We start from the raw sequence: 144,179 nt of genomic DNA on the forward strand, positions 1-144,179 counted from the left end.
AAAAAGGCAAAACAAGTAGAAACCGCACCATTCAACTGTATCGCATATATTCCAGCACGTATCGGAATAATTTGAGATGGTGTGTCGCTGTCGTCCTACAAGCTCACAGAAAAGTGAAGATAGTCTCATTTTAAAGATAACAAACTAATCTAAGTGCTGATATAAGGCTTGTGGCCACTTTTAGCACACAAAAGTAGTAATCGGAGCAGGAATGTGAAGTAAATGTTTGTTTGTTCAAAAAAGTAATGTATATTTTCGCGATTCTTTTGATAATAATTCTCTGTAACGTCTTCGATCAATGAAATAGTCACATGGATCACATGTGGAGAATGAGAGCTTTCATTTCATTTGATATATGGGGGGGGGGGGGGGGGGGGGTTTATGGACCTTTTTTTATGTTATTTTATCTACCAAAAATGTAAAAATGATGGGATGTACAAGAAAGCTTAAGTTCTTAGCTTTCAAATGATACCATTTATGTCTAGTTCACTGCTGAATAAAAAAGAAGGCTGGGTCTGGAGTGTGACACATTCAAAAAGCTACAAAATATGGTGCAATGGTCAACTATGTCCATCTAGCACATATTTAAATAGAAAAACAATTAAAAAGCAGCTCCGAGTAATCACGTCATTTCCATAAAAAGGCTATTATTGGACCAAAGCAGATTTCATTCGTCAGGGCGTTCTGATTTTGTACCTGCTCATACCGAGCTCCTTTCCAGTAATTTACTGGTAATGTTGCAACTCCTTTTACCGGTAAACCGACAGAACTAATTTACGGTATTTTTTGAAAAGGTCCTGTTTACACATGATCTCTTAACACTAGGCTAATTTACCAGTAAATACTTTATGTGTGAAAGAGGCTAATAACTCTGAATGAATCCAGATGATTTAACCAATTTTTATCTACACTCTGAGGTTTGGATTTAATGTAGATTAGCTAGAATTATTTTCTGCTATTGGCTATGATGAGATGGCCTGGTTTAAATCCACATTGTTTATCTGTGTACAACTGCTACAGAGAGAAGAACTACATAGGCCTACATATAATGATGAAAGAGGATGTTGTGTAAGTTTCTTTAATTTGGCTTTTGCTCCGCAATGTTAAGCAAGCAAATGAGCACATTCACCTTAATTGAAATTAATTGTTAGTGTTTATGTCAGCACAGGAAATGTTATGATAATTTCTTCCACTCTCTTCTCTCATTTTTACTTTATTGGGGCAAATGAACTGCTGGTTGTGCTAATGGAAAACCCTTGAGGAAAATTGCCATCAGAATTGCATAATTTACTATCATTATAAAATCCGTTTGCTTAATATTATAGGGGGGGAAAAGCAAAAAACATGAAATCCAAATCAATGTTAAATAATAGCTGTATGTGGTGGACAGTGTAGCTTGTTTGTTTGAGAGAAAGACAGTCTGTGCCTATAATTTCTCCAGATGCCTAATTACCAGTCAGGTATAAACAGTTTTAGTTCCAGTATGATAATGAATAGCATATTTCCTGTAATCAGTGTTTAAAGAATTTGTGATCTGTGGGTCTATAGAAAACAATTTTATGACTATCACATGTTTCACTGATTGCATTTATACCCCCTAAAAGGCAGGGTACATTTTTGAACCATTGTCTTCTATTGGGAGCTGCTTTATTTTATATAATCCAGGGCCTTTGTTCCAGAGAAAACGTTGATTTAGAAATCTCTTCATCTTTGTCTGTAGACATCTTTGTCATGTCTATGGGATCTGGCCACATCTTTAGATTCCAAGTGTAGAGAAGGGCAAGAAACACAAAAGAGATGAAAAGAAATGGAATGCAGGAGAAATGTGGAACACAGGAGGAATTTAGACAACATTTGAACATTAATTCTGTATTGATCGCGTAGGCCGGCTGGTGACAAACTGTACTGTAAGGCGAAAATATATGTTACCTAATAACTCATTTGAATCAAAACAAAACAAACCACTCTGAAAGTTTATTGGCAGGGCATCAAAACTAGCATGCAAAAAGTTTGTAAATGTGTTATTGCTGGCAAAAGCGGAGCTGAGATAACAGAAATGATGGATGGATTGTCACTGTATGCATGTGAACTCAGATCAGTGTGAGATACAGTGTGAGAGTTGTAAATTGATTTATTATTATTCATCAGTCCTATACTCTTCACTAAATAACTCAGCAAGAGTTACATGTGATCATGACTTCTTTTTTTCCCCAAGAGACTGCTATAATCGCGTAATGGAACGAAGTCTCTCGGTTTAGCGTTTCCACTGTCTGCTCTCTGGAGAGCCGTTGATTATTGCCTCTCTTGTTCATCTTTACTGAGGCAAATCAGGAATGAATGATTTATTTCATACATTTCCACATTTCAAGTGAATCAAAATGCATGGAAAATGGATTTTCAAATGTCCCATTGTTCTCATGGACCTTGCATGACGCTTTCACAAAGTTGTAATTTCTGTTGTGCACTACATTTACAGAAAGTTCAGTTGTATTGTAGAGTTAAATATTATTTATATGTGACTAAAATGTGTTGTATATGATTTTAAAAAAAATTAAATGTCTTTTTTATTTTTATTTTTTTTTTACAGTGCAAAGAAAATGATACAGATTTTGAACATGATGGTGAGAAATTGATGAGCGTTTTTTTCTTGGGTGAAATATTAACAAATAATGTTAGTTCTCACCAACCTGTTTCCCATACAAGGTCCTACAGGAAGTTGTGATGCTGTCACAATGCTGCTACCATGGTTACGGCTCCTATATGCTTGCTTGTGCATTGTGGTAATGCTGGTGCAATCAGTCTGAATTAGTGCAGTTTGGCAGATGGCTCACTGCGCTGTATTCCACGTGCACTTAACAGATCAATACAGCACCTCATTACAGAGCCCAAATCCAGAGACAGATCACACGCACCAGATAAAGGTAGTAGATTCCAGGGAGAGTTTATATCAATGATGATCAGATACTTTGAGTGGTGGTTTGATTTCAGACAGCCAAGACAATGTTACTGGACAGCTTTTTCGAAAGACTATACATGCGAAATGAACTTTGCTATTTTGGAATTTTTGATAGTTACTCTGGTAAAAGTGTGTTACATTTTTGAGTATGTCATCATTACATACTGAAGTATGTATTCTGTGGACTTTGTACTTTAATTGAGTACTATTTGAAATGAATACCTGAAATTAAAAACATATTTGATGTTCAAAAAAAGTTCTCTTAAAAGTACATATGCAGGTCATCACAACTTAAATCCCACAAAGCCAACATTTGTATTTATGATACTGTATACAGTTGAAATCAAAAGTTTACTTCCCCCTTTTAGAATTTGCAAAATGTTAATTACTTTACCAAAATAATAGGGATCATACAAAATGCATGTTATTTTTTATTTAGTACTGACCTGAATAAGATATTTCACATAAAAGAGGTTCACATATAGTCCACAAGAGAAAATAATAGTGTAATTTATAAAAATTAACCTGTTGAAAAGTTTACATACACCTGATTCTTAATACTGTGTTGTTACCAGAATGATCCACAACAGTGTTTTTTGTTGTTGTTTAGTGATAGTTGTTCATGAGTTCCTTGTTTGTCTTGAACAAACTGTCTGCTGTTCTTCAGAAAAATCCTTCAGATCCCACAAATTCTTTGTTTTTTCAGTATTTTTTGTGTATTTGAACCCTTTCCAACAAAAAACATGCATTAAGAGCCTGGGGGTGAAAACTTTTTGAATTTAAAGATCAGGGTAAATTTAACTTATTTTGTCGTCTGGGAAATATGTAACTATCTTCTGTAGCCTCTGAAGGGCAGTACAAAATGAAAAAAAAGAAAAGATATTTAGGCAAAATGAGAAAAATGTACACATCCTCATTCCATTCAAAAGTTTTCACCCCCGGCTCTTAATGCATTGTGTTTCCTTCTGGAGCATCAGTGAGCATTTGAACCTTGATTATGTGTTCCTCAGTTGTCCTCAGTGTGAAAAGACAGATCTAAATATCACACTTGCAGTATCAAGCATAAAAACAAGCAGTTTTGTGCAGCTAAAAAAATCTGGACGTGGATGAAGGGCGCACCCAAATCTTACGGGAAAAATAAGATCAATTTTTGTGGCCTCAATAATCGTGAAGTGAAAAATTTGATATTGTGATAAGCAAACCATTGCAATTCAGTGTAAAGTGTTATGGCTGTAAGAGAACTTGATTAAAGTGTGGCATTTTTAGTCATAAACAGTTATATTAAAAAGTCCAACAACTATTATTGTCTACAGATTTTAAAGATTTATTTTAAATGTGCTAGATCCATACACAGTCAGAATATTGCAAAAGTGTATTTAAACAGGGTTCTTTCCAGTTTTTGCATCAAAGTTATGTAAAAATCTTCCATCTAACAGTCTATTCATAAAACTAGGGGAAAAAAAATTTAATATTTCAGTACAATCAAATGGAGGAAAAATATACTTTCACTCAAGTATGTTGTTGCCTAGATACTTTGACGTTTAAATACATTTATGACACAGTACTTAACCATTTTTCTGTCCCTTTTTATACCCCTGAACTGTGGTAAATGTCAATGTAAACCCGAGAGGCAAATTAGCACATTACTGGTCTTGGCAGCATTAAAAGTGGCTGCTGAGGGGTTTAATTGCAGTGTGTTTTAGCCCGTAAAAGGAAACACTATGTCTGTACCTTGCACCCCTCCAGAACTATGCACTTATGTCTACAATGAGCAAAGTTGCATAGCAGGTCACACCAAACATTCCCCCCGTCTGCAAAACGGGTTCCAGAAAGAATTTGTTTTTTAAAACCATGCTGGTCTGAAAGGGCCATTGAGTTTACCTGTCACAAACAGTCTGTCTTTGCTGGTGAAAGTTGAAGACAGCAAGCCTTTAATTCTGGAAATTTTTCTCCAGGGGAGAACACAGTCACCCATAGCCCAGCCGTCCGAGAAAAGGCTCTCCGCGCTCTTAGAGTAGGCATCAGGGGCTATAGGGACGTGCTCTGGGAGCAGAGAGAGCACTTTGGACCATACCCATAATCCAGCGGTAATCTGTTCTTAAACGCTAGGCTCTGGCTAAAGGACTTGAGGGGTGACAGAGAGCAATGCACGGCAGTAAACAGGAATTGGGCTATGGAAAACTTGAAGAGTATTGAGCTTTAGAAGGAAGGGTTTCCCTTTTTTTGCTGGTTGAAGGTGAGGATCAGCCCTAAGAAAACATAACGGAATGTATGGAGGGAGTTAAAACAAAAGTATTTCTCTTTAACAAAGCCTTTGTGAAATGCTGTCATAAGTCAGCATGAAATCAAAAATGACCCAGTTTACTTTCTTAATAAATTGATGGTTTTATTGTGAATGACTCATCAGAAACATACGGTTGTAATATTTCATCAGATGTACTAGTTTTCCCTTAATGTCACTAATGCCTCTTATTTTTACAACTCTTTTCCTTATTAAATATCAAAATTCTTAAAGGGACAGTTAACCAAAAATGTATTGTGTGTGAATGCGTCATTATACTGTCATGAACGTGCATCAAATACTTAGATGGAAGAGTATTAATTGTTAAATAAAGTCATTATTTTTGTTTTCTTTGTGCACGAAAAGTATTCTCATAGCTTTATGAAATTACAGTTGAACCACTGTTGTCACACAGACTATTTTAACAATGTTCTTACTACCTTTCTAGGCCTTTAATGTGGTAGTTGCATTGCTGTCTATGCAGGGTCAGAAAGCTCTTGGATTTCATCAAAAATATCTCAATTTGTGTTCCGAAGATGAACGAAGGTCTTACAGGTTTGGAACAACATGAAGGTGAGTAATTAATGACAGAATTGTCATTTTTCAGGGAACTATTCTTTTAACATTACGAAAATAAGGCAATCCGAAAAAGTACACTGCGGCTAATGTGAGGAAAAAATATGTTATTCATTACTGATGAATAGCAATAAAAATAATTCAATGTAGCTTAAATAAGAAATGTATTGTTTCTGCCAATATTTGTGTTCACTATTTATTTTGATTTCTATTCAAGTTGGTTTTTTGCAACAGCACTACAGGGCATTTTAAAAACCCAAAGGCACTGATATAAATATTAATTTTATTCGTAATGCAAATCTAAATTTTTTTATGGTGAAAAACAGCTGAATATTTTCTCCTCAGCCCTAAAATTCAGTTGCAGGCCAAGAATTTTTGCCAGCCACATTGGTGATGCTGCCCATGTTTGCAAATAAGTACCAGAGGACATTGGATCTTAGCTATGGCAAATTGCACCTATAAGCGGCTTTAGGGAGCCAAATTACACACCTTTGCAGCTAATGAAAATGCATGGAGGAGCACACCATGAGCCTGAATAAGGAAAACAAAACACGTTTTAGATATATAACAGATATCCTCCTTGCATTTTTTTCTCTCTCCATCTTTGACCTGAAATGTTGCATTATAGCATGTAAAGTTGAAGTCAAAGTTTACACACACCTTGCAGAATCTGCAAAATGTTAATTATTTTATCAAAATAAGAGGGATCATGCATGTTAGTTTTTATTTAGTACTGACCTGAATAAGACATTTCTCATAAAATATGTTTACATGTAGTCCACAAGAGAAAATAATAGTTGAATTTACAAACCTGGTTTATTACACATTTTTATGTAATTCAACCCTTTCCAACAATGACTGTATGATTTTGAGATTGCAAAAGGTTCAAACACTCACTCATGCTCCAGAAGGAGACACGATGCATTAAGAGCTGGGGTGTAAACTTTTGAATGAAATGAGGATGTGTACGTTTTTCTTATTTTGCGTCAATTTTTTTTTTTTTTTTTCCATTTAGTACTGCCCTTCAGAAGTTAGAGAAGATACTTGCATGTTCCGCAGAACACCCCTGAAAATTTACCCTGATCTTCAAATTCAGAAGTTTTCACCCCCTAGCTCTTAATGCATCGTGTCTCCTTCTGGAGCATCAGTGAGTGTTTGAACCTTCTGTAATAGTTACATATGAGTCCCTCAGTTGTCCTCAGTGTGAAAAGATGGATCTCAAAATCATACAGTCATTGTTGGAAAGGGTTCAAATACACAAAAATGTTAAAAAACTGAAGAATTTGTGTGACCTGACGGACTTGTCCAGGACAAACAAGGGACTCGTAAACAAGTAGCACTAATCCAAAAAACACAGCTGTGGATCATTCAGGTAACAACACAGTATTTTTAAGAGGGTCATTTTTTATAATTCAACTATTATTTTCTCTTGTGGACTATATGTAAACATCTTTTATGTGAAATATCTTATTCAGGTCAGTACTAAATAGAAAAATAACATGCATTTTGTATGATCCCTCTTTTTTCGGTAAAATAATTAACATTTTGCAGATTCTGCAAGGTGTATGTAAACTTCTGACCTTAAATGTACAAGTGCCCTTGTAGTGTACCACTTGAGTGGATGAAATGGACAAGAGGGTGAAATCGAGCCAGAAGGAAAGAGAGTGTTTGCATTTACGTAGCCCTACTATATAGCCTTCAATCTGTGGAGAAAACCTGGAAGAGTTCGTAATACGATTGGATGACTCACCTAATGGTTTGTCTATTAAGCTGATCTCTCAGTTGGAGACATTAAATCGCAAGATTACAACAAACGCTGTATTATGTGCTTATTGAACTGACATTTAAGAATTTTACAAGTGGGCCTCAAAAGTCTTCATGTAGGCAGTATAGAACGAACTGACAGGAAACATTTCCTGTTGCCCTTTGTCCTTCAAATAAACGTCACTGAAATGCGTTCCCATGATGATGTTCATTTGTTTGATGCCATTATCTATAGTTCATAATGTGACTAGTGAGATCAAACAGACTTGTGTCATACAATTGCCTTCATATTCAAATATAGTCATATTATATTGCTTACACTTTGGCGGCTATACATACTAGATCCAGTCTTGGACTTAAGTTGACGTATAAATATACAAGGGAAATTCTGTTTCACTATTGTTTTCTTCCTTACAAATACATCTCTGACAAACTTTATTGCTTTTTAAGAATACTAATGAGTTCCTACCGGATTAATGACTCTATTATTCTACAATTAGTTGAAATGAATGTGGGGGGTAAGGTTAAGCAATAGTTTAATTGCTCACTTAACGTCCAATTGCATACTTAAAAGACTGTGTCTTAGAGGTTAAGAGCTTGTGCAAAAGCAAGAGATGACTTTGTTTTCCTGCATGAATGGATAAAGAAGAGCTACAGAACTGTAAAGGCCATGATTCGTTGCTATTATACTCTAAAGAAAGTGCTGGAAAATAAAGTCTCATTTACATTCTTCCTAGCATGCATTAGAGCATGAAAAAATTATGTTATTAGACCATTTGCTAGTTCTATTTCTATTGCTTTTGTTTTTATGATTAGTAACCTGACCATTTTTGTATTTCATTCTAGAAATCTTTAATAGGTGGAGAAAGCAATCTGTTAACTTTCCCATTCATCTCAATGCACTTAATTGTTTGAAATCTGCCATCTTTGGTCATAAATGCGCTGTGACTAATCTGGAGCCGCAGGTAAACAACTTGACATTTTTAAGTTCACTTAAGACATACTTGAGATAATCAACTAAAACTGTTACCTTCATTTTAAAAGTAAAGCTACAAAGACCTATTTTTAAATGCACTATTAGACTTTTTAATTTTTTTTTTGATTCTCCATATTTAAGCAATAAGGTACGTCGTGCCTAACAACACCCTTCAGCCGTGATTTATTCATGATACAGCACGGCCTCAAGTACCTTATTGCTTTTATAAAACGGTTACCACACAATAAAAATATTAAAATCAAAAATATATATTAATTTATAAATATTAAGTTGTATGTTTTCATAAAGTAAAATCATTAACTGCCTTCCGCTGTAAAAAGTAGTCCCTAACTGCTGCAGCTGTGTTTACGTTGCTAAGGGTGGTTGCTAAGGGTGTTCAATGATACACAAAACCGTTGAGTGAAGCGGTCATAGCAGTGCCGTATCATGAATACGACACAGCTGCTGACCAATCAGAATTAAGGAATGGAACTAACCGTTTTATTCTGGTTCTCAAATCTGATTGGTTGAGAACCGTGAGATATTCTACTAATATCGCTACAGGAACACCCTTTCACAATTTTGTATCGCTCTACGTGTTCTAGCCGGGACCATTTTTTTTTTCCGAGTGTCATGGCGGACGTCTAAATCCCGTATCATTTTATAAATATTACTCTTTTTGTGTCACGGAATGTAGTTTTAAGAGGTTTTCGGGCGAGAATGTTCTTGTGTATAGTTCAAATATGCAGTTTGTTAATAAAGATAACATCTGTTTGAAAATTTGCTTCGTCGTTTTCGGACGTGGGAGAGCCAGATCTTCAGGAATTTACTGCTGGCTCTAATGTCTCTGTAGTGGTTACACAGGACATGTAATTCATTATGGGTAAATCTAATGGGCAGTTTTTGATCTCAATAATTTATTATTTGTTCCAGAGAAGAAGATAGTTCATGTAGCATGTTTATGTAAATTCAGTGCTGAATGCTGCCTTTACTCTTGACTGAATTGCCTAGCAACTTTTTGATGCCTGTTTTTGTTGTTTATTAAATATTATTACTCAATAAATAAAAAATGTATATGAACTATATTTTAAATAATGTATTTAATAATAGTATTTAGTAATGAGAAACGATGGTGAATTTAGTTAACGTTACATTGTTCCGCCTTTAGATGGCGACAAGAGACCGTTTTATGAGCAGTTATTAGTGACTTTGGGACTTTTATAAATGAAAAGTTAAGCGGAAGTTATTTTTACCTTCAACAACAGTTTGCCAGTTGCCACAGCGGATAGATGCACTGAGCAGCAACCATTAACAGATTAACGGATATTAATGCTTTCTTCAGTAAACATTCAAACTAATGTCATATCATTGTGAATATGAATAATGAATGCTCTATCTATCAGATGCACGTACGTTAATCACTCGCTCAGTTCATATCTCTCTCAAACATGATACAGTGAGGTTTTAATAATACAATAGGCTTTCAATGAAGCAACTCAACATTCCTTCGTTACAAGTTCTAAAGTGACTTTTTGGAATTAGTAACGAAGAAGCTTATGCTCAGCTGATCAACCGTTAAACTTTGATTTGAATTCGTGGCGGAAGGAATAGTTTGTTGTTATTTTGTTTATGTATTTACACACTTGTGCCGTCGAACTGTTGTATAAACTCATATAACAGCTTTATTATTTCTGTTGTCTGTAATACGGTTACTATGTAGTTAGCAATACCCTACTTTGATGTATATTTTTCAGCTGAATTGCCACAGGGCGCCTAAAAGCGGCTGAATGTCAGCATTCACATTTCATGTTTCCCAGATCAGACAAGATGTCGGAGAGCTGCTTTTATAAAATCTCCTCACATCCTCACATCTGCAGATTTAAATTCGGAACAGTTTCAGGAATATGTTTATATGTAAATGTGTGTGTTGAAGGGGAGATTTAAAACAAAGATAACTTATTTTTGATTGTTCAAAGGTTCTCAACTGGTGGGTCATGACCTAAAAAATGTATCACAGTCACAGGTCTATTCTGACAGCAGGGAAACAATGCTTTACTAACATATGCAAATAGCAGAATGCAACTTAGAAAATAACTCTAAATAGTTGGGGTTGGAAAAATATGTTTATTGACTTTTTAAAAAGAGGTAAAAACGCTTTTTACACCTTTTGTTGTGCCGTCAAGGCTGTGTGCCTAATCAAGCAATATTCTGGCGCAAATTCAGTCACTTGTTAGAAGCCAAATTGGACAGATGGAAATATGGCATGTTGCTTGACATCTCCTCTTTCTCAAAAACTAAGAAAACCTCACAAGGTAAAAGAAAGTCTGACAAGGACTATTAAATATGGTTCAGATCTAGCGAGGATAAATATGGAAAATGTAAAATCTGGGTCTTGAAGCAAAATCATTCGAAAACCACTAAAATTTTATTGCATTATGTGGCAAATTCAACACCCTAATCACTGTTCTGCTATAATGCAATATAATTTATCACATGAGATGTGCTGCTTTTATTTGCATAGTACAGGTTTTTTATGATGTTTGGTATGATTTGCATTAATAGAATGAGTCAGAGTCTATTCAGCAAAATATATTTTGTATGTCTGTATCTTGTATCCATATCTGCATTTAGGTAATTTTTCATTTTAGTAGGCAGTGCTTTGCTGTTACAGAATATTTGGCTGCCTTTTTGATTGAAACCCAAGCTACAGCAGCCACACAGTGAGGACAAGATTGCCGTGTGACGGCGTGTTTAGTAATTGAACGTCACCCTGCTCCAAACTCGATTGCTGCTTGGAGTGGAACAGCTCTGAATAGTTTAATATCACCTTCTGAGCCCAAGGCAATGAATGTCTGGTTGACAAAGAATCTGGTTAGTTTCAGCACTGAGCATTTCTGTGTATGAGAGAGAGAGCATTTTTGTATGCAAATAATTGCTTTTACAGGTAAGAACCTGCATTTGTTATGCAGTGTCTTTCAAAAACCCTGAGAAATTGCATGTGCCTGTTTGTTTACGCCCATATGTCTCTGTCGATGTTCATGAGCTTTCTTGTTCATTTCGGCTATTCCTGATCTGGACCCAAACATTGTTAATAAACAAAACCCAGGTGTTTCTCAGGTTTCTAATTCTTCTAGAACAAGGAAAACAAATGAAAACTCCCACAGAAACAGAAACTAATTGAGCAAACCTTCTAAATCCTTTCTTTTCTAAAAAGCGGGTCTCTCACTGTGCCAGAGTTAAAGAGATTGAGCACTGAAGATGTATTGGCTTATCCTCAGGTATTTAATCAGTCAGGCTAATGAAATGAATTGAGCCAGAGAGAACTGATTGCCTGTGACATTTTACAAGTCCCCCGAGAGCATGTGCATGTGTTTGTGGATTGACCTCCATAATTATTCTTCAACAATCAGAGGAAAAGAAATCAAACTGGGACGTTGCATCATCAGTGTGATTCAAGGATTCTGACATCTATTGTTTTCACTTGAAAGGATAGTTTGCTCAAAAATGATAATTATGCCTTCGTTTACTCTAAACCTGTATGATTTTCTTTCTCCATGGACAACAAAATAGATGTTAGGAAGGAGTCTCTTTTCAATATACTGAAAATTAATGGTAATTAGGGAATATCAAGCTCTAAAAAAGTATTGTAAAAGTGTTTTCTTTCCATTTTGAGTGAATTGTTAAAAAACATAAACATATAATTAAAATGTGTTAAAACTACACATCCTTTGATGTACAGGACAAGGTAAAGTTTTGAACTAAAAGGGATATATCATTTAACTTGAAAAATCCCTTTGAGTGATTAATAGTTCCCCCAAACATGACAATTAGCTTAAAATTTATTTACCCTCAGGCCATTTAAGATAGTAGTGCATTATATGTTTCTTCATGAGAAGAGATTTGGAGAAATTTAGCATCACTTGCTCACCAATGGATCCTCTGTAGTGAATGGGTGCCGTCAGAATAGTCCAAACAGCTGATTAAAACATCACAAGAATCCACAAGTAATCCACATGACTCCAGTCCATCAGTTAATGTCTTGTGAAGTAAAAATTTGAATGTTTGTAAGAAACAAATCAATCCTGGGGCCTCATTTATAAAACTTTCTTACGCACTGATTTGATCTTAGAGTGTTCGTACGATCAAATCCACGTCAAAGTACAGATTTATAAAAACCGTCTTTGACGTGGAAAAGTACTTATCTCCACGTCAGATTCCAGCTTGGCGTACGACCGTTTCCTTGTGGTAATGCCTGGTATTGCAGATAGTTCAGCCTCACTATAATTTGATTTCTTGCGCTCCTTTTTACTTGCCATTGTCACAGAGTTTTTGCTTTAGGAATGAGCTAATTAATTAAGCAGGGGCGTTTCGACGGCGGAACATTCAGCTGCACACAATTCCACGATCATTTGTGATTTATAACCGAATGACTGGCGTATGCATGGATTTCGTGGTACTTTCGTTTTCTCTGAATCGCTCTTACGTTCAAATCAGAAAAGTTCTTAGATAAAATCAAGGATGGTTTCTACGCAAGTCTTTATAAATGAGGCCCCTGAACTTTTCCAAATGGTCTGAGGGTGAGTACATTTCCAGGAGGTTACCATTGGTTTACTATTTCTTTAATGTATTGCCATTTTCCTCCTTACTTCAGGTAAAGACATGAGGGTCATGTTGTGGTTGGCAGGGGTTTTGCTGTACTCCAGGTGCTCAACAACCAAAAATGAAAATAAATTATAGATCTAACTTAAGGAAGCATAGTTAAAAGTCTCTACTTGCATTTACAGTTTAGGTCAAAAGTTTATATACACCTTGAAGAATCTGCAAAATGTTAATTATTTTACCAAAATGCATGATATTTTTTATTTAGTACTGATGTGAATAAGATATTTCCAATAAAAGACGTTTACATGCATTCCACAAGAGATTTTTTTTTTTGAATTTTAAAAAATTACCCTCTTCCAAAGTTTACATACACTTGATTCTTAATACTGTGTTATTACCTGAATAATCCACAGCTGTGTTTTTTGTGTTAGTTTTGTTTGTTTAGTAATAGTTGTTCATGAGTCCCTTATTTGTCCTGAACAGTCAAACTGCCCACTGTTCTTCAGAAAAATCCTTTAGGTCCCACAAATTCTTTGGTTTTTCAGCATTTTTGTGTATTTGAACCCTTTCCAACAATGACTGTATGATTTTGAGATTGATCTTTTCACACTGAGGACAACTGAGGGACTCATTTGCAACTATTACAGAATATCTTTTTTTTTCATTTAGTATTGCACTTCAGAAGATACTTACATGTTTCCCAGTAGACAAAATAAGTTATGATATTCAAATTCAAAAAGTACCAGTATTATATACCTAACAAACTTATTTTGTCCAAGATGCCAGTATTAGATACCAAAACTGAGAGAATGACTGGTGCAGTTGTCAAAGACTAATGGTAGTGGAAATGGTTCATCAGATAAAATAATATTTTTCAGTTTTATATTAGTCTTTGTGTGTGTGCTTGACATTTTGATTTGTGTGTTGTTTTACAGCTGGCTCTTAATCCAGCAGGACTTTATAATTGTTATCCTGTCAGGATTGATCAGACCAGTAAACGCAATCAAAACTGACAGGATTCAAGACCTGTTTAGAAAGGGAAATCCATTGGAGAGTGCAGTGGAAAGCAGAGTTCTCCAAAGGTTCTGTCTCACTCACTTAACTGTTTTGCATGTAAAAAACAGAATAAAACAGCGAGGTTAAGCATGCATATGTATAATTAGGAACTAATCTGTGGATTACCGGCACTGCAACCACTGAAGGAAAACAAATATGCTGAAAAACTGTTTTCCTCCTTATTTAAATATAATTTTATGTAATGGAATACAATTCATATATATTTTTATATTGATTATATCGATTTATTATACATTTACTGTATCTTTAACTGTATCAAATTACATCAATAGTTCTTTGAACTGCAATTTAGAAATTTTCATAGTTGAACTGAATCTGAAGTCTGTCTGAAGCCTGTTATTCTGGAATATTTCATTTACTTTTTTGCAGGCCAATTATATAGTATTTACTTTTTGCTTAAGGTCATTGTCCTTCTGGAAAATTTATCTTAGGTGTTATCTCTGGCTGGCTGAAAGAGATTCTCCTCAAGGATTTGGATTTCGCTCTAGCCAAATTCCCCTAATTTCCATTAAATTGTCCAGTTTCTTAAAGCAACACTAAGGCACAGGCGTAATGCTGCCACAGGCATTCATGATTAATGATAGGGGAGATGTTACTAGGTCAACAGTGCTTAGCATTCAGGGCAAAGAGCACAAATTTCGTTTCATCACTTTCAAATGCTTCACATGGCTTCACTGCAGTACTGACTTAATGCTGGCATTTCTCAGAATTGGCTTTCTTTCAGCCACTTTCCCAGAGAGGCCAAGCAAATGAAGTGTGGTGAAAAGATTGCTGATGGACAGTTTTTGCCATTTCATCCAAGAAGTGTTTTGCTGGCCTTTGGTCACCACTCGTACAACTGCCCTGCCTGTTTGGTTGTTCAATTTGGTGGGACAGATTGAAGGCTGGGTTGTGTCATAAATTTCAATTTTATGACGTGCACTTCACAATGCTCCAAGAAATACATGGTAGTTTTTTTGAACAGTGTCCAGCTTCATCTGGAAGCTCCAAGGACAGCTGCCTAGTCTCACTGGCAGCAAGACTCATCTGATCTGATGTTTTAATTGAGATATTTTGTTAGGTAGCTTGATGACAAATCATGACACTGATATTTGTTGTGTGATTGAGCAATCAAATGTGTACCCTTCTTAGAAGGGCCTTCTACACTAGTTTTAATGTGATTATTGTGTCTTTAGATAGCCTAGTTCCATGCAAGTAATTCTATATAGACACCTCACACTAACTGTTGAACACACACACATTATTGTAGATTATTGTTCTATATATTCTAATGATTCTAATGATTATTAATATCGATATAAAAACACAATATAAAAATCTGAGTTTTGGGCATGTCACATTCTGGCTTCACAGACAAACATGCCGGTTTCACATAACTTGCACTAGGCTAGACTAATGTCATGTTAGTCTTAGTCTCAGCCTCAGACGTCATGCCCACGGAACGTTGGCTAAACGTCTGATGCATATGGTACACTTAACTGGAAACACTTCAGGAATGTCGAAGTCGTCATCTGATTAGTTGAATTTGACCAGATTTCCGGGAGACGCGAGTGTCGCGTTTGCTTTCGGTCCTCCGGGAAACAAAACGCAGACTGATTTACTTGGCGTCTGCTTATGCAGATGCGATTGTTGTTATACACTTTTGCGACGTTCGCGAAACAAATTACTGACTTACTGCTTGTTCTCCCTCTTCTTATTTAACTGATTATTTCAATGACTGACTCTCACGTTAGTGATGTGAGGTCTGGGTCCAAGTGCAGGTAAGTAATTATTTAATTAAACAAAACACAAACAAACACAAACAAAAGGCCAACACGGCACAACAAAACACGATCAAGGCAAGAACATAAACTTCAGGAGACAATGAGTGACAGAAAACAAACCACACAGAAGACAATGCAGCCATGAGGAGTGGGAGATGAGCAGCTTTATAGTCCGTATAATAGTGAACAGGTGTGGGTGAGACGAGTGTCATGATCACAATACAGGTGTACACAATCAGGGGAGTGAAGTGCGGGAGGAAGGGAAACAGCGACCTCTAGAGGAGGGGGGAAAGGCTCGCAACCCAGAGTCATGACAGTACCCCCTCTCTACGGAACAGATACCAGACGTTCCATAATGTCTGGTGGGAGGTGGTAGGGGGACTAGTGAAAACAGGGGGAGGGATGGTGGGCTAGGCCCGTGTAACGGAGGAACGTGAGCGGACACAGCCGCCAGAGGAACGTGAGCGGACATCGCCGCCAGAGGAACATCAGCGGGCACCGCCGTCAGAGGAATGTGAGCGGGCACCGGAGGGGCACCGCCGTCAGAGGAACGTGAGCTGGCATCGCCGCCAGAGGAACATCAGCGGGCACCGCCGTCAGAGGAACGTAAGCTGGCATCGCCGCCAGAGGAACATCAGCGGGCATCGCCGCCAGAGGAACGTGAGCTGGCATCGCCGCCAGAGGAACATCAGCGGGCACCGCCGTCAGAGGAACGTAAGCTGGCATCGCCGCCAGAGGAACATCAGCGGGCATCGCCGCCAGAGGAACGTGAGCTGGCATTGCCGCCAGAGGAACATCAGCGGGCATCACCGCCAGAGGAACATCAGCGGGCACCGCCGTCAGAGGAACGTGAGCTGGCATCGCCGCCAGAGGAACATCAGCGGGCATCACCGCCAGAGGAACATCAGCGGGCACCGCCGTCAGAGGAACGTGAGCTGGCATCGCCGCCAGAGGAACATCAGCGGGCATCACCGCCAGAGGAACATCAGCGGGCACCGCCGTCAGAGGAACGTGAGCTGGCATCGCCGCCAGAGGAACATCAGCGGGCATCACCGCCAGAGGAACATCAGCGGGCACCGCCGTCAGAGGAACGTGAGCTGGCATCGCCGCCAGAGGAACATCAGCGGGCATCACCGCCAGAGGAACATCAGCGGGCACCGCCGTCAGAGGAATGTGAGTGGGCACCGGAGGGGCACCGCCGCCAGAGGAACGTGAGCTGGCATCGCCGCCAGAGGAACATCAGCGGGCATCGCCGCCAGAGTCATGACACTGACTTGTTGCACGCCAGTCTGTTGTTGAGGCATTTCCATGCACCGAAACGTGACGCTGAACGAAACTAACTGTGATTGGCTGTTTGACATGTCGGTCAAACGGCCTTATGGGCCGGGCCTTGGCCAATTAAAGCTGCCATGAATTCTATGTTAGTCTAGTCTAGCGCAAGTTATGCAAAATCTCCTATTATAATCACTGAAGTTTTAAAATTATTATTTTATTGATATCGTATCTGCGCTGTGTTGTTTATAATGGGGGATTTTCGAACGTGCACACTCAATCCACAGCTCCTGCGTTTTCAGCGCTGACTAATCTAACCACCTCTGATTGGCGCATTTTCTGTGCCTCTGATTGGCCAATGCATTCCTAAATTCAACAGAAACGCGTTTGATTGGTTATAAATATCATGGCTGCACCAGAGCCATACAGAGAGAGAGTTGCAACAACGGAAGTTCAAAACGCTCGATCGTCACGTGATTCATGCAGCCCTCAAATAGTTCCAGGAAGTTCATAGCGGGCAATTGGAAAACATTGAGTTAGAGGGACAGAACAGCGATTTTTGGTATTTAGTTGACAAAAAATGATTTATTGACATTATTTATAAAATAATGAACACATGTATACGTAGTATATATATACGTAGTTGGAATAGTGTTGGTTTTAAAAGATAAAAACCGCTAATACAGGGCTCTCAAGTCTCACGCATTCACCGTGAGACGCACGCATTTTAGCCAGTTCACACGCTCTCACGCCACACCTTGTATTTCTCACGCTGAAAAGCAAGAGATAAGGATAACTTGTATATAGAATTAATAGACGAGACACAAGCATGCGACGTTAAGTTCTCTGCCGAGTTCATAACTACCAGCCAATCAGAAATAAGAATTTGTGGTTTCCGGGAAAATTACATGATCCCGCCAAGTGAATTCGTTACTAGGCAACATGGGTGCTAAATTTGTGTTTATTTTTGATACATTTGTATTTATTAAAAATATAAAACAATTTTTTTACTTGGATGAATTTGTCTCTTTTATGAGATTTACCAATTGTAATAATTCATATTTGTGCTGATCAGTTATGAACAATAAGTAAAATTAAACTGCTAGCAAAAACTTAGGAGAACTGGGTGGGCCAGAGCGGCCCCTGTGCAAATATTTGTGTGGCTCCTCCCCTAGCAGATAAAATCTCACTCCAAACTTTTGCTAAAACTTGAGAGCCCTGTAATATTTGAGGATTAATGTGGTTAGGGATCCGTACCTGCCTTGTTAACATATTTAAGGCGCTGATATTATTAGCTGCACTACACAGCATGTAAAAGCAATTTGATACAATGTAAGCGAATTTACATGTAATCCCGTGAACAGACACTTTTTTTATTCATTTTCCCATTTCATTTTAATCACCACAGCCATAATACATTGTTTAATTGTGAAGCATTTTTTGCCCCTTTGTCTTGAATTGTGGGGTATTTCTGTTCATTTTGGTGGTATTTTTGCCACAAGCCCTCATTAATTTCCAACCCTGATATAAGTCTCAGTATGTTTTTTGATCTTTTTTTAAACGATAATTTCACTGTCTCTTACATATAGAAAATATGTTTACGGTACATTGTTTTTTCAGTGTAATATCACGTTACAGTGTTTATTTATTTAATTTTTTCATGGCTATAGCAGCAAGTGGAAATTAGGTAGTCAATAAAGTGCTGCTACTTGCACTTGAAAGAAGTTTTTTTTAATTCAGATAAATAAAGAAAGCTTAGTCCCTCTGTGGATATTGAATTACTGTCTGACAAGTTTTATAGTCCAACAGTAGCTCTGCCAAGATATACAACGCTGAAAGCAAAGATCTTTACCCTCACAGCTTTCTACAGTTGTGCTCATCAATGTATGTCACACATCCAAATCTCTCCTGGTTGACATGCTCTGATGAACTGAGAACCCCATGATTTAACGATTTCCACCTTGAGGACAAAATGGGCTTATTATGTTCTGAAAGGTTTTCATGTATCTTGGCAGTTAAGACTGCAGTCACACTTCGCTATCCATTACATTTTGCCCGTGCTCTGCTACCCACAAAGAGAGGCGCCAGTAGAAGTCAGAGAATACTCTTTTTCATGTTTCAGTCATTTGGAACATTTGTCAGTCAGCCTTGTATGTAATCATATTCATGTAAAATAAGTACCTGAATAGAGCAATTGAACCTCAAGGTAGCGTCAACATGTGTTTTAATTTCCCATAGTTTAGTGTCCTGGTAGTTGCACTTAGATTAGATGAGACTATCCAAGTTAATCAGATGCATATGCTTGTGATTTTACTCCGTGTCTAACAAAAAGTGTATTTGTTACTCCAGTATGAAAACTTCTTAATTTGGGGGTATTTTTGTAATTGAGTAAAGAACAGTGCTCAGTTTAATAGAGCAATATAGGATCTTGTCCTATTCATAAGTCTAAATATAGGTTTATACTTGATGAAAGTATAAGCGGTTATGGCCTCATTGCTTCTTTTCTTTGCAATATTATTACTCTGCAAGTTCCCAAACACAGTGAATGTCTTATATGTACCCTAACCTTTCAGCAAACATATACAGAACAGATTTACTTTAATAACCCCAGCTTGTATTCACAAAAACGTTTTATTTTCCTTAGCCTTGACATTCAAAGAAACAAGATAGAAGAGCTATGCATGTTATTCCAGAGTGCTTGAGGTGCATGACTATAAAATTGACTTATTAATTCTCATACTTTCTCACTCCTGGCTATGATCACTGATTCGGTTTAGTGACACTCTGTGTGCTGTGGAGTGTCACTTTCACTGTCATATGGCAAAATATTTACAATAGTGCAGTGTCTTAATAAACAAAGCATTATTAATCGTCAATTATAAGGATTAATATTAGTATTAGAGTTTGTCCTTTTGACCTCATCCAATATTCCATAACATTAGAATGCTATAGTCATAATTTATTCTCCACTATTTAGTGGAATAAATCCACTTATTAAAAGATCACAATCAGGCCAGCAAGACTAAAGAATATCTAACATCTAAAATGAATTACCTAATTATGACAATATTTCACTCTGAGGCCATTTAAATAAAATGTAACAGACAATTAATTAGAAAATATATATTTACAGTTGAGGTCAAAAGTTTACACCCCCCTTTTACAATCTGCAAAATGCAAATTATTTTACCAAAATAAGAGGGATCATACAAAATGCATGTTATTGTTGATTTAGTACTGACCTGAATAAGATATTACTCATAAAATATGTTTACATATAGTCCAATAATAGTTGAATTTATAAAAATGACCCTGTTCAAAAGTTTACATCCCATTGATTCTTAATACTGTGTTGTTACCTGAATGATCCACAGCTGTGTTTTTTGTTTAGTGATAGTTGTTCATGAGTCTCTTGTTTGTCCTGAACAGTTAAACTGCCTGCTGTTCTTTAGAAAAATCCTTCAGGTCCCACAATTTTTTTGGTTTTCCAGCAATTTGGTGTATTTGAACCCTTTCCAACAATGACTGTATGATTTTGAGATCCATCTTTTTACATCTTTTTAGGACAACTGAGGGACTCATATGCAACTATTACAGAAGGTTTAGACACTCAAAAATTGTGCATTAACAGCTAGGGCGTAAAAAACTTTTGAACAGAACGGAGATGTGTAATTTTTTATTTTATTTTGCCTAAATATTATACTTTTTTCATTTAGTACTGCCCTTCAGAGGCTACAGAAGATAGCTACATGTTTCCCAGAACACAAAATAAGTTAAATTTACCCTTATTTTCAAATTCAAAAAGTTTTCACCCCCGGCTCTTAATGCATCGGTAATAGTTGCATATAAGTGCCTCAGTTGTCCTCAGTGTGAAAAGATGGATCTCAAAATCATACAGTCATTATTGGAAAGGGTTGAAATGAACAATAATGCTGAAAAACCAAAAAAATTGTGGGACCTGAAGGATTTTTTTGAAGAACAGCAGGCAGTTTAACTGTTCAGGACAAACAAAGGACTCATGAACAACTATCACATAACAAAAAAAACACAGATGTGGATCATTCAGGTAACAACACAGTATTAAGAATCAAGGGGGTGTAAACTTTTGAACAGGGTCATTTTTATAAATTCAATTATTATTTTCTCTTGTGGACTACATGTAAACATCTTTTATGTGAAATATCTTATTCAGATCTGTACTAAATTTACAATAATATGCATTTTGTATGATCCCTCTTATGTTGGTAAAATAATTAACATTTTGCAGATTCTAAAAGGGGGATGTAAACTTTTGACCTCAACTGTATATATAAAGTATATTAATGCTTTTTTGTTAAATGTTACAGTTTAAAAGCAATCACATAAAGTGTATCATATTATATTTTAATTGAATAAATATACACTTTATTACTGTATTCTTTATTATATTAACATTTGGGTTTTGCAAGTATGTCTTCCTTCATCATGGAAATCATTGTAAAAATTTTTTTTAGATTCTTACAGTTTTTTTTTTTTTTTGAAGCTTCAGTATTAATTTATTTTGTATCTACAAACAAAACAATAGTTGTATGACTCTGCTATTTTGGCAGAAACTATGGTTACTATGGTATGTTTTTTTATTAAAGAAGAATAATTGAACATTCCAAAAAATAAAATGTAACTCCAGATACAGATAATATAAGAGCAATCTTAAACTGTAGAACAGTGAATAAGAGGAGAAACATAGATAAACAAAATAAACTAATAACCACATAGAAAAAAATAAAAATAAATAAACATAGAAACAACTAAACAATAGTCCTCCATGAAATGTAACAATATGTCATTATTTTTGTTATTAATTTACATTAGAGACTTTTTCAAAGCTTCCATTTCTGATCAAAATAAATTACAGCAAATTTATTTGGCTGTATGTTTATGAATAAGTACAAATAACATCTTTTAAAAATAGCATATAATTAACATTTCTTTGCAAAAAAATAAATAAAAAATAAATACAATGGCACTAACATCAGACAAATCACAATTTTAAAACAAATTTTTTGGTTTCCACATGTGTGTTACAGAAACTGCAGGTATTGTCAGTGACCATGAATTGGTCATGAATCCAATATCAGAAATGTTTGTATTGCAAAAGAATTTACCTCCAGGGGTGATTTAATGTTTTGATTGATATTTTTATTATTACAAGAGGAAGAAAAAATATATTTTGATACCATCAACTTTTAATTTTGGAAATATCCTTTTGTTGCTTCCAAAAGAGAGGTGATTATTTATCAGTTGTATCAACCTATTTGGAATAGCTTTAACTACTTGTTGAAATTCTTTAAAGAGGATGGGAAAGTTGTGAACATGCATAAAGTCTTCATAAGACAAAATGTTTCCACTCACACATCCATAACAAAATCTATATTCCTTTCAAACCACCTGTGCAAAAATAACGATTTATTCCTAGAAGTAATGACAGTATAAAAGCATTTTGTGCGGAGAAAAGTTGTGATGGAAACACATTTTCCAAGCCAATAATACTTGCTGGTGAAATTTAGAAAATGTAATAGGTAACTCTCCTGTTAGAAAGTTACATCTAAGAAGAAAGCATAACCATCCAAGTTTTTAAAAGATACATTGTGGGGGGAAAAAACACATGGAATTATAATTTTTTAGACAATTTCTTAACAATTAGGTTTAAAAGTATTGTTAATGTCCAAAAAATCTATCATCTCTAAGCCACCTTCTACTATGGTATGTTTGTAAATGTCGCGTCATGCTGTTGTTACGTGTTTTCACCGGAAGTGACGCTATTGTAGGAAGTGTTTAGCGATGCGCGGGAGTTTATTGTTGCTATCTAGAGAGCTAGAGTTCGAATTAATTTTTCTGTTTTCCATTTAAATAAAGCTATTAACAGCACAGCGATTTACATAGAATGGCTCAGCTGAATGAAGTGGACTTCCCGCCGAACCTGTCATGTCTCAAAGTACGTTCTTTTATTCAACTTTGTGAAGTCTGTAGTTGAAAAAAGGTTGTTCGCTAACTGTTACCATTGTGTTTGGAGCTCATATGTGTATAATATTATTGTATAATCTCGATCTCTAACGCGTCTTCTTTCACAACGATTCAACGTGATTACAGTCTTTTCAGTTGTTTTATTGATAAGACACATAAGATCTATTCACGATGTCATATGTTCTTGTTTTATGGCCACTGTTTTTATGATATCGATCAGAATGAACTGCATTGCATGGTTTTATACATCAATAAGCACATATCACAGTGTCAGAGATTTCTCGTATTCATAAATCTGGATATTCCCAGGTTCGTTGACATCAGATCTTGTTTATTTTTGTCTGTATCAGAGCATGGACACTCTCCTCCGTTGTCCTATCTGCTTTGAGCTTCTCAACATCACGATGATGACCCAGTGTTCTCACAACTGTACGTATACATTTACAGTTCAAATGTTTGACATATAAGATGTTTTAATTCAGCAAGATACAAAGTCATCTTTTTTCTTTTTGCTGTTCCAACAGTTTGTTCTCTGTGCATCCGAAAGTTCCTGTCCTATAAATTGTTGTGTCCTGTCTGTAACTTGGTGAGTCTCATGTCAAAATAATATAAACATGACTGTCAAACCTTCCTGTCAGATACTCCAGTAATCCTCCACTGGATTAGCCACAGGATTTTACATTGAATGTCAAATTGATAAATCGCTCTCTCTTTCTTTCTCTCTACACACACACACACACACACACACACACACACACGTTCTTATGCTCATTAAAGTTGAATTTATTTGATCAAAATATAGACAAAATGTTATGAAATATTATTGCAATTTAAAATAATGGTTCACTATTTTAATATACTTTAAAACATAATTTATTCCTGTGATGCAAAGCTGAATTTTCAGTAGGGCTGTGCAATTAATCGCAATCGCAAAAAAATCGCGATTTAAGCACATGCGATTTCTAAACCGCACAAGGCTGCGATTTTATCTATCTCCCCAACGGCACCAATAATGACTGATTGCAGAACAGCAGAACCATACGTCACAGCAGTCACACGGCAGCAGCGCCACGGCAGCAGGCTCAGACGGTAGTGGGCGGAGTCTCCTGCTGCAGCCCAATCAGGTCCCACAAAATATCCGTCCTAAATAGTATTCGAAAATAGAATTGGTATGTCCTAAAAAGTATTCCAAAGATTTCCGGACGGTCTACTACAATTTACCTTTAGAATTCGAAGTACGGATTAATGCGCACTCTAACGGCTATTATATTGCCCACAGCACATTGAGTGTTGAACGAGGATTTGATTAGAACTACAAATACGCATAAAAAGTGTAAAAAACTACAAACATGGCGTATATGCGCGACCAACGGATGGGTAGAAAAATGGGGTTTAAGTTATAAATAATCAGTGTGTAACCTTATAAAAATATATATTTATTTAATGTTATTCGCATTATATTTCATGTGCAGCAACATAATGAACTTTTATAATGGCAGAAACAAATGATGAGAGTCTGCTGGCCAAACAGCCCTTCATGTTTCACTTTGAATTTAAGGATGATATGGACATTTCCTTAATGAGTGTGTGAACAAATCATGCCTCTGGATTAATTGCATGTTTAAAGAGTTTTGATTTATTTTAGGTTTAAACTAATTTAGTTAGGTGAGTAATGTGTGGTTATTATTGTTGTTAAATGTGTGCCTTCTGTGCTATATGTTTTGTTTGATTTTGTAATATTTTTTTTGGGAAAATCCAGTTTGTGATGGGTATAGTGTATAGTACATGGTATTATGTACAATGAAACATTGGTTAATACTGAAATGATTAGGTAAAAAATATAGTTTAACTAAATAAAAACATTCTATTGCTCAAGTTTTGTTTTGTTTCTTGTTTGAGCTTTGTACTCAGTTTATACTGTTTAAAAATATATGGAAAAATATAGACGTTTTTCCTGAACGCGGAAGTAAGTCCGACTCTTAACTGAAAGAATGCTTTGCATTTCCGGTCTGCATTGTTTCTAGTCAAATTAGGGTATATTCCGAGCTAATAAACTAATGTTAAACCTATTAAAATGTTTTTAAAAAGCACATGGCTCCATAGCGCCATCACTTGGCAATGTCGCAATGACCGTAATTTGTCAGTGCCTCACTTTAATGAGTGTGTAGATGACACGAAGCAGCGGAAGTTAGCTACATTAAAAACAGATGGACGCTATTTGAATGGGTTCCTATGGAGACCGGAAAAGCATTCAATCTGACGTTAGAATTCGTAATGGCGGCGCTCATCGTTTACTCAGGAAAAAGGTCTATAAGTTGATCATTATTTTCACCCACTTTCGATCTCAGATGGAGACTCCGCCCACTACCGTCTGAGCCTGCTGCCGTGGCGCTGCTGCCGTGTGACTGCTGTGACGTATGGTTCTGCTGTTCTGCAATCGGCCCTATCTCAACGGCACCCCCGCCCCCCTTGAACGTCAAGTTCATTTTATTTTCGATATAGCGCCAGATCACAATAGAAGTCATGTAAGGTAATCTTTCCTATAGAACAGGTCTATACATAGTTCTTTTATTAAACATACTAAATTGCCTTATGTTATTTATCTTATTTACACTAAGGCATGGCATTTCTGTCTCTTCATGGTCGCGTGATTACAATGTCTCCTCCAAGAAAACACGGACTGGATCGCGGACTCCATTCATGAAAACCCAATCTACTATAGCGCGGAATGCCACGTAATTCGTCGATTTCTGGATGAATAAATCAAAAGTTGGTCTGTCACTTAATTCAAATCGCGATATGGACTAGTGTCTGTGAAAACTGAAATGCAGAAAGACCGTTTTAATATGAATCCTGCATGTTTCGTTTGCTTCTGTATTTATGAATGGTGGAGACACGTTTTATTTCTTTACTACATGCAGACTGAAGCACACGTGACGCTCCCGCTAATTTTTGGCCTTTGCATCTCACATGAACAGATAAACTCAATCGCCAAATCGCTGCTGTGAGTTTCACTTTTACCGTTTCATTTGAGAAAACTAGCATCATATACACACAGAAACTTCACTGCAACCTGTCAAAATAAAAGTACGGTTTAACATGTAACCATACCTGTCAAGTTTTGGATTTGAAAATAAGGGAAACAAGCTCCAGTATCCCTTACATTTTAAGACAGGTAACAAGAAAGCTAAAATCACCACTTGTCAACCACTTATAAACTATAATTGGCTTTATGCACAGCTGCACTACTTCCTGAACTTCAGGCAGCTCCTTTGTTTCCTGTCTGCCATTATTGGACAAACTAATTAATCCAGGTGATCAGTTTGTCCAATAATGGCAGACAGGAAACAAAGGAGCTGCCTGAAGTTCAGGAAGTAGTGCAGCTGTGCATAAAGCCAATGATAGGCCTACCTTTGTTGACATTGAAAGGGTATATATGAAGAGCATTTATTTAAAGGCTTATTTGCATATTTTCTGTTCATTTAACATTGCTTGTCTTTACATTTACTTTTCATTCCACATTCTTTTCACATTCACACACTCATTCATTTCATGTTGCTTTTTTGTACAGTTTTTCTTTTCATTTCACATAACTTTTCTTTACTCTTTTAGTGACTTATTGTACTCATTTGTTGCAGACTTTGCATTCTTTAAGACTCTTTTGGCACACAGCATTGCCATTTTTACCTCTGCACTTGTGACCTGGTCTGCCTCAGTGGCATTTGTCGTCACGAATGCTGACATCACCTGGGCATGTTTTTTTGCCTCTAGCCCGCGCTTGTGCTTGGCGGATTTCTCGTGCTGGTATACATCATTCCTTCCCCCGTGTGCGATGCTAAAGTCGCAGTTACAGATCTTACAAAACACGTGACTGTCCCCCACCCTGCTCTTCTTCAGAAAAATACATTCGTTGGCAGTTATCACGAGGCTAGTGACAGAGCTCAGATTTTTTTTGAGGGGGGGACGTTTTTTTTTTTTTTTTAATAACGCAGGTTAAAATACGGAAGATGTATGGGAAAATACTAATACGGGAGGACGGCTGGAAAGAAGGGTAAATTACGGGACTTTCCCGGCCAAAACGGGATACTTGACAGGTATGCATGTAACAGATCAATATTAGTCCTGTATTACTATTGTACAGTATAATGTAGGTGTTTATATATTCCTATTTAAATAATTTACATAAAACAATATATATGATAAAAAAAAATATTACAACAAGATTAACCACTTAACTATTATTTAAACGTTTTAAACTGAATATAATTTTTGTTCCACGCATTGATTTTAACAGTAAATTTCTGTTTGTTTGACAAAAATGAAAAGGGTTTATTTTTCATTTGATTAAAAATAAATGTTTATGCTTTTTCGTTATCAGAAAAATTAAAACACATAAGAATTTCAAAAAAAAAAAAAAAAAGCAAAAGATTTTAGAACCCTCAAAATGTTAAAATAGAGAGTTTTGGACTTATTTTTCCACTGAAATTAATGTATTCGTTATTGCACAAAGTAGGCTAAAGTACCGGGGGAAAAAAGTAAAATGGCTTATTTATTTTATGTTGTCTGTTTTAAAGACAATTTTACTACAGTTTTTTTTTATTAAACTTAATACTGTTATTTCATGGTGAAATGTTTTGTTATGCACTTCTTGTGCACTGAATACATTTAGAATGTACGTAGCTTGTTTGAAAAAGCAAAAAAAAAAAAAAAAAATCGCAAATAAAATCGCAATCGCAATATTTGTTCAAAAAATCGCAATATGATTATTTTGTCCATATTGCACAGCCCTAATTTTCAGTGTCATTCCTCCAGTCTTTAGTGTCACAGGATTCTTCAGAAATCATGCTAATATGCTTTTTATTCATCAAAGACTCCTGAAAAAGTAATAAAGTTTCCAAAAAAATGTTATGCAGCAAAAAATGTTTCCAACATTGATAATTCAGCATATTGTTAATAAATCAGATTGATTTCTGAAGGATTATGTGACACTGAAGTCTGGAGCAATGGATGATAAAAATTCAGCTTTGCATCACATTATAATTTACAGTATATTAAAATAGAAAACGTTATTTTAAATTGTAATAATATTTCACAATATTACTGTTTTTTTTCTTCCGTATTTTTGATCAAATAAATGCACCCTTGATGAGCAGAAAAACATCTTTAAAAAAAACATTACAAATCTTACTAATCCCAAACTTTTTAACAGCAATATATTTGAGCAAAAATGCAGATAAATCAGTGATATTATTGTAATTTGAAAATAAGTTTTCTTTTTTAATATAATTTAAGACATGGCAAAGATGAATTTTGAACTTCCGTGTCATTTTCTAGTTTTCTGCAGCATGATCATTCAGAAATCGTTTTAAGTTTCTGAAAGTGTTCAAGAAACTTTTTTTTTTTTTAATTACAGCGAGCTTCCACTAAATTGCTTAAATGTGACTGTAAAGATATTTATAATATAAGAAATTACAAGTATATGCTGTTTAATGAACTTTGTCAACATTATTAATAATTGTTAACATTGTTAATCTTCAAGCACTAATAATAGAGTAACACATCAGCATTTTAGAATAATTATATAATGGCTGCTGAAAATTTAGCTTTGCCAGTGCCATCACAGGAATAAATTATTTTCAAAATATACTCGAATAGAAAACAATTCTTTTAATATGAAGTAATATGACAGTTTTTACTGTATTTTTAATCAAATAAATGTTCTTTCAAAAGCATTTAAAAATCATAATTATTAACTTCGGGCTACATATAAACATTGCTGTTATTACAGTTTAATGGAGTTATTAGGTTTAGAGTTAAGGAAACACTTTCTAATAATCTGTTTAACTCTCCTTACAGCCATCAACAGAACAAGACCTGAGGAACAACAGATTATTAGATGACTTGGTTCAGAGCTTCCAAGCAGCTAGGTAAGGTTTATTTCTGTTTAAAAACATGAGCATTTATTTCATGTATTCATAATGATGTTTTTTTTTTCAGTCGATATTTTTTTGCATATTGCGTTGTTTTGGGGGGAAATTCTGGAACTCTCCAAAAGGGATTTAAACATGGTAACATGTTTAACTCATGCATATTTTTATGCTAGATCCAATGACTTTGTGAATGAAACGCAATTCATTTCTACAGCACTCTAAAGAGTTTTCTGAGAAGTTATATGAATGCAAATTCATGTGTGGGTCTGAATAGCAGTCTTATAGAAAGTCAATGGGGGTTAATTAACGGGTAGTGATTGAAATTGAACAGAAAAAATTTAATTAATTCAAAATCAATTGAAAATACTGGAGAGGCTGATTTTTGATAATGGACAGAGTGAGAGGTCAAGTCATATTCAAGTCTTTATTTGCCCAAGGATTTAATCACAAAAGGTAAAGGTTGTATTTGTTGCTTCTGTCATTCTGCCTATATGGAAATCCTTACGTTAATAGAATATGTTGGTGGCTTTGACTTTGAACCCAATGGGTTATTTTTATTAAAGTTATATAAATGTAATAAATTATCTGATAAATACCATTCTCATTTTTAATGAGAATTCTTTCTTTGCAACATTTATTAAGATTCAGTCACAAAGTCCCAGGCATGCTAATTGTGTCACTGTATGTTTTATCACAGGGGTTTATGAGAGTTGGCACCAAGCATATTTTACTTATGAATGATGCATTAACTTATGCTTCAGTCCTGCCATGTGCATGTTTCTTGATGCAATGCTAGATTTGTTCTCGTTCAGGGAGTGTGAAACAGTCCTGAAAAAGGATGCTAGACAATAAACAACCATCCGGTTACGCACTTACACTCTAAATCCATTTAGAGAGACTTTAAAATGTGAGATTGTCCTACCTTGCCTGAAGGTATCTGAAAATCAGCTAATTTATTGAATGAGAAGATTTTAAAGAGCTTTTGTATGCAGTTGTTTCTCATATTGCTCACCATCTCGTGACAACCTTGCATAATCTCTTAGCCTGCTATGAGATTTGGGATTTCCTTTAACAATCAAATGGGATTTTATTTTCAATATTCTAGTCTATGTCTTTGGCGTACTTCACCTGCTGCAGAGACTGCTTGGCTGTGTTTCTCTTCAGACAGTCTTAAGTTCTCAGACTGTACACATCCAGACATACAGTATTACAAAGTCTTCAACTTACCTGCAATCGTCAAGAAATGTTTTTTTAAACATTGTTTTACAATCTAGCTATCTTACAGTAAGACTTTTCCCTCATGTATACCTCACATTGAATGTAAAATGGAGTGCACAGTAGATCTTATTCGCGATATTGTTTTTTAATTCAGTCTCTCTAGGTGCCATCAATCTCCTCAGTGAGTGTGCCTCATATAGTTGGTTGGTAGAGTTTCAGATGGCCATCGGGATGAAGAGAGAGGTGCCTTATGTGTTTTAATTTCCTGTTTTCTCCCAGTGATGATGTCAAAGGCATGTGCCATCTTTTAGGACAGGACATTGGGGACAGTTATTAAGGCCTTTGATATAGATATAGCGTTGCTTTTATTTTTGTTTGCATTTCTTTGGCTAGTGTATCTCGGATAGAATATTTGTTTGTGATTTATTACATTCATATATGTGTATATAGTATCATTTTTTGAGGAATAAGTGGAATAATTAAGGCCTAGGTAAGCCGTGTGCCCATTAGCAAAGCTAGCAGATTTGAAATCTCCTCCTGTCTTGGACCAGCTGGGAAGCTGTCATTGAGTTGAATGGGAATGCTAATGAATAGCTTTCTCCCGATATTATAGACCTCCTTGGTCTCAATGAGTGCAATTAGCCTTGTTTTTCCAGGTCTGTTTATTGACTCCTCAGAGCTACTGCTGTTGCACACTCACTGTCTCCTACTCTTGCTTTACTTGCTGTTGGAAGATCATAGAGCTTCCAAAGAGAACTCGGAAAGCCTTTTTTTCTGGCTTTAGTAAAGGGATAGTTCACCTCAAAAGTAAAATCTGTCATTAATTACTTACCCTCATGTCTTTCCAAACCCGTAAGTCCTTAGTTCCTTATTTATCTTCGCAACACAAATTAAGATATTTATGATGAAATCTGAGAGCTTTCTGACCCTGCATAGAAAAGGTATTAAGGACTTTGTTAAAATAGTCCATGTGACATAAGTGGTTCAACCTTAATTTTCCAAAGCTACGAGAACTTTTTGTAGACAAAGAAAACAAAAATAATGACTTTATCTAACAATTTCTTCTGTTCCGTGCCAGTCTTGGTCGTGTGTTCACAAGGGTACCACAACACGTGATGTAAGCCGCAGCTATAGCCCATTTGAAAGCTACAGAAATTAAGATTAAAAAAAAAAATCATATGTATTTGGTTTTAAACTGAATGATATACTCTTCAGTCACGACTATTCTATATAAACCTTTCCAAAACTGTGGTTTCTCCACTCTCCCCTGTTTTCTCAGCTGGAACCTGCTTGTGGTTATGTAACGTATTTGGTTTGCTACAGCAATAAATTTTCTCAGTGTGTTCCGTTTGCCTTTCTTGATTCACAGCAGCATTTTGAGGGACTGAAAGTAGACTGTATTTTCTGTGGTCTGTGAGGGGGTCCATTTGCATTTATTCATTTGGCAAAGCAACCTACAGTTGAGGAATACAACAAGCGATTTATCATAAGACGGCAATAAACATAAGAATGGCCTGTTATACATGGTCCATGAGGGTTTTTTCATAGTCTTTGGCTGTGTGGGTAGTTATGCCTGTTGTTACAAGTCTGCAATTGATTTTTAAAAGCATTACTGTAGAAAGGCCAAAAAATTAGGACAGTTTGTTATTCATTAGTTAAAAGGATCATGTAATTTTTCTTAATAAAGTTTTTTTCATTTTATTTTTGCATGAGGTCTGCTTATAATATTAGTCAAGGTTTTTTGCTCCAAACAGTCTTGTTTTAGTTAGTATAAAGATTCCACCCTCTGTTGGACCCTTTAATAGACTTTTTTTTTGCTGCTTTGTCTTTAAGACTTATACATAAACACCCTTGATATGTACATTATGATTGCATCTGTTTTCCGTAGTTGTTTTCAAGAAATGTTTAAATACTGGTTAAATCTTGTTTTATATTTGCTTATTTGATAACTTTCTGCTACCAATGAAGTTTAGTACTCTCAGCTCCTTTAAACAAATCTTCTCAATTTTTGCCCACAAGCATTGCAGAAAACGTGCATCCTGAATTCTTTTATGTAAGCTGTTCTGCTTTGTTTCACAATCTTTCTTGACATTTTCATTCACTCTCTACTGACTCTTGCAAATAACCTACAAACACACTTTTGTTTATTCATCCAGGCTCCAGCGGTATTACGTCAAGATATAGATCCACCTAGTGAGTTTTTAATAACCTTAGTCATGCTGCCATCATGTAAATAAGAGATTTTAGAGCATGAATTAAATCTTATTTTTAGCTTATCAGGAACATTTGGATTAAGGCTTTATCTCTTCGTATTTTTTAGGGTGATGAGTGAAGATGCTATTTTATTTCCCTTTTGAGCTTTGTTCTGATAAGACATTAGATCTTTTTTTTTTTTTTAATCGCATTGGCATATAAGCAAAAAAACTGACATAACTCTTCAGTTTGTAATGTAGACCCAAGATGGTCACAGCCACTTTAATACAGATTGGGACAAGTTGTTTCTTGTTCTTTTTTTCTTCTTCAAACTTAAATGTTTAGTTTGGTGTACGTATATGTGGACTAACGGTCAGACAAGGAGAAATAAAAGGTTTCAAAATGGAAAGTAGCTTTTGCACACCTCATTGACTCCACTTTATGGCTCTGTAATGGCCTCACAGCCACTCTGCGTTTGTTGGCTTTCCACATTTCCACTGGAATTGTGAAACCAACAGGTGCTTGCCTGCATTCACATTCTCTCTCTCGCTTCCTTTTATGTACTACTTTCTCTCTCTCACTCCTTCTGCCCTCCTGTCCTCCCCTCAAATTATTTTTCACAATTTCGTCTCTCACTCTCCCTCAGTAGGGAAGCGGAGATATTCGAAGGCTTACATGTTGTATAGAGAAGCACAGTTTTGCTGACAAATTGCCACCTTAGTGGCTCAAACAGATGTTCATACAACCTTTCTTTTTTGTCCTTGGCCCAGTTTATGTTCTTTGAAATTACATACTGTATGTCCCTCACATATACCACATGGTCCAGATTAGGGCTGGGCGATAATTCGATAACGATAATTATCACAATATAGTGTTTTTTTTTTTGTTTTTTTCTTCGATAAAACGATAATGACAGTTCGATAAGCGCTCAATGTTTACGCACTATGCGTAACGCTGCACAGGCATTTTACAGCCTGCACTTCTGGATGCCGCACGCAATATTTAGTTTACAGACACTGGGCTCTACAGTGCGACCATTTCACTCGCATTTGCGACTGAAAATTAGTACGTGCGACTGTAAAAAAAATATTTAGGAGCACCATGTGCGACTGACCCGATCAGCATATTTGCGTTTGTGCTCAGCGGAGCTTCAAAGGTTTCTACGTGTTTTTGCAAAGTTGAGTATCACAGACATATCTCACAAATCCTTTCATAAATAAAGTGTAGAGAGAGTGTAAATAAAAGACTGATTGTGCAGTAAAGAGAGCGTCGTTGTTTATAATAGAGCTTTGTGATATCGCAAACTAAGATGAGTGACAACTTTTAATAATTTTTAAGGGAGTTTGTAAATGAGATCTTGATTTATTACAGCAGTTAAATAAACAAGAAGTTATTATTAAGTGACTTACATTGCCTGATTTTGCTCTATTTCATCGTCAAAAGTAGTCACAACTGAGCCGCTGAGCATCTCCACTCAAACACAGCGGTGTTTCGTTTATTTATGAACGTGCGTTTTTAAGCGAATCTAGTGAAATTATTCAATTTCCCATTCATAAAGACAGACACTTTCTTTATTCCCGAATGAACCATCCGTTCGAACAAATTAAATGAATGATATGATTCAGTAATTAAATCAGTGTCTTGGCGCCACCTGCTGGCAGATCTGTTCAGTTATTTAAATCTTTAATATTTCCGTATTCATACATGCATATATTTAGATTTAAAACATTAATCTCATGAATTTATGATTTTGATTGCACTCATGTCACCTCTGAGCCTCATTAAACATATGAAAAGGTAAAAACAAAGGTAAAAAACAAAATTCCCCTGTAAATCACTTTGAGGAGTCAAATATCACCTCGCAATAGGAAGGCTAATCTTTTATCAGAGTTGTGATTATTGTTTAGAATGTGCTCCTAAAAGTTTTTTAGCAAGAAAAGTAAGTGTAGAGCCCCGAGCCATTATTTTTTTATTTATATTGTCAGACAGCTAAAACATTTGACAAAATGTGTTAAATCAGCTGCACAAAGGGATTGGCATGCTGAAAAGCTGTCTGTCTATTCTTATTTTTGTTGAATGATAAATATGCTTAATCACTTTAACTCTGCATTTACAGTCAGAGCCATGTTACAAGTGTTGTATCATATTACAGTTCTTATTTTTTTATAAAAATGTTTTATATATTCTATTAATATTAATATTGTATTCTATTGATATTGATTTTACTAGTATCCTTTTATCCTTTTATCTCTGCAAAACTGCTGCAACAAAAACTCACTCATTGGTGATGATAATAATTTCTTGTGCAACAATTAGCATATTAAAATGATTTCTAAGAGTACATATGACCGAAGACTGGACTAACGACTGCTGAAAATTTTGCTTTTCCATCACAGGATTGAACTACATTTTTAAAATGTACTAAAATGGATGACAGTTATTCTAAATTGTAATAATATTTCACAATATTACTGTTTTTACTTTATTTGTGATCAAATAAATGCAAATTAAAAAACTGAACTCTACATATCTTTCTCTTCTCACCAGGCAAAAATTGTGTCACTCAAATTTGGAATCACCCCCTATTTCACCGGAAACCCCGACTATGATGCTCAAAGGCAAAGCAGCAAGACAGAAGGGCCTCAAAAAGGAAGCAAACACCCTCAGCCATTTTTTTCAGAAGAAGACCCCTGTGACTCCCTCGTCAGTGGCCCAAAAAAGTCTGGAGCGTCATGTGCCAGTCAAATCAGAACCCGTGGAGGTGTTTGTACAACAGCTGGTCGGTGTCAAGCAAGAAAATATGGAGGATACAGCGGGAATGGTGAAAGATGAAAAGATGGATGTAACTGATTTTCCTTCAACATCACAAAATAAGCCGCTGGTTAAAGGTGATGTGCACAACATCTGCTATTATGGTAAATTAATAATGTATTGTAAAAAATAAACTGTGTATTGGTTAAATGTTAAAAGTAATTGGTTTGTCTGTCAGTCTATTATATGAGTTATCCTTTGATGCATTTATAATGGGTTGTCTCTTTTTCTTGACAATAAGTAAATGATTATATATAATATATAATAAGCAATCATTTTAATAATGTGTATTGCAGTGGAATGTCCGGTTTGTGGAGTAGGTGTGCCTAAACAGAACATCAATAAACATCTGGATATGTGCTTGAGCAGAGATGACAAGAAGGAGGGATTGAGAAGGTATGGAGAATATTTGTCCTAGGGTTGTTCTGATTCTGACTCTGTAAAAAGTTTTCACCAGTTTCAAGTTAAAAACTTAAGTTTAGCAGCTGCCTTAAAATGTTAAGTTAAATCAACTTAAGTCATTTAAACTCACAATTTAAATAAACTAATTTTGATTGTAATAAGTTAAAATGACTTGTTGTTTTAAGCTGATTTAACTTAACTTAAGGCAGCTGCTGAACATAGGTTTTTAAGTTGAAACTGGTGAAAACTTTTTACAGTGTAGAAGAAATAAAAATACTGCCATTTCCGTTGCATATGAGAAACATTGAAACTAAACCGGGCTGTACAGCATTGACTGTTTATCAGCTCAGACTGCAACGCACAAGCCCACAACAGCTTTATTCAGGAGTCAAAGTTGATTTTGTGACACTGTTAATGCTGCGAAAACCAGTAAAAAGCATTTAAATTCGCAGCACAAAGAATAAGATTGCTGGGAGATCTAGTGAGAATCTTTCAAATTCTGCCCAGAATTCTCGGTTATAAACAGCGCTGATATACGTCAGAAAACCAGAAGTAGTAATGCTAACTATGAAAAAAAAATTACTGTCAAATGTATGTCAGATAATAAAAATACACTAGTTCACTGTATATATTTGTTCATGGTTTATTAAGGGATAAGTCTGAAGCACACCATAAAATAATAATATCAGTTCATACAGGACTAGTAGTATCTACAGCTGTATATACAGATACACACCCAGGTATCGCATCAGTACTCTGTATTGGCTGATACCCTGAGCCCAGGTATCGGTATCGGGAAGGGAAAAAGGGATCAGAACATCTCTAATTTGTCCCATAATGCAGTATTACCATGTGAAGTTTAACAGTACAAATTATCTGATTGTCTAGAGGAAGGATGCTGTTAGTGCTGTTATATTAGAATCTTCTTGCAGTTTTTAGTTTTTAAAGGATTAGTTCACTTCCAGAATAAAAAAATCCTGATAATTTACACACCCCTATGTCATGCAAGATGTTCATGTTTTTCTTTTTTCAGTCGAAAAGAAATTAAGGTTTTAAAGGGAAACATTCCAGGGTTTTTCTCCATATAGTCGACTTCAATGGTGGCCAAAGGGTTGAAGGTCCAAATTGCAGTTTCAATGCAGCTTTAAAGTGCTCTACACAATCCCAGCCAAGGAATAAGGGTCTTATCTAGCGAAAAGTCATTTTCTAAATAAAAAAAATCAATTTCTTTACTGTTTAACCACAAAAGTTGGTGGAGAAAATTAGATTTTTCACCCTACCCTACCTTTTTGAACCGAAGTACACAGGTGAAAAACTATCCTTACATAATGCATGTAGACACGCCTCACAGAGCTAGTGCAAGACAAGCATTTGTAGTTAAAGTATATACGTTTTATTTTATTTTTTAGAAAATGACAGTTTGTTTTGCTGGATAAGACCCTTATTTCTCGCTGGAGATCGTGTAGAGCCCTTTAAAGCTGCGTTGAAACTGCAATTTGGACCTTCAACACATTGATCCCCATTGAGGTCCACTATCTAGAGGAAAATCCTGGAATGTTTTCCTCAAAAACCTAAATTTCTTTGCGACTGAAGAAAGCATCTTGGATGACATGAGGGTGAGTAAAGTATCAGGAAAGTTTTATTCTAGAAGTGAACTAATCCTTTGTTATTACTTGGTAATATTGCCTAAATGCAGTAGTTCAGTAAAAGAAAATAAATACTGAATAACTGATATTTCAGACACAATATGGTTAGATATTGTTTATTTTCACAAGCGAAAGTAGTTTCAAAAGAATCTAAACCAGGATCACATGTTCAGTTGTAGAGAATGTCATTAGCTCAAAGAATTTAAGATGATCAATATATGTGTGTATATGCATGAGACTGTTTCTCTCATCACATATACACTGCAAAACTCCACCAGGTCTTCCGACCAATGTATAGGATGAAATGAGTTATTTAAAACATACATTTCAGTCAGGGAAAGTAGTTTAACTCACAGGAAATTGTGTATAATAATCGTCATTAAATATACGCAATTTCCAGTTTCTGATCAGTAACAGTAATGATGATATCGGCTTGTTTCTTTGTCCAGCAAATTACTCAGCGATACTCATTACTCTGACGTTGGCCGTCGTCACGGCAACGTTTTCTTTACGAATCAGAACGGAGTTAAAACAATTTGAACACAATATGGCTTTAAGGTAGCAATATGAGATCGACACAGTTTAAGTGACTGTTGTAATGTAAGCGTTCAGCACAGAGAATCATTATATGTGAATATATGGTTGTTTATTAAACTCAACTATTTACAAACGATCGCACATAGACAAACATACATAAAACACAAATAGACAGAGAACGCGTGAGAGAGAGAGTAAGAGAGAGAGTGAGAGAGAGAGACAGAAAGTGAGTTGCATTGGACAGGTATGAAACGGTTCTGAACAACCTGAAATCGTTTTTATAAACGCCTTAAACGCAGCTATCTACGTTAGAAAGGACAGATACTTGCAAGCTCTTGTTGTTGTGCATTGGTTCCGTATGTGTTCAGTTCAGAGAGTCCTTTTCAGTTCCTTGAGTGTCCTTGGAGACCGCATGGCTTCGAAGAAGGGTTTGTAGGCCTCATGATTGCAGGGTGAGCACCCCCCCCCCCTCCATGGATCTGGGGGGGGGGCGCGGGTGACGTGTTTTCAGTCCAAGAGAAGAGCGAAGAGTAAAAGAAGAGAGAGGGCGGAACTGTGGGAGAGCCCTTTAAAGACTTGAAGAATGACGCCCCCCCAGCCTGGGTTTGACCAATGAGAGAGGCTGAAATTCCAAGCGGGAGGTTTGGATAGAAAGGGGGCTTTTTTATGACCCTTTTCCTGAGAGCATGTGGGTACTCATTCATATCTACTAGGGATTCATGCAACTGTAATATGTTGCATGTGTATTGACATATAATATGCATCATCCTTTAGGCCATCAAAATATGAACTCAGAGATACCAAACATGACCATGTGGTTACATCGCACAACACATCCATCCATATCTACAGTAACACATGCATAAAAACATTACACCAAAAGACAAGATACCCAAACCACAATGAAATACACACTGACTTGGGGATTGGTGTGTTCATTCATAGGAAGGTTTGTTAAATAATTAATGAACGAAGTCAGTTACTATTGCAGTCTGTTTAGGAGAGAGTTGGTTGGGGAAGTTGCGATTCACATTCTTTTGCGTCGTAAAGTTTTTATGGTCTGGCAGAGGGGTCCTGGTCACTATAGCAACCGGGGCCTTGTGGGCCATGTGAGACTTGCCGGAGCCTACAGTTGGGGACTAAGAAAAGGGTGTGTGTGATTTTTTCCTACTTCTAATGAACAATTGTGTGTTTGATTGGTCCAGACCCTACATATCCCCTCTTTCGAACGTTGTTGTCCGTCCAACAGACAACAGCGGGCGACGTCAAAGGTGCGGAACAGTCAGACATGCACCCGGCACTCACGGCTGGGAGAGAGAGGTGGCTCTCTGGAGGTTGGTGCTTCAAGGAGTGGCTGTGGTGCCGTGGTCGATGTTATCAGGTGTGAAAATGTAGACGGTGGCAAGGTATGGGTCCTCGAACTCGTGCGGCAGGTGTCGAGGCACTGTCACTTTTCATCCTGACCCAAGTTGGTCTGTGTCAGGTGGTTGTTATCTAGTATCTGTGGTCCCTGCAGTCTGGAATCGCTGGTTGGACTCTGACTTGTGAGATGGCGGGTAGTTCCAGTGTTCGCAGAGAATTGTCATAAAGATTTTGTAGTGTAAAGAAAGTTTCAGACGGACCCGGTTAGGGTTTAATAGGTCAGCTAGCGATGTAACCTACAGCTCATTGTTTCGGGGCATGGCTTGCAAGTGGAGTGTCTTCTATGATCAATATCTTAGCTTTGGATGCTAAGATTTGTGTGATTCTGGGAGTTTTTCTTTTAAGGGCGTAAGCCGAGATTTAATAAATGACTTAAGATGGTTCTTATGGTCAAAGTATTTCTCAGAATCTCCTGATGGCTCGCCTCAGGCTAGATCTCTTAAAAAGTAAAGGAAAGGAGGGAAAGGAAGGAGGACAGCTTTCCTATTCAAATAATGCTTGTTACCAGTGTGCATGACTATCGTTATGCCCTTGTAATCATTTAGATTACTCATGTAGGAGGGTCATAGTACTTGGTGCACTCGTTGAGAACAAGCAGAATCACAAATGAAGTTTCTCTGGTTCCTTACAGCTCTATGGAGATATGAAACCACACTCGAACGAAAGGGATTAGCGTAACTACATCAAACAGATAGAAATAAATAAGTGAATAGCTGACTGCTAAGTTATTAACACCACAGGGTGACCTGGAATTGGGAATACTCAATAGCAATCTGGATCGACCATTAAGTTTGTTTTGATCATCATACCAAAGTGGCTCACTGCTGCTGCGTGTTCAAGACCACATCATGGGTGTTTCCTTCCTTAAGGTTTTTAGCCAACGTGCTATTGAGTAGTTCCCAACATGAAATATCTCCAAAAGGAAAATTCTCCTCTAACTGAACAGTTAACATGTAATTAAATATTTAAATTTAACTAAGTAACTGCAAATTTAGTTGAACCAGGAGGGGATACACCTAAAATAGTGAAGGCGAAAGTGGCTGAGGAGACCTCAAAGTAAGGGAAAAACAAAAGTTTAAGAGATCAGGAGCCAGAAATATGGTTAAATGACACTGGGTTGGATCACTTTGCACTGCATGCCCACGAGCTGTAGTTAAGGGCTTCGAATGAATAATGCTAACTGCTAGCTACTGACGTCATTAGCTAACTTAGGGTTGCAAGGTATCGTCAGCTTAAATGGCACAGGTGATTTGCTTACAGTCTGTTGTCATGCCATTTGTGCTCTCTGGAGGCAGTGTTCCTGTGAGAAGTCATTGTTGTGGAAATATGCAGCAGTGTCCATTCAAATTGCTTGTAGCAAGTGTCTGTAGGTTTCAAGAGGGCCGTGCATAGTCTGTTGACATGTAAGGCTTAGATGTCCATTTAAGATTTCCTTTCAGGCAGCCAAATCCAAAATCTGTTACTGGAGACTCTTGCTTCCCTTGAGCACATGTTTTCATGTTGTGAGTCTTAGGCTGACTAGGAATCTTTATAGGAGGGTCTTGCGCTGAAGCCATACCGGGGTGCCTTCTGGTGCCAACTTTATCCTCTGGGTTTGTAGATCACAGTCAGTGGGGTCTTAAGAACCTTTCTGAGCAGGCCTTGTGTGTGTGTTTTTAAAGGCTTTCTGTGCCAGGTGACACAGTTGTTAAAGGCATTGAGTGGAGGCAGGCCAACATGCCTAAATGGTGACTTGCAATAGGTTGGAGGTTTCGGATGAAAAGGCTCTTGAAGTAAGCCCTTGCAACCTCCGAAGTAAGCTCATTGAGGTCTATGACAGTAAGCAAAGGGAGTTTCATTATAGCCCTGTTGAGTGGCTAGGTCAGCGTTCAGTCCATGTTCAGACTCCGAGTCTGAGAATTACTTAATGATAGCTTGTCTTAGCTGCTGGTAGTCTGATTGAATGGGTCCTGGGTGTCGAGCCAGGAAGCGTTGGACCTCTGGGCTAGAGGTGACCCAGAGCAGACGGAGTCTATCTTGGTGATTCACACTGGTCAAAGACCACAGGTGAAAGTCAAATGTCTCCCAGGTAGGCATGGACATCGTTGTCTCCTACAAGTTCTGGTGTGAATGCAGGGATGTCTGTGTCCATTCGATTGAGATCATGTCACTTCATGTGCTGTTTCAGGACTCACCTGAATGAGTCCTTTTCCTTCTGACACTGCAGAAGTTTTCAGGAAGTCGACTTGTGTCGAGCAGAGGGTTTTGCCCCTTCCCCTCTTGTATCTGTGTACTGGGCTAAGGGGGTCTGCACTGCCGGCTGTGTGATGTGCAGCAGGGTGTATGTTATTTGTCTAGTCCATCTGCAGTCCGTAGGACTTTTCCCAAGTCCTTTTGGACCGTGTTGAGCTCCTCTTTAAGGTTGCAGAATTGCTGAGTTAAGGTTTGGACTTCAGCTCTGGCTGCATGCAGGAGGCCTTCTACGGCCTTGGCTCTTGTGTCTCTCTTATTGAGTTCTGTGTGCACTGTTTTAACAGTGACTTTGTGTGGAACAGTTCTCTGTTTAAGTCTTGTCTGGTGGCATTTTCAAACTGCTCCCTGTGTCTGGCAGCTGTTAAAGCCTTCGTAAAGACTGGTGATTTCCTTCCATTGCTCTGTCAGGTTCCTTGCGTCTGTCGGTTCCTTCTCTTTTCCAGCGAGTGTCGGTTCCCTTTGGAACTCTGTGACTTGCAGGTTCAGTTCATTTACCTCCTGTCTGAGACCCTTGAGGGTGTGGGCCAAGGAGATGATGATGCTGGTCAGCTCCTGGTTGTCCAGGCTGGATGTGAGGCGACCATGTTGCAGTCCCGCTGTTCCTTTCTCTGCCGTTGCAGGCTGTTGGCTGCTTTTGGCTAAAGGATGTCCCTCACAGCACTCTGCCGAGTCTCCAGTTGGTCCGGGTGGTTGGCAGGGCTGGATGTCTGAGACACGCTGGTTAACTTGTGGAGACACGAGAGAGAGAGGCAGAAGGCAAATGCAAGTACAACACAAAACAGAGGTGGTAAGCTATCTTTATGGTGATTGGCTCTGTAGGCCAGGTAAGGTGTGGATAGCTGTCGTTGGGGAGCTAGTGAGATTGGACCCTGAGATTTTGTGCAGGTGAGCACAAAGGGAGTGGTTTGAGTAACTTTAAAACAGGATGAAAGCAAGGGTCAGCTACTGACCATGCTGTACATGTGGTCACATTTTTACTCAATGCACTGATGGTTCTCAGGTTGGGTCACTAGGAAGGTATTGAATAAAACAAACCGAAATAAAATCATAAAGAGACAGTGGGAGAAAGAAGGGCTTTCCTTATTTAGTTTAAGTCTGAGATATGACCTAGCAGTTGTCACTCGTTCAGAGGAATGCTGCAGGAGTGTCATTAAACCTAGGGGCTGTTAGCTCGGCTAGCAGAGACACATCAAACATCTATGTAAGGAGGGGTATAGAGAGGGACAGGAATTAGTCTGCCAATAACCTGCTTGGTTCGTTAAGGGGGCAGCAGTTTCTGGAACTGCTATAATCCTATACCGGGACAGAGAGGATGATGGTCGGACAAACTTAACTAAGGTGAAAGCTTAATGAAAGTGTCCTAATAGCTTTAGGGAACACAAGAGAGAAGTGAATAAATTGATTTAATCAAATTTCTAATTTAATTTAAATCATCTTAGCTGAATTTGTTACATTCAAGCTAAATAAAGGTTAGTAAATTAAACCAAATAAAAGAGAGGCAGAATGAAGTCAAAATAAAGATAACATGGTCAAAACCAAAGTATGTGAAGAGGGGCTACCCTGACTGATCCTACATAGAGGGTGACAGCCAAGCAGGAAATGAATCCAAGAGAAAGGGGGAGCTAAATTGTTTAAACTAGTGATGGGGTCTTTGAGCATACTTTGTAGAGGTTTGGGCCCTCAGTCAATTCCTTATTTCTCGAATCCATGATTCAGAGTGCATGGTGATTTCAGTAAACGAGGCTTCTTACACCATGGCTTTTCAAATTGAATTGAAATTTCAGCCGTTCGATGCTAGGTCTCATGAACCAATGTCTAAGATTTGTATTCAATCTTGGATCAACTCTATATATTGTACACATTTAGTGACACATTTAAAGGCAGGAGGCATACTTTAAAGTCTCATATTGGTCTGATTGGCAAAGCTTTCATTCGTTTACTGAAATATAACTCATTAAAAGACCCTTATTTTTTAAAAGTATTAGGGATCGTTGATCACCTTTAATTAATTACACCTTCAATAAATCATTGTTTATTGGTTTGGTAGGGTGTTTCATTGAGTTACATTTTCACTACAGTTTCCCTGTCTTGACCAGCAGGGCTTTCCAGCACTGGGCGTTTCGCAACAGTGAATCATTTGTGGCACAAATGAATTGTTCGATTCAAACCTCAAGCAGCTTTGTCTCTCCCATCACTAGTTAAAATCAAAGTCCCTTAGTCTATAATGTTCCAAAGTCTGTATTCTTTGGGTTAAATGTTACACTCCACACTCACACGTGTCTAAGTGTTAGCTGAGTGCTAACAGCTATCAGTTGAGGTGGAGGGCTTTAACTTGCATGCGTTTAGGGCTGCTACAGAGCTAGCTTAAGCTATACGCGGTTGTTAGTTTACCCTAAGGTCTGTGAATTGGGTGGTGCCGTTATCAGATTAACCCAGAAGTGTCTGCTCACATTTCCGGGGTCATGTGTTGCTAAGAGACCAATGCAAGCTCACAACACCGCCCAAAGAGAGCAGTGATTGGTCCGTGCTGTGAGCAAGCACAGGAACTCATATGTGGTCAGATGAGGTGTGCTCAGTCATGACGTCACATGCAAATCTTTCACAAATCAAAAAAAAAAGCATGTTCGCTTCACAGACAATGGTGAATTATTAGTCAGCTACACTAGAATAACAACATTTATTTGACGTAAATGTTTCACATGAGCGGATCGATGTGAATACACTGATACATAATACATAATTAGGCCTTAAATCAGTGAAATGAGAGGCATTGCTCAGATCACCATATTGACCCCCCTTTTGTTCCTGAAAAGCTGGGAGCTGTAGCGATGTTTGGTTATCAGGAACAAACGTGAAGATGTTGTCAGCTAGATGCAGAATGTGTGAGACATCACTGAGTTGTTTTTGGCTTAGTGCCTCAGTGTGGTCGGACAGTGCAAGGTTAGGTGTCAGCATTGCTTGTGAGCAGTGGAGGCTGCTTTAGCAGAGCTATTTTGTAGGTGGAGCCAGTGTGCATGGGTTTGATGCAGGCGGCGTAGCAGCGTGAGGTGTTTGCTTGTGGCTTAGAAGCGATGCTTGGGGTGGGTGGGTGGGTTTTTTTTTTTTGTTGTTGAAAACCTTAGGGTGCCACAAAATACCTCAGTTTTTTACTGGGCCTTTCACTGTTTTTCCACGGATGAGCATGTAATGTTCATATTGTGATGGCAATGCTTGTCTGGAATAGGTGTTGATGCTCAGCTGGCTTCTGGTTTGCTCTGAGTGGTGATGTTTGAAACTGAGCTTAGCCTACTTTGAGTCTATGCAGGTTAGTAATTTTCAGAGGGAGTTCTTGCGACTTGCTGTGACAGAAGGGTTGATCCGATTGCCTTCACTCTTGCTGTGATGTCAGGTGGCCCGGCTTAAGGTGTCGCAGTGGGACAGGCTTGTCGTTTTCCACTAGGTACCTGCTCTGGGCGTGTCTTGCCTCGCTCTTGGGTCTATGAGCACATGGGTTTGTGTGCGTGGGATCCTTGGTCTGCAGGCATTGACAGTTATAAACATCACACGTTGGTGGCAGGTCTCTGTGATTGTCACATCGCTGGATGGCTTGTGCAGCGCCGCTGTTGACATCTGGGTGCTGGGCTCTGCTGAGAGCTGCTGCAGGTGTAATCCACCCCCCTTCTGGCCGCGCTGTCAGTGTGGACCAGGGTGGAGGTAGTGGATGGCAGATGATATCCCCTTCAGTGTGTGAAACTCAGGGATTTGGTGTAGCGCAGGTGTCATTTTGGTGTTTGTGACACTGTCTTGCACGCTTGTTTACCTGAGTGGGCAGTTCTTTTCACAGTTTTCCAAGCTTGTAGGTGGTTTCTGTGTAGCCCTGGATGCAGGTATGAGGCTTGGTGTGATGTCATGTCGTTCTGTGCATGGGACCATGTACATGACATTAGTTCTGGATCATCGTCATATGTGGAGAGCAGTTTTGGCACTACTTCGGAGTGGCCATTTTCTCTTAGGCTCTTGAAATACCTGTATGGTATGTACACTGCAAAAGATTATTTTCAGAAAGGGGGTGTGGCTTCTAGAGTGGGCACTGCCTCACGTATTCCATTGAATGTGTGTGCACCGTTAGGGTTTTGGCCACACCGTGTTTTGAGCCGAACAGTGACCCCTTTTGGTGAATGCAGGTAGTTCGTTCGCCAGAGTGTAAACATCTGGGAGTAATCTTATCTAGCAGGGCTTTCTCGCAGTTGAGGGAGTATCGTAGGGTTGTGAGAAACAGGAAGTAGCAGGTTTTGCATTGTCTATTCGAGGTTAAGTTCAAAGCACAGGTGTCCTCAGTGTTGGCCATGGTGGTCAGGCATTAGTGCGATGGAAGCTGTATGCACTTGACATCTGACGAAATACCTTGTGGCCTTGTAGTTTTGGGAGTGTGTGAACAGTGGCTGGGATGTCACACTTGACTTTTGTGACCTGGCAGTGGACTTCCGATGAGTTGACTGGTTGGCTGGCTGGTTAAGTTCCCATACTTGTGCCCAAATCTTTGTAATGTGTGGTCTCAACACGAGTCAGCAGGTTGGTGCTGATGAAGAAAGGGCGTGTCCATCTGTGATTTGTACGTGGTGCGTACATACACTTAGTGTTGATGGTCAGGTGCATGGGAGCTCCAGGCTTGCATCTTTTGGGCAGTGTGGTATGGTTTACTGTAAACGAATGCTGCAATCTGCCCCTCAGGCAGATGTAGCACTTTCCAGCTAGCACAGCTCTATCTTCTTCTACTATTTGCTTAATCTTTTACGCCGTTTTCTATTCTACTCTGGTGACAGTTATGCCACCAACATGTTTCTGTTCCTAGATACCCTTGTTCCCCTTTTTTTTGTTGGCCTGCACTGATCTCAGATCACTCCCACACAGTGATGTCGCTGCGTGTTCAGCTCCCATACACCACTGTATGTTCGTTCACCTTAGTCAGTCAGACGTTCCTCTTGGCATGGGGCAGCTGGTCAATCACTTTGCTAATCTTTATTGCCTTCTGGTGCTTGGCCGTTTTCCGGCTGTCCGTAGAGTCCGCTGAATCGAGCGATCGCTGTACGGAAGAAGGCCGTAGCATTTGGGTGGTGACTCACAGTGTGATGTGGATATCTGAGGAGAAAGAGTTCTGGCGTTGATGCCGTCTTCCCTTGGTGTCTGTCGTGTTGTCTCACATAGGCTCAGATGCTGGTCGTAGCAGTCGTGTTCTTAGCTGCTGTATTCCGCTTTGACAGTTTTGACTGCTGGTACAAAAGGCTGGGGTCCTGTTGGCTGGAGGTGGAGCTAAGCAGATCTGTCTCGTGGTCACACTGGGCAATGTTCTTGCTTAAAAGTCAATGTTTTGCAGACAGGCGTGTGTTGTAGCCTACTGCAGTGTTCAGGAAGACAGCGTTTTGTGGTGACAGCTGTCAGATTCCCGGCCAGCGTGCTGGCGTGTGAGGTGTGAACGGTGGGCTGTTAGGCCCGGGAGAGATTGTGTGTTGAGCTCTCCTGTTTGTTCACATTGTTATCTGCAAGCCTTTGAGTTCTTTAAGGTGTGCTGGGTTCAGCTCACTTTGTTTCTTTGCGGAGTCGTTGCTTGAACTTCGGCGTACGCTGCTTGCAGGTGGCCTTTATAGGCTTTGACCGTGGCATGATTGTCATTGTCTGCCTGGGGCCATTGTAAAGAGAGCTTCTGCTGTTTAGGAGTGTTCTGCTGTACTGCTCTCTGCGCTCAGTCTGTGGGGGTGTTGCAGGCGTGTCTTGAAGCTTTTCTCCTCTCTCCTCCTGTAGGTCCTTGTCCTCTCCGTCCGCTATCCCTGGACATCCAGCTGGTCTGGGCGGTTCTGCGCGCTGTCCTGGTTCCGTCGTGGTTGAAGCTTTCTCCGCTGCGGGTTTAGACAGACCATCTTGTTGAGGGCGTGGTCACTGATGATCCGGGCTGTAGATGAGTTGATTGGTTCTCTGCAGCTGCAGCTCTTGGCTGGATCGTGATCCATTCGCCTTTGTGCGTGGTCGTCCGGCTGTTCTCCGCTCAGGTGCTGTAGTCACTAGACCCAGGGCAGGATGGCATCTTTGCCTTGTCTGGACTGGATGGCGGGACTGGATGGTGACATGTTGACACAAATAGAGAGGGAGAGACAAAGCACGACGAGCCAATGCAAGTCCGTACAGAACTAATGAGCTAAAATGTTGCTATGTGTTGCGCACTTAACTGATGTCATCAGATGGTGACGCAAACTAAACGCTTATTATCCTAGCTGTAAAGAAGGGGTCAGATAGTTTGTGTGGGTAAACACAGGAAACTATGAGTAAACTTAATGATGAGCGATTAACTTTGGAGCTATTCAGTTCATCAGTGTAGTTACCAAAAGATTTCACTGATGTTCAGACAGGTTCAGTCTCTAATAGGGAGAAAAACAAAAACAAAATCCACCAGAAAGAGAGGTATAAAGGGTTAAAGCAAAAAAAGAGAAAGTGAGCTGACTGCCAGCCCTGGGGTCAGTGACGGGGCCCACCGGGTGGGGGCGCTATGGAGTCGTCACACCTGGGAAATGGCAGAGCTGAGAGAGAAAAAGAGAGAAAGTGAGCTGACTGCCAGCCCTGGGGTCAGTGACGGGGCCCATCGGGTGGGGGCGCTATAGAGTCGTCACACCTGGGAAAATGGCAGAGCTGAGAAAGAAAAACAGACCTACTGGGATGGGCTGAGTTAGCTTTTTGGGGTACTGAGAGTGCAACTTGATCGATTTGGTCAAAGTTTAAATTTTAATCAAGACTGTTTAATCAAAAATTTAAAATGAGCAAATACAATTATAATTGCTAAAGGGAGAGTTGAATCTAAGGTGGTGAAATAATTCAAATTAAATCACACAAAAAAGAAAACATACATTATGTTAATTATCATTATGGTTCAAATAACAATAATTAATAATGTAAAATCAAAAGGGAAAAGAGAAGGGAGAGACTGACTGGGACTATCCATAAGCGTTTTTGCCCAAAGAAAACAAAAACATGAAATCATGCATAGGTATTGGAAAAGGTTTTAGACAGACTTCTAGCTTTTAATAGAAGGAAATACCTTTTTATGCGGGATTTCAGATTCCACCTTGTGTGGATTTAAACGCGCATCTAAGCGCAGTTACCATGGCGACGAGTTATCACGGGTGTATATTTCTTATGTCCATTTACTGAACACAGGTACATGTGTGGGTTTGCAAACCTTATCTTAATAGGATGCGTTCACTATTACAAGGTTGCTTAGTTACGATGCGTGCACGTCGATCTTGAGTCAGGCTGCTGACACAAGAATTGTGTGTGCTTTGCACACAAACAAATAAATAACACTCGATCTAGATTTGTACAGTAATGACGCGAAGTTGTTTACTATATTAAATCTATTCGACGAGCAAAAGGGGTTAATTTTATCAGGTAGCTAATCTGAGGTTTTAACCCAAAGGAGCAAGATAGCTGATTAGCATTGGAATGCACATCAATGGCTAATCTATCTACACTCGAAATATAAAAATAAAGGCCTTAAAGTGAAAGAGGAAACTCGCTCAATCAGCTTCTTCACGCTAAAAAGAGGATTTCTACGCTCAATTTAGGGTGGCTTTAGGACGCGCTATAAAATATTTCTTAGTTTTATAGGGTCAATATATAAACTGCAGTTAAGTTACATCTTTTACAGCTGTTGAGTTTCTCTGTGCGAGAGGCTCAAGCATCTGTGAAGGTGTTGAAGGTGGGCGGGTCCACAACGTTCTTACACACACACACACACACACAAACAAAAGAGACGCGAGTCACAAGCCGAGTTTGAATAAACAAGCATGGAGACACACAAATTATTCCTGAGTTGCTCACATCACATAGTTTAAAACTGCCCCGCATTCTAACGCCAATATGTAGAGAATGTCATTAGCTCAAAGAATTTAAGATGATCAATATATGTGTGTATATGCATGAGACTGTTTCTCTCATCACATATACACTGCAAAACTCCACCAGGTCTTCCGACCAATGTATAGGATGAAATGAGTTATTTAAAACATACATTTCAGTCAGGGAAAGTAGTTTAACTCACAGGAAATTGTGTATAATAATCGTCATTAAATATACGCAATTTCCAGTTTCTGATCAGTAACAGTAATGATGATATCGGCTTGTTTCTTTGTCCAGCAAATTACTCAGCGATACTCATTACTCTGACGTTGGCCGTCGTCACGGCAACGTTTTCTTTACGAATCAGAACGGAGTTAAAACAATTTGAACACAATAGGGCTTTAAGGTAGCAATATGAGATCGACACAGTTTAAGTGACTGTTGTAATGTAAGCGTTCAGCACAGAGAATCATTATATGTGAATATATGGTTGTTTATTAAACTCAACTATTTACAAACGATCGCACATAGACAAACATACATAAAACACAAATAGACAGAGAACGCGTGAGAGAGAGAGTAAGAGAGAGAGTGAGAGAGAGAGACAGAAAGTGAGTTGCATTGGACAGGTATGAAACGGTTCTGAACAACCTGAAATCGTTTTTATAAACGCCTTAAACGCAGCTATCTACGTTAGAAAGGACAGATACTTGCAAGCTCTTGTTGTTGTGCATTGGTTCCGTATGTGTTCAGTTCAGAGAGTCCTTTTCAGTTCCTTGAGTGTCCTTGGAGACCGCATGGCTTCGAAGAAGGGTTTGTAGGCCTCATGATTGCAGGGTGAGCACCCCCCCCCCTCCATGGATCTGGGGGGGGGGCGCGGGTGACGTGTTTTCAGTCCAAGAGAAGAGCGAAGAGTAAAAGAAGAGAGAGGGCGGAACTGTGGGAGAGCCCTTTAAAGACTTGAAGAATGACGCCCCCCCAGCCTGGGTTTGACCAATGAGAGAGGCTGAAATTCCAAGCGGGAGGTTTGGATAGAAAGGGGGCTTTTTTATGACCCTTTTCCTGAGAGCATGTGGGTACTCATTCATATCTACTAGGGATTCATGCAACTGTAATATGTTGCATGTGTATTGACATATAATATGCATCATCCTTTAGGCCATCAAAATATGAACTCAGAGATACCAAACATGACCATGTGGTTACATCGCACAACACATCCATCCATATCTACAGTAACACATGCATAAAAACATTACACCAAAAGACAAGATACCCAAACCACAATGAAATACACACTGACTTGGGGATTGGTGTGTTCATTCATAGGAAGGTTTGTTAAATAATTAATGAACGAAGTCAGTTACTATTGCAGTCTGTTTAGGAGAGAGTTGGTTGGGGAAGTTGCGATTCACATTCTTTTGCGTCGTAAAGTTTTTATGGTCTGGCAGAGGGGTCCTGGTCACTATAGCAACCGGGGCCTTGTGGGCCATGTGAGACTTGCCGGAGCCTACAGTTGGGGACTAAGAAAAGGGTGTGTGTGATTTTTTCCTACTTCTAATGAACAATTGTGTGTTTGATTGGTCCAGACCCTACACAGTGTTGCAAATACATACAAGGGGAGTGATGTAAACGGCAGAACATTTTAAATATCTTGAAACATTTGTCCAATCAAATAAGTGGAGCAGAACTAATTGCTATATATTATATCATTCATTTTTCTTAAAGGATTGTCAGACATCTGCGCAAACAATCTGCACAATCTCAGCTTCCTAGACCTGTTTATTTTTCTACCTAATCAGAGACCCTTTATAACCACGTATTTTTCATGTTTCTGAGTTAGTTGGATGGAGTTTAAGAAATGAACTGATTGCTGCTGAAACAATTTTTCTTGAATAGATAGTTTAGAAAATTGTTCTGTGGTGAATAATTGTGGGCACTTGAAAAGTAGTTCAAGAGTACTTGTGGTTAAAGAATGGATTAGATCCTCATTAAATAACGTCCCCTATAGATTATAGCTTGTCTTCTTCCGTCTCCTTTTACACCTGAGGGACATTCTGAAGGGCCGACATTTTGGTGTGTGTCTGATTGACAGAAAGGGTGATTTCATTTACTGGACACCTTGAGGGTAACGTGATTAATGAGGGCATGCATCAGCATTTCTGTGGCCTTAAGCCTATCCTGACATACTACTGCTACAAAGATGAATGACATTTCCACCTTTAAATGCTTTTTTTGTGTAATAGTGTTGGGTCTGATACTTGGGTGTAAGTAATAATTCACCCTCATATCAAACCTTTATCACTTAATTACTTTATAAAATCAAGAGATTTTGAAGAATATTGGGGGCCAAACTACATTGGACAATAAACCCTGAGACTTTCTTCTTTTGTAATCCAGAGGAAAAAGGGTTTGGGTTAGGCTAAGTTATATAGGTTTGGTATGACATGAGGGTGAGCAAATAATGATACAGGCCATTTTCTGGTCTGTTTAACAGACATGCCACTTCTTTCTTTAATTGTTTATGTGACGCATTTCATGAAGAATATCAGGGAAAGATAAGATAAAATTAATTTAAAGATTCCCTAAAGGTCACACAAGTTAACAAGTAAATGGCAATATGGCCAACTACCGGAATCATGCCATCTTAATAAAATAAGCAAACGGACAATAACATCTTTCAGAGAATTGACCAGAAGACCACAAAACAAGTTGCAGAGCTGTCAACAGTCTCTTCATCACTTGAGATTCACCTCTGGGACAGTGTCTAGGGGAAAGCCTTTTCTGAGAAAAGGATGGCACTGAAACATTTTGGTTGTAAATTTATTTTTTTGGTCTGACAAGAGTTAAGCTCTTTGGCTTGAGAGCAAAGCGCTATGTTTTGGCGAAAAATACAACCCAGTACCAGGTAGCACCTACTCTGTCACGGTGGCAGTGTTATGTTTTGAGGGATTTCTGTTTCAGATGGTGGAAAGTTTTTTTTGGCATCAAGGCCAAAATGGATTAAGCCAATGCATGCAAATCCTTGAGGAGAACCTGTTTCACTCAGCCAGAGATATGAGTTACTTTCTAGCACAATAGCTGCCCAAACCACACAGCAAAACTGAAGTTATGACTTGATAGTTATTATTCTTATCACTGACTTGAATCCCATTGAAAATTTGTACTATGACCTGAACAGTCACTCGCCATCTAATTTGCTCGAGGTACTCCACATTTGTATTAAGCAATGGGCAAAATTTGCACATTTAGGTTAATGGACTGTAATACTTGGTGGGAGAATTTTAGCAGTGAATATGTTACTTTGGTCCTCTAGCTATTAATAATTAAAACTGCATGCATCTTGTGGAAATACATTGTTTTGGCTCTGCGTGCATTAATCCGTGAAATGTGGTTTGTGCAATCAATGTATATCTAAAAAAAAAAAAAAAAAAAGATGTCATCTGAAAGGGTAAGTCTTGAGCTTTTGTTTTGAGTTATTGGAAACATTGATATTTTTAAATTAATGATGTTACAAATGTTAAAAGTTAGAAATTTATCAGGTCTGAGCCATTGTGAATGAAACACGAGCTCAAGAGATAACAGTTTAGATGGGAAAATTCTAAAGTTCATTATTTAGAAACCTGAAGACATTGTTAAAGGAAGAGTTCACCCAAAAATTAAAATTAAAATTGATTTATTCACCCTAAAGCCATCCTAGATGTATATGACTTTCTTTTATTTCAGACGAATACAGTTGGGAGTTGTAAAAATGTCCTGGCTCTTCCAAGCTTTATATTGTCAGTGAATGGGTGTTGAGATTTTGAAATCCAATAAAGTGCATCCATCCATCATAAAAAGTACTCCACATGGCTCTGGGGGTTAATAAAGGCATATTCTCATTGAATCTTACGCTACACCTACGTCCTACATCATCTGGTAAAACATCATTGAATGTGGGAATAACATTTAGCAGAAGCTAAACATTACAGTATAGGAAGTTTTAAATATGGATATTTTTCTTACACAAATGCATTAATTCGCTTCAGAAGGCCTTTATTAACTCCCTGGAGCTGTGCAAATTATTTTTTATGATGATGGATGCACTTTTTTGGACTTCGAAGTCTCAACAGCCATTCACTGCCATTATAAAGCTTGGAAGAGCCAGAACATTTTTAACATAACACTGAATGTATTTGTCTGAAAGAAGAAAGCCATATACACCTAGGAATGCTTGAGGGTGAGTAAATCATGGAGTAAATTTGGGAACCTGTTTGTTTTATAATTTGCACAGTCCATCATTGAAACAACCTATAATGGATTGATCCTTTACAATAGCTAACACAATATTGTGAAACTGGTAAATTGGTTAAAATATATTTCCTGTTGAAAAAGAAAAAAAATCTCTGGGTTTTGCTCTTGATTTGCTCTTTTCCATGGTCTGTATTTCTTGCTCATTTTGACAACTAACTTTTAGCTTCAGGCCACTGTCAACACCATACATACGCCTGAGTAGCTGCTGGTCGTACTTTTCTGTTTGTCGAGACACACAGGCAAATGACAGTTGTATCCAATTGCCCGCAAAATCTATCCAGACAGGTCTAAAACAGAGAAAAAAAAAAAAAAATAAATAAATAAATATATATATATATATATATATATATACACACAGTTGCAATCAAAATTATTCAACCCTCCAGAGACTGCAGTAGTTTACAAATTCAAGCTTTTCTGAAGATCCAGGACTTTAAAAAAATTCCATCTGTGACCAATTACTATCTTATTAAAATTGATAATGTCAACATATAATGTAATATTTTTGAGTTCTAGGATTTTTTAATAACACAGCTATGTCATAATTATTCAACCCCTGTTTAAAATGACTGTTTTTTTAGTCACTTATTTGTATGGTGGGGAACAGAATTGTCTTAAAACATAATTAAGCCTTTAGAAACTCTAGAAAAACAAAATTAGCTTGAGCTGTTACACATACATACAGTTAGCCCATGCATGTGCTTATGTTTTAGTAGCTAATATGACAAAGTCAACACAGCTCTAAAAAAGCTATAGAGAAGCTAAGGCTATATGAAGATTTCCAAGGCATTAAAGGTTCCCAGAGACACAGCTGGCATCCTTATTCCTTAGTTTAAAATGTGTTGTACCAGAAAACCTTTGAAGGTCTTGAACAAAAATGCACAATATCATAAAATGTTTGATCAGAACAACCTGCAATGTACAGCCAAAGACTTGTAAGATGACCCAACGAAAGGAGGAAAAACATTTCAATGCAGTGTATAAGAAGAACACTATGGCCTATGGTCATGTTGAGACATCTTGCCGAATACCACTCTTGACCAAGAAGAACAAAAAGGCTGACGTGAACATGTTAAAATTAATTTAGATAGACGTGGAGTTCTGCAAGAATGTTTTATAGAGTGATTGACCAAACTGGAACTTTTTGAACCTATGGATCAGTGGTATGTCTGGTGCAAAAAAGGCAGAGCTTATGAGCAGAAGAACACCATCTTCATCGTCAAACTTTGGGGGGGGGACCAGTCCTGTTAGAGAGGTGTTTTTTTTTTGTAGCAGTAAGTGGAAACCATAACTGTATAAAGGACATCATTGATTCTTTGAAGTATCAGGCCATTTTGGCAAGAATTGTGATGCCTTTAGTGCAAAGACTAAAGCTGATGATCAGTGGACTTTCCTGAAGGGCCATCATCCCAAAGTTTACATCCAAAAATGTATGCTTGGTTCAAGGGTCAGACATTGAATGTCCTTGAGTGGCCTGTTCAGTCTCCAGATTTAATTCTCGTTGAAAATATTTGGTTGAATTTGAAGATAGAAGTGGAAAAGTGAAAACTAAAGATTATGAGTGATCTGAAAGCTTTTTCAGGCGAGGAATGGACAAAGATTGCAGTAGAGAGGTATCAGAATCTTCAAAGCACTTACAGGCAGCGTTTATTGGCGTTTTTTTTTTTTTTTTAAGAATAAATGATTCTGCACCAAATTTGACTTTTAGGGGTTGAATAATTTTGAACATGAACATTTAGAGCCAATTTGATGTATTTTTTATTATTCATCAGCTTCCGTTTTCAGAATGACTCAAATGTGTGTTCATACATTTCTCTAATAGTGTACAAAATTGTGTTCTCTGCAGCAAAATGTCTTGCAGGTAGGGCTGTCGCGGTTAAGGAATTTCCCTTGCGGTAATTTTGAGTGGCTCAGTAGCGCGGTATGCGGTATTACCGCCATACAGTATATATATATATATATAATTGTGTGTAGGCTGTTACAATGTAAGGTCATATTCAGAAATCAATAAACCGAAACCAAATCGCGTTGATACATGAAGTGAAGTAAACCGAAACCAAATCGCGTTGATACATGAAGTGAAGTAAACCGAAACCAAATCGCGTTGATACATGAAGTGAAGTAAACAGTACTTACATAGAAACCTAGCCAGAAAGAAATGCAAATTTTGAAGAAAAATGTCAGACATATTTAGAGGCTTTGCATCTGAAATCTTCGTATATACAGCAGTTAGCGCGCACCCTCGAGTCTGACTGGACAAGAGACTTTCTGTCAGTATTTCACCTGCGTGTTCTAGGCGAGCTGTCAGTCAGTGCAGTTTCATTTTTACGCCACAAGATGGAGGCAAGAGACTATCTTTGAGTAAATCTTTAAACCGTTCATTCAACTAAACGTTCAAAAACGCTTATTTATTCAAAGAGAGACGTAATGAAACACGAAGTTGAAATCATTTTAACTTTAATCGCCACTTAAAGGCTCAGCTGACCAGCAGAGCATCGATGTTAAGACAGAGATTTCATTTTCCTTGGACATGACAAGCTAGTTTCACATACATACCCGACTCGGTCTGAAAGACAGACGCAGGTAATCGCACAAGCTCAGTCGATCTCTCTCATTCGCTGTTTGTTTAGGCTTGTTAAGTGCATATCTACTGAGCCTCATAATAAACACATTATGTTATCATTACTAACTTATTACTAATTTAATATTCAGCACACAGGCATTAAGTGAGAAGGGCAAATCCTTAGGAAAAAAGAAAACAGGCAAATATCGCGGTTGCTGCGGTTGTTGCATTCCTCTGCGGTTATGCACGTCAATAGCGCGGTATTGCGATATTGCGGTTATCGCGACAGCCCTACTTGCAGGTCAAGGGGGTTTGAATAATTTCGATTGCAACTGTATATACATGTATATGTCTTTACCTGAAACACAATGGTAAGCTTTTATATTAGTATATTTATTATTATGAAACATTTTTGAGGAGAAGAATAATGAACACCCTCTTGTGGCAAATAGATATAATGCGCACAATTATTGTGCAATTACCATTGAAGTCAAATCTAAAATTGCTGCTAAAACACATTGTACAAAGGTCAAATAATTTCAGGATTTTTACAATGATTATTACTTTTTTTTTCTATATAATTTTCATTGTATTTAACATATTTTTTCTATAAATGACTCTAGGACTTGTGTATGTGTTTGTGTTTCAGTGGTGGAAGGCGAAAGGCGATGCCTAAGCTCTTGTACACTTTGATTACCGTTCCAAAAATCAAGAAGATGCTTAAAGAATGCCACCTGTCCGCTCAAGGCAGCAGAGAGCAGCTTGTGCGACGCCACCAGGAATTCACCCAGATCTATAATGCACAGTGTGATGCACTCAACCCCAAATCAGGTATGAAGTCTGAGATCAATATCTGAATGAATAAATAGTTGGTGAATTGAAAGACATTGCTTTATAGCAGAGATCCTCAAATCTGGCCCACGAGATCCATTTTCCTGAAGAGTTTAGCTCTAACCCTAATCAAACACACCTGAGCATGCTAGTCAAGGGCTGTATCCGAAATCGCCCCCTATACCCTCAAATAGGGCACTATTTGAGGGGACAGCCATTTTAAGTGGTGTTCGAAACCATAGTGGACGTTCTCGAGTGCACTCATTCAATCCCACAATGCACCGCAAAAACGAGTGTACAACCGATGTACGCTCAACAGCTAGAGATAACCCATAATGCACTGTGAGAGTCGCGCGCCGACTGAATTCCCACGTCTCACCAGACGATGGCGCCCGCAGCTGAATCATCCATCCGTTCATTTTACAACGCGCTCCTCCACTGCGTAATGCAGTGTACAACACAGGTACAAATTTGTTGTAAATTGATTATTAAATTGTTTAACCAAGGTTTATACATAAACTCCTTGACATAGTTCAAGATAAATCCTTTAATCTTACTACTCGAACTGTCCGTTTTAAATGATTGTTAAACAGTAAGCAATACTATGCAAAAGCGTCAGTCCTTCCGGTGCGCTTAGTGTCCGAATTCACTCACTCGTTTTCATTCACTCCTTCAAGTGAACTGTACGAGTGGACTAATGTAGGGAATAGTGAATAGGGTGTAGGGGGCGATTTCGGGTACAGCCAAGGTCTTCAGGATCATTAGAGAATCTCAAGTAGGTTAGTTTGATCAGGGTTGGAGCTAAACTCTGTAGTGGATTGGCCCTCCGGGATAAGATTTGAGGAACCCTGCTTTATAGGCATTGAAAAACATGGTTGGGTGAATGACCTGAATTCTAGCCTATGTTTTGGCCCAGCCTGTATTGCTGGTGAAAGAGTTGCACTGAATACAGTTTCACACTTTCCAGCGATTGTAGGAATGCAATTTATGTGCTAGAGTTAGTCACCCTGTGGGGGACCCAGGCACGAAGATGACAGGGCTGGTGGAAAAAAACAGTAGTTTCATTCTTCAAGTTTTGTTTGAGTTACTGCTTCTCTTCTCACTGACCCTTTCAGAGCTGAATTTATCTCTTTTCATTGAGCCGTCAAAGGCTGCACAGGAAACCCTCTATTTTTCTTTCATTCGCCTGGCGTTACCATGGTTTCTGTTTAAAAGCTGGACTTGAGTGTAGATTGTGGTCGGGTCCCCCCCCCCCCCACACACTACCTGTGAGGTTCTGTTTTGTCATATACAATGGCAGATTGAATTGATAAATTACAGTACTCAAACTGACTTCTATGCCACACATTTGTGTAAAATCTGATGGTCATGTTATACAGAATGATATGAGAGTGATCATCCTCTTGCATGCTTTGTTAGTTGCAAGAAAATCTAGAAGTAGATTCTATATGTTATGGAGTGGGATGTTTATGTTTTGGATATTTATTATTACTATAAGTCTTCTTCAGAATGTATTTTTGTATGTTGTATTGTATAATTAATGTTTTTGTTTTTTCTTTTGCTAACAGCTGAAGAAATTGCCAAAGAAGTCGAAAACAACGAGAGATTAAAGAATCAGTTGGACAGTAAACGAAAACCTGTATGTGCTACTGTGGATTGTCATTTCTAAAATATAAATGTATATATAAATCTACATATAATGTAATAGATTTGTGTCTACATGTATGTCTATTATTTTATTTTTATTTATAAAATAAATCACATTCATGTTGAAACAACTACATCTTTTAGATTTATTATTTTGTTTATAATGTTTTATTTCTGACAGGTGATCGTCACTACGAAGAATCAGACAGCTGAAGAAATTGAGGAGTTACACTCAATGTACCGTAAGTCCTGGCTTTATAAAAACTGACACTGAATATAGAATGAGATTCTTGCTCTTGTCAGTTTAGAGGACGTGCTGTCCTTGCACTGTTGGAAAGTGATGTTTTGAGATATGTCACAACAGGGTCATCTTAGTTCTCCTGTTTGTCCTGTGCATTATAAAATAAAAATGTCTGTTTGATTTATGTACTGAATAACATTACTATCACTTTACCTCAAGGCTGAATGGGCATATGTAATCTGTGAATATTTTTGTAAATTATTAGGTAAAGATACAACAGCAAATGTTTTTTTAGGATTATGGCCTGACTGCCTTTGTATATGAAACAGAATGCAAGAAACATTGAAGAATTGAAGAACCATTGCGTGTAGAACGAGCAGTTTTTAATGTCAATTATATTGTATAATTTTAAAATGTAAAGCAAAAACAGAATAATCTTACCTTTGCTTTGTGAAATTATGCTTCATAAAACTTAACTGCACAAGAAAAAAAACAGCAGCAGACATGCTGAATGAGAACGTAAATTCATTCTCTGACAGCAGGTGGCGCTTATGGAACAGCGGCAATACAGCGTTTTCCACTGCACTTTTAAATACTACATTAATATGCATTATATGAAGGTAAGATGAAAAGAAAATACCTATTATTGCATGATTGAAATTGCGCTAATGGCCTTAAGCAATTAACTAAATAAACTGCAAAAAGATTGTTTTCTAAAACGTCATGTTTGTTGTTTACAAAGAAAAGTTTTAGTGTCACATAATCCTTCAGAAATCATCCTAGTATGCTGATTTGCTGCTCATGAAATATTTCTGATTATTAGCAATTTTAAATACAATCCAAACATTTGTATAAGATTTAAAAAAAGAGAAATTAATAATTTTATTCATCAAGCATGAAAGTGATAAAGTGTGGAGTGAAGACATTTAAAATGATTTTTATTTAACAAATGCATTAACAAATTGAATGAAAATGTTTGATATGCAAATAAATGCTGTTCATTAAAATTATTTATCAAAAAATCCTGAAAAATAAAGTGTATCACCATTTCATTGCATCACAGGAATAACATTACATTTTATGATATATTAAAATTAAAACTTTTTAAAAAAAATTTGTAATAGTATTTCACAATGTTGCAGGTTTTTTTTTATGTTTCCAAACTTTTGGCAGGCACTTTAATAATAATAATAATAATAATAATAATAATAATAACAATTCTGTTAATACTTTATTATAATATATTATATTGTTTTCATGATTATTTAATCCTGCTCTTTATTTTTTACAGGACAATAGCATGTTATATTAGAATATAAGATATATCTCTTAATTGAATAAAATATATATATTTTAAAGTGTTGGGTGTGGCTTGGGCCGTGGTCAAATTTTTCTGCTTTTTTAATATTTAATATTTCGCACATCGTGAACAGTGAGTTTGCTCTGCCTGCTACAGTTGCTTTCTCGTCTTTGCATTCATCTTCAGCGCCTCTGGATTCTATCAACAGCCGTTTACAATTATGAGTTATTTTGGTCTGGGGGAAAAAGTGGCAAATTTGTGAGGGGAGGTTTTATGCAAAACATTTGCATTTGAATCACTCATATGACTTACATAACGGTTGATTGTCCTTTTTTCAGTCTTTAAAATGATGTGGAAAGTCAGGACTGAAAGAAAATCCTGCTGTTAATGTCTCAACATGTTGCTGTAACTAGTTTTTAGTGAGAAATATTGTTAAAGTACATCTATGCTGCAGCGAGTTTCTGAGCAGAAAATGCCTGTCAGATTAAAGGTACAGCTATGATAGTAATCATCCAAAATGCTTTTTTTGATTTGCTGCTTTAATGTAATGCCCATGTATCATCGGTGGGCTCTGCAAGGGCATTTGCAATTTCCTTTTCCACCTCATATATCAGATCTTCTTGTTCAGGTGCGGTTCGGACTCTATGCAGAACTGTGGTGCAGAGATTTCTAAACTGAATACAGATTCAGCTACGCCTTGAGTGGAGCTGCGTGCTTTCGTTTTGAAGTTTCTCTCCTGACGATTTCGATATGCATAATCTCTCCTCGGTTACGTTCGGTAGTTCTCAGCCAAAATGTTTTCCAGAAACCTTTGCCTTTTGTGACTCCAAGTTCACTAAGCAGCCAAGAGCGTGTGTGTGTGTGTGAGGGAGCGAAGGAGAGAGGAAGAGAGAAAGATCCCTCAAGGGGTTGGAGGGGAAGGTGGTGATCAATACGACAATACCAACAGGGTCTCAAGATCGATCCAACCTCATTAAATGTTCAAATCTGCCTTAGTGACCCGGCTCAGAACGCTTAGACCAAAAAATCAGACAATGGGCTCCAAGCTTTAAAGATGCTATCCACTGTTTGATGGACTGCAGAGAGGGCTTATTCTTATGTCATCTTTGGGGGAATCAGCCGACGGCGCAAATAAACAAGATTGTAAGTCAGTTTGTGTTTTGTGGTGTTTTAATGGAATAAAATTAAATTTTGGAACTATTTAAGACGTTCACAAAGTAAACTTTATGGATGTTTATCCTTGCAGGGCCAAATGTTGTGCGCTGTTAACTTCAACTCTAAGGTTTTGTCCCTTGTGCTCAAACCATTTTTCTATTTGAAATGAAAAGGTTACAGCTGCTAGCCCTAGTGGCGTCTCTGCTATAATAAAACCCACTTACCCTAACAACCTCCTCCCAGAGGCCAACGTTAGAAACAAAGCCATTTAAGGTGGATTGGTGTAATTTTCGCCAAGTGAGAAAACGTGGTCCGTATTTGTCATGTAAAATTGACCTAGCAGCTAAAGATGAAAGGCACTGTGCGATTAGTGCAGCCAGACTGATGTCGGAGACGGGATGTTGAAATATTGATGCGCAGCACGGAGGGGATCTATAAATAGCGGCATGCCGAGATAAACTCTTGATTAATCATCAAAAGAGCTTGATGATTCACCAGCTTCATGGAGTGTCCAATGAATGGGCAAATGACACGGGGCGAATAAGACGCACCCCAGAAATTGAGCTTTTCTATACAACAGGTTAATATTAAATAATGATACAAAAGTGTCACTGTTAGGTCATAGCGCAATTCTGTTAACAGAATATTATTGAAAATATTTGTTTAATGACCAGTTTAATTTATTTGGTCATTTATTTGTTTGTTTTTTTTCTTTTGTGGCTGTTTGAAAAGGTTGTTAATCATTTGGTTAATAGAAATTCAGTATCTGGCTCAGTTTGTTTAGAAATAATTTTGGTATAAATTATGAACTCCTTTCGCTTATTTCACTTTATTCAGTGATTACACAACCTCACCAAATGACAACATAAATACATGAACAACAACGCTTCATTTAAATAAAACTATCGTCATATCTTATACACACACTGTAAAAAGTTTTCACCAGTTTCAAATTAAAAACATAAGTTTAGCAGCTGCCTTAAGATTTTAAGTTAAGTCAACTTAAGTCATTTAAACTCACAAGTTATATCAACTCATTTTTATTGTAATAAGTTAATATGACTTGATGTAAAGTTGATGTAACTTAAAATCTTGAGGCAGCTGCTGAACATAGGTTTTTAAGTTGAATCTGGTGAAAACTTTTGACAGTGCACAAACTAGTAAACCGAACTTTTTTTATTTTTTATTTAAATGAAATTTCAGAAATTGTCGAAAATATATATTTATTTAATTTGTATATACTTGTATATATTAATATAAATATATTACTATACATTACTAAAGTTATTACAACCTTTTTCAAAGAATAATCACACTGTATTTCTTCAGTGTTTTAATTTTAATAGTAAACCAAAAAATAAACTTTGTTTACCTTTCATTTGATTAAAAGATAAATTAAAAGTTTAATGCCAGAAAATTTAAAATGCACAACAGAATTTCTGGGGGGGGGGGGAAACTTTCATAGGGCTGTTGTAGAAATACATTTTAATAAATTAAGTTGTTTTTCTACATTCAAACTAGACATGCTTAAACATTAAAATTTGGTAACTATAAAACAAAACGTGAGAAAAAAATCAAACATTTCATAGGGTCCTAAAAGTGTAATTTTTTTTCGTTCAACTTTGAATAAATTGATGTTAAATTATGTATATTTCAGGATTTTAATTAATTAGGCATGCTTTTTGATTGATAACATTTAATATGACCATTAAAAAAGGAATCCAGGCAAAAAAAAAGTAAAAAAATAACAAAATTTGGGGGGTAAAAAAATGAATTTCATAGGATAGTTTTGTCTGTTTTCCTGCATTTATTTTCATTCTTTGTTGTCTTTAGCATAGAACTAGGGAAACTTTATTTCAATTATTGAGAATTTTTTTATTTCCTTTGCCCTAGGATCTGTATGTATGGAAGGCCGTTTCCGCTGAATAAAAAAGTAAAAAAGGTAATTGCGAGAATTGAGGAGAAAAAAGACTGATATGTTCATAGAATTGCGGGTGCATATCACGCAATTCTGACTTAACTCGCAATTGCATATCAATTATATCACACAATTATGACTTAATTTCTCAGAATTGAGTTTATGTCTCGCAATTCTTGCTTTAGACTTTATAACTTGCAATTGAGTTTATATCATGCAATTCTGTCTTAACTCACAATTGGGACTTTTTATCTCACAATTCTGAGAAAAAAAAGAAGACAGAATTACAAGTTTGTATCACGGAATTCAGAGAAATTTTTTTTTTTTTTAATTCAGTGGCGGAAATGGGCTTCTATATGTATGTGTACAGGGACCTGCAGGATTTTTTTTTCTTCTCTTGAATGTGTGTATTTATAGCATTTTTACCTTTAATTTACCCATTTAACCCAACCATGTCTGTCAGAAACGAAAACTGAAAATGAACAGAGCAGTGATCTGTTTTCTTCTACATGCATTTGTGATTTTTGGCAGATACGTGTTGCGTAGAGATGTTTATTTTGTTGAATGATTTTGTATCAGAGGCTTAGTTTAGTTTGTACACAATAATAACTATAATATTGTTTATAGTTGTCTGTTCTGCAAGTCATTACATTTGTAGTCTTTTTTTTTTATTTATTATTATTTGTTATGCGTGTACTCCGTGTAGATACACAATGATGCTAAACTCAAGAGTCTGTCGGGTAACTGGCCATTATCAGATTTGATCCTGTTTTTCTCCAGAGTAAATAACTGAAGCCTCAGATTTCTATCCCAAGTGTCCTGAGTGTGACGCAATATGACTTGAGAAAGAAAGGAAAGTTTAGACACTGAAGTCTTGTAACACTTCGCCACCCACTTCTTAGTAATAGTTTCAGTATTCCTGTAATGTTGTTTTTGTTCTGTCACAACATGTTCATATTTTAATGTAGACTGTAACCAAATAGGAAAAATCGTTAAATGCAAGATATGTTGTGGGGAAAAAAAAATCAAAAATTAGTTTGTTGCATCCCTGGGGATCTAAATTATCAGGAAAAAGCTATCTGTTAGCATTCCCTATCGTCCATGTTTTTCTGGTCGAAAGCATTGTAGCGTTATGAAAGTATAAGCTGTGTTATCTATCCATAAATCATTACTTTAGGGGTTTTTAGTTATCCTAAAATTAAAAAATACTGTTTTCACAAGTAATAATGGCTCTGGCTCTGGAAGATGGGTCTGATTTTGTTGTTTACTAAGTGTCTTCAGCGTGAGAATGACTTGTGCAAGAAGAGCCGAAGATCAGATACAGCTGGTGGGTGGCATGGCTTGGGTTAGCTTAAAACTGTTTTTATTGAGATCTGCAGTTTAGATGGATAGATACTTGTGTTAGTTCCTCGAAGGAAATTGCAGTGCAAGAGTAAAACAGAAGTTAATCATCACAGCATGGTACAGCGTACTAAACTGTACATGTGCATCTAATATATAAAAAAATACAGGATACTCAAACAATTTGAAACATGATTTCTACAAGACGGCAAAGTTCTGTTTAACATCCCACTTAATGATTCTGGTTCTTAAAATGGTTCACTTGAAGGTTTTTCCCCACTAACTTGAACCCTAAGACTAATTTACCATTTTTTCCTATAGAAAATTTACGATTTTCCTATAGAGTTTTTTTCTGTAGCTTTGCCCACATAAAAAGGCAGTAATTGCTCCAACAGTTGACTATAGTCAACAAGTCATCATTCCTTAGATAAAGTTCCCCATTTAGCATTTCTGTGATTAGCCAGCAGTGGTTTGTGAAAAATGAGGCTAAATAGGCCAAAATGGCCTTTCAGCTGTTGTAGTATGAAGTATGAGATCAGGCTACCTTGCCACAAAGCCCATGACTAATGCACACCATGTACAACTGAGATTAGAAGCCACGTGTTCTAGTGTTTTCAGTGAGTAACAACAGTGTGGTTGAGTTAAGATAACACTATATGAGTAATGTTGCTCAGTGTGCCTTTTTAATGTCTAAAAATGAAGCCTTAAGGCTTACCGGCCCCTGCTGGACAAATTTGCTGTATGCGAAAATACAAAAGATGAATGTTTCTTGTAATCATTACTTTCATTCAATTCTTGGTGTAACTACTTACTAGGTTAAAACAAAGATGACTTGATAGGATTTTTTTTCTTTTCTATATATATATATATATGCTATTCAGCCTTCACTTGATTTTACAAATGGGAACCATATACACTATATTGCCAAAAGTATTGGGACACCCCCTTCTAATGAACAGGTTTGACTATTTTAGTCACTTCCATGAGTACAAATCTTAATGTTTAAGCATATAATGATATTCTAGGGAATTGTGTGCTTCTAATTTTATAGCAACAGTTTGGATAGGAGCCTTTTCTATTCTAACATGACAAGAAAAGATTGATTCAGTCAGTGTGGAAGAACTTGACTGGTCCGCAAAAAGCCAAGTCATAATTCCAGCTGAACACCTGGCGTGACTTCAAATGCAGAACTTGAGCTAAAAACTTATCACCAAAGTGCCCTTTTCTGTTCTAAAGAAGGGGGTGTCCCAATACTTTTGTCCCATGTAGTGTATGTACAAGTCATTGGTGTTTGGTGATGAGTTTTTGGCTCAATGTCTGCATTTAAAGTCACACCAGAGGTGTTCAGCCGGGATTAAAGGAGTAGTTCACTTTCAGAACAAAAACATTACAGATAATGTACTCGCCCCCTTGTCATGTTCATACCTTTCTTTCTTCAGTCGTAAAGAAATTTTGTTTTTTTGAGGAAAACATTTCAGGATTTCTTTCCATATAATAGACTTCTATGGTGCCCCCGAGTTTGAACTTCCAAAATGGGCTTTAAATGATCCCAGCCGAGGAAGAAGGGTCTTATCTAGCGAAACGATCGGTTATTTTCTAAAAACACTTACAATTTATATACTTTTTTTAAACTCAAATGCTCGTCTTGTCTAGCTTGGCAAGACAAGCATTTGAGTTTAAAAAGTGTATAAATAACCCATCATTTTGCTAGATAAGACCCTTCTTTCCTCGGCTGTGATCGTTTAGAGCCCTTTGAAGCTGCATTTTGGAAGTTTAAACTCGGGGGCACCATAGAAGTCCATTATATGGAGAGAAATCCTGAAATGTTTTACTCAAAAAACATAATTTCCTGACGACTAAAGAAAGAAAGACATAAACATCTTGGATGACAAGGGGGTGAGTACATTATCTGTAAATTTTTGTTCTGAAAGTGAACTACTCCTTTAAGACTTCGCTTTATACAGACCAGTCAATCATTTCCTTTTGAACCTTGCCTTATGCACAGGGGCATTGTCATATTAGAATAGAAAAGGGTTGTGTCCAGACTGTTACTATAAAATTAGAAGTACACAGTTCTCTAGAATATCATAAGATTTGTACTCATGGAAATGACTAAAATAGTCAAACCTGTTCATTAGAAGGGGGTGTCTCAATACTTTTGGCAATATAGTGTTCCATGAATAAAATGCAAAAATGTCCTATTTAACCCTTAGGCCTATTCAGTTATACCAGGGAATAGAAATAGGATTCATATGCTGTATCGCAAGCAGACACAGATGCATGTCAAGGTCTGCAGACATTTAAAAGCAGTGTTCTTGTGTGATAGTGAGCTGTGCTGGATATCTCTGTGGTTTTTCTTCTCGAGTTCTTCAGTCATCATCATTTCAGCTGATCTCTTCTTAGGCCTTTGGCTGATGTGATTTTAAAAGCAGGCTGTATGACCTTTCGTTTGCTTTTGTTGGTTTTCGCCACTACATTTATCATGGTCTGCCTTGTTACGCCAGTGCTTTCATAGTCGCTGTTATTTTCCAGTGCAGGATTCATTCTCTGTTTGAAGAGAAAGCTAAGATTGAAATATAATCCGCTATCATTTTCAGTGCATGATACATTCAGATTTTCCTTTTATGGCTTTGTTTTTATATTTTTATTAATTTATTTTGACATTATGTAATTCATTATCCAGGCATGACTGTTGTATAATGCAATTTTAGGAATTTTTCAAAGGAATATTCCAGGTGAAAAAGGTTAAATACTAAGTCATCATGAAAAAGTTATTGTGAAATCATAATTGACTCTATTTACTTAACAGTGCACGTTTATGATTAATCAGTGCATATTATTGCAAAAGGGGGAAAAAACTATTCTAATTAAGCTTTTATCAAAATCTAATAATATGCTCCGCCTCCTGAAACTTTCCTTGAGGCATTCAGGTTTGCTATCCACCTTATTCTTTAACTCTGAAGTAAGCCTATGGGCGAGTGTACCGGTTCATTAGCTGCTTTAGAGAAATAATGACAAGAATAACAACATTGCAATAAACAGTAAAACTGTTTGTACTACTAAGCAGTGTGCCCATAATTAAGATAACACATTAAAATAATATTATAATACACACCAATTTGCAATATCAAGCAGCAAAGCAAGCTGTTTTGTATAGCTAAAACTAGCTGGATGTGGATGAAACTGGAAGTCGAACCCTTAAAATGTACAAATGGCCCCATCTGCTCTTCCAGCAAAAATAAGGTGGATAAAATGCCCATTTTTCAAGATTCAGTATGTATTTTTTAATTTTTTAATAGTTGAAATTAGTACTAAACATTTTACTTGCCTTTTTATTTTTTTATTTTTAGGGAAGCAACACAGTAGCGAATTTTCCCGTTTGATTGCCCAGGTCAAAGGTCGTCTGGAGACGTCAAAGAGAGCACAGATCAAGCAAGAAGAGAAGTCTACAGAGGAAACCGAGTCCAAAGGTTCGATTGTCTTTAGTTTTTCTACAGATTGCATTTACAGATATGACATATTTCCCTATATATCCGTGTTGGTATTGGTTATTTTGAATTGCTTGTCGATTTTATCGTTTTATTCGACCTTAATGTTTTTCCGCGATTTTATTTTTAAGAAATCGAGGAATTGTGTTTCTTTTTTTTTCTTTTTTTTTATAAAAATATTACAAAACATTAGAATGAGACACTTTTACAATATGCCAATGATAACAGTAAAGAGAAAAGAATGATCCAACCACATGTCAGCGCACATGATTAAAGGAGAAGTTCAAGATGTTTATGCCTTTCTTTCTTTAGTCATAAAGAAATGGTTTGAGGAAAATTTCTGAATTGTTTTCCATATTGTAGACTTCTATAGTGCCCCAAGTTTGAACTTCCAAAATGCAGTTTAATTGTGGCTTCAAATGATCCCAAATGCTGTTGAAAATGATTTCAGCTGAGAAAGAAGGGTCTTATCTTTACAATTTATATACTTTTTAACCTCAAACGCTTGTCTTGTCTTGCTCTGCCTAAACTCATTTCTAGAATCCCTCAACTTCAAAATCATCCTACATTGCTGTGTTTCCCTTTATTGCTAAGGGTGTTTTATCTTCTTTGCATGTTCACTTTGCAAACAATGGGTCAGTACTTCTGCAGCGATATATGATGATCTTGAAATGATTTTTAAAGTTGAGGGAGAAAATAAGATGGGAGTTTTTCGACATACCCTAACTGTTTTGAACTGGAAAAAACGAGTTCAGGCAGAGCGAGACCAGACGAGCACTTAAGGTTAAAAAGTATATAAATTGTAATTGAAAAATAATAACTGATCGTTTTGCAAGATAAGACCCTTCTTCCTCAGCTGGAATCATTTACAACCGGATTTGGGATCATTTGAAGCTGTATTTAAACTGCATTTTGGAAGTTCAAACTCGGGGCACCCTAGAAGTCCACTATATGGAGAAAAATCCTGAAATGTTTTCCTCACAAAAACACAAATTCTTTAAACTGAAGAAAAAAAGAGGATGACAAGGGGATGAGTATGAAAAAAATATTGTTTTGAAAGCTGCAGTTCTTCGTTTTTTTAAAGAACATTTATAGTTAATAATAGTCAACTGGTGTTATACATTCGGTCATTTTGAATTTGAATTACATTGACTTTTGAGCATTTTCTTTGTATTTCTTAACATAAGAAAAGTTTGTACAAGATGTTGTTGTAGTTCATGCATCTTTTCTCAAAGATATTTACCAAAGGATTTATTTAACATTTACGTTATGTTGACAACTTAATGTGTGGTGCACTTAGAATAGAATATTCTTTAACAACATTACTTGAATCATGTTGTAGTTACATTTTTCAAGTTGACTAGTTAAAAACTGTAAAAAAAAATTGGGAATCGGTCAAATGTTCTGAAAAGAATTAAGATTTAAATTTTTTGCCATATTGCCCTAGCCTGGGATTTCCCACGCTGCCTTGCGCGCAGTGCGATTTTATTCACGCTGCTAGGCAGCCTGGAGACCATAGACCAAATTTTCATCTCAGATAGGGAACCAATCACAGAACGGGGAAGGAGCAGCAAGACGATTCTATGCGACTCACCGAAGCAGTTCGGTTATAACTATGGATCCAGCATGGCAGCAGACGCTAAGTTATCTTTTGATGAAGCCTTGGATAGTGTTCTAAGTAGTTTAGAACGCAAGCTTATTTTGAAAAAAGAGCATTAAACCATTTCATAACCAAGAAGGATGTTTTTGCCCTGCTACCAACAGGCTTTGGCAAAAGCCTCATATATCAACTAGCCCCGTTAGTGGCTAACACCTTGTCTACACCGCGCCGCAACAGCTAAAGTCTGTCTACACTGGACGCGACAAAGTGACAGTTGCAAATCATTTAAACTTTGTGTGAGCGCGTCATAAATAGAACGCGGCAGCAGATTACTGTCAGGGATTTGCTGTGTCGCGTCGCGCCGCTCGTGTCCGGTGTAGATACGGTGTTAGGCAATGGGGCTTAGCGAGACCCCAGTTGTTATGGTCATCTCGCCATTAATCGCCCTAATGGAGGACCAGGTACATACGTCATCCGGTATAATTGAAACGATTGGCTATGAGCTACGCACAGGCGCATTTGATAGACATTCGTAGCGCTCAATAAATGGCTCTGGGCATTCGTAAACCACGCCTCAAATACGAGAAAATGAGCATGTGGTTCCCAGACCACGAATCATGACGTTGTCATGACATGGTTTGGCGTTAGCCAGGCTAATATTGCCCAGTTCTACTTGACATTTTAACTGACTTTCAGTTTGTTAAATTAGGCAGGTTGTATAGGTCATTTTAGCTTGTTTTGTAGTTAACTGCTTAATATAATTGTGTATAATCACAAATTTGCATAGTTGATATTTAATTAGGTTGTGAAATGTACTGTAATCTCCAAGTGTCTTTATAATTAATTACATTCATGTTGACATTGTGTTGGAAATGGTTGCTACTGCAGTAGTACTAGAAAGGTTGTGAACTCTTTTTCTGTACGAGTAATTTGAAAATATTTTTTTGTCATATATTTATTTACCAAATAATCCAAAAGTCATTATCTTTGGTGGGAGTATGTGAACCTGGAGTTCATTTAAAGTAATCCTAGTAGGGTGTTAAAATGATCAGGTGCAAATTTAGAAAGACGTAAGTCCATCAAGGAAACACACAGAATGGTGTGCATGGCAGGATAACAAAAAGAAAGCCACTGCTCTCCAAGAAGACAGTGCTGCCCGTCTAAAGATTTCCGAAGACTCTGTGGATGCGCCAGAAGACTGTTGGCTTAATGATTTGTGCACTGCGAACAGACCTTTTTGGTTAAAATGAGAAGTGTTACATTTGGCAAAGAAAAAATTGGATTCAATAAGGAATTTTATCTCAACTGTGAATCACGGTGGTGACAGTGTAATTATTACGGGCTGCGTTGCAGCTTTTGAATCAGAATGACTTGCCATTGTTGACAGAACTATAAATTTTGCATTGTACCAAAAAGTTTTACAGGAGAATGTCAAGACGTCAGTCTGTGGACCTTGTGTTAAGGAAGCCAATATCATTGAGATGAAGCAGTGATGTAGAGAGAAACGGACCAACATTTTTCCAATCTGACATTCAGGACTAATTCAGAGTTACATTTAGTTGCATTATTGCTTTTCTGAAGGTTCAAAAGCAAGCAAAAGTTCACATAGTTTTTCATCAAAGAGGTTTAGTCTTAGACCATTTGAAAATATGCCACGTTTGTGTCATTTTTGTTTAGACTCTCTTTGTCAAGTTTTATGATTTGAAGGTTGAGGAAATGTAAGCAGAATTAAAGAAACTTTATAAACATTACAAATCTACCACCACTGTAGTGACAGTCTTACTATATACAGCACATTTCATTCACACATTCACACATTTCATGTTTGAAACTTAAGTACTTTTGTGCGGCACCTTGACAATTGCAGTAAACAAGTGCCTGCAGACCCCATCACCTGCTCTGATGATAAGGCAGCGGTCTCATGCTGTTATCAACAAAGCATTAATGGCTCTATATGTGGACTTCAGAGTCAATAAGCAGTTGCAGTGTAAAAATATTCAACTTGGCTCTCTGGATTGGTTGGCAGTCAGTGCCGTCACAATTGGTTTAGTTGCAATTGATTTTGGAATTGTCAGATCTGTAGTAGTGGCTATGTGTAAATAGAGATTTTGGCGGTGTGGTGATCAATACAAAAACAGTACGTCTTTCAACATAGTGTTTCTCAATAAATTCACAGTAAAATATACAAGACAATATTAGCAAAAAAAAAACTCTTATGGTCCCAATAACCAATATCAGTGGGTCTTATTTTCACAAGGTTTTTCCACAAGATTGTATTCTAGTTCACTGCAAAAAATGCTTTTCTTACTTAGATTTTTTTGTCTTGTTTCCAGCCAAAATATCTAAAAATTCTCAAATCAAGAAGGATTTTCTAGATGAGTAAAATTTGTTTTGTTTTAGAAAAAAACAAGTCGAAATTGAAACAAGCAAAATAATCTGCCAATGGGGTAAGAAAAATAATGTTTTCTGTTTAAAATAAGATTTATTAGATTACCCCGTTGGCAGATTATTTTGCTTGTTCTAAGCAAAAACTCACTTAATTTTGACTTGCAGTGTATTCATAACACTATTTTTTTTTTCTTCCATGTCTTTTAATGTAACAGGTGCACCAAACAGCATTCAGAACACTCCCCAGCCTCTCGTTCCTGCAGCGCTGAAAGTAAAGAGTGAAGAGATGGACGGGGTAATTGAGCTTCCATCAAGATCATCAAGCCCCACAATCAGTGAAGTGTCAGTCAGCAGGTACTTTTGTTTGAAAGCAAACCATTTCCACCCATGTATTTGGAATAATTTTAGGTGGTCGATACTTAACTCAAATTGAAAATTCTGTCTATGCTCCCTCATTTCATTACAAACGATTGATTTGTATGGGCAAAAAAAAAAAAAAGAGTTTGAAATTTCTCAGTGTATTTGTTGTATGTATTATTTTAATGTTTTAAAATGAAGTGAGGGTAAGTATTATGACAGAATTTTCATTTTGGAGGAACTATATCTTTAAGCATAAAGCATGAGATGATACTAAATTGCTGCGCTTGTCTTCCAGTGTCTTTTAGCTGAATACAGCATGGCATAGAACATGGCATCATTGCGCACTAAATGATTTCTAAGCAAAATTATTTAACAAGATCCAGTCCTGACATGAGCATCAGGAAAAAGCAGCTTGACAAACATTTACTCTGGCCTGACTTTGAAACTGCATAGAGTTCTCAAGCAAAGCATTGTGTAAATGCATGCACTTTGAAATCGTGTGTTTGCTAATTAATTTTAATGTGGAGAGATTTTGTGGGAAAGATCTGTCAGCATAGACAGTCATTCATCATATGACAGTATTTAATATTCAGGGCAAGTTCAGTCAGAAGAGTTTAATTTAAGAATTTCTTTCTTTTTTAAATAATCTTGTTTCGTAGTCAAGATGCTTGCAATGTGCTGTCTTTTCAATATTCTTTTTGTTATACTTAGAATCCATTAGGTGTACATCTAAATGTGGTCTTGATAACAAGTATGCATTTCATTGAGCTACAAAACACTGAATGGATTTTTGGACTTTGTCTTGGATTATGTGATGAAATTAATACCATTCAACCACAAACCTGCCTGTCTTTCTCTAGTCCACTTCAAATACTGTATATGTCTGTCTCTAGTATTAAATATCAATATTATTGGAATCCTGCGATTGAGAATACGCTCAGGTGTGGAAACATTGTAAATCATTTCCAGTGCCCTCTCCGTGCTCTGTTCCTGACAGCCTTGTACAGTTTTTCATTGGCTCACTTCCTCTCTTTAGAGCAGATGAGCCAATTTCCTGCTGCTTTTAAAGCAATATTGACAGGTCTTTTGGTCTGCAATCATCCTGTGAGCCGTTAAGGTCAAGGTGTGGGATGTTAACTTTGGCCGAAAGGAACCTGTCAGTCACAGAGGAAACAGATTCAGAGAATTTTTCATTATCTCGCAGGCCTTCGCATACTTTGATATTTAGGTGATTGAAAGCTCCTTGTTGCTTTTCTCATTAGGATCTAATCAGAGTGATTTTGTTTCGACTGTTGGGATTCGTTGCATTAGCTTCGCTTATGAAAATAGCTTCTTCTATTGATTTTTTTTGTCTTTTATAACAAAGGTAGAAACGAAAAGTTAATTTGAGCTCACAATAAATGACTATACCATCAAACCGTACGTATCAAATGCATTTAATATACAGAGGATGAAATCGGTATTGAAAATAAGTTCTCATCCTTTGAGAGCTTTAATGTAATCAGTGGCTGCTGTCCAGTTATAAATTGGTCATGGTGATGCATTTTGGAGCGTATCTGTGCACTTTTCAGAATTTAGCTTTTTTGAGGCAAATCACTCTGGCATTACCTTGAAAATGGTTTTTAGATGCTATCAAGGTTGCAGATTGAGTATTTGTGATTCTGAAATGTACTGTTTCTGAATGTACTGTTAAAGTAAAGATAAATGATAAATGTAAACATGACCATGAAGAAATATCAACCTTTTAGAAACAGCTTTTTCCAACATTTTGGTACCCCCTACTTATAAATCAACGGTTTGCACGAATAACAAGCCAAGTTCCTTCAGTTTTTTCAGTGGCCATTAAAGATGCATTTTGGGCTGCTGTCCTTTGTGGCCCTCAAAATGCTTTTTACACATTGTTTGTGAGCAGCTGCTGCATGTTGCAAAACAATGCCCTGGTCGTAATACTCGTTTTACACATTCATTTTTAATGGATTGGTGCAGTGTATTTTGTTTTGATGCCAGTTTTAAAGTCTCCCGAGAGCTGTCATCAAGAGTCGTGCTATTAATCATAATGCAAGGCTGTGGAATTTAGTTTGGGGTGAAAATGATGTGTAGAATGTGTGATGAAGTTCATCAAATGGGGTCTTTTCATTATCACTGCGGTTTTGTTGACTGAAAATGTAGTCGATGTGCTAATAACTTTTAACCAGATTTCATAAGAATATTTATGCCAGGTCATGCTCATCCTAAGACTGAAGAAAGTCATTGAGGGAGTTACAAAAATGTAACCTTTGTAAGAGTTTGCAAATGAACTCGAATCACATACTCGCCCTCATTTCTGGGCTCTTTGTAAGGACACAGCATTTATGTATGTAGATTAATGTAATAAGCAGTCCTGCTTGGCTCAGGGGCACTATAATTTGATGTATCTGTTTTATTAATTTGTAAAAGGCCTCCAGTAACAGATGTTCCTCAATGTGTCTAGAAAGTGGGTGGACTGTTTTAACCAGGTGAATGATAATGCGAAATGCATTCTCATTTGTGGTGTATTCGCTGGCTTGCCAGACAAATGTATACATTTATGTATATGTTATGTCTTGCTGTTTTTCACATATCAGCCAGTGCCTGATTGCGGTCTGACTAGTTGATTAAAAAAAAAAAGTTTATATGGAGCACACTATATTTCATATTCGCTGTTAGAGCTAAAGTTATAAGGTAAATTTTAGCAATACATCAAGCCCTAAACGTTGGCAGCTCTACTAGTGTAAGGACACAAATCAGAAGTGATAAGATCTATTACAGGCTCACAACTGCAGCTCATACTGGAGTCTCGGGACGGATGGTGTTCTGCTTTGGTACTCTGGGTAATTAACTGATAGCTTATTCGCATGGATGATTCTTGTATTCTAGGGATTAGTTTGTATATGCGTATTAAAATATTGCAGACCGTGAACTGCGTATTTTTCCAGATACTGTACTTTTGTCATTAGCACTTTGCATGCTGACATTTTGAGTTCATGCTGTAAAAATTACACTTATTTTAAATTGTTTACGCCTCGAGCTCTCATCTGGGGTATGTCCTCTGTTTTTGTACTGCATGTAATCTTCTCTCCCAGTTTAAGTTTTACAGTTGAAGTCTTAATCATAAATATTTCACAATATGAAAAGAGTGCATTTCCTTTTTGTTTAAAGTTTTTAGTTTTGTTTCTGATTATTGTCAAACAAAGTCTGAAACCCCAACTTCATAGGTTGATTTGATCTGCTTTGTGGCGTTTATTCACCCTGAAGTTGTGTATTTGAGTGCTTTTGTTGAACCGTGACATTGAGGTGATTCATAGGTGTAGAACCAATCAAAATGCTGGAGGTAGGAAGAGGTTTTGAAGTTCTTCTCCCTTGAAGTTTCAGTGGTAACATAACCTTTGTGTGTCTTATGAATTAGTAGGAAAATGCCACTTTACCATTTCTGTGGGCTTTATATTATATAGGGAGGTTTTGCAATTTAATATTTTTTTCATTTCATTGAGAAAATGTATTTTAATGTGTTTTTTTCGTTTTTCAAATGAAATTTTTTAATATGAATTTCAGCATTTTGGTATTTGATTTGGTCCCTTCTGTTGGTTTAATAACAGAAGTAGATCTGTGGAAGCAAGAAATTGTGACTTTTTGTATAAAGTAGTGTATTTGATCAGTGAAATATTTTTGTCCTATCTTTTTTCCCTCTTGTAAATTTGGTGAACGTTAATCTTACCTCTTCTGGCTCTGCTTCATTCCTGAATCTACAACAAACTTTAGTTTAAACAAACAGTGACAATGTATTACATCCTGTTCTTATTCAGGGCAGGTTTTGTTTTATGTGCCTTTAATACATTTAGCTGCTTTTTCTTGTTTTGTCTGTCCTTCTGTGCTACTAATTTCATCTTAATTCAGTTTTTGAATGTTCACAGCTTTAATATTAAAGCTTCTAGAGGTCCTAGTTAAACTCATCTTTATAAAGATTGCAATTAATAACCATTATGTATAATAATGATTAATAGCAGACAGCTTTTTTTTTTTTAGATGTTCCTAAAGCTGCTACAACTTAAATGGCTGTGTAAAATTTGAGAAATGTTTTTTCCCCCCCATAATCATAAATCTGAGTTGCTTCTTGTGTGTTTGACAGTGAGCCAGGTTTAATATGCTGTCAGTAATTGAATAGTAGTACATGGTAAAATGGCACATATGTCATTAACATTAGTTAAAAGGTAGATATCATTAGTAACTCTCAGCTTTCTAAGCTCTGTTCAATTAATATTAACAAAAATTATTGTGAGAGTAAATTGTTGATTTACTTATGCTGGTTAACAGTATATATGTAAAAACAAATGTGACATGCTGGCAAAATGAGCAGAATGCACACTGTCTAATTTTGAGCTACAGACAAAAGAAGTAAAAAATTGTATGTTTTGAGAAGAGTAACTTTTCTCTGCTCACTTCTGGATGACTGCTGCTGCTTCTCCCCACAAGCTGTAAGTCTATTGTTGCAAAGCGCAGCATTCCAGCTTTGTGAATATTCATATCGAATTCTTAATGAGTCCAAACCAGTGAAATATGATTTTCAAACCCATGCTGATGAAAACAAAACGATCACGCTTACTGACATTTGCAATGCGCATGCATATGGTGCGCCCCTCCAGGAGCTCGCGTTCTCCCTATAAAGTACATTATTGTGAAATATGTCTTGGCGAGAGTCACAAACATAATCTGCTATGACTTAAATAAACGTTTAATTAATGTTGGGGAAAAATCAGATGTTACATTATATTAGATCCATACATTACAGTAGGTCTTAATATAAATGGGTCTCAATGTTAATCAAATATTAAAAGAAAAGACGGAATCACTTGCTGCTCTTGATTTAAACTCCCTGTTTTTTTTGTATAACAATGATAAAATAAAAATAGCTATATTATGATTAATAATATAGTAATTATTATTTAAAAAAAGAATAATATGCAATGTTGCTTAACTCGGTTTTTCTCAAAATCAACTAGGCTGACGCTGTCGCCTTCACACGGCATCGTTTTTTTTTTTTTTTTTTTTTTTTTTTTGCTGGTTTTGAAGGTATTTTGAAGGTAAACTCATTTTTGAAAATTTGCTCATTCCAACTTACTTTGCCAGCACTGCTTCATATATACAATTATTGCACTGTTAATAGGCTTTTTCATTTTGTATCATATTGCATTGCACCCTCAATTTACTATCTCTTATAGATTGCAGTTTTGCTATTTTTAAGTTTAGCGACCTGGTATAATTAACCTGTTAAACCAAGATAATGAGTACATGCTGTCACCTCCAGCATACACGCCACCAATTAAAAGTTTGGATACACCTACACATTCTTTAGTATTTTTCTTTTTAATTGAAATGTTGTAAAGATTTGTCAACAAAGTGTGTTGAAACCTAATTTCAATCCTTTATGCATTCACGTTTTGATAATAAGATACTTTAGTATGAACATCTGTATGCAGCTTGCTCACCTGCTCTTCCTATATATGCAAGAACTGAAGTGAATAGAGTACAACATTTTATCCAACCACACAAGTACTTAGCAATCCTTACTTTTCAGTCCCTACTATGTTTTTGTATTCTCAAAATTAAAGTTAGGCATGACTGGGGGCTTGATTACTCTTTTTATAATAATTTTTTTTTTTTTTTTCTACATTTCCAACTTCCTCCTGTGCAACCAATTCCCCCGTCTCACCATTCTCCCGTTTCCATCACACCCTCCAGCTTTACAATTTCCGTACTTCCTACATGGCAGATGGCTGGCTTATTGTGTCCCCTGTGCTTTTCATCAGTAGAGACCAGTTCTGTAATCATTTCTCAAGTAGAGTCAGTCCCAAAGCACCAGTGTGGCTGTGACAGGGCCTTGTGTCTTGACTTGAGTTATCGTCCGTAGTGTCTCACAATTCTGCCTAGGTCTGCAGAATCATTATATTGCTGCTCTATGTGCATGTGTAAAGTGCCGTAAAATGGCATACTATTATGTGGTGCAGAGATCATGTAATATCATGCCTGTGCTTGTTGAAAATCAGCGTAGAACTGTTTTTAGTCTGTTTCTCCTGATAACTTTTTGTATTCAAGTTGGTCGTGTAGAATAATAAAATATGGCCATTGTTCGGGTTGAGTCAAACGCTAAAAATTCAGTCATATGATGAATGTATCTATATGTATATATCTTCCCAGGCAGAGTAAACAATAGATAAAATAAATTATTTCTAACTGGTTTCTCAGATTTGCTGCAACATCTACAATACAATATAACCTCTGTGGTGACTTTCTTTTTTTATGACATATTTTGAGTGTATGCAGACTGCCAAAACAGCAGAATAACATTAGTGTATTATAAACACATTATGCCTTGAAAGGCTTTTTTACCAAAATATGTTTTTCACCTAGCAGGTGAGTTTATATTAATGTATCTGACAAAGTGCAAGTCATTTTTTATGTTGTTTGTAATGGCATTCCTCCAGTCCAAAGTGTTTTGTAAGAGACCTGTAATAGACTAACCCATGCTGAATCTTGACAAATATTTTACATATTACATATTAAATATTAACAGCTTTCTCTCTTTGTCTTTTACTTCAGCTCCATCTCAGATATTTTCTGTTGAAGACCTGGCAGCAGCTACTCAAGTAAGTAGCTCTTCACATACAAAAAGATGACATACACAATTACAAAATGTTATATCATAATATCTGCAGTGTTGGGGAAAGTTACTTTTAAAGGTAATGCATTGCAATATTGAGTTACTCCCTAAAAAAGTAACTAATTACGTTACTTGCAAATGTGAAAGCCATTTCACACTAAAAGCCTCAGGCTTAGAGAAAAGTACATTCACGTCTGTACAGTAGACCACAGAAGAAAAAATGTCAACTCTTCAGCAATAAAAAAAGGAAAACAAATGTTAGATTATCTTGAGTAATTTTTGCTTATGTATGTTTGAATCATTGAAGGTCGGCAGCAAAGACATTGGTTAATAATACATAAAGGATATTTGCATTATTTAACACATTTAATTATTGCAGGTTTGTGTCATATTCTTAGTTGAATTTGTTCATTTGAGGTTTTGTTCATTTTGAGGAATACTGTATCTGTCTTTTTAGTGAGTCAGATGAATTAATGCATGTTCACATTTATTCTAGAACTAAAGTAACATCTTACTCACAATTTCTACAACATGGGGACAGGAGAGCTTTTAATCAATAAATGGGGAAAAAAAACTTATTTAAAAATGTTACTTATTTGAAAAAGTGACTTAGATTTTTTTTTTGTCCTTTAAAAAGTAATGTGTTATTTTACTAGTTACTTGGAAAAAGTAATATTACGTAACTTGCATTATTTGTAATGCGTTACCCCCAACACTGAATATCTGACTCAAACAGTTGTTGTTTTTTCAAATTTTGCTTTTATTTAAATTTGATGTATTTCCTTTGTTTCATTTTGTTTAAATGATTCATGATTATTAATTTAAAGTGAACCCTGGGTATTAAGACTTAAAGGTGCCATAGAATGGAAAACTGTGTTTACCTTGGCATAGTTAAATAATAACAGTTCAGTACATGGACGTGACATACCATGAGTCTCAAACACCATCGTTTCCTCCTTCTTATATAAATCTAGTGTTTGCAAAAGACCACCGAAAAATAGGTCAATTCCTACATAACACCGACTGTTACGCAATAGTCCTGATCGTTAATAGTTACGCCCCCAACATTTGCATCGCCCAATCATCGGTAACGTCAGCACATCAGTAAAACAAGGCAAGCCACTGAAGGGACACGTTTAGCTTAATGCTAGCACTAGCCTGTTACATTGCAGTTCAAAAGATTTCACTAACCACATAAACAGAGAGATGACTGTGCTGATGATGGTGAATGATGGAGAAATAACTGCCTGATGATGGCGAATGATTTACAGATCCCGAGTATCACTGACAAGCAGCTGAACTTGTGTGGTAAGCACTCCCTCTGCATTATAACTTTACACAGAGCACATGCATCACAGTAATGTAATGAGAGTAAAATGTCGGTGATTCAAAACGGCAGATTCAACAAACCACACATTAAATGCGGCTAGAGCTCCTAATGAAATATATATTTTTATCAATGTTCCAGCTATAGAGATGAGCAGCTCTGTGAAACAGCCAATCCGAGCAGAGCTCATTAATATTCATGAAGCTTCCAAATAAGGCAATAACAGAGCATTTCATTCTAGGGACAAATCCTAGGGTTGTAAATGGACCTGTAAAACCGTTTCTGGAGATTTTTTGCCCTTTCCTATGCCATATTAGCCTGGCGAGCCAGACTTACATCAAGATGTTTAGTCTGGAAACTCTCCATAGACGCGGCTTACTCCGAGGGGCGGGATAAACGGTTGTCTCTCAAAATCCCTATGCACGCAATAGGATAGCGCTTCAACCAATCAGAGCAACGAAGAAGGTGACGTAGTTGGTATAATTGGTATATTAAGCTTTTTCCGTATCCAGTCGGCAAAACTCCAAACACATCTTCCTTTTTTAAAAATGACTTAAGTGCCGTTCTTTGCTCGTTTCTTAAAGAAAAACTTAACTCCAAGTCCTCCAGAGTCGCGGCCAAAGCCGATTCGAAAGACCGCTGTTCGACAGCTGCAGCCGCCATTCTTTGTTTTTCAAGTGGCAGCCGTCGCAACTCTGTCGTCATATGTTAAGCCCGCCCCGCCTACTCTATACGCGTTGTGATTGGCCTGACCCAATTTGGGTTTTTGCAGCTAGAAGGTCTATTGAGAGTGTCTAGACCCACCTGGCTGCAAAATAATTTTTGCTGCCGCTAGGGTGCGTCTAGATTTCTAGGCTAATGCCATATACCTTCTATGTAGATATCAGAGAACAATTTTAAATATTGTATACATGCATTCTATGGTACCTTTAATATATTATAAATTGTCTCTTACTGAAATATGTAGCAGAAAACCAATGAAAGACTACATTATATTAAGCCAAACCAGTCTTAATACCCAGGGTTACCTTTAAATGGTCAACATGACTCTGCACAAATCGCCTTTGCATGTCATTTCTAATATTTCCATTCATTTCTCTTCAAAATGTCATAATGTAATTTTTGTTTTGCTTTTATTTTTTATTTATTAATTTAACTAAATTTCCTTTGTAGATAGTGTGACACATGCAACTGTTCAGATGTAAATCCTGGGGGAAAAACAATAAAAAAATCATGGTTTCCACAAAGATTTTCAGCAGCACCGCTGCTTTCAGCATTGGTCAAAAACAGCATATTATAATGATTTCTGATGGATCATATGAAATGAAAACTGAAGTAATGGCTGCTGTAAATTTAGCTTTGCCATCACAGAAATTAAATCATCCCAATCCTGTCCGTCTCGCTCTCTCTCACTTTGCTTCCTGTGTAATTACTTTCCTATCATAATAAAGACAAAAAAGAAGAAAAAAGGGGCAATATCATGTCTCATGTTTTTGATAAATATTTAATTAACCATTATTTCGTTTCACTCATCCAGCGCTGATTTTCCCATGTTAATTTTTTGCTACGTTCAGCAATAAACATGCGGTCTATTCTTTGACAGGATGTTGTTCCACAAAAATGCCCGCATCCACAGTCATCTACTGAAGGCTTAGAGTCTAGCTAGTTGTTATTGGCTCGGATTGTATCCCTATAGTTCCAGCACATCTGGAGTGCGTAAGGCCGCCTTTCAGTGAGGGATTGCTCTTCTTTGATGAAGCAGTGCCCCCCACTTTGAGCCACTCACTGGGGGATAAGACTCTCAGGCAGTAGCTGATTTCTTTCCAATTGGTTTTTTGTCTTGAGTCCACATACACCCACTATTACCCTAGATGTGGTATGGGAAATCACACTTGTGGGATAGTGTTATGTCAAAAATGATATCAAGACTCTGTTTTCATGATGAAATTAAGTATCTGTTTCTTTTCACTGTTTATAAAAATTCTTTAGCCTAATTATTTCAGCCAGCGCCCTTGACTTTAAAATATCTCTGTTAGTATTAATCCATGTAGACGTCACCTAATAGAAGGTCAGTAAATCGTAGTGTGCTTTTAAATCCAGTTTTCTTATAACTACCATTTATAAAGGCTTAGCAGACTTTTGTCCTGGAATTTAACCAACATCTGACCACATGCATTGGTTATGATGAGAGATGCTGTCAGAACTTTGTACTATAATAGTCAGGTTTTTATTAATAAAATGGAGGAAATTTAAAAGCCAACCTTTCTATTTCAAATCCATTTATGCATAAAATACTGCTTGTGGAGCTTATCAACATGCATGTCAGAAAAAGCTTGCTAACAGGGAACAAGAACATTTAAAAGCCTTTTATCTAATGTCCTCATTCATAATCATGAGGGTCGCCCTATTTTGTTTGAGATTAGGTAGTTTATAAAAGTTAATTGTATGCAGTAGGTTTGTTTTACATATTAATCAAAGTTAAATGAACATATTAACACTTTGGCTTGACTTTGTACTGCGTAAATGGACAAATACTGTACAGCTGCTTTAGTAAGGTTAAGAAAGCAGTCACATTTCAAACACGCATGTCACAGACTTTTGAACTGCTATCTATCTGATCTATTCCTGACATAAGCAGTAGCAGAAACTGTGTGTGATTAATGTTCCGGAGATCCCGGAGTTTCTTTCAGAAACTTTTCTGTCTTAGCCAGAACAGAACTGTCATCTTACTGGTGAAGTGAATTCTCAGCACTCTGTCATCTTCCAGAGGTAGACCAGGGTTGAATTCCAATTCACATACTACTTCTAAGTACCGAAAATATTTATTGCACTGACGATAATAAAATACTTTATAAAACTGCATCTAAGAGCGGCTCAAACCAGTACTATTCGATTTTTAAAGGGATTTTAGGCCAGTATTACCCTAAAATGCATGCTTACCAAAAATATTTGAGGGTTTAAAGGATTAGTTCACTTCCAGAATAAAAAGTTCCTGGTAAGTTACTCACCCCCATGTTATCCAAGATGTCTTTCTTTCTTCAGTCGAAAAGGTTTTTGAGGAAAACATTCCAGGGTTTATTTTTCCCATATAGTGGACTTCAATGGGAGCCAACCGGTTGAACGTCCAAATTGCAGTTTCAATGCAGCTTCAAAGGGCTCTACAGAGATCCCAGCTGTGGAATAAGGGTCTTATTTAGCAATTTGGATCTTCAACCCATTGGCTTTCATTGAAGTCCACTATATGGAGAAAAATACTGGAATGTTTTTCTCAGAAACCTTTATTTCTTTTCAACTGAAGAAAGAAAGGCATATTGGATGACATCAGGAAATTTAACTCTGGAAGTAAGCGAATGATTTAAGGTAGATTTAGACACGGATACAAAAGGGAAATGTCAAAATGTGACCCATGCTGGCAAAATGAGTCGGACTGTGCACGGTCTAATTTTGAGCTACAAGCAAAAGAAGTAAAACTTCTGGTTGAATTTAAGGTTTTCACAAAAATTAGTTCATTAAACCCTCTTCTAGTAATCCCAATGCTCCAAATAGTAATTAAACATCTGAAATGATTTATTTGTACATTTTCTTAAAGGAGTACCTTTTTCTCTGCTCACTTCTGGACGACTGCTGCTGCTTCTCACCACAAGTTGTAGGTCTATTGTTGCAAAGCGCAGCATTCCAGCTTATTCCAGAATATTAATATCGAATTCTCTATGACATTAGTCCAAACCAGTGAAATATGATTTTCAAACCCATGCTGATGAAAACAAAATGATTGCGCTGACTGACATTTGCAAAGCGTGTAAGACACGCCTCTTAGAGAGCGTACTCCCTATGAAGTACATTATTGCGAAATATGTCTTGGCGAGATTCACACAAACATAATCCATTACGTTTTAAATAAACGTTTAGTCAATATCAGATGTGTTACATTATATAAGAGCCATGCATTACAGTAGGTCTTAATATAGATCTGTCTCAATGTTAATCAAACGTTAAAAGAAAAGACTGAATCACTCACTGCTCTTTATTAAACTACTGTTTATTTGCATCTACTTTTAATAACAAAGATAAAATAAAGTTATATTGTGATTTAATAATATAGTAATTATTATTAAAAAAAAGAATTTGAGAAAAAATTGGATCTTTGCTTAGTGATTTACTTTGGAAACTTTCGTCAAGTTATATATCATTTTGAAGGTATTTAAATGGAAAACGTGAAAATGAAAATAACTCCTTTTTGAAAATTTGCTCATTCAGATTTTGCCAGCACGCTCACAAATGGTTGATTAATTAGCTGACAAATCACTATACAACTCCATGATCCTTAGTCAGAATTTATAAATGATCTCTGGCATATTTTTACAATAAACCTATTTTTCTTCCTTCAAAATGTAAGAATGTATCTTAAACTTTGAAGCTAATAATGAAAGGCTTGCGCATCAAGGTCTCAGCTGTTTCAATTTTCCCTCAGAAGTGAAATGTTATCTCATAGGCGGTTTCTTACAGGCTGTTCCCAAACACAGGAATGTTCAAAGATTTTCTGTGCTTCCAAAATAGATCAGCCTTTTAACGCCCTCCTCATTGTTTACGAAACACAAAAATCCCTATACTCGATCTCTGTTTGGTTAAACCTTCATCAAGACATACGGCTGCCTTTGTGTCCCAGGCGACGTCATTCGTTCTCCTTTTGAACTGGCTGCTTTGGGAGCCATAAGCAAGCGCTCAGTGTCACTCACTGTTTCTCCAGTGCTTTGTGTGATTTATGAACCAGGGGACTGAAAGGGCTGATTTGTTTGTGTTTTTCTCATTAAGCATATGGATCAAATAATTCTTATGAATAAAATATTTCTTCTGTGGCTCTTAGAAGGCTTATCTGCAGGCCTTCAGCTCCCGCTTAATTGTTATACAATAAATCTCTTTTCAAAGCCATAAAGAAGGGAGCAAGCATGTGGAAGGAAAACAGTACTGGTTTATTTGAGTAGCACCAAATCCCACACACATTCTCCTCTCAAAGTACAAATGAGCCATTTTCCATAGCTCTGGGGTCCAAGACCTTTTTTCAGGCCAAGGACCCCCCTTGGTGGGTAGTGCAATTGAAGCAGGAACTCATTACATATTGTTTATATTGTACTCTAATAAGCCTTAATATGCATTTAGTATCGTAATCATGTATTGGCACTATCACTCAGATTTTTAACATTTTTACATTTGTAATTTATTAACTTGTGCCTGCGCTTTAGATCTAAACATTTAAAGCACACCTGAATGATCTTGTTCAACATGCGACCTTGTACCATCACTTTTCACATTATTCATTTACAATCAACATTGCACTTTGTACTCATCTGTGTGACCATATGCAGCGTTCACTCTTATTTTTTTTAATGGACTATTTCTGTCCCTTACAAAGTAAAACCTCTCTGAGAAGCAGTGGCTGTGATATTTATATATGTACATTTGAGACAAAAACTGTCCATATTTGCAGTTTCTTTTAACAGTGAAGGCCCTTGTCAGGTATTGGGTTGTATTCAAGCTGTGAATCCATCTTAAATTTCCTCCGTTTCAGGCGAGGCGAATCAATTAGTTCTGTTTATTAAGCGCTGATCTGGAAAATATTAGGATCATAGGATGTTTGGATAAGCCGTTACAAATGTCACGTTAATAATACTGATTCATAAGCCAGAATCTGCGAAGGAACCATTGTATTATCAGCGTTCTCTGCTGATTTGTTCAGCACATCCTGAGGGTCGCATTTTGGCGTCTTTAGCTAGTATAACAAAAACATCTGCTTCAGTCCTCTTGGTCCCTTACAGGAGCCCTTGGCTGTGAGATTTTTGCTGCATCTGTTATTAAGCACTGGATGATCTGCCAGAAAAGACATCTCTTTCACAGTTTGAATTCATCGGTAGTCATCATCTCTGGATGATTGCCTCACCTTTGCACCCATTGCAATTTATCATTCAGATTTTATATTTGAGTAGCTGAGTAGTTGGGAATTGGATTGGAAACAGCTCAAGCTGGGATTGAAACTTGGTTCAGGTGGCTGCATGGCTATCAGCTCTTACATTTGACTGCTCTTTTAAATGCAGCATGTATAAGAACACAAATAAAGATATTTTTGATAAAATCCAAGAGCTTTCTTACCCTGCATAGACTGCAACATAACTTCCAAGTTCAAGTCCCAGAAAGGTAGTAAGGACATTGTTAAAATAGTCCATGTTACTTTAGTGGTTGAACCGTAATTTTGTTAGCTACTTGTGCGCAGAGAAAAGTGACATGGAAGAGAAGAAATTGTTGAATAAAGTCAACAATTTTTGTTTTCCTTGCTGGCCTTTTTGGGCTTTGAATGTGTCAGTTGCATTCCTGCCTATGCAGGTTCAGAAAGCTCAAATAAAGCAATAATTGATGCCTCCACTTGCAGTATCCCTGCAGATCCCTGTTTTAAGATTTTGTGGTTTGTATTTCACTTTGAACTAGTTTCAACTTTAAATAGTTTCTGGCTAAAGAAGAAAATTCTTGGGGCATAACAAAATGTAGATTTCTACTATTTTGAGGTTTTGCTTTAACTCCACATTTGGATTTAACTTCTTAAGTGCCCCTTTGAAATTCCTTTGTTCTGTTGTAGAAAAGAAAAAAAGAATAGAAAAAGAACATCAGTGTTTGCGAGTTTTCAAAGAATGTGTTATCTAAGATGATTTGACCTTATGGAGAGGAATTGGATATTGTGCAGACAAGACATGATATTAGCCAGAAAGGACCAAGAGAAATAGGCAAAAAAACTTAATTTCCAGTAACTGAGACGCTGCACATACCAACTGGAAAACTAATGCAGACGAGTCCTTCTAAATAATAAAAGCACGTCCTTGAAAAGCAGAGGATTTACAACCCTCAGAAATACTAGTCACACTGTGACATTGGACTTCATCCATAATATTTGTTTGCGAAAAGACGTTTGTCTGCAGACTCAGAAGGAGCTTATGACTATTAGGCCCTATGGCAACAGCAGTCAGTGATGTGAATTAACACTTGCCGAGGACCCAGTGCATGTAAAACCAAAAGAATATTAAACCATTTTAATATTTTTTTACTTGAGTAACAGGGTTAAGTTTAACGAATGCAGTCAGCACTACAGTTTGTGTAAAAGTGGGAATTTTAAAGGATTAGTTCACTTCCACTCACCCACATGTCAACCAAGATGTTCATGTCTTTCCTCCTTCAGTTGAAATAAAAAAAAATTCAGGATTTTTCTCCATATAGTGTACTTTTAATGGGGATCAACAGGTTGAAGGTCCAAATTGTAGCTTTAAAGAGCTCTACACAATCCCAGCCGAGGAAGGGTTTTATCTAGTGAAACGATCCATCATTTTCTGAAAAAATAAAAATGTATATACTTTTTAACCTGGGAAAGGTCACACGTGATGTAGTCACTAAGTACCAACCCGGTGTTAGGGTTAGGGTTAGCGAACGTGCGAAGAAAGTCAAACGGCCATTAATAAAAAGGGTGAAACAACAATGTCGGACGATTATGAAGTTGGAGGAGAAAATAAGATGGAGTATTTTGCCCTACCCTACCTTTTTGAACCAAAGTACATAACCGCGTGTGACCTTTCCAATGTGATTGCGTAATGCGTGAAGTTGTGGACACACATCGCAAGGCTAGTGCAAGACGACCATTTGTGGTTAAAAAAATGACCAATTGTTTCACTCGATAAGATCCTTATTCCTCTTCTGGGAATGTGTAGAGCCCTTTGAAGCTGCATTAAAAAACTCAATTTGGACCTTCAACCCACTGATCCCCATTGAAGTCCACTATAAATCCTGGAATGTTTTCCTCAAAGATCTTCATTTCTTTTCAACTGAAGAAAGAAAGACATGAACATCTTGGATGACATGGGCGGTGAGTACATTTTCAGGAAGTTTTTATTCTGGAATATAACTAATCCTTTAATGATATTATTCACTTATTCTCTTCTTCCCATGTCATAATGTCCAAATGATTTTACTTCGTAATTGACCTCAATTTTAAGAAATGTTACTTTTTTTAATGCTTTAACAGGGTTGTACAAAATGTATTCTAAAACTAATTTATTTAGATCTATTGAACTGCAAACAGCTTACTCATGGTGTAAATTTTCTTAGGAGATTAATGTAATTTTCTCTGTTTCAGCACCCTGTGCATAAAGCAGTCAAGCAGACAGAGAAATGGAGAGACACGTCTGACTGATTTTAGAAAGAAATACAAAAAGTTGTAGCGTGGGTGTTGAACATTGGTGTGTATTACAAGGACACGCTTGACAGCAAAACAAGTCAGACCTAAACACAAATTGAAGACAAACTGGCTAAATTAACAAGGGGCTCAGTGAATGATTGTCTGAGTGTGAGCTCCGGAGAGGAAATGGCTTTAGTCTATTGCGATTTTTGCAGACTCCGGCATCTCTGTGGACACCATGCTGCTGCTCCAATAATGAATTTAGTTATTCAATCATCATTAGTCTTAGAGCTGTTGTTGTTCCCTACATGTTTTAAAAATGATAATCAAAAGGCTTCCATAGAGAACCAAATGGATGCTGTTTGTGTAATGTGTCGTGAAGTGCAACTGAAAGTGTAAAAGAGTTTTTACGGCCTGCATTATTCTCCATAATGATTATGCAATAAAAGTCCATTCGGGAGCGAGATCAGCACCTCAGCTGTTTTGTAACACTCGTTTTTTGTTCGATTATCTCTTTATGCTCAATTTAACCTGAGCCTTGCTGACGGGAAAACGGACCCTTTTCAACCCTGTGAAATTTTCTCTCTAGACACGGCGAGCGAGTTCTCCTCTCCAGAAGCCCGGAGCAGCCAGTTACAAAGAGAGGTCTCCACTCCCATAGGGAAGATGCTTGAAGACCCTGTGATGAGACATCCCCAGTTCATTATGTAACAAGAGTATCAGTTTTGAGGTTTTGCAGAGCTGAATGTGTGGTCTAAATGTCTGATCCAGTTTTCAACATATTATGTACACAAGTTTTTTTTATCCTTTCAGTATTATGTTTTCTCCAATAAAACAGAAAACACAACTTTTTAATGGGATGTATGTAATTCATTCATAATTTCATATGGTGCTACTTACATTCTGTTAGAATTCCCGATCTTTTCTGTAGTTGCTCAACTGATGCAGGACTCTACAGAAGCATGCTGTTTGAAATCTGCCATCTCTGCTCCTGAGTGACTAATTACATTGGAGTTGGAAGAAAAGGACATCAGGAGACTACTGTCCCAGACCCCTCACTGGCAACTATCCTATGGCATGAAAGAAGGCAGATAGGTCTGTTTCACATTTTTAAAAGGACAGCTGTTAAAATATCCCGATATACAGTTTAGGTGAAAAGTTTACAAAAGATGAGGGATCATAAAAATTAATGTTATTTTTGTAGTACTGAACTGAATAAGATATTTCACATAAAAGATGTTTACATATAGTCCACAAGAGAAAATAATAGTTAAATTTATAAAAATGACCCCGTTCAAAAGTTTACATATGCTTGATTCTTAATACTGTGTACCTGAATGATCCACAGCTGTTTTTGTTTTTTTGTTTTTGTCTTGAACAGTTAAACTGCCTGCTGTTCTTCAGAAAAATCCTTCAGGTCCCACAAATTCTTTGGTTTTTCATCAATTTTGTGTATTTAAACCCTTTCCAACCATGACTGTATGAGTTTGAGATCCATTTTTTTTTACACTGAGGACAACTAAGGGACTCATATGCAACTATTACAGAAGGTTCAAACGCTCACTGATGCTTTAGAAGGAAACACTGCATTAACATGATGCCTGGGGGTGAAAACTTTTAGAATTTGAAGATCAGGGTAAATTTAGGGCAGTACTAAATGAAGAAAGAAATATATAATTAGGCAAAATAAGAAGAAAAATGTACACATCTTCATTCTGTTCAAAAGTTTACACCCTTGACTCGTAATGCATCATTTCCTTCTGAAGCATCAGTGAGCGTTTGAACCTTCTGTAATAGTTCTGTAATAGTATATGAGTCCCTCAGTTGTCCTTAGTATGAAAAGATGGATCTCAAAATCATAGTCATTGTTGGAAAGGGTTCAAATACACAAAATTGCTGGAAAACCAAAGAATTTGTGGGATCTGAAGGAACTTTCTGAAGAACAGCAGGCAGTTAAACTGTTCAGGACAAACAAGGGACTCATAAACAGCTATCACTTAAAAAAAAAAAAAGCAAAAAAAAAAAACATCTGTAGATAATTCAGATAACAGCAAAGTATTAAGAATCAAGTGTATGTAAACTTTTGAAGTCATTTTTATAAATTCAACTCTTCTTGTGGACTGTATGTAAACATCTTTTATGTGAAACATCTTATTTAGGTCAGTACTAAATAAAAAATAACATGCAATTTGTATGATCCCTCTTATTTCGGTATAATTAACATTTTGCAGATTATGCAAGGTGTATGTAAACTTTTGACTTCAACTCTATTTGCATATTTATTATTTTTTTAGGACAGTTTTTAGAGGATGACAATGGAAAAATATGTTTGTAATAGATTTGCATCTACTCGCAGGGACTAACAGGGTTTATAAAACCCTGACCCGCCTCGTATTATGTGGCCAAAGACTTATGAAATGCATCTTACCTCTTTCTTTTGAACAGTTACCAATTGTGCTGTCAAGAGTAATAAATAGTGAGGGTTTCCTGTGCTCAGGATTTTTGATGTTCATCCAAGCAGATAAACAAACTCAAGCATGCACATTCACTGTAAACAATCTTTGCATGTAAGTCCTGTCGCATCTATTGTGTATCAGAGCTCCTCTGCAGACAATTCTCTTAATGACTACACAACTAAAAACATTCTTTGGGAAGGATTACACTTGTCGATGATGGAAAAGCCAAAGCTGCACTTCAAATCACAGACCAGTCAGTTGTAACCTTGAGGCTAGATTTCAGTACAGTAAAAGTACGATGAAAACTAAAATTGTGGGAAAATGTAGTCAGTAAACTGCCAAAGTTGTTAAAATATAAAAGTTTGAGTTGAACACTAGTTGTATAGAGTTGAGAAAATTAGAACAATTTACAAAATCTACAAATACTTGATTTTTTTCTGAAATATTGTTAATCTGCATTGCCCAAAATTTGAAGTAATGTTAGCTGTACCACTGTTCCACTAAAGTTTGGTAACTGTGACTTTGTCGCCTCCTTCAGTTGGGTTTAGATCAGGACTCTGTCCCAGCCATTTCATTATTTCAATATTCTTAGATTCAAGAAATTGCTTTACCTGTTTTGCAGTGTGACGGGAGAATTGTCTTGCTTGAAAATTGCAGGCTAATTGGGAGATGCTTGCAGGGTAGGAACCGCATGTTGTTGAGGTTCTGATAAGTATTTGTATTTACCCTGCCATGTAGCTGTATAAGAGGCCCAACTCCTGCTGCAGAAAACCATGACAGTTCCTTCACCTTTCACTGACTTATTTACGCACTTGGGCTTCAGTCTTTCCTCAGTTTGATGCAGAACAGAATGTTTCCCTTCAGACTCAAATAAATTAAACTTGCTCTCAACTTCTCCTCTCTCCACACAACATGCTCCTCAGCAAAGGTGATCTTAGCCTTTAGATTTTTTTTTTCTGCAGACAAGAGGCTTGGTCACTGCAGAGTGCACTTTCAGTCCAACTTTTCTTAAACGTGCCCAGATCCTTACCCTGTTAAGCACTGAATTGGCAAGCAATTCCAGCTGCAGTGTTGAACCGATTCCCCATTTAGTGTCTCTGCGTTATCCTGTCTTTTCATGCATTTGTCTTACGTGAATGACCAGCCTTTTTGGGAAACTTGAATGTATGAAGGCAAGGCAAGTTTATTCATATAGCACATTTCATACACAATGGTAATTCAAAGTGCTGTATATGAGAGTTAAAATAATCATTAAAAAAATCACAACAATAAAAACAAAGAATTTAAGAACATTTAAAATTATTTAAAAATTGATTTAAAATTAATTAAAACAGTTACAGATGATTATACATAAAATTCAGTGCAATCAGTTTGGACATAGCACAGTGCTACTTAAGTAAATGCACAACTGAACAGAATGAGTTTTGAGTCTGGATTTAATTAGTGTCATTGTAAACCTGCAATATTTGAGAAATCACATATTTGGAATTACCAACTTCTATCGCAATGGCTGAAAAGGTCATCCTTTGGTCTTCATCTGGACAACCTCCTATCGCAGGGTTTTAGTCACCTTAGAGCATTCCACCATCTTGCAATCTCAATGAAAATTGGATTGAATGCTGTCATATAATTAAGGAAATTAGCACCAGGTAACAGTCAATCCCTAAATTATTCATACCCCTGGCAAATTCTGACTTAAAGTTACTTTTTTTTTTTTCAACCAGCAAGTTTTTTTTTTTTTGACCGGAAATGACACAGGCTTCTCCCAAAAGATAAGAAGACGATGTACAAAAGGCATCACTGTGGAAAAAAAATATTTCTCAGGTTTTGTTTACATTTGAACAAAAAGTGGCATGTCCAAAATTATTCATACCCTTTGCAAACTGTCACAGTCTATGGGAAAATCTAAAGTTCTGTACCATTCCAAATAGTCCAAGCTGTTCTAAAGCATCCTAATTACCCTGATTCATTGGGAACAGCTGTTTTAATCAACTCAACAGGTGAAAAACAGAAGCTCTCTGCTGTTGGTTTGTGGACAGTCTAAGACAAAGGAGCTCACTGAGGACCTGCGGCTGCACATTGTGGCTGCTCACAAGTCAGGAAAGGGCTATAAGACCATAACTAAATGTTTTGAAGTTCCAGTGGCTACAGTGCAAAATATTATTAAAAAATACAAGACGTTCCGCACTGAAAAATCTGAGGATGTGGTCAGAAGCCAAAAGTGACACCTGTGCTGGCCAGGAGGATAGTGAGAGAGGTAAAAAAAGAATCCAAGGATCACCACCAATGCCATCCTGATGAATCTGGGCTCTGCTGGTGGCAACATCTCAAGACAGACAGTCCAATGGACACTGCACACCGCTGGGTTCCACAGACGCAGACCAAGGAGGACACCACTTTTGCAATTGCTCATCTGGACAAAAAAGAAGACTTCTGGTCTTCTGTTTTATGGTCAGATGAAACAAAAATTTAATTGTTTGGCCACAATGATGTAGCCTTCATTTGGCGTAAAAAAGGAGAAGCCTAAGAACACCATTCCCACTGTCAAACATGGTGGTGGGAACCTAATGTTTTTTCTTAGCCGGTGGACCAGGGAACCTAATCATAGTAAATGGCACCATGAAAAAGGAGCAATACATCAAAATTCTCAACAACAACATCAGGCAGTCTGCAGAGTAACTTGGCCTTGGGCACCAGTGGACATTTCAGCTCGACAACGACCCAAAACACACAGCAAAAGTGGTAAAGAAATGGTTAGCAGACAAAAACATTAACGTTTTGCAGTGGTCCTAACTCAAATCCTATCGAGAATCTGTAGAGGGAGCTACAGATCAGGGTGATGGCAAGGAGACCCTCCAACCTGAAAGAGTTGGAGCTCATCGCTAAAGATGAATGGGCAAATATACCAGTGGAGACATGCAAAAAGCTGGTCAGCAATTATAGGAAGCGTTTGATTGCTGTAATAGCCAATAAAGGCTTTTCTATTGATTATTGAGAAGGGTGTGAATAATTTTGGACATGCCACTTTTTGTTCAAATGTAAATAAAAGCTGAGAAATATTTTTTTCCACAATGATGCCTGTTGTACATCGTCTTATTATCTTCAGAATTTGCCAGGTATATATATATATATATATATAGCATGGGTAATTTTAGGTTAATAAAAATGCTAATTTTATGAAACATTGCTACAATTTGAAAAGATGCAAGTTTAAGTAGATTGCAGGATTTACACTTTTTTTGTCTTAAGTTTTAGAATAACAAAATTTACATGTTAATGTGGTGTATACATAAACAGCAATTTAAATAATGCTGCGTTTACATCCTTGAAGAACTGCTGTAATTACAAGATTGCAACTGAGCTTCTCTTCAAAGCTGTCCACGTTCTTAGTTTCAAATTATTTGTTTCTATGGCAACACTCAATGCCAAAGAGTGTTTATGTACAGCTTTGTTACCGATGACTGCAAAATACTTAATCACTACATTATTTCACCTCTATATGCTCTTGCAAAATATTTAAGAACAAAGAAAAGCCCACTGCTGCCTATAATAACATTTAAATAAATGTCAGTAAATGACATTTCAAGCAGCCTACATGTGAGAAGCTTAGAAAACTAGAACAAAAGCATTTGGCACCATTTTTGACCATTTAATGAAATTAGCAAAAAAAAAAATCTTTGCATTGGACATACATTTATGTCAATGGAAAGTACAGTAACAGTGATTCACTGCAGATGCACTGTAGCAGTGTTGGTTCAAGGCCCTATTCGTTTATTCTGCTTGTTCAAGATCCCTATTCATTCCTACCCTCTAGTCCTTGATTTTTTTTTTCTTTCCATAATTCTAAAAGTGAACCTCAGCCTGCATAATATGCATATTGTACAGTACAGTTGCAACCCCTATCCTGTTCTAGGGGATGGCAGCTGTGACATGTTGAATTTGCCTGTCATTTGTCATTGGTCAAGTGTTCACCATAAGCTGCTTTTAAATTGATTTTGTGTTTGTTTGAATGTGCACTGTAGGGGCAAGATAATTCAATCTACTCAAGGTCTAAGGAAAAACAACATGGAGGAGAAAGGAAACATAGGTAAAAAAGAAAGAGTGGTTGTGTGTGCGATCAATACAGTAATTGAAAACAGAATGCAAATACAGCTAAAAAAAAAAGTGACAGTAAGTGACATATGACAGGCTTACTGCTGCTTCACAATTGCTTGATTATTGTTTACAAATGTATTATATATGTGCATAAAAGATGTTCACCTGTAGCACACAAAACAAAATAATAGCTGAAATTATAAAAACGACTCCATTCAAAAGTTTACATAGGTACGCTTGATTTTTTTAATACTGTTTTTTTTTTTTTTTTTTTTTTTTTCTTGTAATGGTTGTTAATGAGCCCCTTGTTTGTCCTGTTCTTCAGAAAAATCCTTCAGGTCGCAATGATTCTTTAGTTTTTTTAGCAGTTTTTCAGCATCTTTTGCATATTTGTAATTTCTTGAGCAGTGACTATGATTTTGAGATCCATCTTTTCACTGACAACAATTGAGGGACCCATATGCAACGATTACAAAAGTTTCAACCGTTCACTGATGCTCAAGAAGGAAACATGACATCTTCATCCTGTTCAAAAGTTTTCGCCCTCCTAATGCATTGTTATAAAGGGGGTGAAAACTTTTGAACCAAATGAAGACATGCACATTTTTCTTATTTTGTTTAAATATTTTTTTTTTTCTTTCTTTCTTTCATTTACAGTAGTACTGCCCTTCAGAAGCTACACAAGATAAATGTTTTCCAGAAGAGAAAATACATTAATGCACATTTACATGGACTTTTTTTTCGGCCAACATGTATGCTAGGGCTGGGAATTGATTCAAAATAGAATCGATTCGTCGATTCCAAAGGCGTTAGGAATTGAGAGTCATATTCGTCTTCCTTTTATATCAAAATGCTTGCTACGGATGTGAAAATCAAACCTGATCCAATTTTTTTTTATTGACGGATGAAAGTGTTGGAGGCAGTGTGATTGACTCGATTGACACGTGAGCTCGTATTCATTTTTTTTACATGCCAAAATTTCAGACAAAAATTTTGGACTCGGTGTGCAATGACCTTAAGGCTAAGTATCTTGACTGCTACATCATCACACATCGCTGAACGGCGATTCACAAAAATAAACTGAATGAAAAGAGTCTGTACTGAGCTCTTCTGAGTTTGAGAATGCAGTCATTAATTTGCCTCTTGCTTGCTAATAGTGATTAGAAGTCTGATTTGTTTCCACAAAAAGGTTCTTTCGGATAGATCATTAATGGACCAGAAAACCAGTCTTAAGTAGCGTGGGTGTATTTGAAGCAATAGCCAAACTTACATTGTATGGGTCAAAATTATCAATTTTTCTTTTATGCTGAAAATCTATTAAGGATATTAAGTAAAGATCATGTTCCATGAAGATTTTTTTTGTAAATTTCCTACTGTAAATATATTAAAACTTAATTACTGATTAGTAATATGCAAAGGTGATTTTCCTCATTATTTAGATTTTTTGCACCCTCAGATTCCAGATTTTCAAACAGTTTTATCTCGACCTAATATTGTCCTATCCTAACAAACCATACATCAATGGAAAGCTTATTTAGTTTTAAAAATGTAACCCTCATGACTGGTTTTGTGTTTCAGAGTCACATATCAGTGTTGCTTATAATGTTCTGGTTATTTTGTTTCAGCGTACAGTTTGTTAACAGTTGAAGTAAGCATAATTCAGCTGAGCTGTGCAAATGTATTTTAGACACTTAATGTCTTGTTCCATTCATGCAATAAACCCATGTCCACTGCTGAGATGTGGGCTACTAATTTCATGGGTAATGCAGACAAAAATGACAAATAAAAACACAGAAATGTATCGTAATTTAAAAAAAAAAAAATTTGAAAAGTTTCTATGACCTTTATATCCTGCATTCATGACGAAATTCGGTTCCTCCAATCTAAAATACAAGAATCGAAAACAACTGTGAGGAATCAATTCTTGGAATCTAATGCCATTGATTCCAGAACCACAAATTGAAATCACTCAATTCTAATTCTAAATCTTTCAGAATCGAACATCCCAAATATATGTACTCATTGACCTGCCACATTCCCCCAGCATTGTGGAAAAATTCTCCATTCTCTGCTGCTTTTTCTTTATATATATATATATATATATTCATATTCATATCTATTATTCGTTTGTTGTTGTTTTTTCCCTTTAAAATGCTTTTCTCCCAGCCTTCCCCTCCTACATCACTTTATATCTTTGCTTTCTGTGACTACCGCCATATTTCACTTTCCCACGTGTCTTGTATCTCTTTACCCTCTATTATCTATGTCTCCCTGCTCCTCTGTCTCAGGCTGGAAAGCTCCTGTGCTTGTCATCCATAGTCATAACACCTTGGTCTCTGGGTTTGGAAAGGCACTCAAGCAAGCAGGGGGCTTATCATCAGAGCCAAGAACCAAGAGGGATGTGCACACACAGACCCTCCCACAAATCCTTCTGAAAACACTGCTCTCTCTCTCTCACACACACACACACACACACACACACACACACACACACACACACACAGCTTTCCATAGCAACAGAATGCACATACAGCATTACATAAGGGTTTGTTTTTTGTTCTCCCCAAAAATCATAAAGAAATCTCATGGATTATTCTAAAATCCTTTGTCATTCAGTTTTTAAAAATGTATGCTCTTTCTTTTCTGTTTTTGATGCACTGTTTGACAAATCATAGACCTTCTTGACCTTCCTGTTTCATTTGAGTGCTGAAAAATATAAAGAGAAGTAAAAGTGTCGTAAAGACTTGAGTCATAAAGACATGAATGCAGATATAGAGTGATTTATGATATATCCTGTGCCATGCTAGCCTCTCCAGTGCAGGTTGATATTTAGGGAGCATGAGCAATCGATAACAAAACAAAGCTGACCAATTTGCTGTGATCCCCGAGGTGCACGGCTCTCTCCACTGCAGTACATTGCTTAGTGTTCCTCTGGACCAGAGCCAGAGGTTGTCCTCCACAGATTTTTGCACGTACGCCCATCCCCTATTTACCCTGTCTTCATGCGCTTTCCTCACCCACACAAACTCCTCCAAATGTGAAAGCTCATTGATCTCGGCCCCATCGGAATTAAAACCCTTAAGCCAGAGCACGGCACTATGACTGGGCAGTTTGTTGCGCAAAGATGCTGCCAGACATTCCGCTGTGAGCATGGAAACAAGTCCCAGTACAACTCTGCTCCACTAACAATGTGTCTTGTCCATTCTCAGTTCACTTCTGCTTCCAATCCATTCCCACCAAGGGACACAAACAAACCAGTCATGACCTCTTCGTCATTCCATGTAACCTTGCCAAGAAGACTAGGATTTAGAAACGTCCTTATTTTCAGGGAACAGCATAGCATAGAAAAAGAGATGTGAAATGGAAACGAGAGAAAGGATAATTAAGCTGCACTCTACATTGCAATAGCGCTTACCAGCTGTGGTGAATAACATTAATTCCATGACTCACATCGTTACATCAGTTGCACGCTGCTGGTGTCAGTGCGCACGCATATGTGTTTTCTTTCTGGCTGCCAAGAACCTGTTCATGGTGGTAAGTAATCATTCGAAATGGAAACTAATTTTCAGTGTTTATATTTCTAGTGTTCGATTGTCACATAACTTGACTGCATTCATTAAAATCAAAATGAAAGGCATTTGCTAACTTGTTTTACTTCCATACTGTGATGTATTTCTATTAGGAATTGACTGGATTGTGAAAGAAGCCAGACCTGAAGTAGACACTACTCACCTGTTCTGATCATCTGAGCTACTCAGGATTACTTACAGGTATCAGCAGTTTAAATGTCATCTTTAAAGTTCACTTCATAAGGCAGAACCACTATAATTAAAGTCTGTAAATCTTGTGATTAACAGACAAAATATTGGGCAGATACTTGTACCTTGCGATGAAGGACTAACCATTATCCTACCTCAAACCAACTCGAGGAATCCCTCCATGTATCTCGATGTATGCTTCCATGTATCTTTTCAAATCTTTTGGTTTTTTGACATCACCATTATATTAATTCTCATTCATTGGTATCACCTAGTATACAGTAATTTGATACTTTTACAGCATTTATTAATGTAGGCAATGTTAATTTTTAAATATATTTAGGGCCCGAGCCCAAAAGGGCGAAGGCCCTATTGTTCTTCTAAGGGTTATTATTTTTTTTTTTTTTTTTTTTTTTTTTTTTTTTCTTTTTTTCAACCTTCCGGGCACTTTTGGGGGCCTTAACATACTCAAAAACTCTTGAAAATTTGCACACACGTCGGAATCTGCGGCCATCAGGACGCCAAAGAGGCTGGGACCCGGGCGTGGTTCAGGGCCTCTACAGCGCCCCCTGGAACACAGTTTGAAAACTTGATGTACTGCGCACACATACTTGCATGTATTGATATGAAACTCGGTACACATATAGATCTCACTGAGCCAAACAACTTTTGTACTCTATGTCATGGGCTCCACGCAACAGGAAGTGAGATATTTAGGGCTGTTTAAAAAGCGCATGCTCTGGAATTTAACGTACTCCTCCCAGGAATTCCATGGGATTGTCACCAAACTCGGTCAGCATGATCTCAAGACATTGGGGACGCTAAATTGCGAGGAGATTTTTGATATCTCGAACGGTTTGGCCGTGGCAAGGCGACAAAGTTATGGCGAGAAATGAGAAACAGGAAGTGTCTAATAACTGTTGACCACATTGCCTGATTCTGATGAAACTTCACCAGTTTGTTCGTTGTATGATGCCGATTCCATAAATGTGACTATTATGAGTCAAAGTTATAGCGCCACCAACTGGCAGCAGGAAGTGTGTCATTTTCAAAATGCTTTGATATCAGCCTCTTAATTTTACTCGATTTTCTTTAAACTTCATCAAAATCATGTCAAAACACGGCCGATAAGAATATGTAAAGGGGTCGATGATAAATCGAATGCTGTTGCCATGGCAACATGTCAAACTTTAAAATTAGATTCCTGTCTTTTCGAGGCAGTTAACATGCTTAGAATTTCATGAAACTCAACACACACATCAATATTTATGATAGTTAGACACTGGCAAAAGGTCATAAATGGGTGTGGAGCAGGCACTCTATAGCGCCATCTTTTGACAAAAGTTGGGGGGTTAGTTTTTCCTACAGTCACTAAACTCTGTACATATATTAATCTCATCAATTTGGACAACTTTCTAAATCAAACTCATTAGCTGAGACCAACAGGAAGCCGGCTATTTTGATTTGAATGTGGATTTTTGGAAAAATCAGGCTGTAAACAAATGCACACTACTTCTAAGAACAACCAGCTGTTCACACCAAACTTTTTTAACATGAAGAGAATATTCTGAAGATGTTAAATTGCGACCGGATTTTGGATATCTTGAACGGTGTGGACGTGGTGATTTTTTAAAGATATAGTAAAAAATATTTTTATATCTTTAAAGTGCAGCATCCAAACTCTTTAAAACTTTTTTCACACAGAGATCTAATCATTCTGAGCAAGTGCTGGAAATAAAAAATGTATACAAGCTTCTATGAATTAAAGAAAATTTAAAAAAGAACTCAGAAACCTGCTGTCACTCTGGTGATTGCTCTACAGTATGTGTGTGCGTTCAGTCAGGCACAGAGAAGCTCATTATTGCAGGGGGGAGGGGTGAGAGGCAGAGAGGGTGACAGAGTAGAGAGCCATCCTACAGACCATCTTTGAACAAAATGCATATACTGTATGTAGTGTAATTACATAAATATGTCTGATCTTTGAGAGTCTGATATTTCGAGAAAATATAAAGGGTCACTAAGTCTTTCATTGTTCATTTTTTGCAGTTGTTGTTTTTTATTTATTTTTTACTTAACTGTACCATGAACTTGTCCTATTCAGTCACATAGCAAAAGATTTTAAAAAATACAACTTTTTAGCATGATCAATTTATCTTCATTGATAGACAATATTTACATAGTGTTATTTATTGAATATAAAATCATAATAATAAAAAATTAAGACAAACTTTGACAACAAAACAAACGTTACTGTTATCTCTTCAAAACATCTGAAAACCATAATTTTAAGATCAGTTATATATATGTATCACCCCGTTAAAATACTCAACTTGATTTTTAAAGATATTTTGAAAGAATGAAGCGTTTATAGAGCACTTTATTGTGTATTGCTGTACACCCACATGAACTGTGTTCATGTTCATGTTAATTCACAGTACATAAACTTTATATGAATACTTTTTTTTAGCTTAATATTAATTAACATTAATAAATGCTATTTATTTATTGGTCATGTTAACTGATATAGTTAATTTTAACAAATGAAACTGGATGGCAACATTTTATATTTTGTGTGTATGTGTCTGTGTGTTGATTTTAAAGTGTAACCCTTTCAATTCTGTAAACTTAAAATCCAAACTAGCAGATGGTTACTGTGAATGCATGTGCCAACTGGGCACCGTCTTCCTTATTGATTCTTAGTTATGACAACAATTGATTTTATACAAAAATATATAATATACAAAAATTGTACAGATAACAGTAACAATGACATTTAAGCAGAAGTGGTGGATATAAAGGAAGCAATAATAACATTTTGCTATCATCATGAATTACATGTTCTTATTTGTAGCATACTGGTTCACAGTTGGCATCTATCTGAAGTCCTTGCATTGATTGCATTTAATTAAATCAACATTATATTTGGTCAGTCTGATCTTGAGGCCTTAGAGATGTTAAATTGTGAAGATCTTGAGTTTTCATTAAAGGGCATGTCCGTGGTGGCCTGACAAAGTTTGATGTTTCTGCATAGACATAGAAGTGGTTATAACTTAGCCTGAAAATGTCTGATCTGCCACAAAATTCACAGGTTTGGTAAGAGTCCTGGCCTGAAGACACCTAAAGACCAATATTCAGATATTATCATAGCGCCACCTGTTGGCAGCAGGATATCTCATATATTTCACTAACTCAAACACACCAAGGTCAATCTGCACCAAACTTCATATGTTTGATAATAGTGCTGGCCTGAACACATCTACATGTCAATAATCAGTTATAGGCATAGCGCCACCAGCTGGCAGCAGCAATTTTGGCACATTTAAATGACTTATGACATATTTTTTCTATATTTACTGTATTAAAAGCATACTGCCCACCGATTGCTGTTTTCCTGAAGCCACTGGTCGGCGGTGAGCCCGGGTGCGAGGGCCCGTTCATCGCTGCTCGCAGCTTTAATATTGTTTGTTGTTAATTCATAGGCATAATGCATTAACATAATTTTTAACAACACTTCACAAAACAAAACTGGTAGATACATGAGCCGAGTGCTAACACGACTAACTACTGAAACAATAGAATACAAAACCAGTCATAAGTAGCATGGGTATATTTGTAGCAATAGCCAACAATAGTTTGGGTCAAAATGATCAATTTCTCTTTCATGCCAAAAATCATTAGGATATTAAGTAAAGATCATGTTCCTGTCATAAATACATCAAAACTTAATTTTTGATTAGTAATATGCATTGCTAAGAACTTCATTTGGAAAGACGATTTTCCCAGTATTTAGATTTTTTTGCACCCTCAGATTCTAGATTTTCAAATTGTTGTATCTTGGCCAAATATTGTCCTATTCTAACAAACCATACATCAATGGAAAGCCTATTTAGCTTGCAGATCAAAATGACCACTGTGGCTGGTTTTGTAGTCCAGGGTCACAAATGAATATGTTTTGCTAGTTCACAGTGGCCTGATGAGTTTGGAGAATATCTGACAAGATAAAGTTTAGCTGCTAAACTAAGCCCTTCATAAAACAAACTGATGAAACAATACAGTTTGTAAACCAAAATGTCTACATTCTTTATTATTAATCAAAGTGGTTAGAACAACGACAGTCTACATTAATTGACACATTCTTAGGAAATAGTAGGTTCACAGTGAATTATCAGAACTATTTCAGTAAAACAGTAGTAGTTTTACCTGGAAACCTAAAGCTGCACTATAGGTATACATCACATATTAGTATATTTTCAGCAATGAAAACAATACAAACTTGCTTTCACAGCGCAGAACACAGCATCTTCTCCACATGATGTAACCACTATCTTACTATCAATAACAGGCAGAAGATTCTAAAATACGACGACTCGTTACGGCGTTTAGAGTCGACTCTTTCTTTTGAGAGACAATATCTTTATCATGCACTTTTTTGATTAACAACTTTGTTTACATTGAAGGATAACTACGTTACAAACTGCAAAAAAATGCCCTGCTCTTTAAAGTTTGGGGCAGGGGCGTAGCAACCGGGGGGGACATGTCCCCCGCACTTTTTTTGACCTAGCACCAATATTTCCGCCATTGTTCTCTGATTTGTTACTTAGATTTGAGTGAACTAACATTTAGCCAATCACAGCTCAAATCTCTTGGGTGTCCTCAAATTGCCACTTTGGTGCTGTAAAATGCCCATTGTTCTTCTATTTAGAATTTATTATACTGTATGAAGATCACCATACTGCCCCCCCACTTTTAAATTGGCTGCTACGCCCCTGGTTTGGGGTCAGTATGTTTATTTATTTTTTTATTTATTTATTTATTTTTAAGAAATCTGTACAGTGCCCTCCACTAATATTGGCACCCTTGGTATAAATGAGCAAAGGTGTGGCTGTGAATATAAATCTGCATTGTTTATCTTTTTTGATAAACAATTCACAAAAAATTCAAAAAGTTCTAACCTATCATTGAAGTAAATCAATGTAAAGCGGGGGGAAATCTCATTATGAAATAAATGTTTTTCTCTAGTTCGCATTGGCCACAATTATTGGCACCCAATGTTCTTTTTCCGAGATAACAGCTCTGAGTTCTCTCCTATAATCCCTGGTGAATTTGGAGAACACCTGACAAGAGTTCAGAGACTATTACTTTATACAGAATCTCTCCAGATCCTTCAGATTCGAAGCTCCATGTTGGTGCTTTTTCTCTTCAGTTTGCCCCACTCATTTTGTATTGGGTTCAGGTTAGGAAACTAGGACGGCCATGGCAAAAGTATCATTTTGTGCTCAGTAACACATTTTTGTGTTGATTTTGGATCATTGTACTGTTGGAAGGTCCAACCACGGCCCATTATAAGATCTCTAACAGAGAAAGTCAGATTTAGATTTTTCATCCGTTGGTATTTGGAAGCCATGGTGCCATGTATCTGAACAAGATGTCCAAGACCTCATGCAGAATAATAGGCCCACAACATTAAAGATGCAGCAGTATTTTTAACCGTGGACATGGGGTCCTTTCCCTGTTTGCACCAAACCCATCTTGAGTGTTTGTGGCCAAAAAGCGCTTTTTTAGTTTCATCTGACCATAGAAGCCAGTCCAATTTGAAGTTTCAGTCATGTCTGACAACTGAATATGCTGGAGTTTGTTTTTGGATGAGCGAGGAAGATTATTCTCGAAACCCTCCCGAAACAACAAGTGGTGATATAGGGGCTGTTTGATGTTTTTATAGGCTTTATGACCCCAAAACTCAACTAATCTCTGCAATCTCCAGCTGTGATCCTTGGAGAGTCTTTGGCCACTCAAACTCTCCTCTTCACCGTGCATTAGGACGATATAAACATGCATCCTCTTCCAGTCAGATTCGTAACATCTTTAGTTGATCGGAACTTTTTAATTATTGCCCTGATGGTGGAAAATGGGATTTTCAGTGCTTTAGCTCTTTTCTTACAGCCATTTTGTTCGGCACATCAGAACTATATTCTGTGGTTTTACTCCTTGTGATGGATGATGAGAATTTGGCCTTATTTATAATCCTGTGGAACAGGAAGCCATGTCTGGACAATTTCATGCTCCTAATCACCCTGGTGTGCTAAAAAATGTAAATATGAATGGGAATATTGGGAATAGCAACAAACAAAAGTTGTTTAATAGTCTAAGCAAATTATCACATTTTGATTAGAGATCAAAGACAAACATTTTTGTCTTTGCAATAATGTGCATTGATTATTCGTACACAAACACACCAGGCACGTGTACATTTTGATCTCATATCGACTTAAAAGTTTTTTTCACATTGTACCATGCAAATTAGGATCTGTGTGACCTTTTTGATCAAACATACGTCACATTTTCAAATCATTCCCTCCTGCGAGTGACCGCATCAAACTATTGAAAATGTTGGATCTGAAGATGGTGTAATCCTTTCAAAGCAGCATCTGAATGAGTTCTGTGCTTAATTAATAATAAGTGTCGCTATGGTGCCGGGGATAATACTGTTGTATTTGTTGTGACTCTAAGTCCCGTTTTGTCTGCCAGACCTTGATGGAGAAAGGTCACAGTCATTAGATGAGGCTGACTCCTGTCCTGTGTGTGGAGAAGGACTGTAGAGTCTCTCCAGCTTACGCAAGTTTATCCCCTGTGTGCAGATTCATTACAGTGTTGAAGAGTATCAGTGGGGATGTGTGGGAATAGGATCTAACGTATGGTTTAGCGTTAGGCACAGGCCCTGCACAGGATGCAATTTTCAAAGTGAAACTATTTTTAAATTGATACTGTGCCCTGAAAATGTAGCACTGGTGAGGCGAGACAGGTTGACAAACTCGATTGTACAATGCATTTGCTGTGAATTGTAGGTCATTGGTAGAGGCTTACATTATGTAATACATCAAAATATAAGTAAACTTTCAAAAAAAAAAAGAAAAATCATTATTCCAAAGCTCACAGAAAAGTTAAATATTATTATAATTTTAAACAAAACAGTTTTCTATTTGAATATATTTTAAAATGTGATTTAAATGTGGAAAATTAACAATGCTGAGAACAGTTTTTTGCTGTGTAATATTTGTATATGTGACCCTGGACCACAAAACAAGTCATAAGTTTTTTTTTGTTTTTTTTTTATTGAGATTTATACAACATCTAAAAGCTGAATAAATTAGCTTTACAATTATGTATGAGATACAACTATTTGAAAATCTGGAATCTGAGAAAATTGTCTTAAAGTTGTCTAAATGAAGTTCTTAGTAATGCATATTACTAATCAAAAATTACGTTTTGATATATTTACGGTAGGAAATTTACAAATATCTTAATGGAACATGATCTTTACTTAACATCCTAATTTTGACCTATACAATGTATTGTTGGCTATTGCTACAAATATACCCGTGCTACTTACGACTGATTTTGTGGTCTAGGGTCACATATATATTATTTGTATATGTCTGGCCTACAGTTAAATATGAAAGCCTGTTTCCGCCACTGAATAAAAAATAAAATGAGGTAAGTGAGACTTTATATCTTACAGTTAACTTTTTCTCACCATTTAGAGTTTACATCTCGCACATCTCTAAGAAAAGTCAGAAGTGTGACATGCAATTTTGGTAAATATATATATTTTTTTACTTTTTGCTGACTTTTTTTCTCATTACTGCAAGTTCACATCTTGCAATTCTGACTTTATAACACGCAATTGCAAGTTAAGTCAGAATTGTGAGATATAAACCTTTTTTTCCCCTCAGAACTGGACTCGCAGTTGCGAGTTTTTATCTTGTAATTCTGAGAAAAACGTTAGTATTGCGAGTTTGTATTCCGCTATTCTAACTTGCAAGTGTGAGTTTGTATCACACAATACTGAGAAAAAACATCAGGATTGCAAGTTTGTATTACATAAAAAGTCAGAATAGCGAGTTTTTGTTGTAATTCTAACTTTATTTCTCAAAATTGCGAGCTTATATCCCACTATTCTGACTTTATAAGTTCGTATCATGCAATTCTAAGAAAAAAAGTCTGAATCACAAGTTTGTATTAAGCAATTTATTATATCACGCAGATGTAAGCTTGCAATTATGAAGAAAGTCAGAATTGCATGATTTAAACTCGCATTTGCAAGGAAAAAGTCAGAATTGCGAGGTTTTCTCGTAATTCTGACTATGTTTCTCACAATTGCGAGTTTATATCCCACTATACTGACTTTATAACTCGTAATTGTTAGTTTATATCATGCAATTCTGAAAAAAAAAAATCTGAATTACAAGTTTGTATTATTCAGATGTAAAGTCACAATTGCGAGAAAAAAAATTCTGAATTGCATTTAAGAAAAAAATCAGAATTGCTTTTTATCCTGCTATTCTGACTTTATAACTCGCAATTGTTAGTTTATCACAAACTTCTGAGAAAAAAGTCAAAATTGCGAGTTTGTATTATGCAATTAATTGTATTACACAAATGTGAAGTACCAATTGTGAGAAAAAGTCAAAATTGCCAGATATAAACTTGCATTTGCAAGAAAAGTCAGAATTGTGAGTTTTTATCTTGTAATTCTGACTTTATTTCTCACAATTGCAAATTTTATATCCCGCTATTCTGACTTTAAAAGTTTGTGTCAGAATTGCAAGTTTGTATAACGCAATTTATTATATCACACAGATGTAAGCTTGCAATTGCGAAGAAAGTCAGAAGTGCACGATTTAAACTCGCATTTGCAAGGAAAGAGTTCTCGTAATTCTATGTTTCTCACAATTGCGAGTTTATATCCCGCTATACTGACTTTATAACTTGTAATTGTTAGTTTATATCACGCAATTCTGAATTGCGAGTTTGTATTACACAATTTATAGTATTATGCCAATGCAAACTTGCAATTGCGAGAAAAAAGTCAGAATAGAAAGTTTTTATGTTATTCTAACTATATTTTTCACAATTGCGAGTTTATAGGCCGCTATTTTGACTTCATAACTCGCAATTGTACATTTATTTCGCGCAATTCTGAGAAAAACGTCAGTATTGCGAGTTTGTATCCCACTATTCTGACTTTATAGCCCACAGGTGTAAGTTTATATCACACAATTGAGGAAAAAAGTCAGAATTGGGAGTTTGTATTACACAATCGATTGTATTACACAGATGTAAACTCACAATTGCGAGAGAAAAAAACTGAATTGTGAGATGAAAAGTCGCAATTAGGATTTTTTTATTTTTAGTTAAGTGGCTGCCATATTTAATAGAAAATGCATCTATTCCTTGTTTGCTGGCATATGTAGTTAACAAAAAGTAACAGAATTAAATTAATTCCAATTTATACTATTAATAAATTATTATTAGGCAAAAATATGATAACTTAAAAAACAGGTTTTAAAAACAGTATAAATGTCAGCCACATATAAAGCGCAGTACTGACTGAAACACTTCTTACATCTGTGCATGGAAGCTATTACAAGTGAAACAAGGGATTTTCTAAGTGGGCTCAAGTGTGGTCAAAACATAATGGGCTCTTTAATTAGCTTGTCAGGATCATAATCACATGGAGAGTTGAATAATGAGTATAAATTAAAGGATTTGAATCGGTCAGTATAAGCATGTGAGCGGGAATGGACTGGAATGATGAGTAGCAGAGGGTTTGTGAATGTTTCCTACTTGGGCGACTGATGAATAATGGATTGCGGGTGAAGGAGAATGTCAGGTATAAATATAGTCTTTTGTATTGTGTAGTTTGATTATAAAGCAAGCGCTTCCTCTAAAATGCTAGTGTGTATTCATGTTTTGCTGTTTATTGAAATAACATTAATTTTATGTTGTTATCAGAGAAGATAAAGTAGATGATGTAAATAATTATTCACAATTAATTTGCCACATGAATTGTTCCAGTTCCAGGAAAAATAATAGGCTTTTGTGAGTTTGCCAGATAAAGGTATCCGAATTTGAGATGGGGCTTTTACAATGTCAGCCTCATTCGAGAAATATGATAATGCTAAAAAGTTGTTTTTGTGTTATTTTTCTGACTAAATTACATTTCTCCTCAAGTCAGTTTTAATCCTCAAGCAACAATAACAAACATTGAGAGTAATAAAAAAGAAAGAATTGGAATTAACGCAGATGTACGTGGGACAGGTTAAAATTGAGGTCAGTGAGTTGTTTTTTCTCAGTTTTCTCACCCTGAGGAGGAGAGAGAGTGGAATCGATGTAAATAGGGATATTAGCGGCAATCATGGGCGCAGAGGAGGAACAGAACCATGAGTTAATTAGCCCATAAAATAATAAGCTCATTATCCGGAAGACATTCTCACGTCCTATTCCGCTTTATCGTGGGCTTTTGTGAATGGAGCTTAAATAGCAAATAGGGTTATTTAATGATTTAATGATCACATAATTAGCAGTGGTCACCAAAGTTTAAAACAACACTGAAGTTGGGCTGAAGTTTCTAGTGTCATGTTCACTGTTAGGTTATAGTCTAGCTTTTCAACAGTCTGTATTTAACTAGAATGTCTTTTATAAGCTCTAGTTTGGATTTTTTTTTTTTTTAGCTCGCAATTGTTATAAAGTCACAATTCTGAGAAATAAAGTCAGAATTGTGAGTTATGAAGTCACAAATCTGACTTTTTTCTCAGAATTGCGTGATATAAAGTCACAATTCTGACTTTTTTTCTCTCACAATTTTGAGTTCATATCTCACAATTTTACCAGTTTTTCTCAGTCACAATTCTAAAAAAGTTGAGTCAGAATTGAGAGATATAAACTCATATTTGTGAGAAATAAAGTCAGAATTGCACAATAAAAAATAATTCTGGCTTTTTTTTCTCGCAATTGAGAGTTTGAATCTTGAAATTCTGACTTTTTTTTCTCTGAATTGTTAGATATAAACTCGCAATTGCGAGATATAAAGTCACAATTCTGACTTTTTTCCCGCAATTTTGACTTTTTCTCAGAATTGTAAGGTATAAACTTGCAATTCTGAGAAATAAATCACAATTCTAAAAAAATTAAGTCAGAATTGCAAGATATAAACTAAAAAAAAGAAATGAGAAATAAAGTCAGAATTGCACATTAAAAACACAACTGTGAGTTTGTATCTTGAAATTCTGTCTTTTTTTCAGAATTGCAAGATATGAAGTCACAATTCTGACTTTTTCTTTTTAAATATAAATTCTGAGAAATAAATCACAATTCTAAAAAAAATTAAGTCAGAATTGCAAGACATAATTCTGACTTTTTCTCAGAATTGCGTGATATAAACACAACTGTGAGGGGAAAAAAGTTTTTATTGTGCAATTCTGACTTTTTTGTGAGATAAAAACTTGCCATTGTGTTATAAAGTCAGATATATAAACTTTAAATCCTCAGAAATAAAGTCACAATTTTGAGAAATAGTTGCAATTGTGAGAAATAAAGTCAGAATTGCACCGTTTTTCTCAGAATTATGAGATGTAAACTTTTTTCAGTTGTGAGACTCATGTTCTCAGAATTGCGAGGTTATATCTTATATCTTTATATCTTATAAAGCTATATATGTATATTACTCGCAGTTGCGTGTTATAAAATCTCAATTACGAGATACAGTATAACTCGCAATTCTGAGAAAAAAGGTCAGTTGTGAGTTCAGAATTGTGAGTTTATAACTTGAAATTGTGACTTTATAACACGCCATTGCGAGTTTATATCTTATTTCTAATTACCCTTTTAAGTTTTTTATTCATGTTGGAAATTGCTTCCATAAATTTGCATGATGCAAATAAATATAAGCACAAAAGCAGTACAAAAAAGTTATAATAACGATATATAAATATAATAAGATATCCCAGGGTTGGTCATTTAAATGTAAATTTGTGAGGGGTAATAAAACCTAAATAATTTTCAATTTAGCTTCTTAGCTTTAGCAGAGATACTTAAAATTGTATCCTTGTTTTTTTTTTGTGTAATGTAATAAAATAATAAAATAAAGAAGATATGAGGTCCTATTGTGTCTAGATGTACATATGCTTCACTCAATAAGAATTTTGAACCACTCAGTATCTGTCAGCCATTTTTGATCAAGCACTGAACAACATTCCTGAAAGGAAACATTCCCTGTGTTGTTTCATCCTTCATTTTCATTCAAGGTTTTAAAAGTGGAATGTATGTATAGTTTCAGGTACCGGTGCTCAGCAGAAATTGGGCTTCCTTTTTGGGCTTTGATGATTGCACATAAATTGTCTGGCTTGTGCTTTGGCCAGTTTCACTTTAGTAAAAGCAACTCAGAAATGACTTTTTTTCCCACTATTGCTTTTAGTTATTGTCCAGCCATGCAGTGGACCATGTTTAGTGAAGGGCCTGAACCAGAAGGGAACCAGATTGATTGCTCTGATTTTCTCCCACTGCAATCTCATGGGCGGAAAGGTGAGTCTGCTCCCAAGATGCATTGCCTCTCATGCGTATGTAACTCCCACAGAGCTCTGCTCCCTCTCATGTATCTCACAGTTTCATTGAAGGGGTGACATTTTCAAATAAAAAGTAAACACTGGACTGCACAAATCGTGTAGCCAAGCATATATCTTTAGATTAATATTGCTTCAATGAGGCATATAATTACAATTTTATGATCATTATCATATGATGATGATTAATAGATGATAAATACTAAAGTAACAGTATGTTCCTGTTGCTGTCCTAAAAAGTAAACAAATGATATTGTTAAGAGCTATACTTGTCGTCTTCCTATAGTCTAGTGTCAATAACTGATGGCGATAATACTCCCACCTTGTTTTTACAGCTGATTCCTTATTGAAGAGCTGTCTATCATCAAATTTGCTTTTCATTTTTACACCTGAATGCCACTGATAAGTGCGACAGTGGAGCCATGTGACAGCAGATGGCTATATGTCTGAAGCTCTTGATTAGCTCATAAAGGCATAAATTGACGCAAACAGCAGCTGCTGATGAGCAAGAGGTCCGGGATGAGCCATGTAACTGATGTGATTCGCTCATTCACAACAACAACAACAATAACAACAACACACAGCTGCTGAAAATACTAGAATCAGAAGACATCAAATGAGGTATCAAGGTCTCTTAAAGTCTTTGTAAAGGCAATTCAAAAAGAACATTTTCTAAATCTTAGAAATGTATTGCTGAAAACACATTACAGAGATGGTGAACTTATACAGTTACACAGTTTTTCACTATTTTTGTGTTCAGGATTCTTTGGGCCTAAATCAACCTGGTCTCATGACGAAAACGTACCTGTGGGAATGTTTTCGCGAGACACAAAATGCGTACCAATAAGTACATATCACTGCTCTTTCCAACAGAAATGTTCACTGAGTGGCACTAAAAGAGTGTTGGTTTTTTTCCCCATGGAATAGATGAACGTACAGGTGCATCTCAATAAATTAGAATGTCTTGGAAAAGTTCATTTATTTCAGTAATTCAACACAAATTGTGAAACTCATTAAATAAATCCAATGCACACAGACTGAAGTAGTTTAACTCTTTGGTTCTTTTAATTGTGATGATTTGGTGATGTGATTTGTGATGATTTGATGATTTTTGATGATCTCAATAAATTAAAATACTTCATAAGACCAATAAAAAAAGTGAATTGTGAATTGTTGGCCTTCTGGAAAGTATGTTCATTTAAGTGTATATGTAATCAATACTTGGTAGGGGCTCCTTGACTTTGGTTTTCAAAAAACACAGTGGACCAACACCAGCAGATGACATTGCACCCCAAATCATCACAGACTGTAGAAACTTAACAGTGGACTTCAAGCAACTTGGACTATGAGCTTCTCCACCCTTCCTCCAGACTCTACGACCTTGGTTTCCAAATGAAATACAAAACTTGCTCTCGTCTGAAAAGAGGACTTTGGGTCACTGGGCAACAGTCCATTTCTTCTTCTCCTTAGCCCAAGTAAGATGCCTGTGACGTTGTCTGTGGTTCAGGAGTGGCTTAACAAGAGGAATACAACAACTGTAGCTAAATCTCTTGACATGTCTGTGTGTGGTGGCTTTTGATGCCTTGACCCCAGCCTCAGTCTATTCCTTGTGAAGTTCACCCAAATTCTTGAATCGATTTTGCTTGACAAGCCTCTCAAGGCTGCGGTTCTCTCAATTGGTTGTGCATCTTTTTCTTCCACATTTTTTCCACTCAACTTTCTGTTAACATGCTTGGATACAGCACTCTGTGAACAGCCAGCTTCTTTGGCAATGAATGTTTGTGGCTTACCCTCCTTGTATATAATAATTTTCAATTTAGCTTCTTAGCTTTAGCAGAGATACTTAAAATTGTATCCTTGTTTTGTTTTTGTTTTCATTTTTACAAAGGATTAAACGAAAACTAATAGTGATGCCTTGACCCCAGCCTCAGTCCATTCCTTGTGAAGTTCACACAAATTCTTGAATCGATTTTGCTTGACAAGCCTCTCAAGGCTGCAGTTCTCTCAATTGGTTGTGCATTTTTTTCTTCCACATTTTTTCCTTCCACTCAACTTTCTGTGAACATGCTTGGATACAGCACTCTGTTAACAGCCAGCTTCTTTGGCAATGAATGTTTGTGGCTTACCCTCCTTGTGAAGGGTGTCAATGATTGTCTTCTAGACAACTGTCAGATCAGCAGTCTTCCCCATGATTGTGTAGGCAAGTGAACCAAACTGAGAGACCATTTTGACGGCTCAGGAAACCTTTGCAGATGTTTTGAGTTGATTAGCTGATTGGCATGTCACCATATTCTAATTTGTTGAGGTAGTGAATTGGTGGGTTTTTGTTAAATGTGAGACAGTTCTGAATTGTGAAATATAAACTCGCAATTGTGTTAAAAAGTCAGTACTGTGAGATATATAAACGTGCAATTGCGAGTTATAATGTCATAATTGCAAGATATAAAGTGGTGTGACAAACATAAAACATAATTAATATTGCTATATACAGACTTTAATGTATTGAATAATCAAATGCTCCAGTATACTTGTTTTTTATTGTTACACTGTTATTAATAAAGGTGTTTATTAGCTTTAATGGTTACATGACAAATGTTTACAATCTGTGGAACAATTGCATTGCATAAAAGACTATTTATAGTGAAAACGGGTTCTTTAGATTATTAAAATGTTTATTAAAAAAACAAATGATAAATTAATAAATGTAAAACCATTATTTTAAGAACTGGGGAACCCAATGACATGCAAAAAAGTTTATATATTTTAAAGAGTGGTTTTCTAAGTGTTTTTTATCTGTTGGTATTTGTATATTTAGGGATTTAAATATTAATAGCTGGGTTTCCATCCAAAGTTGCGAATTTACTTATGCGCAAAATTAGAAAAATGCATAAAACATTTGCGAATAAGCACCATTTCCATCCAACGAGAAAAAGAAAGCTTAATCATCACTTTCTGATAAACTAAACTAAATATCACTTTAAAGTAGGAAAGGCAGCTTAATATAATTAATTTTCATATATAATATGAACTTTTTTTGATGCGCATGGTGGTATTTGTCCGCAAAATGCATTTCCATTTTCCATTATTTGCATGAACGCTTTCGAATTCAAAAGCCACCTCAAGCAAGCGTACAATTTTTTTATTTTAAAATTTTGGCATTTCTATCACTCGTTTCCGATGCAGTACTGCACATAAAAACAGAGTAATGATGTTGGTGCTGATTGCCTAGTAGTTAGAGCACTGACATATAGTGCAACTGCACCTCTCGTGACCCGAGTTCGACTCCCAACTCTCCACCCCACGCTTTCCTGTCATTCTCTACTGTTCTGTCTGTTGAAAAAAAGGCCAAAAAAAGGAAAAAATAACGGATGGAAACATAGCTATTGAGACTTTTTGGACTGAGCAACCACCCACAACACTAGCTAGCTAGCATTTTGCTCAGGCACTATAAAATATAGTTTGCTTTTACCTTATTATTAGAGAGAATCACTTCTGCTTTCAGTCATTTTGGATAAAAGCATCTGCTAAATCAAATGTAAATGCTATTTCATTGCAAGAGTGCAACAATGTAGAAACCCAATTGTTATAATTGACATTTTTTGGTCAGGTTCTGAGTATTGTGAAAAATACTTTACTGATTCCCCAAACAACCAGTAAAATCAAAGACGGAGTGCACAGATAGGCAACAATACGTCCACTCTGTGGCTCCACAGTTGAATTTTCCCTTATTTGTCTACTAGAAGATGAGCCAACTCTGATAACCCTGATGCACCAACAATCACATCTAATTTGTGTTCAGTATGGGTTCTATCATCTCTTTTGTGATGCTATGGGAGACATCCCTCATCCCACAAGTCACATTAAGGTAGAGAAGATGTGGAGTACAGCAGAAACTGTAACATCCTACTTGATCCCAATCTCTTGTGCTGCCTCCATGGCCTTGAGAAATTGAAAACAAACTATCCTGCTGAGGATTCACAACAATGTGTAATGAGCCGATGAAGCAAAACCATTTCAGGTTATCTTGTCTTGTTTCTTCTTCTTTCAGGTGCATTTGTGTATGTGTAAAAGTGACTGTGCTTTCGAGAATGATCTGTTTTTGTGCAAATGTAGCTTGCACCATTCTGTTCTTTATTGAATTTCAAAAAGATTCATGTTAAACTAGATTTTTTTTTTCTGATGAAAACCATGTGGTTATTTCTACCCTGGAGGCTCTGCAGTTGGGTGTTCTAAATTACTTTTATGTATTGCTAGGCAGTTCATAGGGGATCTGGATGGTTGTTAATACATTGCATGGTGGTTGCTTATTGGCCAAAACTCAAACTCACACACCAGTCTCTGGTATGAGGCTTCTGGACTTCAGATATGGCTTATGAACAATACAGTAAAATAATAATAATTAGAAATATTATTACAATTGAAAATAAATGTTTTCTATTTTAATGTTTCGAAATGTAAGTTATTCCTGTAATGACAATGTTCAGTGTTCAGTGTCACATAATCCTTCAGAAATCATTCTGTATGCAATATGCTGATTTGCTGCTAAAAAAATCTTATTTTTTTTAGCTATTATAAGAAATAAATTAAAATTAAATAATAAATTAATATTTTTGTGATACATTTTTGGGGAAATCTAATTTTAAATATAAATCTTTGTAACATTATAAAGATTTTTACTGTCACTTTTGATCTAATGCATCCTTGTTGAATTATACAATTTGATTGATTGAATTTAAATGTAATTTAATTTCTGTTAAAATTGTTGTTTTCTGTTTGTAATTTCTGTTTGCTTGTACTATAACGTTTGATTAATTTAATGCATCCTTGTTAAATTAAAATATACAATTTCAAATACATTTAATTTAAATGTAAATTAATTTCTGTTAAAATTTCTGTTTTATGTTGATGTCTGTTTTATTATACTGTCACTTTTGATCAATTTAATGCATCCTTGTTGAATTAAAGTATACAATTTAGTATACATTTAATTTAAATGTAAATTAATTTCTGTTAAAATTTCATTTTGTTTTTACTGTCACTTTTGATCAATTTAATGCATCCTTGTTGATTTAAAGTATACAATTTCATATAAATTTAATTGAATTTAAATATAATTTTAATTCCGTTAAAATTACGGTTTAATTTCTCTTTTCTGTTTGTAATTTCTGTTTGCTTTCAGTCACTTTTAATCTATTTAATGCAACCTTGTTGAATTAAAGTATACTATTTCATATAAATTTAACTGAATTTAAATGTAATTTTATTTGTTAAAATTTCTGTTTAATTTGTTAAAATTAGTTTTCTGTTTGTAATTTCTGTTTCTACTGTCACTTTTGATCTATTTAATGCATCCTTGTTGAATTAAAGTATATAATTTCATATAAATGTAATTTAATTAAAATGTAAATTAATTTGTTTTTAATTTCTATTTGTTTTTACTGTTCCCCTTGATCAGTTTAATGCATTCTTGTTAAATTAAAGTATACAATTTCATATAAATGTAAAAGTAAATTCATTTCTTTTTGATTTCCATTAAAATTTCAGTTTTTAATTTGTTTGTTTTTACTTCAAAAGCTTAATGCTTGTTGAATTTAAAATACACATTTTCATATAAATGTAAATTAATTTAAATTAATTTAAAATTAATTTCTGTTAAAATTTCTGTTTTTACTATTTATCGTTTATGCATTTATCAATAACATTTATTAGTTTTCATTTACTGTTTTTTTTTTCAGGTTATATCCTCCATGATGTAGCCATAATTTGTGACCTTCATGCAGTTCTTGTGATTTATGACAGTGGACTGTTTCTCAGTTAGGCCTCTGTTCATCTTTATGATCAATATAAAGACTCCAGAATAGCCTGAATTGCTTTTCACAGGATGATGGGTGAACTTCAGACTACCTCAGCTATTCTAATCGCTTCGTCAAAGTTCCCGAGCAAATTAGATGTGATTTTCTGAGGCGCAATATACTGAGTGCTAGTGCGGAAATGCACACACATTTACACTGCTTAATACCACGGGGGCAGTGGGGTGCGACTTCTATTTAACACATGGAAAAAAACCCTCCTGATTTAATTTAGAGGGAGAGCAGGGAAAGAGTGCAGGAAAAATTGAAAGCGAGGGAGAAAGCACATCTTACATACAGAGAAATCCTTCAAAGTGTAATGGATAAACCTCTTCTTCTACCTCCCCACTGTATGACAGTCTCTGAACATACTGTGTTCCAAGTTGTTTACCTTTAGTCTGTATAATTCCGAATCCATTCGGGAGGAGAGGTGCGCAGCTGGCTTTCACTGATCTTGATTCTGTCTTGTACTCTACGTGCTTTACAATCCCATGGGGGAATTTCAGGGAGCTGTTAAATTTGTAAGAGCCCTTTCATCCATGAGATTTTATTCAGCATTTTAATTTTTACATTAATTTCTGATTAGTACTCTGCTATGTGATTATAAAAAATACAAATATTCCAAGTGAGCAGTTGCAGTAGAGATGATTGATTACTTTTTTTTTAACACGCCTGTGGAGAATTTGCCTTGTGAATAAGATCATTTAGATTTGAATGCCTTTTATAATGCATCATTGCTTTTTTATTTCTATTGAGACTTTTGAAGCTGATTCTTCAGTTAAAAACTGTTGAACATGAAGGACTGTATTACTGCGAATGACAGAGTCTACGTCTGTAATCGTCCGGTTTTCAGTCTGTTCGCTCAGATGAACAGATGTGAGCCATGCTTCCTCAATCTGCAGCTTGATTTCAACATCTCTTAGAAGCCTTTCAGCTCATGCTGGTTACAATTTGGCAGTGCATTCAGTCCAAGGACAGACTCAGTGCAAAGCTAATCAGGCAATCCAGTGAAGAATCCAGGCATGCGGCTCATTTATGAATCAACTAATTTTTTATCACTTCAATAGGATTTCCACAAACATGCTGGACGTTGATTTATCAAGCTGAGCGTGAAGCCTTGATAATACTTTCTGATTAATCACGCTAGTCTGGAGAAGCTCTATGGCTACATGAGAGTGTAATTACAGGCAATTGTGTCTAATTGACAAGTCTTTTTCAAAATTAAATATATTATTTTATGGCCTAATGTTTGTTTATTTGCATTTGAAAATATTTTGATGCAAAAACAAAGAACATGTTTGGAACTGATTTCAAAAAGGCTTGCCAATCATTCAAACTTTTACCAAGTTCAGAAAGTTCCCTTCATTCATTACTCTTCACAAAGCTTTGGAGCGGGGATAAGTTGTGCCACTTCTTATTTTCTTCTCTAAGAAAAGATATCTAGAGCCTGATCTCATGATGAAAACCTACCTGTGGGAACGTTTTCACAAGAAAATATGTACTGTCATGTACGGTTTGTAACAGATTCGATGTGAAATGTCCACTGTGTGATGCTACAAGAGTGTTCAGAACAGATGGACGTACATATGGTACGTTTTATGTGACATTGTTTTTTTGTGCATGTCACCGCAGTTCTGACTTGAAATGTCCTTTGAGTGTTGCTATAACTCTAATGCTAATATGTACTTATTGGTACGTATTTCACCATCTTGTGAGAATGTTACCACAGGTACGTTTTTGTCATGAGATCAGGTTGGAGCCCTAATATACCAAATTATATGTTAGGGGTACATAAAGTTAAGATTTTTTATATCTGAATAAATTATCTTTGACATTAAAATGTATTTTATTTGCCAGTTTAGAAGATTAATTGCTGTTTTTAACATCAGAAATGGTTAATGTGCATATTTTCGTCAACGGCCTTTTATACAGTCAAAAGTTTACACACACCTTGCAGAATCTGCAAAATGTTAATTATGTGACCAAAATAAGGGATCATGCAAAGTGGACATATTTTTTTATTTATTACTGACCTGAATAAGATATTTCACAATAAAAGACATTTACATATAGTCCAAAAGAGAAAATAATAGCTGAATTTATAAAAACGACCCTGTTCAAACATTTGTCATAGGCTTGATTCTTAATACTGTGTTGTTACCTGAATGATCCACAGCTGTTTTTTTTTTTCCAAGTCCCTTGTTTGTCCTGAACAGCTAAACTGCCTGCTGTTCTTCAGAAAAATCCTTCAGGTCCCACAAATTCTTTGTTTTTTTGAAGGCATTTTTGTGTATTTGAGAGCTGTGGTTGAAAACTTTTGAATTTGAAGATCAGGGTAAATTTAACTTATTTTGTCTTCTGAGAAACATATATTTTCTGAAGCTTCTGAACGGCAGTACTAAATAAAATAAAAAAATTATATTTAGGCAAAATAAAAAAAATGTACATATCCATTCTGTTTAAAAGTTTTCACCCCCAGCTCTCAATGCATTGTGTTTCCTTCTAAAGCATCAGTGAGCCTTTTAACCTTCTGTAATAGTTGTATATAAGTCCCTCAGTTGTCCTCGGGGTGAAAAGATGGATCTAAAAATCATACAGTCATTGTTGGAAATGGTTCAAATACCCCAAAATGCTGAAAAACCAAAGAATCTGTGGGACCTGATAGATTTTTCTGAAGAACTGCAGTCAGTTTAACTGTTCAGGACAAACAAGAGACTAATGAACAACTATCACTAAACAAAACAAACAAACAAACAAACAAACAGCTGTGGAAATCAAGAATCAAGTGTATGTAAACTTTTGAACTCTTGTTGGATGTAAATGTCTTTTATGTGAAATATCTGATTCAGGTCATCAACTGTAAATATGTTCATATTTCAAAAAGTGTGCAAAGTTGTTTTTTCCCCTCATCATTATGTAAGTTTATGATGTAAAAGGGCTTTGTTGAATCACCCACTGTAGCTCATTCACTTGCAGAGAGCAAATACTGTGGTGCAGGATCTATAGATTCTATTTATACATTTAAATGAGTTCCAACGGCTCGGACTGGATGTCTCCGAACAAGCTGAATTAAAATCAATGTGAATGCATAAAGTATGCAACAATTCTCCTTCCTCAGCCTGCGTCCTTCGACCTGTCTGGGAGACAAAACGGCAGCAAACAGCATAACAGCTGAATGTGCTGCATCTGGCCGAAATCACGTCTGCCAAATGTCACCATGATTTACAGTAATATTATGCCTCTTTGAGTATTTATAGAGTATAGAGAATCATTATGCCTGTGTGTGTGTGTGTGGTGCAATAGAAGGTTGAGAGTGGCGAATCCCAAGATGTAAATGACTAATTAGTGTCGGGGCGAATGAGGGAAGCCAATTTGATAGCTTTGAATTTGTCCTCTGAATGCTGCTGTCCTGCGTCACCGCGGCACCATTATCAGCTCGACATTTGAACAGCTTTAATAAGCATCATTTGCATTCACTGCCTTCCCTAGCCATAATTCCACCATGTGATACTACTCAGAAACTCAAATTGAGAGTCTTGCTTCATGTTGATGAAAGCCACACTTTAGCTACAAACGTCACTGGATATCAGGACGAGGAATTAGCCAAGGCTCGGGACCAAATATTTATGACTTTCCTATAATTTAACATTTGATATATTATGTTCCAATTCCGCTTATTATCTAGTCACGGGTTTAGTGATTCTCCAGACGCAGATCTGCTTGAATTCGAAGAAAACACGTCTAACTATGGAAAGTCAGGGACTTTTTGGTTACAGTTGCAGTCATTTCGTCATTTACATCATGAAAATGACTACCTCTGAAATGTGACATGTCAATTTCATCAAAGAATGGCACCATATGCATCCACAGAGGTTTGAAGCCTAAATATTCACTGACCTTATAATCACCCCTGTTCCCAACAACTCCAGACTTGAAACAGAAGCCCAGAGACATCAAAAGCGTAGACAGTATGATGTAACAAAGGAACTGGCCAATTATTTTAAACCAATTTTAACAGAGTCTATTGTTGATACCTGAGTATTATTTATAGCTGCTTTTGTGTTTGATTTTATAGGCACCAGCATGATTGTTCAGATTTGGAGGATTCAGTTCAAGCATTTGAGAGGCAAGTAAATGTGTTTTCATCTGTTTGGCCGTCAAAAAGGTAAGAAAAATACAAGGGATTATAATTATTATTAATGATAAGAGAGTTTGAGAGTTTGTGTTGTTTTGACACAACCTGATTTTTTGTCAAACTTATTAAAAAAATATTCTCTTGAATGTCAAAGCGTTAGTTCACCCAAGCGTTGTGGTATTTTCATGAATGCGTGGCAAAGACTGACCTGGAAGAGAAGAAATTGTTGAATAAAATTGTTATTTTTATTTTCTTTGCGCACAAAAAATATTTTTGTAGCTTCATAAAATAAAAAAAATTGAGCCACTGATGTCACATGGACTATTTTAACTATGTCCTTACTACCTTTCTGGGCCTTGAACATCGTGGTAACTACATTGCTGTATATGTAGGGTCAAAAGGCTCTTAGATTTCATTGAAAATGTCTTAATTTGTGTTCTAAAGATGACTGAAAGACATAAGGGTGAACATTTTTGGATGAACTAACCCTTTAATGAATGCATGCATGTCATTTTTTTAATCACTTGTACAGTATATACTGCCCTCCAAAACGCCCTCCAAAAGTGGGGTTTTGGACAATATTGGCATGAATCCTTTTTAATTTGTGATAATTTTGCACTGTTATACATAAAAAAAAAAAAAACTATTCATCAAAATATCCACTATTAGCAGCTATTACAGCTCTGCATAATCTAGGCATCTGAGCTGTCAGTTTATTCAAACATTGTCTTGATATATTACTCCAAGCTTCCTGAAGGATTGCCCAAAGATGATTCACCCTATGCTGATATCGTCCAAAACCACGCTTTGCCAGGGGTGTTTCCAAACTTTTGGAGGGCAGTGTACACAGTTGAGGTCAAAAGTTTGCATAGAATCTGCAAAATGTTAATTATTTTACCAAAATAAGAAGAATCATATAAAATGCATGTTATTTTTTATTTAGTATTGACCTGTCCTGTTAAACTGCCTGCTGTTCTTCAGAAAAATCATTCAGGTGCCACAAATTCTTTGTTTTTTCAGGATTTTTGTGTATTTGAACCCTTTCCAACAATGACTATGTAATTTTGAGATACATCTTTTCACACTGAGGATAACTGAGAGACTCATATGAAACTATTACAGAAGGTTCAAATGCTCACTGATGCTTCAGAAGGAAACACAATGCATTAAGAGCTAGAGGGGTGAAAACTTTTTTAATCTGATGATCAGGGTAAATTTTCCTTATTTTGTCTTCTAGGAAACTTGTAAGTATCTTCTGTAGCTTCCGAAGGGCAGTCCTACATTACAAAAAAATAGATAAAAGAGATCAATATAAGTCAAAATATGAAAAATTTAAGACTACACATCTTCATCCTGTTCAAAAGTTTACACCGCTGGCTCTTAACGCATTGTTTTTCCTTCTGGAGCATCAGTGAATGTTTAAACATTTTGTAATAGTATAAGGCCCTCAGTGTGAAAAGATGGATCTCAAAATCATACAGTTGTTTTGGAAAGGGTTCAAATACGCAAAAATGCTGAAAAACCAAAGAACTTGTGGGACCTGAAGGATTATTTCTGAAGAACTGCGGGCTGTTCAGGACAAACAAGGGACAAGGGATGTGAAATGTTTCATTCAGGTCAGTACTAAATAAAAAAAACATAAATTTTGTATGATCCCTCTTATTTTGGTAAAATAATTAACATTTTGCATAGTCTGCAAGATGTAAACTTATGACCTCAACTGTATAGAGGGAATTAAATGAGATTTAATTGAAATAAACTGTCTTTTACATTTATAACGGAATGAAATACTTTTGCAGCTCATGTTTTTAGATTTATGTAGCTCTCCTGATTTAATAAAGTTTACAACTTCAGTCAAGCACTGAGAGACTATAAATACTTAGTTTCATTTTTTGCGAAGATATAAAAAGTGGTGCTAGTGTTGAATGGTTACCTCAGGGAGAGGTGAAATTTATAACCCGAGGGAGGTATTTTTAGACTAATAGTTCCTTAATGGCAGGTTTTATTAGCTTCCTTCTCACAGGCAGAAAGCTCTAGGAACTGGACCAAAATGCTTCTTTGTGGAATGACACAATTACAGCAGAAATAACCACATTAAAGCACAAATAGCCTCAACACTTCTATGATCCTGGTTATGTAGACATAGCTTGTATAACATCACTATCTCAGTAAAGAAAAAAATATTTATTGACCACATTGTGGTCATTTAGCATTTTAGAATCAGTGTACTTCAAACTATGTTTCTCATTTCACAGACCTGATGATTTGTGGTTCTGTATGACCTCTGCTTTTCCCGACTGGCGGAGCAGTTTAAATTGAAGAGCTGTGCTGGTTTGCTTGTGGTGGTGCTTGTTTAGCTTCCTCCAGGGATGTTTTACTGTTATGATGCCATAATTTCACCCTCTACTCGAAGATTGAATTTATGTATAGCTTTGAGAATATGGGACCTACTGTCTTGACACTGACCTACACCATATTTGCCGGCAAATCATAGATCACATTTGACATTTTCTGTTTTCTGCCGATAGCTCAGACAGGCTTATTTGCATGAGGTTCTCTTGCATCCACATAATGAATTGCTATGTAACACTATAGGCTCAGATGAGAGGATTTTTCATGTCAGTTGCGAAATATGTTTTGCAATGGACTCGACTGATTAAAACAAATTTTGCTGTCATGGAGAATGTATTAGGTCGACAATGGGAAGGAGGGAAAAAAAAAACACCAGCCTTTTTGGGACACATCTCGGAAAAATACACCTGTCTTAATCCCCAGGCTTACTTTAAATGAGTCCATAGAGCCAATATGCTTAGCGCACATTAAATTCACTGTCTGCATGCTTTCCAGAAGTGTGGAAAATCTTTTTCGCCACGGAAGTTAAGGCTCATTTGTGTTCTACATATATTCTCTCAGCACTTTATCATCTTTAAAAGGTTGTTTTAGAATAGGAAGTGATTCAAAGGCCAGGGTTCTGTCTGTTGACAGATGCCGTACGATCAGGGTGTCATTATCAGTTTGCACCAGACAGATTAGTCACTTCTTCCAGGAATACGCAGCTTGCAATCACCTCACAATTCATGTTATAGGTCATTGAGCATTGAAGCGATGTCACCAAGAGATTTTTGTGACTGCAACATTATTTAAATGATTATTTTCACATTTGTCTATTATTATGGATTTATCTATTGCAGATGAACTTGTCCTTAAATCACATTCTATGCAGGACTATCAGAACCATGTGTAGGCATATCTATATTGTTGCTTTTATGTTTTCATCTACCCTACTCTTTTTTGCAGTTGTTTTGTTCAGTCAGGGTATGACTGAAGATATATAAAGTGAGGTGAGAAGCACGTTCATGCTCTTGACAGTTTCAGAGAATCCAGTGCTGTTGTTGTTTACTGCATCTTTTTCTCTATGTGCCTCTCAAACACACATGCTCAGCAGACATGCATAATCTCAACATTTTCTCTGGTCTGTGTAGTGTTTTCTGGTAAGGAGGAGAGAATTGAAGAGATTCGATGGTGGATGAGATTTCAGGGAGTCTAATTCAGTACTTATTTACTTTTCAGAGTAAAACAATCTGAGCCGAGTCAGACTTAATGTTTGAGGTGAGTTTAGCCAGAGAAACATTAAGATTTCTGTCTCTGGGCTGCTTCTAATGTAAACGCTCCTGTTAAATTCAATGTTTGATGTATTTCGGTTTTCAGAGGTAATTTTATAGAGGAGATTTTAATGGTGGTAAAGGGATAGTTCAGCCAAAAATGAAAATTTTGTCATTAATTACTCACCCTCGTGTCGTTCCAAATCCGTAAGACTTCAGTCGTCTTTGGAACACAAATTAAGGAATTTTTGATGAAATCCGAGAGCTTTCTAACCAGCTGACACATTCAAGGCCCTGAAAGGTAGTAAGGACATCATTATAATAGTCCATGTGACATCAGTGGTTCAACCGTAATGTTATGAAGCTATGAGAATACTTTGTGCGCAAATAAAACAAAAATAACAACTTTATTCAACAATTTAAAGCAAGGTGGAGCAGTGCTGCCACTTATTTTTTTCCAAGCACTGAGTGCTAAGGTTTTTGACTTTACAACAAACTTGAAAATAGAACAACTGAAAAAAAGCCAATGCAAACACATTTTAGTTTGAACTCATTTTCCCTTCGTGCCTCTGCATCGTTTAATCAGTCAAGTGCTCACCCGACGGGACACAGCACAGTTGGTTTGAATGGTTTATATTCCCACCATAGGCTTTCCCCCCCCTATACTCTCTGGGATTAATTACTGTTACACCTGAATTGAGATTCATTGAAGTCCTGTTTCCTTTTCTCTCTGCGTCTTTTACCATCATTGTTGGCACCAGGCACTCCAGTGAATAATTTTTATCTGGTCTATATAGAATTTTCTAGCAAGGATGGGAGAACTCAAGAGATTCAGTGGTGAATGGAGGTGAATTTTAAGAACTGCCCTTCACTTTTCCACACAATAGCATTGCTGCTTTCAATGCTATGATAGCCAAACATGGGCTCTCCCTCTTAGGTCTATTTGTTTGCTACTCTCCACTTGTGGCTGCTGTCTCTCACTCACTCACTCACTCACTCACTCACTCACTCTCTCTCTCTCTCTCTCTCTCTCTCTCTCTCTCTCTCTCTCTCTCTCTCTCTCTCTCTCTCTCTCTCTCTCTCTCTCTCTCTCTCTCTCTCTCTCTCTCTCTCTCTCTCTCTCTCTCTCTCTCTCTCTCTCTATCATGCATGTTTGTTGACTCCGTCAGCTATGCAGCAGCATGTGTCAGTGGGTGCATACCAAATGTGAACGTGTCAATCCTCATGTCTGAATGCCACACACACATTTCATCATGCTGAGCATACATAAAATAGGGCCGATGACGAGGTCAGGTGAGGATAAAACACGTTTTTCGTGTTTAAGTGGGCATACACACAATATCCTAGTGTTTCCTACAGGATTTTGTTTTTGCAGCCTGAGGGAGAGATTCTGTAGGATAATTAAAGGAATAGTTTGCCTAAAAATTAGCATTTACTTAAAATTGACTCACCCTCAGGCCATCCAAGATGTAGATGAGTTTGTTTCTACACCTGAACTAATTTGGAGAAATTTAGCTTTACACTGGCTCACCAATGGATCCTTTCAGTGAATGGGTGCCGTCAGAATGAGACATTTTCACGTTTCATCTGTTCCATTTAAAATCTGACCTTCCATTTTTAAATGCTATAATCGGGTTGCCGGTGTATCTCAGCAACCCAGAAAATGTGAAAAAGAACAACCTAGTAAATTTTTTTTGGTAAGCTTGTGAAAAAACGAGCTACTCAGATTTCACTCCGCCCGTGATGTAAAATAGAATCTTATTATAATATTACCACCCCTTAACCGGCAAGTTTCCACCCACCGCCGATGTGTTTTTGCAAGCGTCAATGGTGTACCAATTCTAACGCCATGGATATAGTTTGAGCAAAGCATGCAAACTTTTCTGTTTTTGGCTGCACAGACAAGCACAGAACACTATTTAGAGTCCCAGACTCAGAGGAGACAAGAGAGCAGTGGATTTATTTATATATATATTTACTGTATATTACACTGCTGCCACACACATCTAAGATAAACATGCAATTTCTTTCCCAGCTGTTTACCTTTACAGATATAACTGTGTTTGTAACTCATGTGTGTTTTTAACATAAACTTGTGTGTATTTGACAGTTTAAGCGCAATAAGACATGAAAAAGAACTTAGTGATTATAATCAAAACCAAACATGTTTTTTGCAGAGTATCTGAGGTAAAAGCTGTAAAGGCACAGCTCTATTCTGAAATAAGGGGCGGGGAGCAGCAGCTCATTTGCATTTAAAGAGGCATGCGTCCACTCATAATAAATGATCTGTGGGGTATTTTGAGCTGAAACTTCACAGAGGACACCTGAGACTTATATTACATACTGTAAAAGGGGCATAATAGGTCTCCTTTTAATATTTCTTATTGATATTAAAATTAAAATACCATTTATAATAAAACTGCTTTGCTAATCATACAAATTTGCATTTTAACTATGTTTTTCAACATGAGCACATAATGGTCCTCAGCTCATTTTGGATTATGATAACCTGCGGTTCAGTGAGCGAGTAAGTGATCCGAGCTGATTCAATTCAGACTGATTCGCCAACCCAGCTTACGTTGCATGCCAGTCTGACGCAAAAATGGCTCTTTCTATTTCTGTGTGATCCTCAGGACACTTCTAACAGATTTGCTGCTATCTAGCCCTGAGCACACTGACTGGCCATAATACTGCAGCTATCAGGACCAGAAAATGGAGGGATATTCAGTTAGGCTGAGAGCATCGAATGACCAAGACAAAAAATGTAAGATGCTGAGAAATATATCATGTTTTTCCACTCACAATACTCCTAAAGGGTTGAAAATCATGTTGTACATGTTGGCAAACAACACTTTTCTTGTTTATCACATATGCTGTGTGTTTGAAAATAAGCATGCAGAATTCTATACAGTAATGTATACTATAATAATATTAAAGGAATTGGGTGCCTCTATCCAAATTGCTTTCTTCAGTAAAAAAAGTAATCTCATCTGAATCAGGAGAGAAATATAAACCATTTACAAGCAAAAACAGTCCAAAACCTTTCTAAACATCAAACTGGTGGATTTTGATGTGAGAGGACAACAGGGATTTCACTGGAGAAAGCGTTATTGTTGATTATGGACTGTTATTACGGCCATAAGCCATAAGGGCTTAAAGGTAAAACGCCTTAATGATAGATTTGTTTCTGATAAACATGCATTTCACTTCACAAGATGTTAACTGATCCACTGCTTGTGGATTTTTGTTGTTTTATCAGCTCTTTGGACTCTCATTCTGACGGCACCCATTCACTGCAGAGGATCCATTGGTGAGCAAGTGATGTAATGCTAACTTCCCCAAATCTGTTTTGAAGAAACAATGTCATTTTGGACAGCCTAAGGGTGAATACATTTTCAGCCAGTTTGAATTTTGGCTGGACTATTCTTTTAATACGTTTCCACAAATTTAACTGGAATAATCTACTGAAAGCTTTCAGACCAAGATTATTCTAAAACATCTGTAAAATGTTCCTCACGTAGTTACTTTTGCACTAAAATCAGACATTGCCTAGCTTTAAATTGAATTATATTAGCAACAAAGATATATATACAGCCCTCAAAAACCTCAGAAGTTAGTGGAAAGTTACTTTCTAAGAAACAAAGAATTGCTTTGTTATGAAGATAAAGCTAGACTCCAGGGTTTCTCTATATCAATATACATCTGAAGTCTCTTTCTCAGTCTCTCTCGCTTTTTCTCTGACAGCCTAATAAGCTAATTTTGTTCACTAAGAAGATTAAATTTGTTTCAAGTAAATGAGGTGTCGTAGGCTGGGATTTGCTCTTCTTTGAATGAGGTTTGTACGTTAATTCCCACACGTCCAGCGTATACTTCATTACACACTCTGGAGTTTTTTAACTTTTCTGTAGGCATATGCCATCCCTAATCTCTTGTTTTTTGTTCATAATTTAATTTATGGTTGTTAAAACGTTCCTTTTATATTATAAATTAAAGACCTGTGTGAATAACAGAATGTGTATGAAAATCATGCATGCTCTCTTAGCATGGATTTTTTAATGAAATGTGATGCAGAGGTATTTTACATCTCATAAAAATACGGTTGTTTCTTTCTACCTCATCTTGCGGGAAAGCTGTAAGGCATATCAGAATTCAATGGTTTTGGCACATTGATCCAGATTGATCTAAAGATCTCTCCTGATGAGTCGTCCTCACTCACTTTATGCAGTTTCTTGTAGAAATCCCAAAATATGACCATATCCAATTTCATTTAAGAAGAAGCCCTCACATTTTATATTTATGAACCACCTTCGTGTTTTCATCTTATCTCCGTGCTGTCAGAACAAAAAGAAAAATAACTCTTGAGAGAGGTGAGATACTGGAAAGTGATGCTATCTCACTCCATATACAGCTCTGAAGCAGCACGGTTTAGAAATACTTAGCAGAGCTTGAACTATACCCTGTGTTCATTTCATTTACTGCTGATTTGAAAGGAATCTCAACGTTGGCCTCCAAATATGTTTCGTTTTGATGTTCTGGGCCTGTCTTGAATTTATATCTCAACATTTGATCCAGAGATATCTTGTCATGCTTGTCTATGTTAATATAGAGTGAACTTGTTTTCTCTGTCACCCTTGAAGTGTACAACAGTGCTGCCAAAACCCCCAGAATGCATCGATTCATGCCTGCCAAGATAGGCCTACTTATCACGACTGCTTTTATTAGCATTTACATGTGCAATTGTCGTTTATCAGAGATGCCATATAGAACAGAAAACGATTAATAACACACATTTTTTTGTTTAGTTTAGCCCTTTGCACAAAGTCAAGTGGCCTTTTTTGTTTAATAAATTGAATCATTAAACGTACCTTAAGGGTAGACAATCACAAAGCCTCAAATTACCATTTATTTTTTATTTAGTCTTTCCTGGATGTCTTAGAGTTATTTTTTAAACAGCTATTCCTCACTGCAACAAATCTCATCACAATTCTTAATACGTTTTTGCAATATTTAATGGGTGAGTTTGTCAAATATCATTTGAATCATCTTTAGTATAAAGAAAACTGCATATTTTCAGTGCATAGGTAAGTCATATCTATCACCAGTATTTTTAATGCATGATTTATTATTGTCTTTCTTAGATTTTGTCAACAGTACAAAATATTCTACAACATATGTGAATCATTTACCATTCAAGTCTGGATTTGCACTGGTCAAGTGTGTCTGCCAAATAGAAATCCTTCTGGCCAAGCGAAAATGAAAATGTTTCCTCTATGGCTATGAATCTACGACCGCATTGCTCATCTCCTTTTTCAAGCATATTGTAATACTGTTTAAAAAAACTCACACATGAATAGGTAGTATGTACAATTATGCAAACTGTGTTATTTCTGATATCTATAGTCCAAATATAGTATCAACACAGACAATATGAGGCACCTTCTCTCTCAGATAAAAAGAAAATCCCATCTGTAGCCTTTATCTACACAAGCTTTGATTTCAAGGGCAGTTCTGCATTTTCACTGTACACTGCTGTATTTTGATAGCGTGAGCGGCGAAGTGTTCTCTCTGTCCTGTTTTGTGTCTTTGTCCTCTATCTTTCTCTCTCTCTCTCAGCGTGTGTACACATCTGTCTGTGTGAAGGTAAATACAAAGTCAGACTACCCTTCACTGACTTGCTTTAATTTTAAACTGTGTATTCAGTTTATTATCAGCTAAACAATGTACCCATATAGATCTATTAATGTTCAATGTATGTAATATCATAGATGTAAATATTTTTGGTTTGTTAATAGTGAATGTTACACTTAGTAGCCCTTGATACATACTCTGTATATTATTATGATTATGCTGAGAGAAAACAGACACACTCACAAATGGCAATTGACTGTAGCAGTGATCAATGAAAGGCCAACCACTCATCAGCTGTAACTTGGTTTCCAGTGGCTGTAAGGTTGACTTTGAACCAGTTTTATGTAAAACAATATTTACCTTTCTGACATCTGACATCTGCGTCATTTGGTGGTTGATTACCAAAACACCATTAGACCTTCACTCTTTCTTTCACATCATGGGATGGCTGTTGAAAATGATAATGTTACAATATTACTGTTTCTGCTAGACATTACTTACACTATCAGAAAAAAAAGGAAAAATATATATATTTTATATTTTGACATTAACAATGTAATCAATATTTTATTTATTAAAGCCAAGTATGGATCTCATCATGAATCTTCATTATTCCAAAATAACTCAAGGTAGTAACAATTTAATATAGGCTATTTTATGTAAACTTATGTTCAGCTATTCTTTTAAACAGTTAATTTTTCATCAGTCATCAAAGCTCGGTAAATATAGAGTGTTTTCACGTCGCGTCATCAATCGGCCATATTGGCAGCACTGAATGTAAACATATTTTGCTGATTATTGCAGCTGAAAATGGTCAATTATTGTCATGTTTTGGGTACTAATCTTTCAGACCAGGAATAACATTTGGAGTATTATAGACTGCCAAAAGTTATAACAGATCAAAGAGTGCAAAAAAACTGTCTGAGGAACAAAAGGTGTTTGTGGTTGGCCAAACTGAACCAGTATTTCCAGGGCAAGAATCATGACAACATTTGTGTTTGCTCTTATAATTTCATACAACCTATTACCTTAGTTTGTCAAAATATTGCACCTTTTCCTGCTTACTAAGTCTTACTAAGCAGCTTCCACACGTTTAGACAGCATAAATTAGCAAAACAACATATTAAGTAGTACATTAACTGTGCAATCCATGCTGTTGTTTACATCCGAGTATCGCCAGTATGGCCGCGCATCCGGGTAATTTTAGCTAAACAAAACGTGAGGTAAGTGCAAACTTTTTATTGGTCACAGACACTGAGATTTACTTTAAATTTTACCAAGCTGTTTACTCACTAAAAACTCCCAAAGATGATGTTTTCATGCCGTTTTAAGTCTTATTTTGACGTAATAAAGTTATATCTGGTGTGTGTCACTTACTTTTTCAAATTAGTCTTCCCATTAACGCCGTTATATTGTTCATTCAAAATGAATCGCCAATGTGGAACGAACAGAACAAAAGAGGCGGGATTTATCGCTTGAACCAATCACAGCCGATCATCACCAGTCATATCCAATCATATCGCGATGGAGGCATTGCCTCCTGTCAGGCTTTTAGGGGTCTGTTAAAACTGTAACTTCACCGGCTAGTGTCGCTGTTGGACAACGTTTGTTTAGGAAAACAAGTGATTCATACAGCGTTTAATTATATTTTGTAGTATTTTTCGTTTTATTTTTGTAATCATAATATTTTCTCATCCAATATTTTGAGGACACACAGCCTCCCTTGCCTCCTCGGAGAAAAGACATCCTCATCAAACTTGTGTATATTCAGTTAAAAATATCTCTTTCTCACGTTATTTCATCTGCTTTGTATTTTATGCAGCACGAACAACGGATTTTAACAAACAAACAAACAAACACACCCCCTGGCCTCTGCAACTTCATTTCTTTTAATTTGATTAATTTTCCCATTTATTTATTTACTATGGGATACTTTCTTAGCATCGTTTTTGTTTTAACCAATTATACTTGCCAGAGGGAACGAAATTTGAAAATCAAATTATGGTGGAGTTGTGCCAGGGATGATAATGAAAACCAGGCTTACTGTTCAATGATAATGTTCCAATACAAATCATAATTCTGACAGAGGAGACGTGCTGTAAAAATAATGATTTTCTTATTTTACTATCATACATATGAAAACGTTTTTCACAGCTTTAAGGTCATTTAGATTGTCTTTGACAAGCAGAATTATGCTTTTTACCTTCTCCTCTGCAACTCAAAGTTGTTTGAACACAAAACAAGTTGTTTAAAGTTTCTAGAAGAAATCCAGACCTGTTCCATTTTGCTGCCACTGAGAATAATGAGTGAGCTTTGCTGTAAATAAACAGCGCTGTCAGAAGAATACATCTCCTATAGGGTCAGCCAGGTCCTGCTATTTTCTGTAGAAGTAGCCAGACTGTTTTTGAAGCTCAAAACAGTGATTATCTAAGATGACTGAAGTCGTATTCGGGGTCCCTCTTTGGTGGCCAAATGAGATTTTAGGATGCTGCTGTGGTAGTGATGGTGTTATTATGCCAATAATGAGTTTTACTGCATGCCAGGAAGCTGGGCTTGCACATATGTTTAGCTTTGATTTACCATGAGCATGTTATGGACTCGTTAGAAGAATTTTGTCAAGCTTGGTAATCTGTGCATGTCACTTCACAAGAGCTGTTTGGGTAAATTTGTCTTAAAATTGAAGTTGACGTGTGAACCCCATTCAGACGTTACCTAGCATTGGCAATGTGCAGCAGGAAGCATTTTGAGATTTAACTAGAGATGCCACTGACAGCTGTAATTTACAGCTCTTTGTGGTCTCAGCAGGATTTTTTCTCAGCACTGTGACAGGGATTCTTTGAACCTACTTGCTATATGAGACAACTGAACAAATTCTTATGCATATTTTCCCCAAGGGTACTGCAGGGAAAAGTTGTTTGCATGAACACAATAAGTGATTTAATGCAAATGAACATGCAATAGAACTCCATTTAGTTTCTTCCAGCATCTTAGATTTAGGTCTATTGGCCATGATAGCACAAGGTAAGTTAGATTATTGGAGTCGAACAAACCATTTTCTTGCAGTGGCCCCCTGGGATATTTGAGGTTCTGTGTCATCCAACCAAATGAGTGATGGTGAGATACCAGTTCACCAGTGGGGCTGAAAAACATTAAGGTGGTAGTAACACCAAGTGATTTATTCCTCTTGAAGCTGACCTGTTTGACACATTGGGGACAATCCACTATTGGGTGTTAAGAGTGAAAGCAAACCTGGTGACTTAGCGCAGTTGATGGATTGCGCAATGTCAAATAAAGGCTCTTTATTGACATCCACAATTGCATGAAGAACCTTTACAGGGATATTTCAACAAAAAAATGGTATTCTGTCATCATTTACTCACTCTGAAGTTGTCCCAAACATGTATAAATTTCTTTCTTCTCTTGAACATAAAAGAAAATATTTTAAAGAATGTCCCAAACTATGACAGTGTTTTAGTGCCATGTTAAAAAGTTAATAAATCTAAAATTATGAGAATAAAGTCATAATATTTCGAGAATACAGTCAAAATGTTTAGAGAATACAGTCAAAATGATGAGAATTTAATCGTAGCAATTAAAGTTATAATATTTTGAGAGTATCCACTCCAGTATTTTCCTGTAAGAGTGGACATGGCCATTTGTAAAGTTAATGAGTTTGGCTTCCGGTCTCATTTTCTCACAGGGAGAAGTTGCCAGGCCACTGGAATTTTTTTGAATATATGTGGGATTATTAGCAGAAATCATACCATACCAGTGTTATACTCACAGTGACAGTATGCTTACTACAAGTAGTGTTTCACATCTTTGATTGCATTCATTAGGCCTGTTTGTAGTGCGCCAGCCACCCAATAATAGCAATAAGTTTGTGCTTTTGGTGATTTTAAATATAAAAAAATCTGTCAGTTTTATAGGGAATTACAAACAATGTGTCTTGCAATAATGTCTTTTTAATGTGATGGGACAGTTTGCTGTATTCGAATCAATGGTCTTTTTGTTCAGTGAGACATTTGTTTCATTAAATTATACTGTTCTTTTTGTAAAAAAAAAAAAAAAAAAAACAACCTTCACCTACTCTGCAAAAAGTTACATTGTTGTCTTTTCTGAGGTATGTAAGTGACTATTCACAAGCTGTTTTATTCACAGTATAATACAGGAAATAATAATTAATGTCTTCTATTTAATATTTGTAGTGCCAGCCACCCATTGCAATAATTTTGTGCTTTGTTAGTTTTAATATAACACAGCTCAGCTTTCAAATTCTGTCAGTTTTATCACAAAATACAAATTATAAATCTATTTTTGCTCTTCATCAAGTTTATAGCATGATATAAACGTGAAGGAACATCAGAAGGAATGAAAAAAAAAAACAGTAATTTAATGAAACGAATGTCTCACTGTACTCGGAAAGATGACTGATTTTCACCTGCCACTTAAACTGAGGCGAATACAGCAATCTGTCACAAAAGATGAGACTTGGAATATTTTCTTGTTCTTTCCAAACCGGCTAATTTGCATGCGCAAAAGGCTAGAATATACTCTCAAATTATTATAACCTTAATCTCGTAATTGTTACAAATTTATTCTCATAATTTTGACTTTATTCTTAAAATATTTAGAATTTATTCTTAAAACACTTCGACTTTATTCTCATAATTACAACTTTGTTGTTGAAATATTTAGTATATATTCACAAAATATTAATATATATTAATATATAATATATATATATATATATAATAATACTATATAATATATAGTATATATTAATATTTAGAGTATATTCTCAAAATATTTCAGGTTTGTTCACTTAATTTCTATTTTATTCTCTAAATATTTTTACTTCATTCTCATAATATTTTGACTTTATTCTGATAATATTGACTTTATTCTCAAAATATTACGACTTTAATCTAGTAATCTTAGATTTTTTTTTTTTTTTTTTTTTAATTTTTTAACGTGGCACTAAAATGGCATCATACCAAACAGTTGCTGGTCCCCAGAGACTTTCATAGTATTTTTTTCTCTATGCAAATCAGCAACTCTTTGGTTACCCACATTCTTCAAAACATCTTCTTTTCGGTTCAACAGAAGAAAAAAACTCTTACAGATTCTGAACAACTTGAGGCTGAGTAAATGATAACAGAATTAATATTTTAATAGCCACAGAACCATTTTATTGCACAAAAGTTGAAAAGCTTTTTCAGATTATGAAAATGATTCTTTCTGTTCTCTAAAAGGTTTAGGGGAAACCGTTTTAAAACACTGAAAAAAAAAGATGATGATTTGATATTATTATTGCATTGGATTTTTCTTTATCCTTTGTGACCTATAACCCCACTTAACTTTGACTTATCATAGTTTATTTAAATGTACATATTCTAATCCTCTCCATTGTGACTATCACAGACAAATTAACAACATATTTCAAGGGCAATGTGATCTGCATGTATAAAACACACACACACACAGACACAAAACATGTTTTTTGTTTGTTCATAATAAAAAACATCAAAATTTGTCAATGCATTACTTTCCATTCTAAATAATGAAAACATTATTTATCTTCAAATTATTTATATACTTTCCGTAACTGCTTGCTGCTTTTCCGTAGCTGCTCGGCTGGCACTATTTTAGAGGCGTGTTGACTTTGAGAATGTCTTCTGACCCTGGTATGCAGCGCGAGCGTCCACCGAGAGACGCTGACGCAGATCAGGACTCGGGCATTCAATTGATGGAGTGTGATAAGGCCTTTTGGGGCATACTAATAAGTCATCTTGAGGTGGATATTCAGAATGTGAGCTGCAAACCCCTCAAATGCTAGCAAAGATAAATGTGATTCACTGATAACAGCGCTGGCTGATATTTTGCACGAATTAGTCAAATATTTGTGTGCTAATGTATTAGAGAACAACGTCCGCTGTGCAATATTAGTATTCTGTGAATATTTTTCTATTGCAAAAAAGGATTTTCTCCACCTGATTGTGTTCTATATTCGCATTATAAATCTCTTTATTCGATTGCTCTAAAAATAGCCTAATTTTCATCATGGCCCCTTAATAAAAAAAAGAAAAGATTATAAGCAGTCAACGTGGAGGAAAGCACACGGAAAACATTTGATGTCATTCAGGCTGTTTCAGAGGAACTTACAGATTTAAAATAGAGCACAAGGACCCCTAGCGGAAGTTGTGGGTAAGTTCGGGTCGGGAGAACCATTGAGAAGATGTATAAGTGGTGATATCGTGACGCGCTCCATTCAGTGTGAGCCGAGTGAGAGCAAAGGAGGTTCTCCACCTCTAGTATTCTCTTTTACACCTACTCCACCAAAAGCTGGACAGCCTGATAAAATGGATAACAATTGTAAGTACTGGCACATTTAGCCTACAATTTAAAAATTTATTTGCAATACTGAAAAATATTAATAAGTTATATTTTTAGAATTGCTGGACAACTGCATCTTTAATGCGTCTGTTTTATTTTGTGTTCATAAAAAGACAAAATAATTTCTATTTGTCCAATATAGGGCAAATGTAATGCACTCAAAAAGAAATCCATGGCTATTGTGTTTGTAGTTCACAGTAAAGGTTGAAAACAGCTGAGGGATCACCACCAAGCAGCAAAGGACTTTCCCTGTTCCTGGAGAACCTTGTGCCACATGTTTAGTTAAAAGGTTGCCTATGTATCAACTGATTATGTCCGAGGAAAACTAATCAGTTCTCGGACATCTGTGGAGAAGTAGGCGTGCGCTCTGGGCACCATGGACGACATCTTCAAGCTTCAAGACTTATGGTCCTTCAATGAGTCATCTAGAAACTCCAGCGTTACCAATGAAACTTACGGCGTGAACCAGACGGTGAACCCGCTGAAGCGGAATGAAGAGGTGGCAAAAGTGGAAGTTACTGTATTGGCCTTGGTGCTCTTCTTGGCACTCGCTGGTAACCTTTGCGTCCTCGTTGCGATCCACACGGCCAAGCACAGTCAATCTCGCATGTACTACTTCATGAAGCACCTCAGCATTGCAGATCTGGTCGTGGCTGTTTTCCAGGTGCTTCCTCAACTCATCTGGGACATCACGTTTCGCTTTTATGGACCGGACATCCTGTGCAGGTTGGTGAAATATCTTCAGACGGTTGGGATGTTCGCCTCTACGTACATGTTGGTGCTGATGTCCATAGACAGATGTATGGCAATCTGCCAGCCCCTTCGTTCTTTACACAAGCGAAAGGACCGCTGTTACGTGATTTGTTCTTGGGCTCTAAGCTTACTTTTCAGCATCCCACAGGTTTATATATTCTCCTTACGGGAGGTTGGTTCAGGAGTATATGATTGCTGGGGAGATTTCGTGCAGCCTTGGGGAGCGAAAGCCTACATTACGTGGATTAGTCTGACAATATACATCATACCGGTGACCATTCTGAGTGTCTGCTATGGACTGATAAGTTTTAAAATTTGGCAAAACTTTAAAAGGAAGACGAAGAGGGACCAGTGTATCACTCTCACACCCAAGGCATCGAAAGGCAACGCGCTCGCACGGGTCAGCAGCGTCAAACTCATTTCCAAGGCCAAAATAACCACGGTTAAAATGACCTTTGTTATCGTACTGGCTTATATAGTGTGCTGGACTCCGTTTTTCTCCGTACAGATGTGGTCTGCATGGGATCCTGAAGCACCAAGGGAAGGTGAGTGTTGTTTAACAGTTTGATTAACGTTTTACGCAAGTGAAATGCGAAATGGATATTGAACATGGGGCTGGTTGTTCACTTTAAACCAATGTTTGTGGCATCCGTGAAGATTAATAATTGGTTAGTCTGATGATATTTGATTCCATTAATACTTTAGTGGCAGTGACAAAGTTTTCCACCTTCATTTTGCTATAAAAACTTAAAAAACCCATAACTGGACAAAAACAAATCTGATTTTATTGAACATGGGAGCAACCAATATTATGTGAAAATAGATCATAAAAGTGGTTTGTTTTGTTCAAAAATCGTATAAATGTATGAGAAGACCAGGTGGGCCTTTTACACCACAAACATGGTAAAAGTCACAAAGTATCAAATACTTGAGCTAAAGTAATATGTTTTGAATAATATCTAAGTTAATACTTGTTCAAAACAACCACTTTAGAAGAAGATTTTGTACTATTTACTAATTATTTTGAGAAATAAAATAATTTAGTCTATTAAATGATTTGGTAAATAAAGAAACTGTCATTAAAATGTCCATTTTGTCCAAAAATAAGGAAATAAAATTATTTTAAAAAGATAAAGAAAGCATTGAAGGAGAACCCCACCCTTAATAGTTTAATATAGCTTTATAGGAGTAACAATAAATACAAAAGTTTATTATATCATATGATTAATATCATATATTCAATATAAAATGATGGTTTACATATCGTGATTATGTCTAAAGTGGACACCCAACTTAATGTATGTGACCCTGGACCACAAAACCAGTAATAAGGGTCAGTAATAAGGTTTTTTTTAATATACATCGTCTGAAAGCTGAATATTGATGTTCCATTGATGTATGGTTTGTTAAGATAAGACAATATTTGGCCGAGATACAACTATTTGAAAATCTTGAAAGTGTGCAAAAAAATCAAAATACTGAGAAAATCGCCTTTAAAGTTGTCCAAATTAAGTTCTTAGCGATGAATATTACTAATCAAAAATTAAGTTTTTATATATTTACAGTAGGAAATTGACAAAATATCTTCATGGAACATGATCTTTACTTAATATCCTAGTGATTTTGGCATAAAAGAAAAAATATTAAAGAAAAATTAAAAAATAATTTTCGACCCATACAATATATTTTTTACTATTGCTACAAATGCTCAACCAATAATCTGAATATTGGTGATATTGTTTTATAATATGCAGCTTTAATAATTATATATATATATATATGTGTGTGTGTGACCCTGGACCACAAAACCAGTCTTAAGTCGCTGGGGTATATTTGTAGCAATAGCCAAAAATACATTGATTTTTCTTTTATGCCAAAAATCATTAGGAAATTAAGTAAAGATCATGTTCCATAAAGATATTTTGTAAAATTCCTACTATAAATATATCAAAATTTAATTTTTGATTAGTAATATGCATTGGTAAGAACTTAATTTGGGGAAATTTAAAGGTGATTTTCTCAGTATTTTGATTTTTTTGCACCGTCAGATTCCAGATTTTCAAATAGATGTATCTCGGCCAAATATTGTCCTATCCTAACAAACCATATATCAATAGAAAGCTTATTTATTGAGCTTTCATATGATGTGTACATCTCAGTTCTATAATTTTTATAGAAGTAAAGTAAGTATCAATAATTTTCAGAATATCACGACAGCAATGTGGACATTTTAATGACAGTTTCTTTGTTTACCAAATAATTTCATAGACTAAATTACTTTATTTCTCAAAATAATTAGTGAATACATGAAATAAGCCTAAATCGTAAAAAATAAAATAAAATATTGGTCCAAGATATTGCTAAATATCAATTAGTCATCGAAGAAAGGTTAAATTACACTCACAACACTGTTTTTTAGCTTTATTATTCTGAAACTCATATTAAAGTACCTATCTAATTAAAATGTAGGTATCCTATACAGTAGGCTCAGTTATGATGTCGATTTGTAGGCCAACTCAGAAGGCTGTTTGTAATGAGTTCACTCAGAAATTCCCTTGAGGAGTGCGGTTTTCAATTAACGAGTAAAATAAGTTTACTAAAAGAGACTTTATTTTGTTTCAAAACAAATTGCTGTACTTCAGTCATGCCTCAAACATGTTCCCCGTCTCATTTTTATTCTAGAATAATAAATGTATTTTTAGCTAACATATTTAAACATGCAAAGCTATTTCATCAATTTGGCCATGTACAGATAAGATTTAAACAAATTTAGAAAGCCTAATGAGTTTTCACAATCATGTGTGGTTTCTGACCATGACATTGTGTTCTTTGTAAGACTTAAGACAAGAAGCTGGTTTTGATTTACTGTAATTCTTCAGATAAGAATGTTCTGCCAGTACAGAATTGCTGTGATGGGCATCTTGCTTTTAAATCACTACAGATGTAGTCCGCTAAAAACGGCAGAGCCATAAAGACCAGCCTCGGGGAAACATTAATATTCAGCAGAGATGCAACACTTAAATCATGACCGTCTGCAGTATGAGAAATCACCAACCGGGACAACTGATGATAAATAACTGTTGTTTTGAATATATAAAAGAATGATAAAATCATGTGCTCGACAAATTGTTAGACAAATAGTCGCTTTGTTTTTACGTAACACAAAAATCCAGGCTTTCTGTACATTCAGAAATCTTAAAACTCATTAACTTACCTACATTTTACAAAAGTCCTGCATGGCTTCTCTTGTGTGTTTGAAAGTAAATGTCAGTGAGCAATGTTCTTGCTTTGAGTTTTACCATGTTTGTCTTGCAGCAATAAAGAGATTAAGGTAAGGTCACATGTCGCACACTTCAGAGACTAAAGATTAAATATTATCAGACCCAGAGGAAAGAAAGTGTGAGATACTCGCTTGTATCATACAAAATATCCAAGTTCAGCAAAACATTCACACAGTCTAAATATTAAGACAACACAGAACAGATTTATGCATCATTTGCATTTACTAATGACATTTCCCTGAATGTGTGAAATAAGAGCTGTTTCGTTTGGCTGAGACCAAGGGATGAGTTTTAAAACACTGATGATCTGATGCGCTCCAACCTCAGCTGCAGCTCTTATAAGATTAAATGGCAGCAGAAAGTTGAACCTACGTATGGTTGCTTTATTTTGAGACGAATGTTGGGTTTGGCAATGTCATCGCAAGTTTGGCCACTGGATTTGTTCTCATCTCCATGACACTTACTTGAATTACAAGAGAAAAACGTTTAGACAAAATGACACTCACTGACATGTAGGGCTTCTAAAATAAAAGAGCTGAATTGTAAGCACATTTTTTATTAAATCTTTCATTTAAAATACACTACCAGTCAAAAGTTTTTGAACAGGAAGATTTTTAATGTTTTTAAAGACGTCTCTTCTGCTCACCAAGCCTGCATTTATTTGATCCAAAGTACAGCAAAAACAGGGAAATTTTGAAATATTTTTAATATATTTAAAAATTTATTTTATTCCTGTGATTTCAAAGCTGAATTACTCCAGTCACATGATCCTTCAGAAAAAAATCTAATATTCTGATTTGCTGCTCAAACACAGTTCTTCTTATTATTATGATAAAAACAGCTGTGTGGAATTTTTTCAGGTTTCTTTGCTGAATAGAACGTTCAGAAGAACAGCATTTATCTGAAACTGAAATCTTTTGTAACATTATAAATGTCTTTATCATCACTTTTGATCAACTTAAACCATCCTTGCTAAATGAAAGTATTCATTTCTATAATTTCTTTTAGATAAATGCTGATCTTTGCATCTTTCTATTCATCAAAGAATCCTGAAAAAAATGTACTCAACTGTTTTAAATATTAATGATGTTGATGATGATGATAATAATAATAAAATGATTTCTGAAGGATCATGTGACTGGAGTAATAATGCTGAAGATTTAGCTTTGATTACAGAAATAAATTACATTTTAAAAGTATATTCATATAGAAAACATTTAAAAGTGTACTGTTTCTGCTGTACTTTGAATCAAATAAATGCAGGCTTGGTGAGCAGGAGAGGCTTTTTTAAAAAACATTAAAAATCTTACTGTTCAAAAACTTTTGCCTGCTAGTGTACAGTACAGTACCATTCTAAAGTTTGTGGTCAATATTATTTTTTAAAGAAATTAATTCAGCAAGCATGCATTAAATATATAAAAAATAACAGTAAAGACTTGTACATAGTCACAAAAATACATATTTCAAATGATTTTTGTCTCTTAACCTTTCTATGAAACATTCCATCAAAGAAAATAATAAATATTAACAAGCACAATTGGTGCAACAATATTAGTAAGAAAAAATGTTTCTTAAGCACTAAATCAGTATATTAGAATGATTTCTGAAATGTAATGTGACACTGAAGACTCGAATAATGACTAAAGAAAATTCAGGTTTGGCATCACAGGAGTAAATTAAATTTTATAATTTATTCAAATAAAATAATGTTATTTTAAATTGTAATAACATTTCACAAAATTACTATTTTCACTGTATTTTTGTTTAAATAAATGCAGCTTTGCTAAGCATAAGAAACTAGTTTTGCCTTTTGTAGGAAAATATGTGCTAAAGCAGATCATCTTCAACTGTATCTCTGCATCCATCTAAAATGTTCTATGAATATTTCTTGAAGTGCCCTGAATACCTAAAGCACTTTTTATCTTTTGTAGCCTGGAAACTCTTTCTCAGAGCTTCATATTAAAGAATATTCTCTTTCATTCTCTTTCTCTGTTCATTGATCCAACTGCCGATGGTTCAGAGATGTGCTTGCCCAGTTTTCTCTGATGCCTGTGAGCTCAGCACAAATAGGAGGTAGCAAACAGAAAAGCAATACACTTGACTGAAACCCATCTGAGTTTGTTGCTTACTCCTTGATTTCTAAATTCAATTTCCCTTTTTCTGAAAGACTAAAGAATCAAATACAAAAGCTTTATGTTTGGAGGTTTTGGTGCGGATGACCACACAAGTGCACAGAAAAGTACAGTGAACAAGTTCTTGTCAACTTTTTTTGGGTCTTCAACGTTTTTTAGCTTACTGTATATTATTTATAGTTATATTTTGCTGTTCTACTGGTTGGCTTTGTTTAAATCTGTGTTGGGCATGGTTGTTTGTTGAATGGTGGGAATTAGTTACGTAAACTGTATTTGTAAGATGTTCTCACCTTCCTCCGTTTGCTTATGTTTGATCTTCAAGATATCCCTTACTTTGGATGCTTTTCCCACAGTTTTTTTTTTCCTAACGTAGCCCAACTAGCACGACTTAGTGGTTTCTCTATTCCTGACACAGTCAGGTCTTTTTAAAATGCACCACAGTGTACTTTCAGAAAGATTTTGGGGAAAGCATTCAGATGGGTTCATGGTTCATGTATCAGATACTTATTTTTTCCCCTTATGTATCATGCTTTTGTCATCCAGAAAGAAGAATTTCTCATGGGGATGTTTTTTTAATAGCCCATATACGTTAGACTGCAATAGGCATGTCACGTTTAATCGCAGTACACAGTCAGCTCACCACCAGAATAATAATGAGACTTGTGATTACCATCACCTGGTTCTCATTTCCTCTTTGCACAGTAACAATAGTATTTAAAGGACTACCCAAGTTGCCATGCATTGCAAAGTCATGTAAATATTCTAATGTTGATTCAAGCCACGTTAGTGCTCAGATTTTGTGGCATGGTTTTCTATGCGTTGTGAGTTGCAGGGTTTA

General features: G+C 36.3%; 2 protein-coding genes across 3 annotated transcripts in view; both read left to right on the forward strand.

The window, feature by feature from the left end:
- The first annotated feature begins 23,097 nt into the window (after positions 1–23,097).
- Positions 23,098–89,663, forward strand: rad18 (RAD18 E3 ubiquitin protein ligase). Of its 2 annotated transcripts, none has more exons than XM_073852392.1 (13): positions 23,098–23,241; positions 23,621–23,699; positions 23,795–23,856; positions 29,127–29,197; positions 35,159–35,526; positions 35,719–35,818; positions 57,030–57,211; positions 58,780–58,850; positions 59,040–59,100; positions 68,164–68,283; positions 72,505–72,643; positions 79,262–79,308; positions 89,448–89,663. In XM_073852392.1, exons 1-12 carry the CDS (start codon positions 23,191–23,193, stop codon positions 79,284–79,286), a joined length of 1,329 nt encoding a protein of 442 aa, XP_073708493.1. In that variant the 5' UTR covers positions 23,098–23,190; the 3' UTR covers positions 79,287–79,308; positions 89,448–89,663. The 2 variants fall into 2 exon arrangements, with proteins under 2 accessions (XP_073708493.1, XP_073708494.1); XM_073852393.1 differs by having other exon boundaries at positions 35,159–35,499.
- A 47,397-nt stretch (positions 89,664–137,060) lies between these two features.
- oxtra (oxytocin receptor a) overlaps positions 137,061–144,179 on the forward strand; it is a 13,349-nt gene continuing 6,230 nt past the window's right edge. Inside the window, exons 1-2 of the mRNA XM_073851366.1 lie at positions 137,061–137,154; positions 137,367–138,473. Of these exons, the coding sequence (XP_073707467.1) occupies positions 137,552–138,473 (922 nt within the window). The 5' untranslated portion in view covers positions 137,061–137,154; positions 137,367–137,551. The remainder of the gene's footprint in view (positions 137,155–137,366; positions 138,474–144,179) is intronic.

The sequence above is a fragment of the Garra rufa genome, chromosome 12 (assembly GCF_049309525.1).
Source record: "Garra rufa chromosome 12, GarRuf1.0, whole genome shotgun sequence".
In the NCBI taxonomy this organism is placed as follows: domain Eukaryota; kingdom Metazoa; phylum Chordata; class Actinopteri; order Cypriniformes; family Cyprinidae; genus Garra; species Garra rufa.

Bases quoted from the DNA above. Each gene is read 5' to 3' on its own strand.
- rad18 (XM_073852392.1), top strand. From the start codon at position 23,191: ATGGCTCAGCTGAATGAAGTGGACTTCCCGCCGAACCTGTCATGTCTC. The intron at 23,242-23,620 runs GTACGTTCTTTT...TGTCTGTATCAG, and splicing joins CGAACCTGTCATGTCTCAAA to AGCATGGACACTCTCCTCCG. The intron at 23,857-29,126 runs GTGAGTCTCATG...CTCTCCTTACAG, and splicing joins TGTGTCCTGTCTGTAACTTG to CCATCAACAGAACAAGACCT.